We start from the raw sequence: 144,179 nt of genomic DNA, 5'->3' as shown, positions 1-144,179 counted from the left end.
CTTACTTTGCCAGGGGCGCTCAGACCCCTAGATACACCCCTGCTAGCCAGTGCCTCCTGAGCATTTACCTCAATGCACGTCCCTGTTGTGATGGCTACACTGGGCATATCTGCACTTTTCAGGGCTGTTGATTTTTTTTTATACTTTTGCCCATCATCAGTGTGCCCATTCACAGCTGAGATCGCCAAAGTGTCTGTCAATTTATCAGCCAAATGTTAATAATACTGTAAAGGGCTCTATGAGACAGGTCCAAATATCATGATTTTAGATGTTTTTTTAAATTTTAAAATAAATCAAGAAACACTTGAGGATTTGAGTACATCTCTAATAAAAAAGGGCCCCAAACATGGTTTTCTGTGGCTGTAGAAATGATGGGCCTCATTCAGAGATGGACACAATGGAGGTCATTCCGAGTTGATCGCTCGCTAGCAATTTTTAGCAGCTGTGCAGACACATTGTTGCCGCCCACCGGGGAGTGTATTTTCACTTTGCAGAAGTATGAACGCTTGTGCAGCAGAGCGCCTGCAAAAACATTTTGTGCAAAACAAGACCAGCCCTGGACTTACTCTTCGTGTGCGTTGATACTAACGTTGGAGGGTTGGCTTTTGACGTCACACACCCGCCCAGCGTTCGCCCAGCCACGCCTGCGTTTTCCCCAGCAAGCCTGCGTTTTTCAAAACACTCCCAGAAACGCACCCTTCCTGTCAATCTTCTTGCGTTGTGCCGTGCGACTTAAAGCTGCGCTAGAACCTGTGCAAAACCACAAAGGTCTTTGTACCAGTATGTCGGGCGTGCACATTGCGGTGCATACGCATGTGCAGAAATGCCGATTTTAAGCCTGATCGCTGCGAGCAACGGCAGCTAGCGATTAACTTGGAATGACCCCCACTGCACATTGTTCCTGCGTCTTTGAATTCCCCGCATCCAAATGGTGACAGGCTGCAGCTTATGGGGTACCGCGTGCAGTAGCGGCTCTTGCCATGGGCAAGCAGGCTTTTTGCCTGGGCACTGCTGCCCCGAGGGCGCCGCCGCCGAGGCAAGAGATGCTACTCTTCATCCCTGCTCTCCCCGGCTGCAGCAGGCGCCGTGGGCAGTGTGGGCGTCCGCTGCAGCCGGCTCCAGTGACAGATACTAGAGGTCATAATTGACCTCTAGTGTTTGTGCAGCGCTGCTATGGGATGGACATCATGACTTAGAAATAAGATATAGTACCACTAAAAGATATTAATCAGGCGCTACAAAAATAATAAACCACACTAATAAAATATTGCAACCTATATTATGTACAATTAGCAGCTCTCATGAGGTATTCTGATATACCCAATAAGAAAAACTAAAAACTAATATAATCCATATAATTAGACCACATAAGAGAGCGCATTAATAAATGACAATTTATTCTGACTTTAAAAAGTAGGATATATAATATCCAAACATAGATAAAAACAATTGTATCATATAATAAAACCACAATGATAAATCCTTGATTACCACATATATAAACCACCAGAAATGTATGGACAATAGAGTCCCTATTGGAGCGTGCTTATAATGTCCAAAGTTCCAAAAAAGTACAGATGAATTTATATTTCAGCGTAAATACTGCTGACAGATGGACTTCAGAGATTGTATATATTTAATGGCAATGATGGAACATAGTTCTCCTTAGTAGTAAATCACAAGTGTGTGACAGATTGTATCAAATTGTCCACCTGGAGGTGGTAAGGACGTCACCTCCCGGTCAGCGTTGTGCTACGACCCCCCCGCTGCCAAGGCAGCGTTGCTCACCGTAGACGTGGACTTGACTGCCGCGTCCATCTGCAGCGGGACGAAACGGCAGTAACGGGAGTGGCGGTGACCGTGATGCAGGTCTCGGGGAGGGAGGGAGGGAGGACGCGGCCGATGACGGTGGTGATGTTTCAGCGTTGCAGCTGTCCCAATGCTGTGGATATGGACTGGGAATACCTTCTGAGGAAACCGACAGGATATACGTCGGAGAAACGCGTTAAGGGTTGAGCTACATCTTTGATAGCCCTGGTGATTATCCACAGCATTGGGACAGCTGCAACGCTGAAACATCACCACCGTCATCAGCCGCGTCCTCCCTCCCCGAGACCTGCATCACAGTCACCACCACTCCCGTTACTGCCGCTTCGTCCCGCTGCAGGGGGACACGGCAGTCAAGTCCACGTCTACGGTGAGCAACGCTGCCTTGGCGGCGGGGGGGTCGTAGCACAACGCTGACCGGGAGGTGATGTCCTTACCACCTCCAGGTGGACAATTTGATACAATCTGTCACACACTTGTGATTTACTACTAAGGAGAACTATGTTCCATCATTGCCATTAAATATATACAACCTCTGCAGTCCATCTGTCAGCAGGATTAATGCTGAAATATAAATTCATCTGTACTTTTTTGGAACTTTGGACATTATAAGCATGCTCCAATAGGGACTCTATTGTCCATACATTTCTGGTGGTTTATATATGTGGTAATCAAGGATTTATCATTGTGGTTTTATTATATGATACAATTGTTTTTTATCTATGTTTGGATATTATATATCCTACTTTTTAAAGTCAGAATAAATTGTCATTTATTAATGCGCTCTCTTATGTGGTCTAATTATATGGATTATATTAGTTTTTAGAGACGTCATGACGTCTCTCCCATAGAGAGAAGCCGGTGGCCGGAGACGGAGGACAGCACAGCAGCAGTCCGGAAGCAGGAGCGGGGCTGGTAAGTAATGTTTTTGTTTTGTTTTGTTTTGGTGTTTGCAAGTGGTGCTACTACAGGGGACACAATTACTGGGGGCACTACTATAGGGGGTACTGCTACAGGGGGCACAGCTCCAGGGGGCAAATCAACTGGGGGCACAGCTACAAGGGGCACAGCTACTGGTGGGCAAATCAACTGGAGGCACAGCTACAAGCAGTGTCGGCCTGGGGCATGAAGGGCCCACCGGAGGGATGCTGTTGTAGGGGCCCATGCTTAATGGTGTGACCGGCCACCACAGAGGTTGGCTAACCATTACAGAGTACATGTTCTGTACCACTTGGTAAATATATATTAGAGATGTGCAGCTGGCACTTTTTGTGTTTTGGTTTTGGTTCTAATTCCACTTTCATGTTTTGGTTTTGTATTGGTTTTGCCAAAACCACCCTTTTGTGTTTTGATTTTGATTTTGGTTTTGGATATGGATGATTTTTGAATAAAACATAAAAACGGCTAAAATCACTGAATTTTGGGGTAATTTTGATCCTACGGTATTATTAACCTCAATAACATTAATTTCCCCTCATTTCCAGTCTATTCTGAACAATTCACAGCTCACAATATTGTTTTTAGGCCAAAAGGTTGCACCGAGGTTGCTGGATGACTAAGCTAAGCGACACAAGTGGACAACACAAACACCTGGGCCATCTAGGAGTGGCACTGCAGTGTCAGACAGGAGGGCAGATATAAAGAAAAGGCCCTAAACAGCACCTCATGCAAAAATGTAGAAGAGGTGCAATGAGGTAGCTGTATGACTAAGCCAAGCGACACAAACAATTCCCACTAGAATTATACAGCAATAACACTGGAATTATACGGCAATATCACTGGAATTATATGCCAGTATCACGGGAATTATATGGCAATATCACTGGAATTATACGGCAATATCACAGGAATTATACGACAGTGTTCCGAGAATTATACAGCAATATCACAGGAATTATACGCCAGTATCATGGGAATTATATGGCAATATCACAGGAATTATACAGCAATATCACTGGAATTATATGCCAGTATTCCGTGAATTATACAGCAATATCACAGGAATTATACACCAGTATCACGGGAATTATATGGCAATATCACTAGAATTATACGGCAATATCACAGGAATTATACGCCAGTATTCCGTGAATTATACAGCAATATCACAGGAATTATACACCAGTATCACGGGAATTATATGGCAATATCACTAGAATTATACGGCAGTATCACAGGAATTATACGCCAGTATCCCGAGAATTATACGGCAATATCACTGTAATTAATTATACGCCAGTATCACGGAAATTATATGGCAATAACACGGGAGTTATACGGCAATATCACTGGTATTATATGCCAGTAACACTGGATATATGGCAGCAGAGGACACCACCACTGTGACTGGTCACTGGACTGATGCTGCACTAGAGAGACACTACCCCTTGTCTGATGCAAGACAACACAGCAAAACTGCAAGGGACTTATACAGCAGCAGCACTGGGGACATATAGCAGCAGAGGACACCAACACTGTGACTGGCTGGACTGATGCAGCATAAGACACTAACTACACTGGACTGAGCAGCACAAGACAGCAATAGAATCGCCACCCCATTTTCCCGCCCACACAGACACTGAGGACGGAGATCGCGGGCCTTCCCGTGAATCCATGCCCCTTTTTCTTAGGCCATGCCCACTTTCGCAGCGCGTGTGTCCCTCTTCAGCTATGGACAAAGTTGGGAGGTATGCGTATATGTCCAGTGATACTGCCGTATATGTCCATTGATACTGCCGTATATGTCCATTGATACTGCTGTATATGTCCAGCGATACTGTCGTATAATTCCAGTAATCCTGCCGTATAATTCCAGTGGTACTGGCGGATAAATCCAGTCCAGTGATACTGCCGTATACGTCCATTGAAACTGCTGTATATGTCCAGTGGTCCTGCCGTATAATTCCAATGATCCTGCCGTATAATTACAGTGATCCTGCCATATACTTACAGTGGTACTGGAGCATAAATCCAGTGATCCTGCCGTGTAATTCCAGTGGTACTGGCGTATAATACCAGCCCAGTGATACTGCCATATATGTCCATTGATACTGCCGTATATGTCCAGCGGTAATGCCGTATTTGTCCAGTGATACAGCCGTATATGTCCAGTGTTCCTGCCGTGTAATTCCAGTGATCCTGCCGAATAACTACAGTGATCCTGACGTAAAATTCCAGTGGCACTGGCGTATAAATCCAGTGATCCTGCCGTATAATTCCAGTGGTACTGGCGGATAAATCCAGTCCAGTGATACTGCCGCATATGTCCATTGATACTGCCGTATATGTTAAGTGGTCGTGCCGTATAATTCCAGTGATCCTGCCGTATAATTCCAGTAGTACTGGAGTATAAATCCAGTGATCCTGCCGTATAATATCAGTGGTACTGGCTTATAAATCCAGTCCAGTGATACTGCCGTATATGTCCAGTGATACTGCCATATATGTCCATTGATACTGCCGTATATGTCCAGTGATCCTGCCGTATAATTCCAGTGATCCTGCCGTATAATTCCAGCGATACTGACGTATAAATACAGTCCAGTGATACTGCCGTATATATGTCCATTGACACTGCTGTATATGTCCAGCGGTACTGTTGTATAATTCCAGTGATCCTGCCGTATAATTCCAGTGATCCTGCCGTATAATTCCAGTGATCCTGCCGTATAATTCCAGTGATCCTGTCGTGTAATTCCAGTGATCTTGCCATATAATTCCAGTAGTACTGGCGTATAAATCCAGTTCAGTGATACTGCCGTATATGTCAAGTGATACTGCCGTATATGTCCATTGATACTGCCGTTTATGTCCAGCGGTACAACCGCATAATTCCAGTGATCCTGCCGTATAATTGCAGTGATCCTGCCGTATAGTTCCAGTGGTACTGGCGTATAAATCCAGTGATCCTGTCGTATAATTCCAGTGGTACTGCCGTATAATTTCAGTGATACTGCCATATATGTCCAGTGGTACTGTCATATAATTCCAGTAATACTGCCGTATATATATTAGAGATGAGCGGGTACGGGTCTCAGAGAACCGTACCGTACCGAACTTCACCATTCGAGTCTGGTTCCGAGCCCGGCTCGGGTTTTCCCGCCTGACTCGGAAACCCGAACGAGGCAAAACGTCATCATCCCGCTGTCAGAGTTTTGCGGGATTTGGATTCCATATAAGGAGCCGCGCGTCGCGGCCATTTTCAACCCAGTCTCGGAGAGTGTAGTGAGCGGACGTGTCTCCGTCCTCAGTTTCTGTGTGGGGGCGGGAAAGTGGGGTGGCGGGTCTTGTGCTGTGTTGGGCTGCTCAGTCCAGTCCAGTGTAGTCAGTGTATTGTGCTGCATCAGTCCAGCCAGTCACAGTGTTGGTGTCCTCTGCTGCTATATGTCCCCAGTGCTGCTGGCTGCTGTATAAGTCCCTTGCATTTTTGCTGTGTTGTCTTGCATCAGACCAGGGGTAGTGTCTTGTGCAGCATCAGTCCTGTGACCAGTCACAGTAGTGGTGTCCTCTGCTGCCATATATCCAGTGTAGCTGTACAAGTCCCTTTCAGTGTTGCTGTGTAGTGCTGCATCAGACCAGTGGTAGTGTCCTGGCCATCAGTCATTCCAGTGACCAGGCAGTCACAGTGGTATACGCTGCTGATATATGTCCACTACTACAGTATTATAATAATAACAACCACAAGTCCCTCACAGTGTTGCTGTGTTGTGCTGCATCAGACCAGTGGTAGTGTCCTGGCCATCAGTCATTCCAGTGACCAGGCAGTCACAGTGGTATACGCTGCTGCTATATGTCCACTGCTACAGTATTATAATAATAATAATAATAATAATAATAAAAACAACAAGTCCCTCACAGTGTGGCTGTGTTGTGCTGCATCAGACCAGTGGTAGTGTCCTGGCCACCAGCCATCAGTCATTCCTGTGCCGCATATTGGTAGTCATTCCGAGTTGATCGCTAGCTGTTTTCGTTCGCAGCGCAAAATGTGGCACATCTGCGCATGCGTATGGGGCGCAGTGCACACGCGCAACGTACTCTCACAAAAGCTGAGGCAGTTTCACACAAGGTCTAGCGATGCTTTTCAGTCGCACTGCTGGCCGTAGAGTGATTGACAGGAAGTGGGTGTTTCTGGATGGTAACTGACCGTTTTCGGGGAGTGTGTGTAAAAACGCAGGCATGTAGGATAAAAACGCAGGAGTGGCTGTGGAAACGTAGGTGTGGCTGGCCGAACGCAGGGCGTGTTTTGTGACGTCAAAACATGAACTAAACAGTCTGAAGTGATCGCTAGCTAGGAGTAAGTCTCGAGCTACTCAGAAACTGCGCAATCTTTTTTGTAGCAGCACTGCGATCCTTTCGTTCGCACTTCTGCTAAGCTAAGATACACTCCCAGAGGGCGGCGGCTTAGCGTTTGCACTGCTGCTAAAAGCAGATAGCGAACGAACAACTCGGAATGAGGGTCATTGTGTTATATAACTCCAGAAACAGAATGGAGAACAAAAATGTCAGGATAAAATAAGGAAAGATCAAGAACCACTTCCTCCTAGTGCTGAAGCTGCTGCCACTAGCCATGACATAGATGATGAAATGCCATCGTTGTCTACCAAGGCTGATGCCCAATGTGATAGTAGAGGGCATTTAAAATCCAAAAAGCCAAAGTTCAGTAAAAAGACCCAAAAAAAGACATTGAAATGGTCTGAGGAGAAACGTAAACTTGTCAATATGCCATTTACGACACGGAGTGGCAAGGAACAGATGAGGCCCTGGCCTATGTTCATGACTAGTGGTCCAGCTTCACATGATGATGGAAGCCCTCATAACTGAGGCCTTGACAATTATATTGGTGTTAGACGTGCGTCTGGTACCCGCCATTAGTGCAATGGGATTTAGACAATTGATGGAGGTATTGTGTCCCCAGTACCAAATCCCATCTAGATTCCACTTCACTAGGCAGGCGATACCGAGAGTTTGACATTTAATTCCAGTGATTTGGACGTATAATTATTAATTACAGTGATTTTGCCAATTAATTTTACAGTGATTTGGAGGTATAATTACAGTGATTTTGCAGTATAATTCCAGTGATTTGGACGTATAATTATTACAGTGATTTTGCCAATTAATTACAGTGATTTGGATGTATAATTATTAATTACAGTGATTTTGCCAATTAATTCCAGTGATTTGTACGTATAATTATTAATTACAGTGATTTTGCCTATAATTCCAGTGATTTGGACGTATAATTCCAGTGATATTGCCAATTAATTCCAGTGATTTGGATGTATAATTATTAATTACAGTGATCTTGCCAATTAATTCCAGTGATTTAGACGTATAATTCCAGTGATTTTGCCAATTAATTCCAGTGAGTCGGACGTATAATTCCAGTGATTTGGACGTATAGTTCCAGTGGGAATTGTTTGTGTCGCTCGGCTTAGTCATACTCATTGTACCTCTTCAACATCTTTGCATGAGGTGCTGTTTGGGGCCTAGTTTTCGAAAAAGTGCCATCCTGTCTGACACTGCCATATGAGTCCAGGGGTACTGCTGTATTAGTCCTGGGGTACTGCCGTATAAGTCCACCAATTGCCGATTTTTTTAAAAATGACTGGAGCGTGCTGGAGATGCTGTCAGTGGACCGAACAATTGAGGCCCACTCTCGACATTCAGCCACTGTGTGACACTACTAGATAGGCCAGGTGGTTGTGTAGCTTAGCTTAGTCATACAGCAACCTCGGTGCACCTTTTTTTCTTCTTTGTATCATGTGCTGTTAGGGGCCTTTTTTTATATCTGTCCTCCTGTCTGCCACTGCAGTGCCACTCCTATTTATGCCAATTGTTTGTGTCGCTTGGTTTAGTCATACAGCTACCTCATTGCACCTCTTTTACATCTTTGCATGATGTGCTGTTTGACGCCTTTTTTTATATCTGCCCTCCTATCTGACACTGCAGTGCCACTCCTAGATGACCAGGTGTTTGTGCCGCACTCTTGTGTCACTTAGCTTAGTCATACAGCAACCTTGATGCACCTCTTTTTCATCTTTGCATCATGTGCTGTTTGGGGCATGGTTTTTTGAAATGCCATCCTATCTGACACTGCCGTATAAGTCCAGGGGTACTGTTGTATTAGTCCAGCGGTACTGCTGTATAAGTCCACCAATTGCAGAATTTTTGAAAAATGACAGGGGCATGCAGGAGATGATGTCAGTGGACTGAAAAATTGCGGGCCACTTTCGACATTCAGCCATTGCATGCCACTACTAGATGGGCCAGGTGGTTGTGTCGCTTAGCTTAATCATACAGCTACCTCATTGCACCTCTTTTTCTTCTTTGCATGATGTGCTGTTTGGGGACTAGTTTTTTAAAGTGCCATCCTGTCTGACACTGCAGTGCCACTCCTAGATGGGCCAGGTGCTTGTGCCGCACACTTGTGTCGCTTAGCTTAGCCTTACAGCAACCTTGGTGCACCTCTTTTTCATCTTTGCATCGTGTGCTGTTTGGGGCATGGTTTTTTAAACTGTCATCCTGTCTGACACTGCCGTACAAGTCCAGGGGTACTGCTGTATTAGTCCAGGGGTACTGCCGTATAAGTCCACCAAATGCAGAATTTTTGAAATATGACAGGGGCGTGCAGAAGATGCTGTCAGTGGACTGAAAAATTGCGGGCCACTTTCGACATTCAGCCACTGCATGCCACTATTAGATGGGCCAGGTGGTTGTGTCGCTTAGCTTAGTCATACAGCAACCTCGGTGCACTTATTTTTGTTCTTTGCATCATGTGCTGTTTGGGCCCTATTTTTTGAATCTGCCATCCTGTCTGACACTGCAGTGCCACTCTTAGATGGGCCAGGTGTTTGTGCCGCACACTTGTGTCGCTTAGCTTAGTCATACAGCCACCTCAGTGCAACCTTTTGGCCTAAAAACAATATTGTGAGGTGTGAGGTGTTCAGAATAGACTGGACATAAGTGGAAATTAATGTTATTGAGGTTAATAATACCGTAGTATCAAAATTACAACCAAATTCTGTGATTTTAGCTGTTTTTATGTTTTTTTAAAAAAATCATCCAGATCCAAAACCAAAATCAAAACACGAAAGGGTGGTTTTGGCAAAACCAATCTAAAACCAAAACACGACCGTGGAATTAGAACCAAAACCAAAACTCAAAAAGTGCCCGCCGCACATCTCTAATTTAAATCAGACTTAAACTCGAATACAAAATTGAACATTAGTATAACCTCAGGGCTTTGAGAAAAACAGTTCTAATGTAGAAATAATTAAGTTTTTTTCTAAAAAGTATTTCATTCAGGACTGTTACTGGCTTGTTTAAAATCAGTTAATTATTCCATTGATTCATAACAGATAAACGTCACTTTCATTAGAATATTAGTTTTTTTTGGTGTCCAGTTATATGAATTTTTCATCAAGAGAGACAGGTTTCTTTTGGTAGAATAGCAAGTGAAACAACATATCTGGTACCAACCAATCAGCTCCTAATTGTCATTTTTCAAACACAGTCTGTGAAATTGTCAGTAAGGAGCTGATTGGCTGGTACTTTATTTCTCTCCACTTTATCTCTCTCCATGACTTGATACATCTGCCCCATGAAGTCTGTTAAATAGAGAAGAATACACAGCAAACTTTTTAAAGGAAACTTTGATGATAGAACAAATAGGAGACAAACCTAATTCTCTAGATGGGATTCATAAACTAACAATGAACTTTTTAAAGATTATGCTTTTTGTAAGCTTTAAAAATGTTATCGAGGTCTACTGATTTACAGGGGCCAAGATCGGTGGAATTCGATAAACAGGGTAAGCAAAGCAGGAGGGCTCCGTGCAAGAGATGCCCCATTCCAATCCGGAAATGGTCACCTCAATCTGTTTCCTGAGCAACAGCAAGTGGGTGTGGTGACAATTTAAACTTTTCAGCAATCGTAGCTCACTGTCTGGCAGCTAAAAGGCGGAGCCTTCAGTACAGCTGCAGTGAGCAATATTAAAGGACATTGGGTGGCAGCAAAAGAGGGCAGAAGATGGCACCACTGTCCAGGACAGGGCAAAAGCACAAGAAAAAGATGAGGAGGTGTTTGTCGATTGAAGAGGATGTCTGGTGAAGAGCTGAGGCAGCCGCAGAGGAGGCTAGAATATGACACAGAATGGCCAGGATGGGAAAGCGTCACAAGAAAGAAGATGAGGATTGGAGAGTGCTGCAGGTGGTTGGAAGCAAAGAGCTGAACAAAGCTCTCCACTGCAGCCTCTCTCAGCTTACGGGTGGGTAGCTTTGACCACCAGTAATTTACCACCAGCCTATCCCCGCCTCTCTAGACCACTATAGTGTTGGTATCAGCAGAGCCGGCCCTAACCAATATGATGCCCTAGGCAAGAATTTGACTGGTGCGCCCTAGCACTGCCGCTAGTTCCTTCTCTGACCCTGCATCCCTTTCCCAGCACCATCACCCTTCACCCATAGCAGTCCTCATTTTGGTGCTCCTATACCCTATCTTTTAAATAGGAACAGTGCGCACATTCAGCGTAAAGCCCAAAAAGGGATGTGTTCTTGCTGGGAAGGGGCATAGCCACACAATAGTACCCCCAATTCAAATTACACCACACAGTAGTGCAACTTTATTCACATTTTATCATGCGACAGTGTTCCTAATTCACGTTACATCACACAGTTGTACCACTTTACCTTATATATGTTACTGCTCACACTACATCACACTGAATTGCTCTTATTCACATAACACCACACCACACTGTGGCTGCATCTGCATACGACATGCTACATTACAGTGATTCCAGGAATACACTGTAACGTAGCATTTCATATGCAGATTCAGCCACAGTCACACACAGAATAAAGGCATGCTGCATATCATTTTAATCAGCAGAAGCTTCTGGTGCCCCATGGCATACCAAATGCCCTAGGCATTTGCCTAGTTTGCCTATGCCTAGGGCCGGCTCTGGTTATCAGAGGCGTTTCTACAGAGGAGGAGGCCCGTGTGCAGCACCGGGTGGGCCCCCTCCTCTGTACGGCATTGTGCCAGAGTCTACTGCGCAGGTCTCCGGAAACATGGCACCCGCCATGATCCAGAGACTAATTAGGCTGCCGCGCATGCGCGGCGGCCATTTTGGCTGCGATTTCCACCGCGATTGCATGTCCCGGTGCTGGACTCCGGAAAGGTAAGTGTTAAAATGGGTGCAATGGGTGTGGTGTGGGGACCCCTGGACCCAGGGTCCCGTGTGCACCGCACCCATTGTACCCATTATAGAAACGCCAATGGTTGGTATTAGACTTGTGGGTGCGATCAGGTCTCAGTCCTGAGGGGCATGTTAGGCAGGCAGATTGTCCATGCCACAAATAAAAGTGACTCTGGGCATTAGGCCCAGGTCACTTTAAGCACCCTAAGGTAGGCAGGCAGGCAAAAGCCTGAGGCCCTCGTGAGTGGCTGGGCATTAGGCCAAGTCCACTTTATAGTAACAGATAGGTAAGGGAGGGCCCTACTGTGTGGCATAATGTGAATGAGGAACTGTACTGTGTAGTGTAACGTATATAAGATGCTATACTATGTGGTGTATAAGGGGTACTACTGTTTGGCATAATGTGTTTAAGGGCTACTTCCATTTAGTATATTGTGAATAAGGGTCGCTAATGTGTGGCGTTATGTGTATAAGGGTCTCTACTGTGTGGTGTAATATGTATAAGGGTAAATATGAAACAGTGAAAAGAGACACATGTCAAGAGGACATATTTGTGAGGGCACAAATTTACAGTTTGCAATTCAACAATGAACATCATAGCACCGGCCCCAGCATAGTAAGTGTTAAAATGACACCTGTTGCATTGCACTGCCATTCATGTAACTCACCAGGGTACATCAGATGTGTTTCCCAAAGCCTTATGTCTACATTACCTTTTTTTGTTATTGTTAAATGAAAGCAATTAATAGGTGTGTTTGCTGGAAATCCCATTTGCATGAATGGGGATTCTTCAGTAATGGGCACTGCCAAAGTCTGATGCATGTTTCCTCTGTTTTTGGGGAGTGTCTTTGGATGCAGACTCACTGGCAATGGCATTGTAGCTATGTTGCTTAGCTGTGACCGATAGCTGCAATATTAATCCGATGCTGCATCTTCAGACACAGACAGCAGATCAAAGAAGTTAGCAGTGGGCGTCTTTTTACACAAGGCACCATCTGAGGCATTTGGATATTTTCACAAATGACTGTGTATGAAGATGCAGTGTGGCAACATTTGTGTTCCCGCTTGAATTAGGCTCAATGAGCGCAGGCCGCTCCTGTTAGAATGAAAACCCTCTATTGAACATACAGTGTCAGGAATGCCAATACAATCATCTGCTTGGGCGGTATAGGGAAGGGGGTGTGGCCCAGCAGGTGTGGTCATGCCCCTCCTGAAAAATGAAATATACTATGTGTGCCATCACGGAGGAGAAAAAAGGGGAAGAAGTATCAATTGAGAACAACTGTTATAATAAGGGACGAGTCTCAAATTCATCCATAACTCTTATGGTTGTAGAAAATAATATTTAGTAATGATGCCAGCGTGTAAGTGCAACATTGTATATGTTCTATTTTCCATCTTTTATTTTTGACCTTTGCACACTGATGTCGCAACCTATAATTATAAATCACAAGTGGCAGTTGCATTCAAATAATCCTATAAGCCTCTTCTTCTGTGCAAGCAATAACCACAATGTGTTGTGAGATTTCTCCATCCGTAAAGTATTAGGTACAGATGCTTGCGAATTTGGCAGAACACTGTGCAATGTAATATAGAAAGATAGAATGTGACAGCAGATATAGTAATTTTGTGTAAGCTCTCTCCCCAATCTCATGAGCGAGTGCTGATACATTCTTACTGTATTTTGCCAATGAAAATAAATTTCCAAAGACCTCTGACACCGTTTTCTGCATTGTAAAACGTCAGTACAGGTTAGAGGTCCCCCGACCACTGTTTTAATCGATGACCAGATAACAAGTGAATAATGAGTCAGTCAAACACAATTTTACTCTCTCAGTTTCTGTTATGTATAAAATGTTTGAATCTATCTCTGTGTTTGATCCCATTTAACTTCCCTACCCCCATATACACCTCTGTGATGGCAATATTCAAGTATTAAATCCCGCCATCCAGGGGTGGGGGGCATGTTACTGAGCCTATTGCAGAAAACCTTACACCCTATTGGGTTGGTATCAGGTGACCGTCAGGTTGGTAGACCGCCAGTCACCATACCGACACTGGGATCCCATCTGTCAGGTGTCCGGTGGGAGGGGGGGTGAGCGCAACAAAGCCCCTTGTAAGCTCTGTGGCTCGCTGCTCTCACCACAGGTTCTATTGCCACTCTTTGGGTGTCATGGACACCCACGAGTGGGAATAGTCCCTATTGGTCGGCATGCCGTCCGGTGGGCTAGTCAGTGTTCGCGATGCCGGCGCCATTGACCGCATCCTACTATTGAGTGTTACTTAGTCATTCATTCACATATTCATTCAGACTTACATATGGTTTCCATGACTATTTGTCAATGATTATGCTCCTGTCCCTAATAATAGATATAAAAGGGATATATAGGGGCCTATTTATCATGTAATATTTTCGGGTGATACCCACAAAGATTAAGGATCTGTATGATGAAATGTATAACTCCACATCTGCAGCGGTCATCCATTTCCATTTCCAATTCTAGGGGACTGCAAAACTATCAGATTTACCAAGCATTGGAGATGGCATTAACTGCGGTAGTCTCTGGGGTACATTTTGCAAAAATAACAAGGAGGGGGTTCCCTGATGAACCCTCCCCAGCAATAGCCACTACACACTTGTGGTCAGTAGACTACAGGGGTCCTGACAGAGGAGTGAAGTGACTACTAATGCAATCACTTCACTCATAACACATGGCAGGGATGTTTCAGGGTCCCTTTCCCTGTCTCTGTATACTAATACATTTGGGTGAATACTAAATTACTGTTATCAGGTGTAGGACTTAATAATTAAGAAAAAATGCCACATAGAGTGTATGTTCCTCTCTAGTTGATAAGAAAGTCAGATTGGTAGCATACTGTAACAAACCCAACTGTAAATGATCCTACTGTACTGTATGCATAAATCTTCACAATGCTAAATAAGAGTTAATTTTAACGTGAGGTCTTGACTAGAAAAAAAAAAGAGAAATGTGATGTCTTTTATCCGACCTACCAAACAAAGTCATTCTTAAGCCCAGCAAGAATACAATACCATTTAGATGTAGTTTCCAAAAAAAAAAAAAAAATCAGTAAATGCTTTCAGAGGTATTTGCTTGTTAAAACTCTCCGCAAAGGTCATGCAGAGTCTCTGGCTGATTCTTCTAATAAAAGCTTTGAAGAGAGGAAATTCTGCTTGCATTGAGGAGAAGATGGGACCAGAAAAGTAAGACGCGGAAGCTTTGCAGGGATTTAAAATAAAGGTTCAATTCCTTGACAAAAGTTTTCGAATGTATACCTCATTTGGACAGGCGAGATGGTAACGTAAGCGAAATAAAACCTTCCACCTTTAATGTAATGCATGACACCAATTATGCGGGGTTGAGTGTATTGCTCACTGAATACATAACACACATCTTTTATTAGAAACATTTTTCTAATTACAGCCTGGCAGCTTTAAGTGTTATGTTTGGCCTCTCATTAGCAGAACAGTAACACACAGACTAGAGAGAATGAGAACTTCAAGACAATTTCTGTGTTGTAGAAAAGAGGCAGAAGGTGACAGAGATCGAATTAAAGACGTCTAGAATTGCCTGTGCAGTGTAACGGACCATATCAATATTTGTGTATCATCGACTAGGTATTGTTTTAATTAGCATCCATATAGCGAAGGTTACCAATTATAGTTTCAATCTATATATGATTACGCAGTGATAACCAGCAAATCGGACTAATTGATGCCTAGAAGTGATGTTTGTGGTATTAATAAAATAGAAAAAAAGGTTTTGATTAAACCAGAGTTTCTCAATTGCAGTCCTCAAAGCACCCTAATGGTCCAGGTTTTAAGACTATCCATGCTTGGCAATAGGCAGGGCTATTTTTCGAAAAAGGGAGTTTTTTTTCAAAGATGTAAAAAAAGAAAGACAAAGTCTTTTCTGGGGCACACTTAATAAATAGATATAGTTAAATTAAAAAACTATTTTTATTGAACAAGTTTAAAATACGTAGGCTTATCGCGACATGTTATAGCACATCTAGCTCAAATAGCCAATGAGTAAGCGAAAATATGAAATGAATATTGATCTCCGGTAGATCCCTTAACTTCAGTTAGTCTACAAATAGGGCATATTGGGAGGTCCAGCCGCTCTATTCGCCACCACTCACAAAAACAAAAGAAAAGACAAAGAAAAAGATGTTGCAGTTTGTACGTACTCCCTTTTGTTAATCTGACCATCAAATTCAAATAGTCAGATAATGTGGATGACACTTCACAGCATGAGCATGTGAGTGACACAACTGTTCCCTGTGGAGACAATCTTGGCATACACCACAATCCTGTTTCTACCACATATGTGCTATATTATTTACTTAGCTGGTAATACCACATGTATTCATATCCACATCAGATACCGACAACCTGGATTGAATCTTAGATGGAACAAATAAATACGTTCTGATTTTAGGTTAAATGGTATATTCCATCACAGATCGAATTATATCGCATAGTAGTCACCTATTAATATGAAATACTGTACGTATCTCAGGTTGTATCAAATACAAATCATCAGTTGACAGCATTTGAGTATCTTGTGTTATGTAGCAGTCACCAATCCCACAACATTCAAATGTCTGCATCCAGACAAAACATCAAGAGATATCCATGCAAGTAGAGTAACTGCTAATCTGGTTATATCATTAACCAAATAGCCGTTTGGTGTGTCCCTTAAATGAATGTATACTTGAATTCAATCAATTTAGCTGATCGTGAACAAGTCTCATATATGCATTTGCCATATATCCAGAATCTGAAAATTACAGTTTGTATATATATTATATTTTCTCTTACGTCCTAGATGATGCTGGGGACTCCGTAAGGACCATGGGGATAGACGGGCTCCGCAGGAGACATGGGCACTTCAAGAAAGACTTTAGGTATGGGTGTGCACTGGCTCCTCCCCCTATGCCACTCCTCCAGACCTCAGTTTGATACTGTGCCCAGTGGAGACTGGGTGCTTTACAGGGAGCTCTCCTGAGTTTCCTGTCAGAAAGTATTTTAGTTAGGTTTTTTTATTTTCAGGGAGCCTTCTGGCAACAGACTCCCTGCATCGAGGGACTGAGGAGAGAGAAACAGACCTACTTCTGTGAGTTTCAAAGCTCTGTTTCTTAGGCTACTGGACACCATTAGCTCCAGAGGGATTGGTACGCAGGTCTCACCCTCGCCGTCCGTCCCAGAGCCGCGCCGCCGTCCTCCTCGCAGAGCCGGAAGATAGAAGCCGGGTGAGTATGAGAAGAAAAGAAGACTTCAGAGGCGGCAGAAGACTTCTTGATCTTCACAGAGGTAACGCACAGCAATAAAGCTGTGCGCCATTGCTCCCATACACCTCACACACGACAGTCACTGTAAGGGTGCAGGGCGCAGGGGGGGGGGGCGCCCTGGGCAGCATGTAAACCTCTCCTTTGGCAAAAATACATATATACATGTACAGCTGGGAACTGTACATGTATATAAAGAGCCCCCGCCATTTTTTTAAGATTTTTGAGCGGGACAGAAGCCCGCCACCGAGGGGGCGGGGCTTCTCCCTCAGCACTCACCAGCGCCATTTTTTACACAGCACAGCGCTGAGAGGAAGCTCCCCGGACTTTCCCCTGCTTACTCACGGTGACAGAGGGTTTTCAAGACGGGGGGCACATAATTGGCGCATATACATATAAAAGGCGCTACTGGGTAAACATTTTGTGTTTCTTCCTGGGTCATATAGCTCTGGGGTGTGTGCTGGCATACTCTCTCTCTCTGTCTCTCCAAAGGGCCTGGTGGGGAAACTGTCTTCAGATAAGAGCTTCCCTGTGTGTGTGGTGTGTCGGTACGCATGTGTCGACATGTCTGAGGTAGAAGGCTCGCCTAGGGAGGAGGGGGAGCGTATGAATGTGAGGTATCCGTCGGCAGCGCCGACACCTGACTGGATGGATATGTGGAATGTTTTAAGTGCTAATGTAAATTTATTGCACAAAAGATTAGACAAAGCTGAAGCTAGGGAACAGTCAGGGAGTCAACTCATGTCTGTCCCTATGTCGCCAGGACCTTCGGGGTCTCAAAAGCGCCCACTATCCCAAATAGGAGACACAGATACCGACACGGATTCAGACTCCAGTGTCGACTACGATGATGCAAAGTTACAGCCAAAAGTGGCTAAATGTATTCGTTATATGATTATTGCAATAAAAGAGGTTTTGCATATCACAGAGAAACCCTCTGTCCCTGACACAAGGGTACACATGTATAAAGGAAAGAAACCTGGGGTAACTTTTCATCCTCACATGAGTTGAACGAATTATGTGGAAAAGCTTGGGAATCTCCAGACAAAAAACTGCAGATTCCCAAAAGGATTCTTATGGCGTATCCTTTCCCGCCAAAGGACAGAATACGGTGGGAATCCTCCCCTAGGGTAGACAAAGCATTGACACGCTTATCAAAAAAGATAGCGCTGCCATCCCTAGATACGGCTACCCTCAAGGATCCTGCTGACCGCAAGCAGGAGGCTACCTTGAAGTCCATTTACACACATTCTGGTACATTACTCAGAACGGCAATTGCGTCGGGCTGGGTTTGTAACGCTGTAGCAGCATGGACAGATTCCTTATCAGCGGAAATTGAGACCCTAGATAAGGATACCATCTTATTGACCCTAGGGCATATAAAAGATGCTGTCTTATATATGAGAGATGCTCAAAGAGACATTAGTCTACTGGGTTCCAGAATAAACGCTTTGTCTATTTCTGCTAGGCGAGTCTTATGGACCCGGCAGTGGACAGGTGATGCCGACTCAAAGAGGCATATGGAGGTTTTGCCTTACAAGGGTGAGGAATTGTTTGGGGAAGGTCTCTCGGGCCTCGTCTCCACAGTTACGGCAGGTAAATCAAATTTTTTGCCTTATGTTTCCTCACAGCCTAAGAAAGCGCCACATTATCAAATGCAGTCCTTTCGTTCAAATAAAAGCAAAAGAGTACGTGGATCGTCCTTTCTTGCCAGAGGTAAGGGCAGAGGAAAAAAGCTGCACAACACAGCTAGTTCCCAGGAACAGAAGTCCTCCCCGGCCTCTGCAAAATCCACCGCATGACGCTGGGGCTCCCCTGAGGGAGTTCGCCCCAGTGGGGGCACGTCTTCGACTTTTCAGCCACATCTGGGTTCACTCACAGGTGGATTCCTGGGCAATAGAAATTGTTTCTCAGGGATACAAGCTGGAATTTGAAGAGGTGCCTCCTCGCCGGTTTTTCAAATCGGCTCTACCGACTTCTCCCCTAGAAAGGGAGATAGTGTTACATGCTATTCACAAATTGTGTCTTCAACAAGTGGTGGTCGAGGTTCCCCTGCTTCAAAGAGGGAAGGGATACTACTCAACTCTGTTTGTAGTCCCGAAACCGGACAGTTCGGTCAGACCCATTTTGAATTTAAAATCCCTGAACCTATACTTAAAACGGTTCAAGTTCAAGATGGAATCGCTCAGAGCGGTCATCGCCAGCCTGGAAGGGGGGGATTTTATGGTATCTCTGGACATAAAGGATGCATACCTTCATGTTCCCATTTATCCACCTCACCAGGCGTACCTGAGATTTGCGGTACAGGATTGTCATTACCAATTCCAGACGTTGCCGTTTGGGCTTTCCACGGCCTCGAGGATTTTCACCAAGCTAATGGCGGAAATGATGGTGCTCCTGCGCAAGCAGGGTGTCACAATTATCCCATACTTGGACGATCTCCTCATAAAAGCGAGATCACGAGAGAAGTTGCTGAACAGCGTGTCACTTTCACTGAAGGTGTTACAGCAACACGGCTGGATTCTCAATATCCCGAAGTCGCAGCTGGCTCCTACGACTCGTATGATCTTCTTGGGCATGATTCTGGACACAGACCAGAAAAGGGTTTTTCTTCCGATAGAAAAAGCTCAGGAACTCATGACTCTAGTCAAGAACCTATTGAAGCCGAAACAAGTGTCAGTACATCATTGCACTCAAGTCCTGGGAAAGATGGTGTCAACATACGAAGCCATTCACTTCAGCAGGTTCCATGCAAGGACTTTCCAATGGGACCTACTGGACAAGTGGTCCGGGTCACATCTACAAATTCATCAACTGATCACCCTGTCCCCCAGAGCCAGGGTATCTCTCCTGTGGTGGTTGCAGAGTGCTCACCTTTTAGAAGGCCGCAGGTTCGGCATTCAGGACTGGATCCTGGTGACCACGGACGCGAGCCTCAGATGGTGGGGAGCAGTCGCACAGAGAAGAAACTTCCAAGGACTTTGGACAAGTCAAGAGACTTGTCTTCAAATCAACATCCTGGAACTGAGGGCCATATACAACGCCCTACGTCAAGCGGAGAACTTACTTCGCGACCAACCAGTTCTGATCCAGTCAGACAACATCACCACAGTGGCTCATGTAAACCGCCAAGGCGGCACAAGGAGCAGAGTGGCAATGGCGGAAGCCACCAGGATTCTTCGCTGGGCGGAAAATCATGTAAGCGCACTGTCTGCAGTGTTCATTCCGGGAGTAGACAACTGGGAAGCATACTTCCTCAGCAGACACGACCTGCATCCAGGGGAGTGGGGACTTCATCAGGAAGTCTTCGCGCAGATTGCAAGTCAGTGGGGACTGCCCCAAATAGACATGATGGTGGCCAGCCTCAACAAAAAGCTACAGAGGTATTGCGCCAGATCAAAAGACCCTCAGGCGGTAGCTGTAGACACTCTAGTGACACAGTGGGTGTTCCAGTCGGTCTATGTGTTTCCTCCTCTTCCTCTCATACCCAAGGTGTTGAGAATAATAAGAAAAAGAGAAGTGAGAACAATTCTCATTGTTCCAGATTGTCCACGAAGGACCTGGTATCCGGATCTGCTGGAAATGCTCACAGAAGATCCGTGGCCTCTTTCTCTACGACAGGACCTGTTGCAACAGGGGCCCTGTCTGTTCCAAGACTTACCGCGGCTGCGTTTGACGGCATGGCGGTTGAACGCAGGATCCTAGCGGAAAAAGGCATTCCGGATGAGGTCATTCCTACGCTGATAAAGGCTAGGAAGGACGTGACAGCTAAACATTATCACCGTATATGGCGAAAATATGTTTCTTGGTGTGAGGCCAGGAATGCTCCTACGGAAGAATTCCATCTGGGCCGTTTCCTTCACTTCCTACAGACTGGAGTGAATTTGGGCCTAAAATTAGGCTCTATTAAGGTTCATTATCCATTATCCATTTTCTTTCAAAAAGAATTGGCTTCTCTCCCAGAAGTACAGACTTTTGTGAAGGGAGTGCTACATATTCAACCTCATTTTATACCTCCGGTGGCGCCTTGGGACCTTAACGTGGTGTTGAGTTTCCTTAATTCGCACTGGTTTGAACCACTTCAAACGGTGGAGTTGAAATATCTCACTTGGAAGGTGGTCATGTTATTAGCCTTGGCTTCGGATAGGCGAGTTTCGGAATTGGCGGCTTTGTCTCATAAAAGCCCCTATCTGGTTTTCCATATGGATAGGGTGGAATTGCGGACTCGTCCTCAGTTCTTGCCTAAGGTGGTGTCATCTTTTCATATGAACCAAAATCGGTCAAGGCCCATTCCACTAGGAAGGTGGGCTCGTTTTTGGCGGCTGCCCGAGGGGTCTCGGCACTACAACTGTGCCGAGCTGCTACTTGGTCGGGTTCAAACACCTTTGCAAAGTTCTATAAGTTTGATACCCTGGCTGAGGAGGACCTAATGTTTGCTCATTCGGTGCTGCAGAGTCATCCGCACTCTCCCGCCCGATTGGGAGCTTTGGTATAATCTCCATGGTCCTTACGGAGTCCCCAGCATCCTCTAGGGTGTAAGAGAAAATAAGATTTTAAACCAACCGGTAAATCTTTTTCTCGTAGTCCGTAGAGGATGCTGGGCGCCCGTCCCTAGTGCGGACTACTTCTGCAAGACTTGTATATACAGGGCGGGTGCAAGGTTTTTTGGCACCCTAGGCAAAAGTTCAGCATACAGCCCCCCCCCCTTTCCCCCTCTATTAGTAAGAATTAGTTCTAATAAAGACATGAAGTGCGAGGTGTGAACTAGAGGCTGTGCAAATAGCAGAAAAAGAAAAACTAGATATTTACAGTATTACATAATTGACATGTTAAAAAGAACCCAGTCCCAAAACCAGGTAAGGTACAGTATAATACAGTAACACAATCTGTTGTTTTATATTATAGATAGGCACTATATCTCATTGTTAATAATACTGTGGGCTGAAAAGCCTGCAATTGTTAATAGGGCTCCTCATAGGGGATGCAGTAAAGTTGGCGATGGTCAGGATACCGACGCTGGGATCCCGACCGCTGACACTTCTGACAGCCGGAATACCAGCTAACGGGCTATTCCCACTTGTGGGTGTCCAAAACACCCATAGAGTGGGAATAGAACCTATGGCAAGCGTAGCATGCCACCAAGGCTGAAGCATGGTGAGTGTATCGAGCCCGTAAGCGGACTCTTTGCACTCACCCTGCTGCTGGCATACTGACGGTCGGGATGCTGTTGTCGGTATACTGACGGACGGCATCCCGGCCGACCGTATATGGGCCCTCATTCCGAGTTGTTCGCTCGCAAGCTGCTTTTAGCAGCTTTGCACACGCTAAGCCGCCGCCTACTGGGAGTGAATCTTAGCTTATCAAAATTGCGAACGAAAGATTATCAAAATTGCGAATAGACACTTCTTAGCAGTTTCTGAGTAGCTCCACACTTACTCGGCAACTGCGATCAGTTCAGTCAGTTTCGTTCCTGGTTTGACGTCACAAACACTCCCAGCGTTCGGCCAGACACTCCTCCGCTTCTCCAGACACTCCCGCGTTTTTCCCAGAAACGGTAGCGTTTTTTCGCACACACCCATAAAACGGCCAGTTTCCGCCCAGAAACACCCACTTCCTGTCAATCACATTACGATCACCAGAACGAAGAAAAAACCTTGTAATGCCGTGAGTAAAATACCTAACTGCATAGCAAATTTACTTGGCGCAGTCGCACTGCGGACATTGCGCATGCGCATTAGCGACTAATCGCTCCATTGCGATAAAAATATAACGAATGAACAACTCGGAATGACCCCCATCATACTGAACACCCTCATAAGGCCGCAGAAACTGAACGCTATGTGTCTGCGATAGGGAAATACAGTGCGTCCACATATACACACATATTACATGCAGATATATACACACACTCACATATACACATACATATCACGCACACATACAGCATGCACATAGATACACACACACATACAGCATGCATATATACACACATACAACATACACACACACACACACACACACACACACACACACACACACACACAGATATATACACAGGCACAGCATGCACACAAATATCACACACATATAGCATGCACATATATATATATATATATATATATATATACACACAGCATGCATTGACATTAGGGATGTGCACCTGAAATTTTTCGGGTTTTGGTTTTGGGTTCGGTTCCGTGGCCGTGTTATGGGTTCGAACGCGTTTTGGCAGATCCTCACCGAATTTTTTTTGTCGGATTCGGGTGTGTTTTGGATTCGGGTGTTTTTTTCAAAAAACCCTAAAAAACAGCTTAAATCATAGAATTTGGGGGTCATTTTGATCCCATAGTATTATTAACCTCAATAACCATAATTTCCACTCATTTTCAGTCTATTCAGAACACCTCACACCTCACAATATTATTTTTAGTCCTAAAATTTGCACCGAGGTCGCTGGATGGCTAAGCTAAGCGACCCAAGTGGCCGACACAAACACCTGGCCCATCTAGGAGTGGCACTGCAGTGTCAGGCAGGATGGCCCTTCCAAAAAATACTCCCCAAATAGCACATGACGCAAAGAAAAAAAGAGGCGCAATGAGGTAGCTGTGTGAGTAAGCTAAGCGACCCTAGTGGCCGACACAAACACCTGGCCCATCTAGGAGTGGCACTGCAGTGTCACGCAGGATGGCCCTTCCAAAAAATACTCCCCAAACAGCACATGACGCAAAGTAGAAAAAAAAGAGGCGCAATGAGGTAGCTGTGTGAGTAAGCTAAGCGACCCTAGTGGCCGACACAAACACCTGGCCCATCTAGGAGTGGCACTGCAGTGTCAGGCAGGATGGCCCTTCCAAAAAATACTCCCCAAACAGCACATGACGCAAAGAAGAAAAAAAGAAAAAAGAGGTGCAAGATGGAATTGTCCTTGGGCCCTCCCACCCACCCTTATGTTGTATAAACAGGACATGCACACTTTAACCAACCCATCATTTCAGCGACAGGGTCTGCCACACGACTGTGACTGAAATGACTGGTTGGTTTGGGCCCCCACCAAAAAAGAAGCAATCAATCTCTCCTTGCACAAACTGGCTCTACAGAGGCAAGATGTCCACCTCATCATCATCGTCCGATTCATCACCCCTTTCACTGTGTACATCCCCCCTCCTCACAGATTATTAATTCGTCCCCACTGGAATCCACCATCTCAGATCCCCGTGTACTTTCTGGAGGCAATTGCTGCTGGTGAATATCTCCATGGAGTTATTGATTATAATTCATTTTAATGAACATCATCTTCTACACATTTTCTGGAAGTAACCTCGTACGCCGATTGCTGACAAGGTGAGCGGCGGCACTAAACACTCTTTCGGAGTACACACTGGAGGGAGGGCAACTTAGGTAGAATAAAGCCAGTTTGTGCAAGGGCCTCCAAATTGCCTCTTTTTCCTGCCAGTATACGTACGGACTGTCTGACGTGCCTACTTGGATGCGGTCACTCATATAATCCTCCACCATTATTTCAATGGTGAGAGAATCATATGCAGTGACAGTAGACGACATGTCAGTAATCGTTGGCAGGTCCTTCAGTCCGGACCAGATGTCAGCATCAGCAGTCGCTCCAGACTGCCCTGCATCACCGCCAGCGGGTGGGCTCGGAATTCGTAGCCTTTTCCTTGCACCCCTAGTTGCGGGAGAATGTGAAGGAGGAGATGTTGACAGGTCGCGTTCCGCTTGACTTGACAATTTTCTCACCGGCAGTTCTTTGAACCCCTGCAGACTTGTGTCTGCCGGAAAGAGAGATCCAACGTAGGTTTTAAATCTAGGATCGAGCACGGTGGCCAAAATGTAGGGCTCTGATTTCAACAGATTGACCACACGTGAATCATGGTTAAGCGAATGAAGGGCTCCATCCACAAGTCCCACATGCCTAGCGGAATCGCTCTGTTTTAGCTCCTCCTTCAATGCCTCCAGCTTCTTCTGCAAAAGCCTGATGAGGGGAATGACCTGACTCAGGCTGGCAGTGTCTGAACTGACTTCACGTGTGGCAAGTTCAAAGGGCAGCAGAACCTTGCACAACGTTGAAATCATTCTCCACTGCGCTTGAGACAGGTGCATTCCACCTCCTTTGCCTATATCGTGGGCAGATGTATAGGCTTGAATAGCCTTTTGCTGCTCCTCCATCCTCTGAAGCATATAGAGGGTTGAATTCCACCTCGTTACCACCTCTTGCTTCAGATGATGGCAGGGCAGGTTCAGGTTTTTTTGGTGGTGCTCCAGTCTTCTGTACGCGGTGCCTGCACGCCGAAAGTGGCCCGCAATTCTTCTGGCCACCGACAGCATCTCTTGCACGCCCCTGTCGTTTTTTAAATAATTCTGCACCACCAAATTCAAGGTATGTGCAAAACATGGGACGTGCTGGAATTTGCCCAGATGTAATGCACGCACAATATTGCTGGCGTTGTCCGATGCCACAAATCCCCAGGAGAGTCCAATTGGGGTAAGCCATTCTGCGATGATCTTCCTCAGTTGCCGTAAGAGGTTTTCAGCTGTGTGTGTATTCTGGAAAGCGGTGATACAAAGCGTAGCCTGCCTAGGAACGAGTTGGCATTTGTGAGATGCTGCTACTGGTGCCGCCGCTGCTGTTCTTGCAGCGGGAGGCAATACATCTACCCAGTGGGCTGTCACAGTCATGTAGTCCTGAGTCTGCCCTGCTCCACTTGTCCACATGTCCGTGGTTAAGTGGACATTGGGTACAACTGCATTTTTTAGGACACTGGTGAGTCTTTTTCTGACGTCCGTGTACATTCTCGGTATCGCCTGCCTAGAGAAGTGGAACCTAGATGGTATTTGGTAACGGGGGCACACTACCTCAAGAAATTGTCTAGTTCCCTGTGAACTAACGGCGGATACCGGACGCACGTCTAACACCAACATAGTTGTCAAGGCCTCAGTTATCCGCTTTGCAACAGGATGACTGCTGTGATTTTTCATCTTCCTCGCAAAGGACTGTTGGACAGTCAATTGCTTACTGGAAGTAGTACAAGTGGTCTTCCGACTTCCCCTCTGGGATGACGATCGACTCCCAGCAGCTACAACAGCAGCGCCAGCAGCAGTAGGCGTTACACTCAAGGATGCATCGGAGGAATCCCAGGCAGGAGAGGACTCGTCAGACTTGCCAGTGACATGGCCTGCAGGACTATTGGCTTTCCTGGGTAAGGAGGAAATTGACACTGAGGGAGTTGGTGGTGTGGTTTGCGCGAGCTTGGTTACAAGAGGAAGGGATTTACTGGTCAGTGGACTGCTTCCGCTGTCGCCCAAAGTTTTTGAACTTGTCACTGACTTATTATGAATGCGCTGCATGTGACGTATAAGGGAGGATGTTCCGAGGTGGTTAACGTCCTTACCCCTACTTATTACAGCTTGACAAAGGCAACACACGGCTTGACACCTGTTGTCCGCATTTCTGTTGAAATACTTCCACACGGAAGAGCTGATTTTTTTGGTATTTTCACCAGGCATGTCAATGGCCATATTCCTCCCACGGACAACAGGTGTCTCCCCGGGTGCCTGACTTAAACAAACCACCTCACCATCAGAATACTCCTTGTCAATTTCCTCCCCAGCGCCAGCAACACCCATATCCTCATCCTGGTGTACTTCAACACTGACATCTTCAATTTCACTATCAGGAACTGGACTGCGGGTGCTCCTTTCAACACTTGCAGGGGGCGTGCAAATGGTGGAAGGCGCAAGCTCTTCCCGTCCAGTGTTGGGAAGGTCAGGCATCGCAACCGACACAATTGGACTCTCCTTTGGGATTTGGGATTTCGAAGAACGCACAGTTCTTTGCTGTGCTTTTGCCGCAAGTCTTTTCTTTTTTCTAGCGAGAGGATGAGTGCTTCCATCCTCATGTGAAGCTGAACCACTAGCCATGAACATAGGCCAGGGCCTTAGCCGTTCCTTGCCACTCCGTGTCGTAAATGGCATATTGGCAAGTTTACGCTTCTCCTCAGACGCTTTTAACTTTGATTTTTGGGTCATTTTTTTTACTGATCTTTTGTGTTTTGGATTTTACATGCTCTGTACTATGACATTGGGCATCGGCCTTGGCAGACGACGTTGATGGCATTTCATCGTCTCGGCCATGACTAGTGGCAGCAGCTTCAGCACGAGGTGGAAGTGGATCTTGATCTTTCCCTATTTTTTAACCTCCACATTTTTGTTCTCCATATTTTGCGCACAACTAAAAGCCACCACAGGTATACAATGTAGATGGATGGATAGTATAGTATAACTTATACTTATGGACGACGAGTGACGACACAGAGGTAGGTACAGCCGTGGCCTACCGTACTGCTGCTTAGTGCTTATATATAAATATAATATACTGTATAACGGACCTGGTGGACAGTGTCAACAGACTGCTAAACTAGTATGAAGAAAGAAAAAAAAAACACCACAGGTATACAATGTAGATGGATGGATAGTATAGTATTACTTATACTTATGGACGACAAGTGACGACACAGAGGTAGGTACAGCCGTGGCCTACCGTACTGCTGCTTAGTGCTTATATATAAATATAATATACTGTATAACGGACCTGGTGGACAGTGTCAGCAGACTGCTAAACTAGTATGAAGAAAGAAAAAATAAACACCACAGGTATACAATGTAGATGGATGGATAGTATAGTATTACTTATACTTATGGACGACGAGTGACGACACAGAGGTAGGTACAGCCGTGGCCTACCGTACTGCTGCTTAGTGCTTATATATAAATATAATATACTGTATAACGGACCTGGTGGACAGTGTCAGCAGACTGCTAAACTAGTATGAAGAAAGAAAAAAAACCCACCACAGGTATACAATGTAGATGTATGGATAGTATAGTATTACTTATACTTATGGACAACGAGTGACGACACAGAGGTAGGTACAGCCATGGCCTACCGTACTGCTGCTTAGTGCCTTTATATAAATATAATATACTGTATAACGGACCTGGTGGACAGTGTCAGCAGACTGCTAAACTAGTATGAAGAAAGAAAAAAAAACCAACACAGGTATACAATGTAGATGGATGGATAGCATAGTATTACTTATACTTATGTACGACGAGTGACGACACAGAGGTAGGTACAGCCGTGGCCTACCGTACTGCTGCTTAGTGCTTATATATAAATATAATATACTGTATAACGGACCTGGTGGACAGTGTCAGCAGACTGCTAAACTAGTATGAAGAAAGAAAAAAAAAACACCACAGGTATACAATGTAGATGGATGGATAGTATAGTATTACTTATACTTATGGACGACGAGTGACGACACAGAGGTAGGTACAGCCATGGCCTACCGTACTGCTGCTTAGTGCTTATATATAAATATAATATACTGTATAACGGACCTGGTGGACAGTGTCAGCAGACTGCTAAACTAGTATGAAGAAAGAAAAAAAAAACACAGGTATACAATGTAGATGGATGGATAGCATAGTATTACTTATACTTATGTACGACGAGTGACGACACAGAGGTAGGTACAGCCGTGGCCTACCGTACTGCTGCTTAGTGCTTATATATAAATATAATATACTGTATAACGGACCTGGTGGACAGTGTCAGCAGACTGCTAAACTAGTATGAAGAAAGAAAAAAAACCACCACAGGTATACAATGTAGATGGATGGATAGTATAGTATTACTTAGACTTATGGACGACGAGTGCACTGACGACACAGAGGTAGGTACAGCCGTGGCCTACCGTACTGCTGCTTAGTGCTTATATATAAATATAATATACTGTGTGTATAACGGACCTGGTGGACAGTGTCAGCAGACTGCTAAACTAGTATGAAGAAAGAAAAAAAAAACACCACAGGTATACAATGTAGATGGATGGATAGTATAGTATTACTTATACTTATGGACGACGAGTGACGACACAGAGGTAGGTACAGCCGTGGCCTACCGTACTGCTGCTTAGTGCTTATATATAAATATAATATACTGTATAACGGACCTGGTGGACAGTGTCAGCAGCAGACTGCTAAACTAGTATGAAGAAAAAAAAAAAACACCACAGGTATACAATGTAGATGGATGGATAGTATTACTTATACTTATGGACGACGAGTGACGAGTCGACACAGAGGTAGGTACAGCCGTGGCCTACCGTACTGCTGCTTAGTGCTTAATTATATATATAATATACTGTATAACGGACCTGGTGGACACTGTCAGCAGACTGCTAAACAAACTAGCGTGAAGAAAGAAAAATAAAAACACCACAGTGTTTTTCAGGCAGACAAACGTATACTGGACTGGTGGTCACAGTCAGCAAAACTGTGCACTGTACTCCTGCTATAACTGCTCCCCATTCCCCACAATTAGGCAGTGTGAGCAGAGCAGTGCACTCAGCACAGATATATCATGCAGCAGTGCAGCACACTGAGTGAGCACAGATATGGTGGAGCGTTTTTTTTCAGGCAGAGAAACAACGGATTAAACTCAAAACCCTGCACTGTACTCCCTAACAGCTGCTCCCCGTCCCCAATCCTCCCCACAATTATAACTAACTAAGTTCTAATATAATACAACGGACTCGGAGAGGACGCCAGCCACGTCCTCTCCCTATCAATCTCAATGCACGTGTGAAAATGGCGGCGACGCGCGGCTCCTTATATAGAATCCGAGTCTCGCGAGAATACGACAGCAGGATGATGACGTTCGGGCGCGCTCGGATTAACCGAGCAAGGCAGGAGGATCCAAGTCGCTCGGACCCGTGTAAAAAAAAAGGTGAATTTCGGGCGGGTTCGGATTCCGAGGAACCGAACCCGCTCATCACTAATTGACATATACACACACATACTGCGCTCCTGTCCACACTCTGGCCACTTGTTTCTCTGCTCTTACCAGCCGTGTGTACCGCTGTTGTGACACAGGGTCTTCGGGATAACATGGCAAAGCAGGGAGAGGCCAGCAGGGTGCAGTGACCTGATCTCCAGGATTCGGGCTGCTGATCCACCACTGCTCCCTGCATCCACTGCTCCCTGCATCTCCCGAGCCCATCACTTACCCGCACAGCTGCAGCATTCACGGCTCTGCTCCTGCCGCCTCCGCCTCCTCCGCTCCTCAGCGTCTCCATCCTGAGAAGCAGCCCTGAGTCACTACCGCACACAGCTGTATGCCTTTTTGCAGATGACACAAAGGTATGCAACAGGGTAGACACACCAGGTGGGGTAAAACGAATGATTGAGGATCTAGGTAGACTAGAGGAATGGTCAAGAGTTTGGCAATTACAGTTTAATGCCAAAAAATGCAAAATCATGCACTTGGGTCTCAAAAATCCTAAAGCTAAATACAGCATTAATGGCACTATACTGGAAACTACTGAGGAGGAAAGGGATCTAGGAGTCACTATTTCAGGTGACTTAAAGGCAGGTAAGCAATGTAACAAAGCAATGAGGAAGGCTAGTCAGATGCTTGGCTGCATTGGGAGAGGAATCAGCAGCAGAAAGAAAGAAGTAATAATGCCACTGTATAGGTCATTGGTACGGCCTCATCTAGAATACTGTATTCAGTTCTGGAGACCATATCTTCAAAAGGATATTAATACATTAGAAACTGTACAAAGGAGGGCAACTAAAATGGTGCATGGCCTACATCACAAAACATACCCAGAAAGACTGAGAAATCTCAATATGTATAGTTTGGAGCAGAGAAGGGAAAGGGGGGACATGATAGAAACTTTCAAATATATCAAGGGTTTTAACAAAGTCCAGGAGGGAAACATTCTCCAAATGAAGAGAAGCAATAGGACACGAGGACATGCACTGAGACTGGAGGGGGGGAGGTTCAGGGGAAATTTGCGGAAAAATTATTTCACAGAAAGTGTAGTGGACAAGTGGAATAGCCTCCCATCAGAGGTGGTAGAGGCTAAGACAGTAGAGCAATTTAAACATGCATGGGATAGACATAAGGATATCCTTACAAAGAAATAAGGATCAAATAAGGTTAGAGATAAAAATAATATAAAAAAAAAAAAAAAAGGGGCAGACTAGATGGGCCAAGTGGTTCTTATCTGCCGACAAATTCTATGTTTCTATGTTTGGCTCCACTGCTTCCTCCGCTCCATCAGGATAAACTGCGCATGCTCCCCCCTTCCCCCCGCGCACTCCCCCCGCATCCCCCGAGCCTGTCACTTCCACACGCAACATGCTGTTCAGCTCCGTCGCCGCCTCCTCCGATCCCAGTCAAGCGGCAGAACAGCGGCTATTCTGCTGTTTGACTGGAATCGGAGGAGGCGGCGACGGAGCCGAACATGCAGCTGTGTGTGGAAGTGACAGGCTCAGGGGATGCGGTGGGGGGATTGCCTGGGACACATAATCTGTGGGCGCATCCTCCAGGGGCAGTTGATTAAAAAAAAAAGTAAGTTTAGTGGAAGCGTGCCGCCCTCCAGTGGCAGGCGCCCGTAGGCAGCTGCCTAATGGTGGCGCCGGCCCTGTGTATATAGTTTTGCTTACATAAGGGTTATGTTAAAGTTTCATCAGTTTTGGACTGATGCTACGTTGTTTTTCATACTGTTAACTGTTTAATAGATACACAAGTTATACGGTGTGATTGGTGTGGCTGGTATGAATCTTGCCCTTGGATTAACAAAAATCCTTTCCTCGTACTGTCTGTCTCCTCTGGGCACAGTTTCTCTAACTGAGGTCTGGAGGAGGGGCATAGAGGGAGGAGCCAGTGCACACCCATACCTAAAGTCTTTCTTGAAGTGCCCATGTCTCCTGCGGAGCCCGTCTATCCCCATGGTCCTTATGGAGTCCCCAGCATCCTCTACGGACTACGAGAAAAAGATTTACCGGTAGGTTTAAAATCTTATTATTAAGCTTTGGGGATATTTCCCCTATTAGAAAATACAATAGGATAATCTAAATAATAATATATGCATGTACAGTGTGCCACATCATAAAATGCCTGTTAACTCAATGAAAGATAACAGTTAACACAATTTATCATTAAATATACTTGTACAATCATTGGTACATATATACAGAATGTGCTGATAGCAGGTAACCATCTTTTATCATAGCAAATGTGGAGACACAGTAGAGATCAGGGAACGTGGGAGTGAAGAGTCTTCTGCTGTCCTGTATCTGTTGCCACATCGAATACAGGATGAGAGGGACACCTAAACTCCCTCAATGTTCTGAAAACACAGAGAGAAACCGGCTTCTGCTTTTTCAATATGCTGCACAGAGAACCTTGATGCCGTGAGGTTGATTTGGCAGCGCAGGGTATCCCGGCTGCCGAAATGAGAGAGCCTGCTCCTATAGAAAAAAGATGCGGAGTGCGGATATACTTTACACAATAGTCAGAGTCTCAGCATGGGGTGAAGTCGCAATGTCTCCAGTAAGTAGGGATGCAGCTGCGGAGTGGTGCTGATGAGAGCGGACACCGGCGTCCGCGTTCCTATTGACCGGAAGTCGGACCCGGCCCGGAGCGGAAGTGGTTTTAGTTATGGATTACATAAAAATGTCTAGATAGGGTCCAGTGCGGTTTCACGACAACCCCCTTCTTTTCACAGGGCTATTTTTTGCCCAGAACGTCCTGGCTGATGGGTGCCAGCAAAGTTTGGGAGGGTGGGTGCCGGCATGATGTGTGAATAGGATGTGGGGGTATTTTGAAGCGCTCCTTTTTGAATACTTTGCTGCCTCTTGCTCACCCCGGATCTATCCCTGAAGATCCAGCATGTACAATAGAAATAAAATGGGATTGGGAGTGCAAGTTGTGGAGAGTGCTGAAATTAGTTATGGAAAGGGTGCAAATGGAGTGAATACACTGGAAAAAAATATATATACTTATCCGGCAAAAGGTGAATATGATGACAAATCCTGAGTCTTTGATTGTCGTCGGATGTAGGGGTTTCCTCAGATTTTCATCAGTGACATGCAATGTAATTTTAGGGAAAAAAATGAATTAATAGGTGATAATAAGTTTGTCCAGTTGTGTCATTATTTTTGTTTCCGTCTTATGATAATGAATATGTATAGTTATGTTTATAAATGGACTACAGCTTCCTTAGTAATAGTCAGTGTTATATCATAAAAAAAAAAATTAACCTTCAAACACGGAATGCCTCTATGAGTGGGAAAAAATACCTTGAAGCGACTGAAAAATCCTACCTATCGGTGAGTACCGGTACGCATTCTGTGCAGTACAAAAAGATACCTTTGTAGGAATAGATCATCTTTTCACCTATATGAGTTTAGGTATGCACATATGTGCACCCTTATCTCAGAGTTCATTTCATAGTGAGATATTTGACGTCCTTATATAACGATAAAGAAACCTTGATAGGTTTACCGACACTGCATCCTGTGTAAGTCGAGGTGCGCATCCAGGAGTATATCGATTACACAAACAAGTCGTCAGCCTATTAACGTCATCTAAAAAATTGCCGTTAAGGCAGAATGAATTTGTTTATGATATAACACTATTACTAAGGAAGCTGTAGTCTATTTAGAAACATAACCATACATATACATTATCATAAGACGGAAACAAAAATAATGACACAACTGGACAAACGTATTATCACCTATTAATTCATTTTTTCCCTAAAATTACATTGCATGTCACAGATGAAAATCTGAGGAAACCCCTTCATCAGAGGACAATCAAAGACTCAGGATATGTCATCGTATTCACCTTTTTCCGTATAAGTATATTTTTTTCTCCAGTGTATTCACTCCATTTGCACCCTTTCCATAACTAATTTCATCACTCTCCACATCTCAACGCCAACTTGCACTCCCAATCCCATTTTATTTCTATTGTACATGCTGGATCTTCAGGGATAGATCCAGGGTGAGCAAGAGGCAGCAGAGTATTCTAAAAGGAGTGCCCCAAAATACCCCCACATCCTGTTCACACATTGTTCTTTATCCCAATCGGGGTAAGTAAGGCAGAACCATGTTTCAATATAGAGAAGAAAGAAAGAAAAGAACTGAAGAAGCCTTTAAAATTAATTTTAAGAAAGATAACATCAATATGACAGATGATATCGGAAGGCTTGTGATGGGAAGGCTAGGAGAACGGCTAATGATGGAAAACAAATTATGGTGGGAAGTGGCAACCCTTGAAAAATATACAGCAGACAAAGTTATTCCCAAAGGACTGCGAATCAACAAACCAGCAACTTTCCAAGATGCCTCTGACTCCTTTTGGTCGGAATGGGAGGAAATCCTAGAAACATGTTCCTACTCATTAATGAATCTAATTCTGAAAGAGAGGAAAGACAAACTCAAGTTAAAAAATGAAAGAATTGAGATCCTACAAAGCTTGATCTGACCATACGAAAAAATCCCCCTGTATGCCACTTTAGAGAAAGAAATAACCAAAAAAATACAGAAAAATACAGACTTCCTAATCAAAAAGAAACAAGGCAAATTGCAGCGATATTATTATTATAAGTTAGGCATAGTAGGAGATACAAAAAGAAGACCTTCACCATACCCACAACCCATAAGAGAAACTCCTTTGAGAAGAGGGCAACAAGGAATCAACAATGCAAATATGACAAATCTCTACAGAACAAGACACTTTACCCAACAGCGTTATAAAAGCACGGAAAAAAGGAATTACAGGCACTATGGAGGAAGGCAAATTGATTGGAAAAAACGCAATGAATATGAAAATCATAGAAATTTGTCCAGGTATTGGACCCCGGACAGAAACTTAAACAGAAGAAAATATGACGAAATAGATGAGAAACATCAGTGGACCATTGGGAAAAACTATCATGAAACCTATAGAAGGTCCACAGAGAGCAAATCAAGAACATACCGTCATTACAAAACATTGGGACATCGCAATCAAAGCAAATATAGATCTAACTATGAACAATCTGGAAATACCCACACAAGAAGCCCTCACATAAAATTTAGGAAGAGATTACATGTAGATAAAAATAAAATTGACAAACATTCCCAGATCCCAAAGTCCCCTTTTTTTAGAAGAAATGAGGACGAAGGAAGACAAAAGAAACAGCAGAAGATGCACAACCAACAAGAGACCATAGATAAACAAAACATAGAGGCTCCCACCAGAAAAAATTTGATTAATCTAACAAAAAAATAATTCATGTTAAATTAAAAAAAAGAGGTTGTAGGGGTGATATAGTAAAGAAACCCCCCAAAAAGACATCAAAAATTACAAAAAGATCAAACAGTACACTGTTAAGTATGGCTCACTCCCCAGATAAAAGCCACATTTTCAATCTAAGTAAACAGCCACTCACAAAAGAAGAGGAACGCATATTAAGGAAGGGACTCAAATATGCACCTACATCATATATGGAAGAGTTTGACAAGTTTGTGGATGTCCACAAATTAATTAGGAAGATCACTCTCTGGAAGTTCTTCGCAACTAGAGGCAACACCAAGCCATTCACTGGAGAAAAAGGAACAATAACATCACAAGAAGAAGGAGAATCAACAGGAACATCACAAGTCAATGACAAGGAGGCAGGAGAACAAATGAAAGGTAAACACAAGAAGAAAAAATCCATCTTCTATCCAACATACATTAAGGGGAATTTTATAGACACCTTTACCAAAGTAGTTTTGGATGAAATTGATCATGTAAAGAAACCAAAAATGAAGTCAAATTTGACCAGAAGAGAAAATGGAATTATTCAGGATCTCTCAAAAGATCCCTCGATAGTTATCAAGCCATGTGCAAGGGGGGTGGCATAGCCATCCTAAACAAAGAAGACTATACCAAAGAGATATACAATTATCTGATACCAAGAATTACAATAAATTAAAAGGAGATCCCACCAATAGGATAAAAGCCAATTTTGATAAATTTATACAAGACCATTTAGACAAAGGAGGAATTACGAAGGATGAATATGGATTTATCAACATCCAGGATCCAAGTACCCTTACCATATCCATACTCCCCAAGATACATAAAAGCTTAACCAACCCCCCGGGTAGACTCATAATCACTGGCATCAATAGTTTAACATCCAACCTTTCTTTACTTATAGATTCCTATCTTCAACCACTTGTAGTCAAAGGTTATTCTTACTTGAAGGACACCGGGGACACAATCTTGAAGCTACAGGATTTTAAATGGAATGAAAACAGAATACTTGCATCAGCTGATGTAACTTCATTATACACATGTATAGAACATGCAAAGGGACTGGAAGCAATAAAATGGTCCCTGGCAAAATCGGAATATTCCCCAGAAAAACAAAATGTAATCGTAGAAGCCATCAGTTTCATTCTAGAAAAAAACTTATTTTTTAACGGAGACTTTCTCATTCAGCGCACAGGAACGGCCATGGAAACAAAATTCGCCCCAAGTTATGCCAATCTTTTAATTAATTTTTGGGAAGAGGCTCATGTCTACAGTGGCGTAACTTGGGGTACCAAACTCATAAAATGGCAGCAGTACATCGATGATGTGCTTCTGCTGTGGGAGGGAAGCACAACGATTCTTAATGAATTTTTTCAAAATCTCAATGAAAACGACTTCAACATTAAATTCACTACGACACAAAGTAAAGATCAAGTGAATTTCTTAGACCTCACCATATACATAGAAGACAATGTAATACTGACCAAAACCTTTCAGAAGCCCACTAACTCTAATACATATATTCCAACTGACAGCCAACACCATACAACATGGCTCAAAGGTGTACCAAGGAGCCAGTTTCTTAGGGTAAAACGCAACTGCAGCAAGAAAGAAATTTGTCAAAGTCAGATGCAACAAATGAAACAAAATTTTATGGAAAAAGGCTATGAAGAAACTACACTGCTCAAAAAAATAAAGGGAACACTTAAACAACACAATGTAACTCCAAGTCAGTCACACTTCTGTGAAATCAAACTGTCCACTTTGATTGTCAATCAGTGTTGCTTCCTATTTCACATGTTGTTGTGCAAATGGAATAGACAACAGGTGGAAATTATAGGCAATAAGCAAGACACCCCCAATAAAGGAGTTGTTCTGCAGGTGGTGACCACAGACCACTTCTCAGCTCCTATGCTTTCTGGCTGATGTTTTGGTCACTTTTGAAAGCTGGCGGTGCTTTCACTCTAGTGGTAGCATGAGACGGAGTCTTCAACCCACACAAGTGGCCCTGGTAGTGCAGCTCATCCAGGATGGCACATCAATGTGAGCTGTGGCAAGAAGGTTTGCTGTGTCTATCAGCGTAGTGTCCAGAGCATGGAGGCGCTACCAGGAGACAGGCCAGTACATCAGGAGATGTGGAGGAGGCCATAGGAGGGCAACCACCCAGCAGCAGGACCGTTACCTCCGCCTTTGTGCAAGGAGGAACAGGAGGAGCACTGCCAGAGCCCTGCAAAATGACCTCCAGCAAGCCACAAATGTGCATGTGTCTACTCAAACTATCAGAAACAGACTCCATGAGGGTGGTATGAGGGCCCGACGTCCACAGGTGGGGGTTGTGCTAACGGCCCAACACCGTGCAGGACGTTTGGCATATGCCAGAGAACACCAAGATTGGCAAATTAGCCACTGGCGCCCTGTGCTCTTCACAGATGAAAGCAGGTTCTCACTGAGCACATGTGACAGACGTGACAGAGTCTGGAGAAGCCAAGGAGAACGTTCTGCTGCCTGCAACATCCTCCAGCATGACCGGTTTGGCAGTGGATCAGTAATGGTGTCGGGTAGCATCTCTTTGGGGGGCCGCACAGCCCTCCATGTGCTCGCCAGAGGTAGCCTGACTGCCATTAGGTACTGAGATGAGATCCTCAGACCCTTTTTGAGACCATATGCGGGTCAGTTGGCCCTGGGTTCCTCCTAATGCAAGACAATGCTAGACCTCATGTGGCTGGAGTGTGTCAGCAGTTCCTGCAAGACGAAGGCATTGATGCTATGGACTGGCCCGCCCGTTCCCCAGACCTGAATCCAATTGAGCACATCTGGAACATCATGTCTCGCTCCATCCACCAACCCCACGTTGCACCACAGACTGTCCAGCAGTTGGCGGATGCTTTAGTCCAGGTCTGGGAGGAGATCCCTCAGTAGACCATCCGCCACCTCATCAGGAACATGCCCAGGCGTTGTAGGGAGGTCATACAGGCACGTGGAGGCCACACACACTACAGAGAGAGATAGATTTAGGTGTGGTGAGTTCAATTTGCAATCTAAATTGCAGTGTAAAAATAAAGCAGATCTAATTCTCTCTGCAAATGTTATATCTGCCCCCCTGCAGTGCACATGGTTTTGCCCAACTGCTAAAAAATTTCCTGCTGCGATCAACTTGGAATTACCCCCCATGTACCAACTAAAAACCTTCAAACCTGGGGGTTTAAATCAGGACTTTGAACTCAAGTGGTTCTTATGATTTTTCATAAACCTAACATCCTTTGTATAACCCAAATATCCGTCTGCTTTATTATCTCCCTGTATGTATCTATAAGTCCCTAAAAACTGCCCCTCAGAATGTTTGAAATATTTATGTTTTTCTACTTATTTGTACCTAAAGTGCAGATTTCTATTATAGGAATTTGATTGAAAAGAGAATCATCACAGATAAAAACTACAAGAAAGGAGGGGGGGGGGGGGGACTACATTTCCCACAACCATTTCCGGGTGTTACCATTGGTCTCCGTGGCAACATTTGATCACCTTGGTATTTTTGATTATTATAGACGCATTAAACGTCTCCGTCCTTAGCTATTCACTATAAAAGCTTACATTTCCCAGAAATTTTTATAGATATATGACCACTTCCAGTCACGGCACCAGCGCTGAAGGTAACAGAACTACACTCCCCATGAATCACAGTGGCCACTCCTAGAAGCAGCGGTCACACCCGGCCATGGTACACGCCGCTAACATATTAAACTACATTCCCCATAAAGCTCGGGGGCCACTTCCGGACACGGCGGACGTATTTGGCCAATGTAAACATGGCCAATATATGAGACTACATTCCCCATAAATCCCACGGGCTACTTCCGGTAGCTGCGTTTTCTTCAATGAACTAATTGATGATTCTATAGATTATTCCTTAAAACTACATCCTAGATGTCTCTCTGTCACTCAACTAATATAGTGAAGTATCTATTTTTCACTCTGTATAATTCTGTATTGGTAACAGGAACTGGAAATGTCAGAATCACCAATTAGGTATCTGCTATAAATTACCTCTCAGGACAGCCCACACCAGCCTTGATAAAGAGTGTGTAACTCGAAACGCGTTGGTGGGATACTCCTTGACCGCTGTAAGGTGACGCTACTCGTCTGGAGGGAGGTATGACCCCTATGTTTTGTGTTTAACCTTTTTGGATCCGGTCCTTATTGGTTGAATATAGTTGGGCCCTTCCTGTCCTCCGGATGATACTGAGCATTACACAGCCAACGCGTTAGAGACTTTTATATCAATTGAAATCAATTGTACAATTTTTAAAGTTGTTAATTTATTAAAATAAAAAAATAAAAAATGTTAACCTTCAAACACAGAATACCTCTATGAGCGGAAAAAGATACCTTGATGCGATTGAAAAATCCTGCCTATCCGTGAGTACCGGTACGCATTCTGTGCAGTACAAAACGATACCCTTGTAGTACGGATGGTGTAATGGTTAGCATTACTGCCTCACAGCACGGGTTCGATTCCCACCATGGTCTTAACTGTGCGGAGTTTGTATATTCTCCCCGTACTTGCATGGGTTTCCTCCGGGTACTCCGGTTTCCTCCCACAAACCATAAATATATACTGGTAGGTTAATTGGCTCTTAACAAAAATTAACCCTAGTGTGAATGTGTCTCTGTGTACATGTGATAGGGAATATAGGGGCAGATGTATTAACCTGTAGAAGGCATAAGGAAGTGATAAAACAGTGATATGTGCAAGGTGATAAAGGCACCAGCCAATCAGCTCCAATATGTAAATTAACAGTTAGGATCTGATTGGCTGGTGCCTTTATTACCTTGCACATATCACTGCTTTATCACTTCCTTATGCCGTCTCCAGGTTAATACATCTGCCCCAATGATTGTAAGCTCCACTGGGCAGGGACTGATGGGAATGGGCAAATATTCTCTGTAAAGCGCTGCGGAATATGTGTGCGCTATATAAATAAGTGGTAATACTAATAATAATAGATCATCTTTTCACCTATGTGAGTTTAGGTATGCACTTATGTGCACCCTTATCTCAGAGTTCATTTCAGAGTGAGATATTTGACGTCCTTATATAACGATAAAGAAACCTTGATAAGTTTACCAACATTACTCCTGTGTAAGTCGAGGTGCGCATCCAGGAGTATATCGATTACACAAACAAGCCGTCAGCCTATTAGCTTCATTTAAAAAATTGCTGTTAAGGCAGAAAGAATTTGTTTATGATATAACACTGACTATTACTAAGGAAGCTGTAGTCCATTTATAAACATAACTATACATATACATTATCATAAGACAGAAACAAAAATAATGACACAACCGGACAAACTTATTATCACCTATTAATTAATTTTTTTCCCTAAAATTACATTGCATGTCACTGATGAAAATCTGAGGAAACCCCTACATCAGACGACAATCAAAGACTCATCATATTCACCTTTTTCCGGATAAGTATATTTTTTACTTCAGTGTATTCACTCCATTTGCACCCTTTCCATAACTAATTTCATCACTCTCCACATCTCAGTGCCAACATACCAATAGTCCCTGCAGTCCCTGTAGTGGATTGAGAGCATCGGGGGCTGAGTAGGCAATTCTGCCCGTACCAATTTAAAAACCCTTTAAAAATGTCCGCCGCCGAGGAGACAGATGCTAGAGGTCAAGTAAAGACGCTATCTACTCGGGGGATCCTGATCTCTGGAATTCTCTCCATCTCTCCATCCGACTCTCCATCTCTCTATAAAACGGGCTTTCAAGATATACTTCTTACCAAACCCAGCCAGCCATCCTCTTAACCCTCTTATCCATGTTCACGCTCTACCCCTTCTGTGTCACACCCTGATCTATTAGCGCTTCACTTTTTAGATTGTAAGCTCGCAAGAGCAGGGTCTTCTCTCCTCATGTGCCTTTCCTTCTCTTACTTACACTATCTCATACTCGGTACTCCCTTTGATGGCACCTAACCCCTGGTTTCTGTATATACTGTACCTTGTAGTTGTCCTATATTGTCTCAGACTGTAAGTTCTTTTTTCCTTTTTTGCTCAATTGTTTATGTACTCTATAATGGGTGCTGCGGATCCCTTCTGGCGCAACATAAATAAACGATAATAATAATTATTATACTACTGTTGATCTATCTGCCGGATACCAAATAGAGGGCATGTAATGGAAGAAGTACATTTTGATGCAGTTTTATGCAGAGAATATACCTACTCATAAATGATAGTTGGGGATTAATATCAAGAGGGAGAACTGTAAAACCACCCCTGTTGCAACTTTCAGATCAAAGGAAATTCACCAATACCAGCACTTGCAGTAAATTGATGGCCCAACACTGACAGTGTGGAATTGGTGTACACGGTCACTTGCTGCAGGTTAAGATGTGTCCACAACTTCCCTCTGCAAAAATGTACTGTTACACACTAAGAAGGTCAGTATTGTCCTGCAGGTGGTGTTGGATGTGTATTTTTACTAGAGATGAGTGGGCTCGGTTTTCGGTAAACTGAGCCTACACAAACTTCAGCGATCCGAGGAGATCCGTGGCCTTGCTCGGATTCCAGATCAAGGCCAAGGTCTCAAATCAATTTAGAAGTCGATTTGCAAGATGCAATTATTAAAAATAAATAAAAATAAGTTTAAAAAAAATGTAAGAAAGTAAAAATTGGCATTTAGGAACAACAAATTGAATTGCCAATGAGTCAAAGATTGGAACAAATTTACTGAACTAATTGAACATTTTCAAATAATATCAAATTAATGGCCTAAAACTGGATATTATTTCATCAATCAGACTAAGGGGGAGCTGTATCAAGCCTTGAAAACAGATAAAGTGGAGCAGTTGCCCAAAGCAGTCAATCCGCCTCTACAGTTGCTGTCATTTAATTAGCACAGTCTATGACAGGGCAGCAACAGTAGAACCTGATTGCTTGCTTTGAAATTCTAATCAATTGTATGTCTCTCCAAAGCTTGATACATCTCCCACTCAGGGTAATTTTTGCTCATGGGTTGATTTCTGATATGAAATGGAAACAGTCCACTTCATTCCTAATTGTAAAACTATAACTATACAATTACAGTAGATGGGATTTTTCAGTGGCGGCTCTGGAGTTGGGGCTGCAGTGCAGTCCAAATTTGAAATAGTTGAGCCACACCAACTGCTACCAACTGTCATCCCAACTGCTATAAACTGGCAGTTGGTGTGGATTCGCTATTTGAAATTTGGACTGCACTGCAGCTGCACCTCTGGAGCTGCCACTGGTATTTTCTATGGCTTTATAAATTGGAGGTAGATTGTCAAGGCTACTTGATGACCCCAGATACAGCAGAGAAGTGACACATGCAGAATACAGGGCTGAGCTCTTTTTTCATGGAGAAGGCTGTCCAGGTGGGTGAAGGGGTGTGGCACGATGAACTGCATCATCCCAGCCTCAATCCCAACACATTTTTCCATGATTTGTGGCATTAGTTCTCTAAGGGCTGTGACGCAATGACTGTATTCACAGTGCATTGTGCATCATTCTACTTTACCCCACCAACATCACCTGAGAAGAGGCGAGTTGCGGAAGTGTTGCCCATTTAGGACTCGTGCAAAAGTTCAAGGAAAGGGTGCAAGTAAGCGGAAACCCAATGTTGTCACCACAATACTCACTGGAATTTATTAATAGTGCAATTTATACATTTTCTGGTGCCATGTGCCTCACAGGTGTTTGAGGTATACAGAAAGCACACATAGTAATGCTGAGAAACCTTATTTCTGGTTTATTTGGAACCAGAAGCTTTTTCCAGAACCTGCAGCGCCCCTACTGTATACTCCGCAAATAACAAGTGTACTTAATCAGCCACCACCATCAAATGTAAGGGGGTGGGACATTGATCACTAAAATATTTGAACATGGTTTTGATCACATTTGTTTAGCAGCTACACAGGGTTCCACCACACTAGAAGAGACCACTATAGATCAGCATGTCATTTGAAACTGATAGCAGCAGACAGGGCTGCCAAAAGAAATCCTGGGCCCCCGCGGCCCCTTGGAGGGTGTGTGTCCCCAGCTTGCTGGGGGCACGGCCATACCTCTTTGAGGGCGTGTCTAACACATGAGAAGCACTCACTTACAGGAGCACGGCAAGCCTCCCAACCAGGGCAGTAGAGAGCCTGGCTGGGCCCAAGTACTTTTCAGGGGGCATGTCCTAATCACAGGAGGCGTGGCCATGCACCCTTAGAAAAAAAATACAGATTTTTTTTAAGCACTTCCCTGGCCACACTGAAGCCCAGCACACAGCAGTGTGTGTTGGGCTGAGAAGAAAAGCTGCAGCTGCTGCTTCCAGGTAAGAGGGTGGCAGGACCTGGGCCCCCACTTGCCCCCTCCATCAGACCTGGGCCCAGGTAATTTGTACCCCCTCCCCCCCTCTCGGCACAGAGCCTAATTAAGGCAGGGTAACATGGGCGGCTGCCTCAGGGCCCCCACACATTAGGGACTCAGCGTTTCAGTAACAGTGGCAGCCAAGGAGTTCCTGCGCAGTCAGTCTCGCGTGATAATGGAAATCTTGCGAGACAGTAACTGTAAGCCGGCAGTGTCTGCTGCTTGGCCTACGCTCCTTGTTGCTGCTTTGTAAGTGACGTGTGTGTATCTGTTAGTGACGTCATGTGTGTGTGTTTGTAACTGACGTTGTGAGTGTGTCTGTAAGTGACGTTGTATGTGTGTGTGAGCGTGGCCCTGAGGTGGGGGGTACTTTGCCAGCAATAGTAGTAGTAATGGGGGCCCCCACAACCTCCCTTGCCCTGGGCCCCCACCAGCCTTAATCTAGCCCTGGATAGCAGCATAAATAGAGCGGTGGGGATTGTTGGGTCGACAGTAACTAAGGGGTCTATTTACTAAGCCTTGGATGGAGATAAAGTCACTGAAGATAAAGTACCAGCCAATCGGCTCCTAACTACCATGCCACAGGATGTGTTTGAATAATGACAGTTAGGAGCTGATTGGCTGGTACTTTATCTCCAGCAACTTTATCTCCATCCAAGGCTTAGTAAATAGATCCCTTAGTTGACAGTCACTAGATCGACCACTATTGGTTGACAGTGACTAGGTGACACATGAAATAGGTCGGCACAGTCATTAGGTCGACATGGATACGGTCGACATGGGAAAGGTCGACATGAGTTTTGTTTTTTAAATGGTGTAGTTTTCTTCGTAAGGTGACCGTGAACCCCAATTAGTGCACCGTGTCCCCTCACATGGCTCGTTTTGCTCACCATGCTTCGGCAAGGTTACTATTCCCAATCGTAGTCCATGTGGATTGTAAAGTATGAAAAAATGAAGAAGAAAAATAGAAAAACTCATGTTGACCTTTTCATGTGTCGACATTTGCCATGTCGACCCAGTGACCATGTAAAATTAATGACCATGTCAACCTAATGCATGTCGACCAATAGTGGTCGACCTAATGAGTGTGGACCTAAGTTTGGACCTAAAGTCCGGATACCAAATAGAGCACAGAAAAATCATATAGAAAAACAAGACATTCTTCTGTATAGGGGAAACAAGATAATACACAGTGAATTACAATCCATTCAGGTGCGAGCCTCGTGTGCTGGTATCAGCAATGCGTTTTCTGATCCACTTATCACTAAACTACTGATCCAAATCTGAAATAAAAAAAACAACTACAGTGACTTAGTATGTACAGGCCGGAATTATGAGCAATATAAGGACATATTGATTGCAGCATATATCTCAATGTACATCTGGCAAATAAAGCCTAAATAAGTTGACCTTTAAGATAACTATGATCAAGATCCAGTGGTAGACACAGAGATACTGGTATGGTTGAGCTGCACTGCAGACGTGGGGCCTAATTCGGACCTGATCGTAGCAGCAAATTTGTTAGCAGTTGGGCAAAACCATGTGCACTGCAGGGGGGGGGAGATATAACATGTGCAGAGAGAGTTAGATTTGGGTAGGGTGTGTTTTAACTGAAATCTAAATTACCGGTACAATATAAAAATAAAGCAGCCAGTATTTACCCTGCACACAAACAAAATTACCCATCCAAATCTAACGCTCTCTGCAAATGTTATATCTGCCCCCCCCCCCCCTGCAGTGCACATGGTTTTGCCCATCTGCTAACAAATTTGCTGCTACGATCAAGTCTGAATTATGGGCGTGATTTCAACTTGATCGTAGTGTACGATCAGGAAACCAGACATGCGGGGGTACGCCCAGCACAGGGCTAGCCCGCCCCGCATGTCAGTCCCGACTGTGCCCACAAAATAGCAGCCAAACGCTGCCATGCCGCCCCCTCCCACCCAGCGACCGCCTCTGCCTGTCAATCAGGCTGGGGCGATCACTAGGCAATGACAGCTGTCGGCTGTCAGCCATGCACCGGCACTCTGCGGTGCCAGCGCATGCGCAGATCTGACCTGATCGCTGCGCTGTGAAGAACTGCAGCGACCGATCAGGTCATATGTGGCTTGTTTTACTGAGGTGTCCCTTTGCAATTGCTATTATACAGTACCTTTCTGCTAAGAATGTTAACTCTCTATGCTACATGCTCCATTTCATCCCTGAAGATGTTTTATAGGCTGTAGTTTTAGTACATACAAGTCCTAAACATATGATGTCTTGCAAGCAGCAAATCATTGGTTAAGTGTTTCTTTTCAATCATCTCTGCCACAATTAACGCCATGTGTGAGTCTCCTGCCAGCTGCCGCAGACTTTTAATACTGTACTGCTCTCTTATTGGCATGCAAGAAATGTCTTTAGTGTTTTGAGTTTTGCAATTATGCGTGATTCAGTTATGCTTTAGTGTTTTGTTGTCACTATAGTGGGTGAAGCAATTTTGTTTGAGCGAAACCTCCCATCTAGTAGTATAAATGTCAATAACAGTGTATTTAACTCTGCTTCATTGCCACATTTAGTAGAACAATATTTACTGCTGGGGCTTTCCAAGGTATCTCAGCCCTTTGTAATTTCTCTATCGTTGAAGCAGTTGCAAATAAATTTGCAATGCTGCTTAGTAATTATGAACCAGCGGTAGTCACCTATCAAAACACAAACTAGTGCTCGGGGATCGGATAAAGAAACGAGATCACAGAAATTATATATATTTTTTGCTATACTTTTAAATGCAATTTTTAATATACTGTAGTATAACCAGTATTGCACAAATAGGCATACAATAAAAAGAGTAATTGGATTATATTGGAAATTGATTTAAACCCAGTATAATTGTAGAGGTCTTACAGCATTGTCCAAACTTTCCATACACAATTATCTGCTCCCAGGGCTGCCAAGAGAAATCCTGGGCCCCAGTACAACAACTTTCTGGGCCCCACGCCTCCCTGGAGGGGGTGTGACCACAGCAGGCAGTGGGTATGGCCACACCTCTTTGGGGGCATGTCTAGCACATGAGAAGCACCCACTCACAGGAGCATGGCATGCCTTCCAGCCAGGGTAGTAGAGAGCCTGGCTGGGCCCAAGTACTTTTCAGGGGGCATGGCCTAATCACAGGAGGCGTGGACCTGGACCTCCACTGGGCCCCTCGATCAGACCTGGGCACAGGTAATTTGTACCCCCCCTCTCTTTTGGCACCCCCGTCTGCTCCAGAACTACAGTAATGCAACATGTAGCCTGATACTGACTGCCTAGGGTATATAACAAAAAAGTTTACTAGCGATAATGCAGTTATTAATTATTTGCAGTATAATGTAAAGAGCTGATGATCTGTTAGAGGTAAAAAGGTTAATTAAAACGTCTATGTATTAATAATCGTGGCAGTGCCGCAATTATTAGCAGTCCGCCTCGCAAATTACTTTTTACATTTTTACAAAAATGTCCTTGCTACAGATGGAACCGAACTCATCTAGGCGATCCGGCACCTAGCCCCGCTACGGGAGTGCACAGAGACGCTCCCATTGTAGTGAATGGGGCGTGTGCGCGTCATGGATGCATGCGTGGGCGAGACGCTGCGATGAACGCACCTAGGTAGGCGCGCCCATGCACAGACGGAGCCACGATTAGCGTGGCTCCATCTGTATGTAATACCTGTGACTCTCAGGGAGAGGGGTAGTTATAACCACTCTCCCTGCAAGTTACATCTCCACATATCAGAAGAGTTTTTCCCATTTGGATAAGACTCCCACTGAGAAACTTATCTAAGTTTACAGAGTCACACGGAAGCTGTCAGAGATGTCCCTCTAATGCGATTATGCCTCCATTGACATAATGCAGTTTATGCCATCCGAGGATGGTGTAAACCAGTGGGTGTGATGGGTTGGGTATGAAATCCAGACCATCACTATCCCGATGGTTAGAATACCAACATCGGCATCCCGATAGTCAAAATCCCATTAGATCCTGGTACTTTAACCCTAGTCCTATCCCTAACCCTATCCCACCCCTCCCACAGCCTAACCTTAACCATCCCCTTCTGCAGCCTCACCCTAACTGCCTTTACCCCCGCAGCCTAACCCTCCCCCTAGTGTTTGACCCTAACCCTAACTTCAGCATTTACCGTCAGTGATTCTGCTGCCAGTATTCTGATTGTCAGGATCCTGACTGCCAGAATCCTGATCGCATCCCGGTCTGACCCCTATGTTTGGTGCATAGGGCTCAGACGGTAGTCCTCATTGATAATATTGGCTATTAATACATAATGGAAAAACATAAAAGTATGCAGAAATTGCTACTTCACAATAATTTTATGAAAAATCACCTTGATAAATTGGCCCCTAAGAGACTCTTTTAGATTGGACACATTTGCGTCCAAAAGAGCAGACACAAAAAAATGCATGATGTAAAAAGGGTATTTAGGATTTTATGTTGAGTTGCACATTTCTTACAGAGATCAGCTGCAGCTCACCTGTGGGCAATCTTCTGGAGGGTAGAGTTAAACAGCAAGGATCCTTATATTGTTAGATGCAAAAGAGCATCCAATCCAGGGTTGAAGAACTTGGTGACCACATAAGCCTGAATGGCACCCTCTCTTCTGTCTGACTCTACACAGAAATGCTAGGAACTCATCATGTGGAATCCCTCAGAACCAGGGCCAGATTAACAATGGGGTGGATGGAGCTCCAGCTCCAGGCCTCCACATAATAATAGGCCCATCATAATGACAGTATACACGATCGGGCCTAAATCATAAGTATTAAAGTTATATTTTTAGTTTTCTCACAAAATTAAGCAATTTTTACATTTTTATGTATTTTGTGACCACACCCACACAGCACTGGTCAAAGCTCCTCCCCTTCTCAGAATTGGCCCATGAAACATTTTCAGCCCCAGGCCCATGTTGCCCTTCTTCTGGCTCTGCTCAGAACAGATCTGCAGGTCTGTAATGAGTAATTCCCCTTCTAAGCCAGGCAAGAGCAGGGATGAGGGGGATACAGGAAATATGAAGCCTATGAAGACTTTAAAGAAAATAGTTTATTTCATCCACACAAGTTAAATGATTAGATTAATTTGATTTTTTTTCCCTACCTTAATACTACTGTATGTTTAAACATAAATATAATGGCCCTGATTTTGAGTCGCACTTTAACGATGTTTCGCTTGCTGCACATGAGTGGAAGCGTACACACATTTGCAAATACAGTACACACAACATTCCGAGTCCTGTGGATGTCAGACATTTCTCTTCTGAAGTTGAATGGGCATTTCTGGATGACACCTTGGCAATAACAAATGCACAACAGAGAGAGGTCGCACAAGTCATCTAAATTTTCAAAAAAGGCCCCCTCCAGTATATTTATTGTATATATACAGGTATTCTTTGACAGGGGGTGCTACCAAAAGCAAAGTAGAATTATATGTACAAAGAGAGAACAAAGTTGCCTTATGGTGGTGCACAATATTTATAAAACATAACTTTTAATTCATAGATTTGATAAAAAGGACTTGCAAAATAATAGATAAACAACACAGAAGTGAAAAGATAAGTGTTTTAAAAACATGACTCATTACACACAAGGTGTCCGCTGATTACAGAACTTATATAATAGCATGTGGTCTGTATTAGACGTATTTATGCTTGTATTAATTAATAAATGTTATATAGTCTCAAGCAGTGTTTGTATATTCATTCCCATTACTCATTAAGGTCTCACTGAGCACTATTAGGTGTATTGTTAATAAGGGTACATATGTTAGGTCACAGTTGCAAAGCTTCCTGCCAATCCGTGTATATGAGAGTATACTTTGAGAAACTTTCTTAGTTTCTATGAGGTGAGCGAATCTGAGTGGTCAGAGTGGATTCTCCCACTCTGACGAATAGAAGTACCAGTGTTACTGGACTGTGTATATTTATTACAGTAAAAGTAGTCACATGAGCAATGTAGATATTAGGTCGATATTATCATACAGATCTATGTAGCCATATCAGTGTGATGTTTAGTATAAGTTACTCATACAATTGGCTACATAGATCTGTATGATAATATCGACCTAATATCTACATTGCTCATGTGACTACTTTTACTGTAATAAATATACACAGTCCAGTAACACTGGTACTTCTATTCGTCTTGTTTGAATAACACGAAGAGACGGATATACACGAATATTGTACAGTGGGAGAAACCACTCTGACCACTGTCAAAGTCGAAAAATATTGTAATACACACACCACGTACTAACCACACACACATGCCCGCTGCGCGTGCACTTGTTCCGCTGTGCGTGCACACATCCGCAATTTGCGTATGATCGTTCTCGCGGTCCTGCGCGTGATATGGGTATTTACGACGGAGTTTGTGAGCGCATAGAGGGTTATCAGAACATTACATATTTAATCCAAATAGTGCACATTGTACACATAGCCCCCCCGCACCACATCAGCAAGTATCAACAGTTTAAATGATTCCAGGACTAAGGGATTCACCTTTGCATGATAGAAAGGGACAGACTAAGGTTATAGGGTGATGTCTAGTATCCAGCTGTAGGGTATTTTAAGGGTAACATTCCAGTGTTGGTTAGAGGAAGATCGCATGTTCCTGCGTATAGTTATGTGCAGAAGTAGAATATAGATATAAACTGTATTTACTGTATATTATGTATGCGGCGGGAATCCAGGGGAGACCACCCACAAGAGCAGTTGAGAAAGACATTGCCCACCTTTTCAAATCAACCTATGACCTCTCCTGTAATGTAAGGATGCATCTTTGTGTCCAATGGACAAAGAGATTACAGTAACCATTGTATTGTTTATGGAAGTAGTGTATAAAAAGCCTGTCGCTGCCTGGCTGGTCAGAAGACTCTGAACGCTATCTACCTGATGAGCGGAGGACTGGTCCAGGTTGAGCAAGCGAATATTCTCACGTATGTACATTGACTGTAGCCATTATTCTGTTGTAGATTTATCTTGTTAGCCTTGTAGTGTATAATTTGTATTGTTATCCTCTTTCAAATAATCCACTGTGGCGTTAGAACCCAGCGGTTAACTACAAATCGGTGTTGTGTCCTCATTTTCATGCTAAGGTTTAAAGCGTATTACATTACCTAACTGTATAGGGTTTAAGTGTATTGATAAGGTGTGTACGCACTGCGGGTACTTTGTACCGTCAGCACTGTGTAAGGTTTAAGGTGTAACATCATTGCAGTGCTTTGCGGCACAAGGTTTAGAGTGTAATAATATCATTGCATTGCATTACGAATAAGGTTTAAAGTTTATCAAAAGTGTGTGCGCGCGCTGTGTGTACGTTGTACCCCCAGCGCGGCGTTTGTACGCTAAGCGCGTACACGGTACGGGACTCTGTACGCAGATAGCGTGCAAAGTGCGTAGCGTGTGTATTAAGTCTAGCGGCCGCAGCGGCTCCATGGTAAAAGTGTGTTTAAAGGTATAGCTTTGTGTTTTAAGGTAATATCGACATTATCACCACACAGATTCGCTCACCTCATAGAAACTAAGAAAGTTTCTCAAAGTATACTCTCATATACACGGATTGGCAGGAAGCTTTGCAACTGTGACCTAACATATGTACCCTTATTAACAATACTCCTAATAGTGCTCAGTGAGACCTTAATGAGTAATGGGAATGAATACACAAACACTGCTTGAGACTATATAACATTTATTAATTAATACAAGCATAAATACGTCTAATACAGACCACATGCTATTATATAAGTTCTGTAATCAGCGGACACCTTGTGTGTAGTGAGTCATATTTTTAAAACACTTTTCTTATCTTTTCACTTCTATGATTTTTATCTATTATTTCGCAAGTCCTTTTTATCAAATCTATGAATTAAAAGTTATGTTTTATAAATATTGTGCACCACCATAAGGCAACTTTGTTCTCTCTTTGTGCATACAATAACAAATGCAAAAACACGTGTGTAGGGTGTGTCATGTGTGTTTAGCCAGAGATACTCACTGGCGGCGAGAGAGGTGGACGTGTACTAATTACCCGGGCTTGCTGGAGGGGCCAGGGGCCACCCCCCACCTCACCCCCCTCACCTTCCTTAGTATACTTACCTTGATCCTTGAAGTACTGTATTTCCCTCCTCTTCCCAGTGATAACTTCAGTAATATAGTGCCACACAGTAAAAGCAAAGACTCTGGTACTGTGCCAGAGTCTTTGCTCTCTAGTGCACATGCACCACCTTCCCAAATATCACTGGGATGATGGTACCAGCCAAGGAGTAGGGACCCACTTCCCAGATCATGGTAAGATGCTGTTGCATGCTCCCCTCCCTCGCATCCCCCATCTGAATGGACCCAGAGGAGCGCACAGGGATGTGGATACGTGCCCTGTTTAGGCCATGCTACCATTGCAGTACCCAGGTCTGGCGCTGCTTTTATTGGCCCTGGGCATACTCCCTATTCTGAGTTGGTCATCTGTATTCTGGACAACACATTCAGACAGATCAGCTATATCATTTTAGGTGCAAGTGCTGATGATAATGATGATAGCTGCTCATATGGAAAAAAGTGAGGCGGTGCAGTTGTATAGAATTCCATTTGCAATCCATACTCATTCAGAATGTGGCCACCGTCAGACCTGCGTGTGACTTTGCAGTGCCGTAACCAGGTGTGTGCGAGTTGATCAATCCCCCAGGGTGCAGGGTCCATGGCGCAGCACCATTGCCGCCCTGCCCCCTCCTCCCCTACATTTGTCTTCCCAAGGTGCCTGGAGTGGATACTGTCACTGTTGCAGACACTGGTGCCTTTGGATGCTCCAGGCACACACCCTGCAGACTGTACAGCTGCCTGGTGCTGTTTGCACCACCCCCTAGATGTGACATCATAATGTTATTATTATACATTATTTTATATGGTGCCACAAGTTGTCCACAGCATCTTACAAAGTACAAAAACCGAAACAGTATGCACAAAACAAGAAAGAAAGAGACTTCTAGTACAAAACACTGCAGAGCATGGTTTATAAATCAGCCGTCATAATACCCAAATTAGAAGCAGGGCAGCAGAACCCAAGGGTTAGGTACCGTTGTAGTCAGTGGGGAGGAGATGATGGTAAAAGTGAAGGATGTAAAAGCAAACAAGTGAAAAGTATCTTGCTCGTGAGAGTTTACAATCTATATAGGAGGGGCAGGCAGGGGTAACACAGATGGGGGAGACAGTGAGCAAGGACCATGGAGCAGTGGGTTAGGATGAGAGCTGGAGGGCTTTGATAAAGAAGTGGGTCTTGAGAGCCCGTTTGTAATTTTGGCGGAGAGTCGGACAGGGAGAGAGTTCCAGAGGTAGGGAGCAGCATGAGCAAAGTTTTAGAGGGGGTAGAATGAGCAAATATTCAGGTGGGAGGTGAGTCAGCAATTATGGGTTGAGTGAAGGTCAGCGATGTCAGTGGAAGAGGATTGGGTGAGGACTTTGTAAGGCAGTGTGAGAAGTGTAAATTGAGTATTAGAACAAAACCTCTCACAGTGCCTTTTCTATACTTCTATCAGTTTCCCAACCTGATTGACTTAGCTTTAAATTAATGGGTTTGTTTGCTATTACATATGCACGGCATCCAGGCCATTATTTCTCTAATTAGTTAGTAGCGTGTTTGGTACAATGAGTAGTCTATCTACATATTACACTTTGTGCTTTTCATAAACAATATTCCTGTCCTTCAGGGCCTTCTGAACGTTTAGCAGACTGCCTGTGGATCTTTTATCTACCGTAATAAATGCACCAGAGGCCGCTGGGGATAAACACTTTCTGCCATGAACTGGTAGATTATAAATTTAGTATAAAGAAAACTTTGGGCGCTACAGTTGTAAACAAATTAGAAGGCACCTTAAATTATCCTTAATGTTTTATCGGTAACAAGAGAAGCAAATAAACACCAACTCCCCCAGAGGGGAGCCTGAATTATGCCACGAATTACATTAATGAATGAACATATTATGTTTTATGACAGCTACAATGGTTTAATGAATAAAGAAACTTATTTCCTTAAATGTGGCACAGCATACTGTTATGCATTTGCTAATATTACTGATATATAAATTTACTTCCGCCACATAACCATAATTATATATTTTTTTTTGCTGTTGCATTTAAATGTGCTTTCTGGTGCAATGTCAATTAGTAATGATTTGAGAGAAATGCATATGGAGCCTCCGATATAGACAGTATTGGCCCTGCCTGCACCCACTATATTTCATTGCAATGCTGATCCCACAGGACCGCACATCGGCATCACAAGGTGCATACACATGGTGCAATATGCACTATATATACTTCCAATATGGACTATATAGTCAATGTCGGACGAAAAATTGCAGCGTGTGTATGCACCTTAAAAGTGTACCCATTGTTTACTCACAGTGGAATATTTGGAAAATAGACACAAAGGCCCATATTTATTAAGCCTTGGAGAGTGATAAATTACACAGTGATAAAGTACTAACCAATCAGGTCCTAACTGTCATTTTTCAAACACAGCCTGTAACATGGCAGTTAGGAGCTGATTGGTTGGTACTTTATCACCATGCTATTTATTACTCTCCAAGGCTTGATAAATGGGGGTCAAAGGTGGCTAGGTAGAGTTAGGCACCCTGGTGGCTGAAATATTAGCAGGGAAAAAAGTACTGTATGCAGTAATAATCGTATGTACCTGTACTCTATACCAGGGGCATATTATTAATATTACATTTTATTTATAGGGCACCACAAGTGTTTCGCAGCGCCGTACAAAGGACAGTAGTACAGGGAGACAAAACTTAGCATTACAGTAAATAAATAACAAAAATAGAGTACAGGTAACAAAGAGCAACACAATTCTCAAAACATAATACAGCTTAGATGTAAGTAGCAAGGGAGTAATCATTGTACTACTTGGGGCTGGCGGCCATAGATAGAGATGAGCCTTTACCAGTAAGAGAGAAAGCAGGTAAAGATGGTCGCTGAGTAGGAAAGAGCTGCGAGTGAAACGTGTCGAGAAGAGGGCTTTGACAACAAGAGGAAAGAGGGTCCTGCTCTGAAGAGAGGAGGGTGCCCATGTGAAGTCTCTGCCCTCTAGCTGACAGAGCAGTAAACTCAGCACCAGGGTCACTTGGAGACTCTAGCTCTGTCCCACTGCCTAGTGTACTTGTGCAGGTCTCCAGGAAAATGGAACAGTGCCCATTTTCCCAGCGATTTTCCTACTAAGCATGCTCGAAATCCTCCACGCCATTTTCCACATTATTTGTGCAGTGGTGCTACTGCCATCGTGGGATTCTGGAGGGGTAAGTATTGAATAAATGGGTGCCTGGTGGGACCCATTATAGATACGCCACGCTGTATACTGGATGTTCCAACGAATGCAACTCACAATACTTCCAGGTCTAGAACACAATAGTTTGCACCAGACTTTCCTTAGGAGCAGTTACAGCCCTTCAGCAGTATTGCTGCACTGGTAAGGTATGCTCGCTTTCAATACACTGGGTATACTGATTTCAGCACCTCCACCTGGCCAGGTGGGTTTTATATGTGTTATCAGAACGGGAGGTGGAGACCTATCACTTATCTGCCACTGTTGTAGGTCAATTAGCCCATGCGGATGTTGTTCAAAGTGAACTTGCCTTAAGTCAAGTGACTCCATTGATCAGCTGGCCGTTTTTTTCCCGCCAACATGCTAGTATAATTCAATAATACAGCTGACCATATTTCTTGTGTCATTACTTATGTTTACAGTGTTTATATAGCGCTTTTGGTCTAATGTTTATTCATATGAATTTGGAGCAGATGCTGTCATCAGCCGACAGGGCTTTCATAAACATAGAGCTAGAGATGCTTGTTGTAATGCATTGCTTCTTCCATACTGACATAATGAGACTCTCGATTAAAAGTAATTTAATGATGGAGGGTTTAGCTTTCATCGATTGAGAACCCTGCCACATACACTCCATCTGAGAGTACATATGATCATGTAGGAATACATTTAACCACTAAAAAAAAGTTAGTACTAAAATGTAATCTCATTTTGTTTTCAATAGACCGAAGCATAATTAATTATTCATCAGGATATTTTCCTAAAGTAGTGTCTTAGCCTTAATTTCCAATTCCTTTAATGCGGTAAGGATTTGTGCTGGCAAGCTATCAATTATTAATGGAGTTAAAACAATATTTGTTTTACATACGATAAATTCCTAAGGGGGAGCATTAAATCTGATTACAAATTCTGTGTTAGCTTTTTCACTTCAAAACCAAAGATACAGTACTTGAGCGCATTACTACAACGCCAACCTATCATGTTTGGGTTCTTTTCTCCCAAGTTAGTTAAAGTGATTTTAATAAGAAAACTGTAAAGTTGGTGCTAGATGCATACGTTGCCATGGGAAATCCTTGTTCTACTGTTGGTCATATACTAAGGCTACAGAATGTATAATGATTGTGCCTAGATAAATATGTAATGCCAAGATATGGGAGAGCTTCTGATAAAATGCAAAATGTAAATCTTAAACTTTACAGGAATCTATGGGAAGTAACATAGTAACATAGTAACATAGTATCTGAGGTTGAAAAAAGACAATTGTCCATCGAGTTCAACCTATTTGTGGTGTCCTATGCATGATGATTTGACTAGAATTTCTGACTGATGCTGCTGTCAGCCATTGCATTTTATCCCTATTTATAGTAACTATAATGCATGACTATGCACCATACCCCTGGATATCCTTATCCAATAGGAATTTATCTAACCCATTCTTAAAGGTGTTGACAGATTCCGCCATTACAACTCCCTCGGGCAGGGAATTCCAAACACATATTGTCCTTACCGTGAAAAAGCCTTTACGCCGTATTGTGCGGAATCTCCTCTCCTCTAACCTGAGCGAGTGTCCACGAGTCCTCTGTGTTGATCTAACCAAAAATAGGTCCCGCGCAAGCTCTGTGTATTGTCCCCTTATATATTTGTAGATGTTGATCATATCCCCTCTTAGTCTCCGCTTTTCCAATGTAAACATGCCTAGTCTTTCAAGCCTTTCCTTGTATTCCATCGTCTCCATGCCCTTAATTAGTTTGGTCGCCCTCCTCTGTACCTTTTCAAGCTCCAGGATATCCTTTTTGTAGTACGGTGCCCAGAATTGTACACAGTATTCAAGGTGTGGCCTCACTAGTGATTTATATAACGGGAGTATAATACTCTCGTCCCTAGCATCAATACCCCGTTTTATGCATGCTAATATCTTATTAGCCTTCTTTGCTGCAGTCCTACTTTGGGTACTACTGCTTAGCTTGCTATCTATGAGGATACCTAAGTCCTTTTCCAGTACAGAATCCCCTAATTTTACCCCATTTAGTAGGTAGGTGTAATTTTTGTTCTTGTTACCACAGTGCATTACCTTACACTTGTCTGTGTTGAAGCGCATTCTCCAGTTGGCTGCCCATGCTTCTAATTTAACTAAGTCGTTCTGAAGAGACTCGGCATCCTCCTCTGTATTTATAGCCTTACACAATTTGGTATCATCTGCAAAAATTGACACCATGCTCTCTAGACCTTCTGTTAGGTCGTTAATGAAAATATTGAACAATAGCGGTCCTAATACTGAGCCTTGCGGCACACCACTTAGCACTTCAGTCCAAGTTGAAAAAGATCCATTAACCACAACGCGCTGCTTCCTATTATCTAACCAGTTTTTGACCCAAGTGCATATTGTGCTTCCTAGCCCTGATTCTTGTAGCTTGTAGATAAGTCTCATGTGTGGTACAGTATCGAACGCTTTGGCAAAGTCTAAAAAGATTACATCCATGTCTTTACCCTGATCTAGGTTTGCGCTTACTGTTTCATAAAAGCCAAGTAAGTTGGTTTGACAGGATCTGTCCTTCATAAACCCATGTTGATTCCTTTTAATGACCTTATTGGTTTCAAGGAACTTCTGAATACTATCTCTTAGAATACCTTCCAATACTTTCCCCACTATAGATGTAAGACTAACTGGTCTATAATTACCTGGTTCAGCTTTACTTCCCTTTTTGAATATAGGCACTACTTCCGCTATACGCCAGTCTTTGGGAACCGTACCTGATATAACTGAATCCTCAAAGATCAAAGATAGCGGTTTTGCCAGTTCAGAGTGAAGCTCCATTAGAACCCTTGGATGAATACCATCGGGCCCTGGCGATTTATTAATCTTTAAATGTTTTAATCGGTCACAGACTACTTCCTCGCTTAAATAAGTACCTATCAGTGTGATATTCTCATTATTGAGATTGTGTGTCAGTCCCTGAATTGGGTCCTCTCTAGTGAATACTGTAGAAAAAAACTCATTTAGTGTGTCCGCTATGTCATTATCATTTTTGCTTAAGACTCCCAACTTGTCTTTTAAAGGGCCTATACTCTCCTTTTTTAATCTCTTGCTATTAATGTATTTAAAGAATTTTTGGGGATTCGCTTTGCTTTCCTTTGCTACTAGTTTTTCAGTTTCTACTTTAGCCGCTCTTATTTCCTTTTTGCAATTTTTGTTACATTCCTTATAGTGCTGAAATGACTCTGCTTCCCCGTCAGATTTGTATTTTTTAAATGCTCGCCTTTTCTTGCCCATAAATTCCTTAATCTTTTTGTTAAGCCACATCGGTTTATGATTTTTATTCCCTTTTTTGCTACTCACAGGAATATATTTGAGTGTATTTTTAGCTAGCAGGAATTTTAGTACCTCCCATTTCTCCGTAGTATTTTTTCCTAAAAACAAACCTTCCCATTCAATATCCCTGAAAAATACCCTCATCTTTTCAAAATTTGCTTTGCTAAAGTTTAAAGTCCTAGTTAAGCCAGTATAGGGCTGTTTGTAGAAACTGATATTGAATGTGACCATATTGTGGTCGGTGTTTCCTACGGGTTCCCCTACTATAATACCCGATACCAAATCCTGATTGTTTGTTAATACCAGGTCTAAGATTGCATTGTACCTAGTTGGTTCCTCAATTAGTTGGACTAAGTAGTTATCATTTAGTGTGTTTAAAAACATATTGCCCCTAGCAGTATCACATGAATTGTTTTTCCAGTTTATCTCTGGATAGTTAAAATCTCCCATCACTACTATGTCTCCTACTCCTGCTGCTCTTTCAATTTGCTTTAGTAACAATTCATCATCAGATGCGTTGATACCAGGTGGCCTATAGCATACACCCAATACTAACTTTTTTATTCCTTTTTCCCCGCATGCAATTTCTACCCATAATGTCTCAACAGTGTCTACAGTCCCCTCCTGAATATCTTCCCATATATTAGGTTTTAAAAACAGCTTTACGTACAGACACACCCCTCCACCCTTTTTATTTAGTCTGTCTCTCCTAAACAGTGTATAGCCCTCTAGATTGACTGTCCAATCATGAGATTCATCCCACCAAGTTTCAGTAATGCCTACAATATCATACTGTTTGCTTGCTGCAAGTATTTCTAGTTCACCCTTTTTACCAGTAATGCTTCTGGCGTTTACATACATACAACTAAGATAAGTATTTTCCCTTGCGTTAGGGACATCTTTCACCTTATGTGGCAAGGATGACCTGTAATCGTCATTGGTTAGTGCTTTAGTAAAATCCCTTTTAGTACCCATGTTAGTAACCTTACCGCCTGCTCTTACCCTCCCCCCAACTTCTCCCCCATTTCGTTTACTACCGCCATCCCCACTATTCTCACTGCATGACCCGTAGTTTCTAGCTAAACCCTCCCCCCAGGCTCCTAGTTTAAAATCTCCTCCAACCTTCTAACCATCCTTCCCCCCAGCACCGCTGCCCCCTCCTCAGTCAGGTGCAATCCGTCACGACAAAAGAGATGGCGCCTGACTGAGAAGTCCGCCCAGTGTTCCAGGAACACAAACCCCTCTTTCCTGCACCAGTCCCTAAGCCACACATTTACCTCCCTAATCTCCCTCTGCCTCCCTGGACTAGCGCGTGGCACGGGTAATAATTCCGAGAATATTACCTTAGATGTCCTTGCCTTCAGTTTCTTTCCTAAGTCCCTATAGTCTTTCTTAAGGACATCCCACCTTCCGCTAACTTTGTCATTGGTGCCAACGTGCACCAAGACCGCCGGGTCTTTGCCAGCCCCTCCCAACAATCTATCTACCCGGTCCGCGATGTGCCGTACCCGAGCACCCGGGAGACAACAGACTGTACGGCGATCACGGTCCCGGTAGCAGATTGCCCTATCTGCCTTCCTGATGATAGAATCCCCTACCACCACCATTTGACTAGGTACCTCTCTATCTTTTATCACAACCGCGCCAGAGGGACCGCACCTCTGGATGCTAGAGGGAGCAGTCTCCTCCGGCACCGTCATTTCTTCACTATCATCCTCCGATTCCTCGTCCAATCGGGCAAATTTGTTCGGGTTTGATAGTTCGGAGATGTCGTGCCTCCCCCTCTTTTTCTTCCTTCTAACTGTGACCCAACTGGCTACCTGATCATCATCCTCTTCTACCAGTGACCCCTCCCGCAACTCCTCCACCGTTCTGTCTAAACTACGCTCGAGATTGTGAATCTCCCTCAGTCGCGTAACGGTTTGCTCTAGATCAGTTACCTGGGCTTCCAGGGTAACCGTTCGCACACACCTCGTGCAGATGTATTCACACTGGGCCGGTAGCTCCAAGTGTGCATACATCTTGCACGACATGCACTGAGTGAGGTCCTCAATCACAGCCCCTCCCATATTGTTTGCAAGGTCTAACTCCCTGTTACACTCAAAGAAAAAGCGGCAAAAATAAAAAATAGAAGACAAGCAATCTCACTTATACAATAATTAAGCTGGCTTATACTTATCTATCTTTGTGCGGTTCTTGGTCCTTCACTTTTATGCAGCCGTAGTACTCTCTCCTGCGGCACCTATACTCCACTTAGCAGTTGCAGCTGTTCCAGCTCACTGCTCCTCCTTTTCACTCGGCTTCCAGCTCCTGCTAAGAAAGAAAAAAAAAAAAAAATGTACAGTAAGTATATATTAGATATCAGGCTGATACCAAAAATGGGTTTAAACACTTAATATATATGGGGGCCTCCCACGCTACTGAGCATGCGTGGTCATCCATCCATGTGCAAGCCGCCATTGCCAGGGAAGGAAATGTATTGTGTATTCACCTTTAAATTCATTTGATTGACAAGTAGGCATGGGCGTTTCTATAATGGGTGCAATGTGCGTGGGACTCATGGGCCACTGGGTCCAGGGAAGGGGGGGAGGGGTGACGGTAAAAAAAATTGTCAGAGTCCACTGCGCTGTGAAGAGGAGGGGGCTCATCCGGAGTGAGCACATGGACCCCCTCTATTGTTAAAACGCCCGTACAAATAGGTGTACACATAAATATGCCTCTGGTCAGAGCACCTCATTGTATTCAACCTTCATCTCATATACAAGGTTTATCAGCTAATCAGATTACTGTAATGTTCACAGCAGTACATCTTATTTCAGGATATGAATGTGCTGAGCTTGTGGAAGACTGCAACCTGTCCATTCATATCATTATGTGAGAGAGGTCAGGCCTGCCTGGCACAGAGGCAGTGTTATCATGTAAGGGAATGGCGGCAATACAGGCAGAACACCCCTTTCTTCCAGAGATAGGATTTCTCCCTATCCATCAAAGCCCATCGCTGTGCAAGTCATGGGGTAGCATATTAAGCAGGGTACAAGACACCACCATAACTTTCTTTCCACTAAAGCATTTTTACTATTCATAATTTATTAAATGTAATTATGTTTAATCTTTTAACAGATTAAGTTAGACGTCAGTTTTTCTAGCTCCATTGTGCATGCAGTGACGCAGGTGTAGATGAACCAAGATTGGCCCAGTGAAGCGGTAAAACTACTCTTAACAAGGTATGATAAACTATCTGCACAGTTTCTATGTAACGGGGGTGGGGGGAGTGGTATAGTAGGGATGCGGCCACAAAACCAGCTCGGTTCCTCCCCTGGCTGTAACATAAATAACAATACTATCAATACTTGAGAAGTTTTTCGGTGCAATCTCAACTGTTGAGGGGGGAGGGTTGGTGGGGGGGCGGTGATACTGGGAGAAGAACAGATAAGGAAGAGTAAAATGGACCAGTGTACAGTGTCGGACTGGGGCATGGAGGGCCCACCAGGGGTATGCAGAGGTAAAGGCCCATGATTAGGGGTGTGGCCAGCTGCCACCGAGGCTTGGACCCTATGATAAATATATATAGTAAATACTGCTAGTGCATGCATGATAATGTACCAGATTAATAACTGCAATGCACTGTAGATAATATGTATAATGTACAATTCAAGGGCACAGTCGGGACCTGATCCATAGAGGAGGAGGTGGGCCCCCAGGCAGTAGGGCCCACTGGTGGTTTCCCCTGTATCCCTGTGGGCCAGTCCAACCCTGCCAGTGTATAGATTAGGATTGTGCCGAAAACATCTCTAGTACTAGTAAAACATCTCTTATTCTTCCTGGGCACTATCATCACTTACAGTGTGTCTTCAGTATCCCTCAGTTGCTTAGTAAATTCTGGCAATAACTGGTTTTCGATCACAGCAATAAACTTCAATAGAGAAACTTCAATAGAGAATCCCTCTTAACCCTCCCACAATAGCAAAAGAGACCTGAGAGATGTATAATAAAATAGAAGAGACCGGAGAGCTGTGTAATGGAGGGAGCAAGGTCCCCCATAAATCTAAGCATTGATGTGGGGCTCCTATCAAAACTACCAGGGAATATCATGATGTCAACTGCACCTCAATATAAAAGAGATCATGCATTTAACTTGTTTTTATCTCAGGGTTCTGCAGTCCATAGTAGAGGCTTAATAATATTCTTTTAGAAAACCAACATGACAATGAGAATGAGAGCCACAGAGCATCTGTCAGATTTCCTATGTGGCAGACATAACAGGTGCTACCTCAGCTAGTGGAATTTAATTTAAACCCACAAGGTTTTCACACAAGTCCATTAATGGAACCTAGGAGGTCAGTTTATAGATAGCAATCATAATGGAGGTTAATTACTGTATATATATTCAGACTCTTTCCGCTAGCTATCTACATCATGCATATTTAATTAAATATTGAAAATACAACTGGTTCACTTAAATGTTAAAAGAACATTATTGTAAAAATGTATGTTTATAATTAATTAGTGACTGAACCATTCTTCAAACTTTAATTAAATACTGCATAGCATAGACACGGGAATTACAGTTTGGTATAAAGGCATCTCAGTTGTAATACCGTACAGATTTAATTTCTAGCACCTATCTGTTCTGGCAATAATAATATAAGATTTATTAAGCAGAGTAAAAAAATCAATAAATAATCTGGCAAAACCTGTTGGAAGTACAGTATATGTGTATAGGTTTAATGCCCTGAGTCAACAAACAGCCCAGTTGCTTAACCAGTGCATTGGTTTAAAGAAGGTAAACAGGTACAGCTGTTTAAAGAAGGTAAACAGGTACAGCTGTACTCACTTTTATACACACTGGTAGATGGAGCAGAGCTTGAGGTAGTCTTCTTGGTAGACACATCAGCAACAGTCCCCTCATTGACAGCATGGATCAGGACTAAGCACTCAGGACTGCTGTCACTCACACGATACTTGATATCTTCTACACTTGGACTATGTCAATCTTGGACTACCACTGACACCAATTGGATCCTGACTTTGGCTTCTGGATGTTTTAAGGCTCACTAAATGTCATATTTGTGAATTACTCATAATGGCCCTCATTCCGAGTTGATCGGTCGCAAGGCGAATTTAGCAGAGTTACACACGCTAAGCCTACGCCTACTGGGAGTGTATCTTAGCTTCTTAAAATTGCGACCGATGTAATCGCAATATTGCGATTACAAACTACTTTGCAGTTTCTGAGTAACTTCAACCTTACTCTGCCTGTGCGATCAGTTCAGTGCTTGTCGTTCCTGGTTTGACGTCACAAACACACCCAGCGTTCGCTCAGACACTCCCCCGTTTCTCCAGCCACTCCTGCGTTTTTTCCGGAAACGGTAGCGTTTTCATCCACACGCCCATAAAACGCCGTGTTTCCGCCCAGTAACACCCATTTCCTGTCAATCACATTACGATCGCCGGAGCGATGAAAAAGCCGTGAGTAAAAATACTATCTTCATTGTTAAATTACTTGGCGCAGTCGCAGTGCGAATGTTGCGCATGCGTACTAAGCGGATTTTCATTGCGATGCGATGAAAAATACCGAGCGAACGACTCGGAATGAGGGCCAATATCTCATAGGTGGCTTCTCGATATTTGATCTTGCAGAAGACCTTTTCTGTGGCTGAATTTCCACTCTAGTAGCCTCTGGTTCAGATACATCTTTAGCTGCTGGTGTATCTAGTAAAATAAACTTGTTCTGCGTATCAACAATGTAGACTGGTTGGAAACATAGACCCATGAATTGTTGACCCCTGTGTTGTTTCAACATTGGGCGAAATACATTCATACTCTCACATAGTCAACTAAATAATCTATTTTGTTCTGCTTCCAGCATATCACATGGTAGTCTTACCAACTTTTAGCTGATCACTTTCCAATTGTCCTTTGAATTTTCTCTCCCCTGAACCCACATTCTTTACATGATAACAACTTTGCACCATTTCCTTATCTGATTTGACACCATAGATAGATTATCAGCCTGTGGCCCCGGGTGAGCATTGATTATTATTTCTCTTACTTGTTGAGCTTGTTAGTTTTCCAAGACACAGTATAAATCCTATGTTTTGTGGGGAAAAAGGAGAAAATGTGTGGGTTTTCACAATAATTCAGTTGTATTTTTATTTTGTAGTTAATGTCATTTTGTTTCTACAGAGCTTTTTTAAATCCTTTCCTGCTACAAGTTATATAAATACAATGCACAGATAATTACGTAAAATCAAATCTGTAACCAATTACAGCCAATCACATTGTAAGGGTCTTTTTACTACTGCAATAAATAAAATGAAAGCAAACTTCTGATTCGTTGCAGTGGCTCACATCACCCTTGGTTTTGCACAATTACATGTGCAGCAAGGTTCATAGATTTCCTACGTAGTGAATTCAATGCAAGTTTCTCGGTAAAAGTGAGGTTATGGTACTGCATGATTAAGATTGACATGGAACATATTTATTTAAATGGCTTGCAATTGTACCACACAATGGATTAGTTTCAACAAATCTTCATGAAAATTGTGAAATCTATTTCTGGAACATAGCAGCTCCATGATCATTTCCTTTGAGAGATGGTCCTGCAGATAAAATGAGATCAGCAGTCACCTCCTCTCAGCACTGGTGGGGCTGGTGGCTTCTAGAAAGGGACACTCTCCTCCTAATAGGGCACCAAGCTATGATGTCAAGCCTGAAGTTGGTTTTCACTACAGCACTATTGCAGTAGAATCCCGTCTATTGATTCCCAGGCCAGAGTTTAATATAATACAGTTTTTTTCTGAATGACTTCTTATATACCCTGGAACTAACCATAGTTAAACAATGGTTTGAAATGAAAAACAAAGACAAAAAGGTGAAAAAGGAAGTGAAGTTTTCTTTAAATGCCATCGAAAACTGGTAGCATAGAAACCACATACTACCAATCACAAAAGTAGTGTTCAACTTATATATCACTCACTACAAACAATGGTAGCCACCCCTTTTACATTAATTCCACCTTGGACTACTATGTGAGTGGTATCAACAACTACCCCTAGTAAGGAAGGTGCTCTGATTCCTTTCTGGAGCCAAAAGTTACCTCTAATTGCTGTACTTTACTGACTAATTGGATCCCAACAAAATGAACCCTAGTGTGAATGCGTGTGTATGTACTGTACATGTGGTAGGGAAAATAGATTGTAAGCTCCACTGGGGCAGGGACTGATGTGAATGGCCAAATATTCTCTGTAACGTGCAGCGGAATGTGTATGCGCTATATAAATATTAACTAATAATAATAATAATCTCTATCCTTTTTTTTTTGGGGGGGGGGTATTTACAAATCTCCCCTAAAGATGCCTACAACTAGAGCCTGTTTCCTAAATAACATTCCTAGATCCTAACTGGATCTCACACACCATTCACTCAGTTAACTCATTACTATCCACACCAAACCATTTCCATGTTGCAAAACTCAGACCCACTTTACGGTTTCACTTTGTTTTCAGGGTTTCAGATACTTAGACAAATGGAAAGACTCACCATTTTATTTGTGCTGTCAGGCACTGTACCTCTCTGTCTGAATCGAGGTCTTCACACACTGGCTACAATTTGTTAAAATACACATTCACGTATTTTAATTAGAATATAACTCACACCTGACTTGATTGCAATGTATTCACATATACAGCGCTCTACTGTAGGTCATTATAATATCATTTCAAAAAGTCAACCAGTAGCTCATCCCAATGGCCAAACTATTTATTATAATTATGCACCACAGATCAACTCCTAAATGATTTACTAATCATCCATACATATATAATTCCCTAGTGAACTATAACATACATCCCATTACATATTAATAAACTTCTGTGCATAGCTCATGAAACCAATTGTGACATATTACAGTTTTTTTATTCTTCTTATACCACAATGATGACTTTTCAAACAATTAGGTTTTTACTAACCATAGTATCTGAATCCCCTTCTTTTATTGACCCAATTTGACATGGAGTAACCTGATATACAGTAAAAGCAAGAAAATCCTGTTGTCTCATGTATGCATTTTTTCTGACCATGGTAAAAATATGGACTCAAGAGTCAGGTCGCTATATTTACCCTGAAATCTGGTTGTAGCCTTGCCAGATGATTTTATTGTGTGTATGTACCAGTGTTAGCAATAACTTGTGTGCTGCAGAGTGATAACAAGTCTACCTTTGGCAGGGCTGTCTTAATAGCATTGTAGGCCCTGGGCAAACCCATGTGCTAGGTCCCCTATCCAACCATTCACGGGAATACATTTTAAAAAAAATATATCATAGTTTACCCCCTCTTCGGTCCCACGCCATCTCTACACATGCTTCTTTATAGTAAATGGTTGTAAGCACTCTGATTGGTGGATAGCTTCGCTATTCTCCATGCTGACAGCCATTCACTTTCTGGCTGCAGGCGGGGCAGTAGAGAGCCTGGCTGGGCCCAGGTACTTTACAGGGGGCGTGGCTTAATCACAGGAGGCATGGCCGTGCACCCTTAGAAAAAAGTACAGAAAAAAATAGTATTTTAAGCGCTTTCCTGGCCATACTACAATCAATTCCTAACTGTCATTTTCCAAACACATCCTGTGACGTGGTAGTTATTAGCTGTTTGGCTGGTACTTTATCTCCAACCACTTTATCTCCATCCAAGGCTTATACCGCATTCAGACCGCAAATGCCGGATCCTACCCGGTAAGACAAACGTGTACTTACCGGGTGGGATCCGGCATTTGCGCTACGCTGCTGGCTTTCCGACCCGGCAATATACCGGGTCGGTTGCCATAGCAGCGGAGGGAGCAGCAGCAGCAGGGTCGGGGGTGGAGGCGGCGCCGGGAGATGAGCTCATCTCTTGCGCCGCCTCTCCCTATGCTGTGAATGGGAACCGTGTCGAATCGACACGGCTCCCATTCACACCGCACCTGACCCGGTAATCAACCCGGGTAAAACCCTTCTTTTATACCGGGTTGAATTACCGGGTCAGGCGACCCGCTAAATCGTCAAAGGACCTTTCACATCGCACACTGACCCGGTTCGACACGGCAATATGCCGTGTCGATACCGGGTTATTTGTGCGATGTGAAAGGGGTATTAGTAAATAGACCCCTTATGCAACTGCTTTCAGCGTCACACCTGCGACACTCCCTGTCACCATCCAGGAACATCCGCTACATTTACAGTAAACCTGAAATAACAACTCTGTCTCTTTATGGAGATGACTGGGACGCGGGCACGGTAGCGGCTTAGATGCTGGTGCAGTAGCAGAAAATCACTCCACTACGTCCAACATTGGCAGTGTGTACACCTCTGAATAAACCCCTACTATAACAAGGTGTGGTTAGAGCTTGTGGCAAGACTGAAGTGATGTGTACCCAGCTCGATGTCGTCAGCGACGGGACCCAGGATCAGCAAGTGCATACACACTTGCCGAAGCCGGCAGAGACGAGCGAAGAGAAGATTATCATATGAAATGTCGCTTGGACACTTTCCGCCACTACACTGAAGAATCGTTTCTGTGCATGGGTGTGGTACAAAAGATCTCCAGTAAGGGTGACAGTAAATAGGTTGACCCCAAATGGTCAACATGCATTAGGTCAACAAGCAGAGCCGGCCCTGACCAATATGATGCCCTAGGCAAGATTTTGGCTGGTGCCCCCTAGCACCACCGCTGGTTCCGCCTCTGACCTTGCACCTCTTTCCCAGCACCATCACCTCTCACCCATAGCAGTCCTTATTTTGGTGTTTGTACCCCCTATATTTTAAATAGGAACAGTGTGCACATTTGGCGCACAGCCCAAAAAGGGGTTTGTTTTTGCTGGCAAGGGTCATGGCCACACAATAGTAACGCTAATTCCAATTACACAACACAGTACTGCAACTTTATTCACATTTTATCATGCGATAGTGTCCATAATTCATATTACATCCCACAGTAGTATCATTTTACCTTATAAACGTTACTCCTCACAGTAGAGCCCCTTATTCACATTACATCACACTGAATTGCTCCTTATTCACATTACACCACACCCTATTGCTCTTTATTCACATTAGACGACACAGTAGTGCCCTTTCTATATGCAATGCCACATAGTAGAGCACCTTATACACATAATGCCACATTAGTAATGCATTTATACACATAATTCCACACAGTAATGCCCCTTACACATATGAGACACATTATTAATGTCCTTATAAACATAATGTGCCTTACATATTATGACAACCTTTATTAATGCCCTTTTACACATAATGTCCCTTACACATATGCCGCACATTATTAATACCCTTATACACATAATTACACACATAGTGCCCCCTACACATTTGCTGCACATTATTAGTGCCCCTATACACATAATGACCACATATAGTAGTACCCTGTTACACATATGCCGCACATTATTAATGCCCTTATACACATAATGACACACATAGTGCCCCTTTACACATATGTTGCACATTATTAATGCATTTTTACGTGACGCACATAATGCTCCTTACACATATTCCGAACACTACTGCACAACCAACCCACTCACATGCGCACAGCGCTCACACTGCCACTAACACTGTGACCTCTGCCTCTGCTTGGATGCAGATGTGTCCTCACAAATCTTGCCTCAATGCTAATGTCGGGCACCTTTTTTATGAAAATGCATCTTATTTGCATTGCTATGTGGCTAGGATGCACAAGCAGCTTCTGCTGATTAAAATGATATGCAGCATGCCTATATACTGTGTGAGACTGTGGCTGTATCTGCACACACAGAATATAGGCATGCCGCATATCATTTTAATCAGCAGAAGCTGCTGATACCCCTAGGCATATCAAATGCCCTAGGCAATTGCCTAGTTTGCCTATACATATGGCCGGCTCTGTCAACAAGTACAATAAGTCGACAGGTACTAAAGGTCGACAGATAAAATGTTGACAGTGGTACAACAGGTCAGTCAAAAGGTTGACATGACAATGATCAACACAAGTTTTTTGGGTCAAATCTTGTATGTTTGGTAATATGTAACCACCATCATTAGAAACGTAGACCCTCGCAGGCTTTCTTTGCTCGCCATGCTTTGGACAAAGTTACTATTCCCAATCATAGTCCGCATGGATAGTAAATCAAACAAATGTTGGGAAAACATGTAAATAAAAACAAAAAACATTTAAACCATTTGCATGATTGTCAAGTTGACATTTTGAACCTGCCAACCTTAAGTACTGTTGACCTTTCATCTGTCAATCTTTTGTACTGTCAACCTAAAGCATGTTGACCATATAGTGTTTACCTATTGACTATCGACTTCGACACTATCTATCGTCCGGATACCCTCTGCACTACTGCTATATTTTCATTTTTTTCAGACATGACTGGAGATGAGGATGGATGAACAGTATGTAGGAAGATCTAATGTTGGTCTCGTGTACAATTGCACTTTGATTTGCTTTGTCTCCAAACTGAGTTATGTGCATAATACCATCTGAATCTGTATCAGTGCAAGCTAACCTATGTGATGTTACCTCTCTCCATCCTTAGGTTCCTTTATGCCAGACAATCGCTACAAAATTTGAGTGCTTCCTATTTGTTTAGCCTGTGACACACAGGACCCCACAAACTAACTATCATCTACTAGACAGCATGGTTGCAGTAATGGCTAGCATTACTGCCTCACATCATTGTGGTCTTGAGTTAGATTCCCACCACGACCCTTGCTATGTGGAGTTTGTATTTTCTCACCGTGCCTGCGTTGATTTCAGCTGGTTTCTCCAGTTTCCACCCACAATCCAAAAATATACTGTTACTGCAGGTTAATCAGCTCCTGAAAAAAAATAACTCTAGTGTGTAAATGTGGTAGGGAATATAGATTTCAAGCTTCACTGGGACAGGGACTGATATGAATGGCCAAATATTTTCTGTACATATTCTATGAACAATACAGTATGCATTTTATAAACAACTGATAATAAAAATACATATTTGATGCTGGTCACCATGTATACTACATTTATAGCATGTGCCATGTATTTTTTTTTAACACAGGACATTGGGTAGAGGATAGCTGAACAGTGAAGGAATGGTAGGATCTGTGATGTGATTATTTCCCAGAGACCAAAGAGATCATAACTTGCCACGGGTGTGGATTATTAGATCTACACTAAAAAGGTCTACGGTCAATAGGTCTACTACTAATGGTAGACATGCATTAGGTTGACATGGTCAAAAGGTCAACCTAGAATAGGTAGACAGTAGAAAAGGTCGACAGTAGGAAATGTCGACAGTAGGAAATGTCGACAGGGTCAAAAAGTCGACGTGTAAATTAACGACACAAAAAAGGTAGACACTGTTTTCTTTTTGGTGGGAGGGGTGTTGTCTTGCCACAAACAAGCCTTATTAGTGTATTGCATCCCCTTGCATGGCTCGCTCCTCTATCACTGCTCTCGGCACAGGTTACTATTCCCAATCACAGTCCACGTGGATGATAAAGTATGAAAAAGTAGAAAAAAAATGGGGGGGGGGGATAAAAACACTTGTGCCGACCATATGTGTATCGACCATTGACATGTCAGCCTTTTGACCCGGTCGACATTTGACTCTGCCGACCTAATGCATGTCTACCATTAGTGGTCGAGCTATTGACTGTAGACCTTTTTTTGTGTAGATCTGTAGACCGGATACCACTTGCCACATCTATTCATGTTGGCATTGTAGAGATACATTAAGAAATGTTGTACCCTGAAGCAGTGCAATTTGTTTTCTGGGAAAGCTAAAATGTATAGTACGTACTGTAATACTGAAGCTCATACTTTTTATTTTAAATACTTAGTTCATTAGCAAAGATATAGAAAAGTAAAAGCACAAACAAATATTAAATTGAATAATATTGGATTACATTTTGTGGTTTTATAGGTCAAGTAAACTTGCTGACCCTTATATCTTAACTTAAATTGATTTTGCTTTTGAAATATCGCACTTTTAAAATGTGTAATGTTCAGACGCTCAACTTAAAATAATATTGCACCTCCTAAATGAGCAAACAATTTACTCTAGAATCCTAATACTATGTAATATTATCTAAGGGGTTGATTCTAATGGGGCCCATACATCCCTGTATCAGAGCAATTCAAGGATCGGGGGATCAGACAAAATGAACATGTTGGATTTTCCCAACTCACTGATTCATAAACTGGTCAGGATCGGTGAGTCCAGGATTTTTAGCATGTTAAATTTGTCTGATTCCTCGACGGATTGCCAATCCTCGATGTCCACCAGTTGGCTAATCAAATTGCTGATCGTTGGATTGCCCGGCCATGGAATCGATGTAGTCGATGTATAGCCGGCATAAGTTGGAAGCAAAGCTAAACAGAGCAAGTAAGTTTATTTATTTATTTATTTTTGCATGCATAGCTCAAACTGTCCTGCATTTTTGGGCTACATGCAAAAGCATCCAGTATTTACGATGCATGCAAAAATAAATAAATAAGCTTACTTGCTCTGTTTAGCTTTGCTTCCAGCTTATGCCGATTTACATTTGGGGACATGCCTCTCAAATCGAAATGTCTCTGAACATATTAAATTGGCCCCACCCCTACCGAAACATGGTTTTGCCATGTTACAAAGTTACTAGCTTTCTTCATTTTGCTCCCAATTTAATATCAGGTATAACATCAGCTGTTGGGAAGGATGGGGGGGGTGTGTGTAAATGTGCGAGAGAGAGAGAGGGATGAGATAACAAAAGAGACGGTGAAGACAGAGGGAAAAAAAACACCCTGAAATTGTTAGCGACCTTTAAATTGAAGGGTCCAAACTACTCGTCATCATAGATAAAAATGACGAGTCGCCAGTAAATGCATTAGTTGTCTAATTACCTTAAATGTCACATTGGTTCCTAGATTTATCTGTCTGCTTGTACCATCTACCTTATGTAACACCCCATTGGTACACGCTTTTCAGTGACATTGTATACAGGTGGTGCCCACTCAGCAACACTCTTCTAATCGGGTGTGGTATGAGTTGCCGGCAACCGTGTCCCTGGTGGCCAGGATCCCAAGCGCCGGCTTGTCGACAGCGGGGTGAGCGCAAATGAGCCCCTTGCGGGCTTGCTGCGCTCGCCACGCTGTGGGCCACGCATGCCACGCTATCTATTCTCCCTCCAGGGGGGTTGTGGACCCCCAAGAGGCAGAAAATGTGTCGGTATGCCGGTTGTCGGGATTCCGGCGCTGGTATACTGTGCGCCGGGATCCCAACAACCGGTATACTGAATACCACCTTCTAATCACCTCTTCACTTAACTTCTGTCGCTACCTGAATCTATTTGGCCTCAGGGGCAATGGGCCTGATTCATGCTCAAAGTAAATCAAAAAAGCAAGCAACTGGGCAAAATCGTGTTGCACTGCAGTTGGGGCAGATGTAACATGTGCAGAGAGATTAAGATTTGGTAAGAACTAAAATCTAAATTGCAGTGTGAAAACTAAATCTGTAAAACATTTGTGGGCTACATGCAAAAGCAGCCAGTATTTACCCTGCATAGAAACAATATACTGTAAATATATTTGCTCCCTTTGCATGGCAGCATGGTTTGTTCCAGACACAAAGTTACGTGCTTTTTTGGATTACTTACAAACCTGAATCAGGCCCAACGAACAGTTCTTCCTTCCTCCAAAGATTGATTCAGGAAACCTCTGCCCCAACACCACTAACCTTTTATACTCAACCAGTATTAAACCACACAGTATTTCTTGCTAAAATCACAAGGGTACATTTATTTTTTTAGTAAATATAAGAGAAATGATGGCAACTTTCTGAATACCTAGAGATAAAAAATGCCAGTAGATAGGTAGTTCTGGATCAGCACAGAAGTATGTAAAATTAGAATTAGGTAACAGTAGAAATCAAAATAGCACAGTATTGGCAATGTATTGTATATGACATAGAAGCAAGCGTAGACAAATTACAGAACCGATGAAGTTTGATGAAAATCGATGTTTAGCAATATCAAGATCATTATTGAACATCGATGATCTACAAACATGATAGAAGCTTCTGGAATAAATTAATCTATTACCAGTTTCTTATATAGCGCGAGCATATTCCATTGCACTTTACAATTGGGAACAAACAGTATTAATTAAAACAAAACTGGGTAATAACAGACAGAGAGGTAAGAAAGTCCTTTACATAATAGAATTGGTGTTAGGCATAAAATGTAGAGCAATAGCAATATTACAACAATAGAAGACAAAATAGAAAAGTTGATAGACAATGGAATACAAAATCGTAGAAATAGCACCGATCAGAACGCCCTCCAAAGCAATCAATACACAATTCACTCCTCAATTTCAGAAACACAATACAACTTCTATAGGCAAGATTATAAAACACTTCAACTCCTATGGAATATTGACACTAATCAATCTAAATTTACCCTCACTCCAAATGTCTATCTACTCAGCAATGAATGCAACAGTAACACAGTCAGACATGCTCCTTCACTCCGAGATGCATTAAATATCAATAAACACAATACAATATTATTGCAAGCTCTATCTGTGGGTGGGTTCCCTAAGCATTGGTGCACATACTGTATGTTATCACTGTACCACACCTCACAGCATTTTGGATTGAAAAATTAGGACAACGCAAAGGGTGTGTGGCCTTTTCCACCATTCTTGGGGGGGGCATGTCCATCATTCCTGGAAATGTTGGGCTGCTCCCATGCTCTTTCTGGTCCCCCCAACTTTCCCCCTTTGGGCCTCATGGGTAGGATGGCTGACCAGTCCCAGAAAATTAGGGCTGTCCCAATGAAAGCAGGACAAGTGGGAGGTATACTGTACAACTTTGAATTTTGATAAACAAAAGCAGCTTGATACTTTTAGATGTTCTTGGGCAATAGAATACTTGTCACAGCACAGTGATTTCTCTCTCAGTGAACAAAGGCAAATAATGAAATCACTTAGCCGGTAATAAAGGGACATAGGTAATAACCACCCCTTTCTTGCTTGTAGGACTCTCAACCATACACCCAGGACCAGTGACTCCCTCCCGGTCAAGAGACTAGCTTGTGAATTCTTGTGAATGGCCATTGTATGGGCTCGGCAAATATTCAGCCTGTTCTGCAACTAGTAAAATGATGGGTCAACAGAGATTCTGTCATGTGGATAGACTTGAGTAAAAAGCAGCTGTATACGGTCAATTAGCCACTGAAGCCAGTTAATCACTTGATGTCCTGTTAGACCCCAAGTTGCCCATTCAATCCAAATATTGTGATCAGTTTAAAGTTGTGAGTACAACACTGTTAATAGTTTTTATGAAGCAATGTAATAGCAATTATGTCAACACTTTCTCTATGTTCAATGTGTTATTCTGGCCGCTGTACTTGGGATCCACATTTTCATCACAGGATACTTCTAATGGCCATAACATGAAATAAGCCAAATCCTTAAATCCTTAAATCCCTGCAAGCACAATTTACAATGAAGCTTTACAATTTAAACTGTACAAAAAAAATAGGTGAATTATACAGGCATTTGTGTTGCCACTCAAATATACAGTATGTTCCAGGATTACTTAGCTGATTCTTTAAAAGTTATTGTGTGCGTGATGATGTCATCAACATTCGTCAAAGTGCACAATAGAGTCTCTTTACACAACAGGCTACCAAACACCTGCAATAACATCATCTTGCTGGCCTGGATACATACAATATTGTGTTATCATGCCATCTATCAATTGAGGTTTGGTTTATAACCATTTCTTAACAAAAGGCACGGTAAAATAAATGATATTAATATGAGATGTAGTCAATATCCTGGCAGTCACCACAGCGTATTCCTGTGGTGAGTACTGGGGCTACGGTTAGACTGTCAGAGCCAGGGGTCTTAGCTCCGGCGCCAGGGTCCAGGGCCTGCCTGTCCGGTGGCTGGCGGTGCTGTGGCAGCGGAGGACTGCTGCGGCTCAAGGTGAGCTTGCAACGGGTCTAGCGGAGGAGTCCAGTGCAGCTGCTGGAGATGGAGTCCGGGCTGGTTGGATAATGCGCCCTGGCTGAGCCGGGACCGCCATGTTGGAGACCAATTCCATGTAAGCCAATGGTTGAGGCTCCATGTTCACTCAGCCAATCCTGGGCAGTTTCCTTTGTTAAAAGGGGTCAGCCCAGATACAAACGCTGCCAGTGCTTTAAGTTACTGCCTTGAGCAGGTGCTCCAGCTCTGTGCTCCCCACATTGTTCTCCTGTGGTTGTTGGTGTGTTCCAGGTGATCTCCGGCTCTGTTTCTCTTGCCACTTCTGAAGCCTCCTGCTGAGCAACCACCGGTGGTTGCTCCAGTCCTGAAGTCCTCTCATGCGGCGACCACGAGTGCCCTGCGTCTCTAGATGGAACAGTTCTCTTCAGCCACATTAGCCAAGCATTAATTCTTCAGTCCTCAAGTCGTTGTTCTTCAGTCTTCTTCAGTCACGTTTGCCAAGCATTCATTCTTCAGTCCACAAGTCATTATTCATCAATGTTCTTCAGCCACAGTTGTCAAGCATTCATTCTTCAGTCTACAAGTCATTATTCTTCAGTGTTCTTCAGCCACACTTGTCAAGTAATTATTTTTTAGTCTTCAAGTCTTTATTCTTCAGTGTTCCTCAGCCATGTTTGTCAAGTCTTCAAGCCTTTATTCTTCAGAGTTCTTCAGCTATGTCTACCGAGATCTCATCCTTCAGTCTACAAGTCTCCTTTCTTCAGTGCTCTTCAACCGCAGTTACCGAGAATTTATTCTCCAAACATGAAGTCTTAATTCTTTAATTGTCCAAGCTTTAATCTCTGAGGTATATGAGATGGAACTACCTCAATTTCTCCCTGTACAAGTATCCACTTCACCAGGTGATGCCTATTCGTCGGAGCTGCCCAGCATGACATAGACACTAGGGGGTATATTTACTAAAAAATCCGAGTTTGTCCGATTTGTGTTTTTTCTCTATGTCCCAACACAGGAATTTACTAACCACAAATCCCGGCAGTGTTTGGGCTATTCGTAATGGTTTTCAAGGCTAAGTTCAGAAATATGAATGAATAGACCATCGGTCAAACGCGGCTGTTTGTTCATACAACACGGGAATTTACTATTCATTTGTATTTGGGTGTTAGTCTCTGAATGCTCAAATGCGGGTGTATTTTTTTGCGATTCGTTAAAAAAAGCAGCAAAAAAATAGACCTGCTTTTTCCAGGCGAGTTTGGATAGTCATGCATGGATCAGTGAGATCTGTGCATGGTTATCTATGGGAAAGGGTCTGTTTAGTGTAAAAACTGAAAAAATTTGTGTGGGGTCCCCCCTCCTAAGCATAACCAGCCTCGGGCTCTTTAAGCCGGTCCTGGTTGTAAAAATACAGGGGAAAATTTGACTGGGGAACCCCCATATTTTAACAACCAGCACCGGGCTCTGCACCTGGTCCTGGTGTAAAAATTACGGGGTACAAAAGATGTAGGGGTCCCCCGTATTTTTCACACCAGCACCGGGCTCCACTAGTCAGAGAGATAATGCCATAGCCGGGGGACACTTTTATATAGGTCCCTGCGGCCCTGGCATTAAATCCCCAACTAGTCACCACTGGCCGGGGTACCTTAAATAAAGGGGTCCCCCCTCCAGCCACCCAAGGGCCAGGGGTGAAGCCCGAGGCTGTCCCCCCTCATCCAAGGGCTGCGGATGGGGGGCTGATAGCCATAGTGTAAAAAAATAATAATTGTTTTTTGTAGCAGTACTACAAGTCCCAGCAAGCCTCCCCCACAATCTGGTACTTGGAGAACCACAAGTACCAGCATGCGGGGGGGAAAATGGGCCCGCTGGTACCTGTAGTTCTACTACAAAAAAATACCCAAATAAAAACAGAACACACACACCGTGACAGTACAACTTTATTACATACATGCACACCTACATACACACATACTTACCTTTGTTGACACGAAGAGTCGGTCCCCTTCTCCACCTAGAATCCACGGGGTACCTGTAAATAAAATTATACTCACAACAATCCTGTGTAGATCGGTCCTCTTCTGTTTGTAATCCACGTACTTGGCAAAATAATAAAACGCATTACCCGGACCACGCACTGAAAGGGGTCCCATGTTTACACATGGGACCCCTTACCCCGACTGGCGGGACCCCCCGTGACTCCTGTCAAAGAGGGTCCCTTCAGCCAATCAGGGAGCGCCACGTCATGGCACTCTCCTGATTGGCTGTGCGCTCCTGAGCTGTCAGTCAGGCTGCGCACTGAAGATACAATGTAGCGCATAGGCGCTCCATTGTATCCAATGGTGGGAACTTTGCGGTCTGCGGTAGACAGCGAGGTTAAGTGGGGCTAGCCACAAGAGTGACCCCACTTAACCTCGCGGTCAACCGCAGACCGCAAAGTTCCCACCATTGGATACAATGGAGCGCCTATCTTGTATTTTCCCCGTATTTTTACAACCAGGACCGCCTCAAAGAGCCCGAGGCTGGTTGTGCTTAGGAGGGGGACCCCACGCAATTTATTTCTGAATTTTTAACACTTTAAAAACTTTAAAGGTACACAATGAAGCCCTGCACGGATCTCACAGATCCGGACGGGATTCCTTGTGTTTTGTCAGGCAGTGTTTTACCCATCACTCCTGTAAAACACTGCCTGACATTACGAATCACATCAACATCGGGAAAAAGGAATGAGGAAAACTCGGCAGCTTAGTAAATGACCGTATCAGGATTCAAAAAGTTGCAGTAAAATGCACCTGATACCATTCGAGATCAAAAACCCTTAAAAACGGCTAAAACACGAATATTAGTAAATAACCCCCAAGGAAGGGGGTTAGGGTGCGGTATGGTGAAGGTTAATGTTATGCTGCAAGGGTGGGTTAGGTTTGGGCTACGGTGAAGGGGGGCAGTTAAGATTAGGCTGTAGGGGGGTTAGTGTTAAACTGGGGGTTAGGGTTAGGTTGCGTGGGTGCGGTTAAGGATAGGTTGCAGGACGGGACAGTAGTGTTAGGCTGCGGAAGAGGTGGGTTAGAATTATGCTGCGGGAGAGGGGGTTTAGGGTTAGGATTAGGGTTAGGGTAAGAGTTAACATACTTATCAGGATCTGTTGGGATTTTGACGGTCGGGATTCCTCTGTTGGCATTCTGACCATTGGGATAGCAACTGCAAGGATGTAAATACCATCTCTTTAATATACATCTATTGATGTCAACATAAAAAATACCACATATTAGATACAATTGAAAAAGAGTAAGCATCATTATTTGATACAATCAGATTTACAGAATTATGTAGGACAAATATATCATTGAGAAGAGTAAATTCATACTCCATGCATGTATCATAGGCACTGTGTATACTAGACAGGGCATACATTATTTCAGCCTCTCTGAATGATTACACTCCTTCTTAGTGACAGACACAAACAATGAATTAGTGCATCAGTGCATTAGACAGAGCGAGCGATGATGAAATGTCTGCTGGTACTAGAGAAAACCTGTATTGTTGGAGAATAAATTTGGATATTAGCTCAGTACATCTGTGCAAAACAATGGCTTTCCTGCAAGTCAAGATATCCTTCAATGATATCCTATGTAGAATATATTTTCCACAAGCACAATGGAATATACATTTGTCTGCAATGCTGAACAAAAACCAGCAATTATTCACAATTCAAGAGTGTAAGTGGAGTAGAGAAATGTCAAGTATTTTACATGGCGACCAAGGCTTTCTTTTGAATAAAAAAATTATTTAAATGATTCTAAAAAAATAAACTAAATTATATTTGGAACACAGTTTCAGGAGATCTTTTGTGCCACAGTACTAGGGGTCATGGTGGCCAAGTGTGTGCAGGCATAGCCATACCCCAGGAACTATGGGGGTCATTCAGACCCTGCCACTGTTGCGGCATGCAGCGCAGTTTGCCGGTGGCGGCAAACTGCACATGTGCAGCGGCCACTGAGTGGCTGCCCAGACATACACATTGTGGCCGCATCCGTGAAGGATGAAGCCACAATGGGATTGACAGTGGCGTGCGTTCGCGGGGCGGCGATGCAGCATTGGGGGGAGGAGCCAGGTGAACTGGGGCATTTCAGGAGCATTTTCGGGGCGCCTGCATGACGTCACACGCAGCCGCTCTGGCAAAAAAGATAGCCGCTGACCGCCTGACAACTCAGCTAGGATGTGCTGCAAGGGGTCAACATTTGATCCGATGCCTCTGCAATTGGCTGCCCTGTGCTGGACGGCCCCCAGCATGTATGGAAATAAATGCAGATCTGGCTGCGTATGCAGCCATCTGCGTTCATCTCTGAATAATGCCCTATGTGCATGCTGCAACACACCTCTAACGCGGTCATAGTCGTACGATCTTGGGTGCCCCCAAACAGTCCAGGCATTTTGTTCCCCAACCCCCCCAAATGTACTTGGGTACTCACTCCATCAATGAACACTAATCTTTCATATGTTTAAGCTATGCTTTTTAATACATCTTAGTGCATATACCATGGGTGCATAGACACCACTATGTGTATAAACACACAGGGGTGTAGCCAAACATCGTGGGCCCCATAGCAACATTTTGAGGGGCCCCTGTCCCACTGCTTCTAGAGAGACACATCTCTGCAGTAGCTGTTAATTTTATGCCCCACAATAGTGCCCTAGTTCACGTCATGTCACATTGTAGCGCTGTCAGTACACATTATGCAATACAGTACCCTAAATTCACATTATGCCATACACTGCCCCCAGCTCATATTATGCCACACTACAGTGCCCCCAGCTCATATTATGCCACATTACAGTGCCCCCAGCTCATATTATGCCTCACTTTAGTGCCTCCACTTCATATTGTGCCATAGTACAGTGATCCAAGTCATATTAAGTAATATTATAATGCCCTCCGGTTTATTTTATACCATCCCCCCACCCCCACGAGCCCTAACCTTAACAGTTACCCCAATATTTAGCATTGGGATGTCAGCTGTCATGGTGCCGACACCGGTTTCCCAAATGGTGTCTGGATTCCAGCATCGGTCGTATGACCGCCGGCATTTCTCGTCCAACGGGATGCTGAACGCATCCCCTTTGCAGTCATAAAAGCTGTGCAGGCTAATGAAGTCAAGGTCTGTATGTGTTCATAAGCTAATCTCTTTGTTTAGCAAACTGTTTTCTTCAGCAACTAAAGACAGCAGAAGTCAGGGGTATAGCCAGTATTCTGTGGGCCTTATAGCAACATTTTGTAGGGGTCCCTGTCCCAATGCTTCTAGAGACACCACAGCAGTTGTTAATGTTATGCCCTATAATAATACCCTACTTTATTTGAGCCATAGTAGTGCCCTGGCTCACATTATGTCACACTGTAGGGCTGCAAGTACACATTATGCAACACAGTTTCCCCAATTCACATTATGACATACAGTGTCCCCAGTTCATATTATTCCCCATTACAGTGCTCCCAGTTCATATAATGCCAAACTATAGTGCCTTCACTTCATAGTGTGCTGCATTAAAGTGCCCCAGTTCATATTATGTAACAGACAGTATAGTGCCCTTCTGTTCATTTTATACCACATTATAATGAGCAGGTCCAAGGGCATAACTAGATATATTGTAGGTAAAAGTTTGTAAGTGCCTCTGTGTAGCTCCCAATGGGGATAAATGTACGTTACACATGTAACTGTGACAGGGAAGGCAGATCCCTATCAGCTCTGGGCCCCATAGCAGCTGCGCTCCCTGCACCTACAGTGTGGTAATTACGTCCTTGGCAGAAGTACAAGATAAATTAATATATATCTGTTGATCGGAAATAAGCAGATTGAGATGGACTTTGCTTTATACAGTATACAGTATATAATGTACAGTATATCAAAGTGGTTGCATCAGTACAGGTTGAGAATCCCACATCCAAAATGCTTGGGACCAGAAGTATCAGAGTTTTCCATAGTTTGGAATATTTGCATATCATAATGAGATATCTAGGGGATGGGAAGTCAACTCAGAATGCATTTATGTTTCATATACACCTTATACATATATGCTGAAGGTAATTTTATACAAGTGTTTTTATAAATTTGTGCATGAAACAAAGTCTGTGTACAATCAACGATCAGCAAGGAAAGATGTCACTATTTTAGGGGCGCTCCAAATATTCAGTATTTTGTGAAAATCAGTATTTCAGAATTTTTGATGTTAGAGACTCAACCTGTATTAACTTTAAATGGCCTATTTATCGTTAATCGCATTTGCAAATGCGATCTGGGCGTGATGTTAGCATCCATAATGCAGAATGTGATTACTGTACATCGGTCGGATGTATAAAGAAGCGCCCACAGGGACACACAGAAGTGACAGGACAGTTGATATTCATAGTTTTAAATTGGATGAAAGGTAATTATGGAAAATAGAAAAAGGTAATTTTCTTCATGACAAAAATAAAACATAAGACATCCTGTTACCTATAGTATTACAATTCCGAAAGACTTTTATTGGTATCATGCTTGCGCAAATAGCATGCAACACGGCAAATGATTACATAGACAGCCTGAAAACTCCTCTGTTCCATTCCCTTTCATTTGATTAAAGTATAAGTGATCACGGAACACAGCCTTTCAGTTTAGAGAAGGAAATTGCCTTTGTCTTCAAAAAAAATGGTACGATTTCACAAAAGCTAAGTATTAATAATACTGTAGAAATGCTTATTAATACTATTAATTCCAGAAAACGTTCTTTGTGATTAAAGAGTGCTACCTATTCCTGTGTAACAACAACTTGAATATTTATATTTTAAGCAGTTTTCATTTAAATAAATGGGATGCAAATAAAAGCAGTTTCTACATTGGAATTATCTGGCCTGTTGAACCAGCAGTCTGTTGATAGGAGATATAAAGGTGGTGCATATGGGATGTAGGTAATATCCCGGCGGTCAGGATCCCAGCGGTCAGAATACAGACACCGAGATCCCGACCTCCGAGAATGCCGACAGCTGCGCCAGTGCTATTCCCACTCGTGGGTGTCCACGACACCCATAGCAGCCCGCAAGGGGCTTTCTAGCGCTCGCCCCGCTACCGGCATTCTGGCTGTCGGTATTCTCACCTCTGGGATCTCGGCCGCCGGGATTCCATCCCCAACCTGTGCATATGCCTTGAAAACTGAGTCTGGATTGTGACTGTAAAACTGTTTTTTTTATGAATAAAGATTTCAATTCAAGACTACATTTTTTGGTTTTTCTCATTAGATCAAGGAACTGGCTGAAATTTGTCAACCACTTGCTAATCGTGAAGGGAACTAGCTACTAGTGAGTTATAGGAGGTTTACCGAACCACCTCTTTCTCCACAATGCTACATTAGTGCATTTCTTCTAAACTAAAATTACACTGTACCTCCCTACAGCAAATTCCAGGATCCCCATACTGTTACTGAAGCAGGGAGCCACAGCAGCTGATTAAGCGCATACCTGCCACCTAATAAAACTTTATGCTTCCATCTTCTGGTACTGTGAGCATATGAATGGTACAGTATGTAATGGACTAGTTTTGAAAATTACGTCTCAGAGGAATTTACTAAAAAAGCTATTTCTAGAGTGTCTCTGAAACCAACACACATCAGTGTTATCACAGATTTTAGTATCCAGCTCCTAATGGCAGGACAGTAATTAGTGGTGGCCCCTGGTGCCACACCCAGTGTACACGGCTTAGGGAGCAGCACCTGTATTCGGTATACAATGTGCCTGACATTATGAAGCCTAGAAAGCCAATGCTTAATGCGTCAGCTTCTCTCTGGTCCAGGCGGCAAAATACCTGGAATGTCCTAAGGACACTCTAAGTGCTCAGCTTCTCTTTGGTCCTGGTGCCTCGCCCCCTAGTTGTAGGAATATAACAGCTGGGACTACAAAATCACTAAAACAGGTTAAATTCTGGTATAACAATGTTTGTGTATGTCGGCTTGACTCCCACTGATTAACAGAATCTGGTTAAGGACCTCCTGAAATTAGAGAGATTCTTTATAAATTAATGAAAGAGTTAAGTAACATCTATAATCACTAGTAAACAATCAATCAGCCCTTTCCAGAGGTTCATAGAGCCCAAGGAAACTCAAATTTTGAGGCCCCCTGCCAGTCAGAAGCCAGAGGAAATCCCCCCCCCCCCTCATGTTTCAATGTTATACCAGATATTTGTCAAAAAAGTAAACAAAACAAAGACAAACAATGCAGTTTACTTTTGTGTACACACGGTGAGATCCTTGCTATGGCTGATTTTCACTTTGCGATTTCCCCTGAACTCCAAATTCTGGTGAAGTCTGTGTTTGGCTCTCCAAGTCAAGCTAAAGTTCTCTACTACTTATCACCCCCAAACCAATGGGCAAACTGAGAGGGTGAATCAGGACTTGGAGGCCTTCCTCCAAATTTATGTATCCTTTTCTCAAGACGACTGGGTTCATCTTCTTTCGTGGGCCGAATTTTGTCACAACAACCAGTATCATTCTTCATCATCTTCTACACCATTCTTTGCCAGCTACGGGTTCCATCCCATGGTCCCTGAGTTTCAACCGCTTCCAGCAACATCGGTACCTGCAGCTCATCTCACCCTTCATCAGTTTTCTCAAAACTGGTAGAATATCCGGGCAGCTCTCCTAAAAGCTTCCTCGAGGTACAAAAATTTTGCAGACAAGAAGCTTAAGGCAGTTCCTGCCCTCAAACCAGGGGATCGTGTTTGGCTGTCCACCAAAAATCTGAGACTAAAAGTTCCAAGTATGAAGTTTGCTCCTCATTATATTGGGCCCTTCCAGATCGAACAAGTCGTCAATCCTGTCGCCTATAAGTTCAAGTTGCCTCCGTTCCTCAAAATTCCTAGGACATTTCACATCTGTCTCCTCAAGCCAGTGGTCCTGAATTGATTCCACTCTGCGCTCCCCGCTGCACCCAAGGTCCAGACTCAACGTGGTGTTGAGTATGAGGTCGCCAAGCTTCTGGACTCTCGCTTTCGGTATGGTCACCTTCAATACCTGATCGACTGGAAGGGCTACGGTCCTGAAGAACGCTCCTGGATGAATGCATCGGATGTCCATGCTCCCAAGTTGGTCCAGGCTTTCCACGCCAAATTACCTCGTAAGCCTAAGAGGTGTCCTGGAGTCACCCCTAAAGGGGGGGTGCAGTCACGATCCGGGTAATTAGTCACCACGTCTTACCTTCCAAGTGTCTCCTGAGACTGGCCCAGTGCTCCAAGCATGGAGTCCTCCTGCGCTGTCTGCGTGCAGCACGCTGTACAACTTTGCCTCAGTCTTCCCTCCTTGATCTCGGCAGCGCTGCCATGGCAACTACATAGTAAATCCCTCCTGTCATATTGAATGGCGTCTCCTGCCCTCCACTGCCTCCGCTGCCATTACTACAGATTCCCACATGTTAGTTCAAACAGACTTTTCCTCCAGAATCAAACATGGTCGCAGCCATGTATGAATTCATCACATGTCACTTTCCAGCCTATCCGCTGTGCTCTGGACTCTGCCTGATTGCTCAGCCAATACCTGCTTCCCAGCTTGTATAAATATCCTGCATCCAGGTTGCCTAATCGTCAGTGCTTTGGTTGTCTATACTAGTGATACATGTCTCTCCTGTCTGTGGATGTTCCAGCTTGTGCTTCCAGGTATTCCAGCTCCTGTGCCCAGCTTCCAGTATTGCTCCAGTCTCGCTTCCAGCTTCCAGCGGTGTTCCTGTGTCACTCCCAGCTCTCAGCAGTGTTCTGCATCACACCCAGTATTGCTCTCCATCTCCAGCGGTGTTCCAGGATCGATCCTTTAATCATCTACCACACAACATCGAACCACAGTTCACCATCGATACTCACCATCGGACTCTATCTTCAGTGGTGAGTTTAATACACCTTCTGTCTGCACCAGTTCCATCCGACATACCCGGCAATTCTTCCAAGTTCCCTTCAACCTCTGTGCATTTGTGCCAACCCAACTTCCAGTGTGTCATCTACTGGGCAGTACCAGGTAGTTCCCTGTTACAGCGGTTAGCTGTGGCCTACGGACTTTTCAACTCTGGGTCTTGCAAGGACTTTGTTACATCTCATCCTGCATTTGTCACAGTATTCATTACCACTGCACTCCCAGGAACTGTACTGCTATATTTATCTGCACAAGTTACTGTTGACAGTCATCTGAATTGCCAAGGTGTCTAAACTGTGTGTTCAATAAACAGACTTTGTTTTATATACTCCGTTGTTGTGGTCACGCCTTCAGGCAAACGGTGCTTAACCTCCTGCATGTCCAAGAACCCTATTCTACCTCCACGGTTCACATACACGCCAGCCCCTACGTCTGATGCTTCTCCAGGTCAGTCTCAGCCCTCAGTTGTGACAGAGAGTAAGTATTACTAATCATTGTTTGGCCTGCCAAGATAAGAAGACAGCAGATTCAGTAACCAAGTGAGTGGCCTTATAATTTAGACCAGAAGGGGACAATTTATGGGTCGGGGATGAAGATGTACAGTATGAGGAGTTAATGAATTCCCTAAATGTTAAATTGGGTATACAGTATGATACAGTACATTTTTTAAACTGAGTTATTGTGCTACAGTATCTTGTATTCCATATACTGTATGTACAAAGAAATTAAGATTATTATTATCCAAAGCACAAAATATCACTCGGGAAAATGTCTCACATTAGAACTGAAACTCTGCAGCAGACATTATACAGGTCAGTTAAGGGGCAGTTAGTGTCCTATTTGGTAAGGAATTATGTGTTCATATTCTTGGTCACTCAAAAGATCTTTGATCATGCTGAACACATCATAACAGAGGTGGAACATGCATTACATTGTATTATGAAGCTTGGTTGGGGCACAAATATATTATACTATCTTGTTATCTTTTTGTGTTTGTTTTAGCATGTACATGTATGTTTGTAATGTTTAAAAATGCTGTCTTTTATCATTTGTGTGTTAAATGTATATTATTCTATATGCCTTAATTCTATGCAAATAAAGCAAACTAAAATGATGGACTTTAACTTAAATAGGTAAAGATGAGTATCAGCGTTAATGAGTAATGTGAGCTGGAAAATGGCTCAAAATATGGGAATGTTGAACCAAGTGTTAATGACCAGAAAAAAATAGAGAATGATCCTATTAGATTCCATAAGGTTAAGTTAAGTTCAACTCTTGATATGAGATAATTGTGTCATTACCAGGAAGACAGGAATGTGTGCTGTTAGAACTATTTCCTTAGCACATGTACAAGTGTTTTTATTTTTTCATTGTCTTATGCTCTATAATCTAAAGTAATTTTCTAGGGAAAGACAATGGGGGTCATTCCGAGTTGTTCGCTCGTTATTTTTTTCTCGCAACGGAGCGATTAGTCGCTAATGCGCATGCGCAATGTCCGCAGTGCGACTGCGCCAAGTAAATTTGCTATGCAGTTAGGAATTTTCCTCACGGCATTACGAGGTTTTTTCTTCGTTCTGGTGATCGTAATGTGATTGACAGGAAGTGGGTGTTTCTGGGCGGAAACTGGCCGTTTTATGGGAGTGTGTGAAAAAACGCTACCGTTTCTGGGAAAAACGCGGGAGTGGCTGGAGAAACGGAGGAGTGTCTGGGCGAACGCTGGGTGTGTTTGTGACGTCAAACCAGGAACGACAAGCACTGAACTGATCGCACTGGCAGAGTAAGTCTCGAGCTACTCAGAAACTGCACAGAGAAGTTTTTTCGCAATATTGCGAATCTTTCGTTCGCAATTTTGATAAGCTAAGATTCACTCCCAGTAGGCGGCGGCTTAGCGTGTGCAAAGCTGCTAAAAGCAGCTTGCGAGCGAACAACTCGGAATGACCCCCAATGTCTTCTGACTTGTTGGATCTATGCTAATGTGAATACTCCCTACTGTAAGTGTGCATCTTTAAAGAAACGTAACCTTGGTAATTCACATTTTACATAAGCTTAAAAAAAATGAAAAAAGGAGTGATGTTACCCATAGCCATACTTGCCGACATCCTGGCTACTCTCTCCCGGGAGAGAGCAGCCAGGTCGGCTCAGCAGGGGGACGGTGCAGGCCTATGCAAAGGGGGGCGGTGCATAGGGGGCGGGGCGGAGGCTCTCCCTGCACATGTTATATCTGTCCCCCCCCCTGCACTGCACATGGTTTTGCCCAACTGCTAACAAGGTTGCTGCTACGATCAGGTCTGAATTAGGCCCTCGATCCTCAAGGCAAACTAAGAATGCTGGTTTCAATGATATCCATGCTTGAGCACAAATGTTTAAATAAAATTGATTGATGTACTAAATAAGAGTATCCGGTCAGATGGTCGACAATGTTAAGGTTGACACTCATTAGGTCGATCACTATTGGTCGACATTGACATGTTCAGCATGGACTAATGGTTGACACATGAAAATGGTCAACACATGAAAAGGTCGACATGAGTTTTAAAAAAAATCTTTTTTTGGAACTTTTTCATACTTTACGATCCACGTGGACTACGTTTGGGAGCGGTAACCTGGGCCGAGCGCAGCGGTAGCGGAGCGAGGGGATGCGGTGCACTAATTGTAGTTCCCCGTCACTTAACGCAGAAAACGACACCAAAAAAAAGTAAAAAAAACTCATGACAACCTTTTCATGTGTCGACCTTTCACGTGTCGACCATTTCCATGTGTCGACCATTAGTCCATGTTGACCATGTCAATGTCGACCTAATGAGTGTCGACCTTAACATTGTCGACCATTCATATCGGAACCCTAAATAAGCCACCTGTGCTCAAGCATGGATATCCACAAACCCAAGAATCTTAGTCTGCCTTGAGGGCCAAGTTTGAGAACTACAGCATTAGAACTGTGCAGCAGGTAAGTCAGTGAAAATATTGCTAGTTTACACATTGCAGATTGTTATAGAGTTGGGTGTGTGACAACACCCATAACCTCTCAGCTAAGGACTCGCTGTATAGGGCCATGGGCCAACCTTTTCTCATGGTAACCCTGGATGTAGCAAGGGGTCGTCACAATCCATGCTAGACTACCCGGTTTGTTTGACGCAAGGATGTTATGTTGGATACAAATAAATGAAATAAAGATGGTGCCCAAGAACTGTTCATTCTTTCGTTTTATATAGACAAAAAAAAAATCATATGCTGCACATTCTATTTGCACCAAGCAGAGAATGAATACATTTAAGCAGAGCGTATAACTATAAACACATTTACTCATTTACTTTGCTATAAAATATGATATACACACACTATAATATTTAATTAGTAATTACGCTGTGGTAATTCAATGCTGCAAAAAAAAAGGTTTCTATCTGTGTATGAGTTTATTGTTTGACTACATTTCAGATGAGCACAATAGAAAGGGGATATTATGCCTTATTTTATTGCCAACTCATGCAACAAAGGGCAAGAACTTAAAACCATAAAATAAAAATCTCCTCGATAAATCTGTTTCCTCTATGTCTAACCTCCGTAGAGCCCCAGAGGTCTGTTTTTGGGGCAGAGTTCCACCTGTGTGATATTTTGATAGGCAGCTCTACTCAGAAATGATGAACAAAGGAGGGGTGAGAGTGGTGCAACCCTCATGTTAATGTCATTACTCCACTCTGACTCTTCCTCCAGGAATATCCCCAGGTGGACAGCTGCACTAAGCCTCTGAGGCTCATGGGTATTTGGCAATGATATGTTGCCCACACTTAACTACTCTCCTGGATTCCGATGCTCATTTCACTCATAGAGTTAGTGGTCCTACTGTAGCAGCTTGATTCCGCGTTTCGCTCTAAATTGTGTCATTGTGGCTTCATCTCCCTTTTTACCAAGCTGGGAATCATGGCTCTGTATAGTGGCACCATGATGATGCTATCACAGTGCCACACACACATAATGCCCATCTAGCTCCCCCTCTCCTGGACTCTTGCCAAGCTGTCTGCATGATGTTGCCACTAGTGTACAGTATATTAATTGAATAAGCTTTAGACCCATGAATATTGCTGTCTATAGCAACATTGCAGTGTGCACTGAAGGTTGTCTCTGAAAAAATCTCAAAGGTCCAATCAGACATTTATTTTTACTGCATAAATTGCACTAGGCAGATACTGTATACTGTAAACTGATTGCTGTTTGAATAGAGACCCCCACTGCTAATCACATTACAGACTGCCATTGTCAGTGACATTGCACAATTAGCCGCACGGCACAGATTTCATCATTGCTATCCACATAATGACGGTGATCTCCACTGCACAAAAAAAATCCTTTGCAGAGTATCTCCTATTGCAGAGAACTAATTATAGACTTAGAGCCACACTGGTAGTTATATTACCCAGAAGCCTTATTACTCATTATGCATGGTCTACTAAACTGTGCCTTAGTAAGTATCAAGTTTAGGACTCTGGTGCTACAAGAGGCAACAGCCTGGCACCATCCCTCACTGTTTCTTCTTCTGCCACCATCCATCCACTCAGATGCATTATCCATCACCACTAGGGACTAATAGGTTGGGTATGAAATGCCGGCTGTCGGGATGCCAGTGGTCACATGACCGACCACGGTATTCCAACAATGAGGATCCTGACACGAAACAGAGGTAAGTATTTTACCCCTCTCCTTGCCTCTACCCTAACCCTTTGGGTGAGGGGTGGTGGCAGCTAGGGCTAATCCATGGGTGTGTCAGCTAGGACTAACCCTCGGGGGGTTGCGGCTACAGCTAACCAACCCCTTGGCCCTAACCCTCCCTCCCCTGGCCGTAACCCTAACCTTGATACTCAACTTCGGCATTCGGGTAGACGATGTTCCAACGCAGGTGTCCCGAGTGGTGTCAGGATTCCAGCATTGTTCACATGACCACTGGCATGCAGACCTCCAGGATGCCAAACGCATCACTGGCTGGGTTGGGTATGAAATACTGGCTGTGGAACAATGCAGGGTAAATTTAAAGCGATAAAAATTAAGCAATAGCTGCAGCCACTCATAAAATGCAGCTTATTGTCATTCCATTGTAATCATTACTCTACTCCATACACAGGGCCGGATTAAGGGCCACATGGGCCTGGAGCTGAACATTTTCAAGGGCCTATACTGAGAAGGAGAAGAGCTGTGACCAGTGCTGTGTGAATGTGGCCAGAGCCATGTGGACATGTACACCCTATACACTATGAGCCCCACTGTCTCCCTAAATACATAAAAATAAAAAAATAAATGGATATTTTTTTGAAAATACTTCAGAAACTATTTTAATACTTAATGATTTATGATTGTTTGGCAGCTGTGCGTCTGGTCATCATCCTGCTGCCAGCATGATGGGCCTATTTTTATGTGGAGGCCTAGAGCTGGAGCTTCATCCACCCCATTGTTAATCTGGCCCTGTCCACACAGTGTTGGATTGTACCCCTTTGGGCTCCACTGACTGAGGGCCCACCCCCTCCTCTAGGGATCAGGTTCCACACTGTACACTTGAATTATACATTATACATGTGTTACCTTATACTGCACAGGGCTATAGTGTATTCTCTACAGTGCATTGCTGTTATTAATCTGTTACATTATCATGCATGCACTAGCAATATGCACTCTTTAATAGTTAGCCAAACCTCTGGAGACTAGTAGTAGCCACCACACCCCTAAACATGGTCCCCTACAAATGTATACCCCTGTGGGCCCATCATGCCCCAGTCCGACAGTGACTCCATACCTGATAATAACTAGAAAAGTGGGGTAATACAAAATATCATTACTTCTCTTAGTCTTGGGAAGTATAACAGCTGCTAATTAACAACTTTTTGAATGTAGCAGTGTTTACCAATGTTTGCATGAATAATTATTGAATACGGCATATAACTGGATACTACGATCGTGTATTAGAAGCAATAATTATTATTTCTCCTGAGTTACTTTATAGTTGTTGAAATAGTTGCAGCATCTTAGAATTATCAACAATGCTCCAGAATTCGAAGATGGTGTAGTAAGAAAAGTATCACTGGAAAATGTGTTTAACTATACTGCCCTCTGCTGGATTTTAGAAACATATGTTGAACAATTAATTTTGGTTTCCTTCAACTATTTTGTGTTGTATTATATGTGTTATTGTTATTACAGTATGATCAGTTATAAACTGTTTCATTTATGTTACTTATTGAACAAACAGGTGATATTCTTACAAATATGGTTCAGCCCACCCAATGTCTGCCTCCACTGTGTATACTGTACAGTATGTGGTACATGCACTATACATTTCTGTTTGTAAAATCAGGGTACTGTAATTGCCTCAATAATAGAAGTCAAACACTTTTTGGAGACAATAGAAAGATTTATCTTTAGATAATTAGTGATCAAAACTAAAATATTTCCCCTGGAAAATTCCGCAAAAGTTGGACAATTGAAAAATACAAAGTAGTGGTACTGTGTACTTCACAGGAGAGCCAAAGCAACACAACACAGTATTAAAACGACTGTACTACTGGTTGATTGCCTATATCCAAAATGCTTGGGATCACAGGTACAGTATTTTGCATTTCAGATTTTTCCATATTTTCCATATTTTGGAATATTTGCATAATAAGATATTTTCCATATTTTGGAATATTTGCATAATAAGATATGTTGGGACCTAAGACTAAACACAGAGTACATTAATGTTTCATATACACCACATAGCTTGAAGGTAGTTGTATACTATATTTGCTCATTAAACTTAAGGTGTGTACACACGGTGAGATTTTTTTCTTGAGATTTTGACTATATAGTCAAAATCACAAGAAAAGTTAGTGCAAATCGCAAGGTGAAAGTCACCTTGCGATCCCGATGCGCGGCCCCGCCAGGTCGGCATCGCAAGAAAAGATAGACTGTGCAGGCAAGTCAATCCTTGCTAGATCGGTGTACTATCTAGTAGAGATGAGCGGGTTCGGTTCCTCGGAATCCGAACCCGCCCGAACTTCAGCTTTTTTTACACGGATCCGAGCGACTCGGATCTTCCCGCCTTGCTCGGTTAACCCGAGCGCGCCCGAACGTCATCATGACGCTGTCGGATTCTCGCGAGGCTCGGATTCTATCGCGAGACTCGGATTCTATATAAGGAGCCGCGCGTCGCCGCCATTTTACACGTGCATTGAGATTGATAGTGAGAGGACGTGGCTGGCGTCCTCTCCGTTTAGAGAAGAAATAGATAGGAGAGTGAGAGTGAGACAGTGACACTTCATTTACTGGAGCTTAGGAGGAGTACTCAGACAGAGAGTGCAGAATTTTGCTGATAGTATTAGTTAGTTATACTAGTGACAGAGTGAGACAGTGACACTTCATTTACTGGAGCTTAGGAGGAGTACTCAGACAGAGAGTGCAGAATTTTGCTGATAGTATTAGTTAGTTATACTAGTGACTGACCAGTGACCACCAGTGCAGTTTTATATTATTTAATATAATCCGTTCTCTGCCTGAAAAAACGATACACAGTGACTCAGTCACATACCACATCTGTGCTCAGCCCAGTGTGCTGCTGCATCATCTATGTATAATATCTGACTGTGCTCACACAGCTTAATTGTGGGGGAGACTGGGGAGCAGTTAGGTTATAGCAGGAGCCAGGAGTACATATTAAAAAATTAAACAGTGCACACTTTTTTTCTGCAGGAGTGCCACTGCCAGTGTGACTGACCAGTGACCTGACCACCAGTATATAGTATACTATATTGTATTGTGAATGTCTGCCTGTTAAAGTTAAACACACGTCGTGTGACTTGTGTGGTGTTTTTTTATTCTATAAAATAAAAAACTCATTCTGCTGACAGACAGTGTCCAGCAGGTCCGTCATTATATAATATATACCTGTCCGGCTGCAGTAGTGATATATATATTTTTTTTATATCATTATTTATCATCCAGTCGCAGCAGACACAGTACGGTAGTTCACGGCTGTAGCTACCTCTGTGTCGGCACTCGGCAGTCCATCCATAATTGTATACCACCTACCCGTGTTTTTTTTTTCTTTCTTCTTTATACATACTACATCTCATTATCATCCAGTCTATATTAGCAGCAGACACAGTACAGTACGGTAGTCCACGGCTGTAGCTACCTCTGTGTCGGCACTCGGCAGTCCGTCCATAATTGTATACCACCTACCCGTGGTTTTTCTTTTCTTTCTTCTTTATACATACTACATCTCATTATCAACCAGTCTATATTAGCAGCAGACACCGTACGGTAGTCCACGGCTGTAGCTACCTCTGTGTCGGCACTCGGCAGTCCGTCCATAATTGTATACCACCTACCCGTGGTTTTTTTTTTCTTTCTTCTTTATACATACTACATCTCATTATCATCCAGTCTATATTAGCAGCAGACACAGTATAGTACGGTAGTCCACGGCTGTAGCTACCTCTGTGTCGGCACTCGGCAGTCCGTCCATAATTGTATACCACCTACCCGTGGTTTTTTTTTTCTTTCTTCTTTATACATACTACATCTCATTATCAACCAGTCTATATTAGCAGCAGACACAGTACGGTAGTCCACGGCTGTAGCTACCTCTGTGTCGGCACTCGGCAGTCCATCCATAATTGTATACCACCTACCCGTGGTTTTTTTTTCTTTCTTCTTTATACATACTGTACTACATCTCATTATCATCCAGTCTATATTAGCAGCAGACACAGTACAGTACGGTAGTCCACGGCTGTAGCTACCTCTGTGTCGGCACTCGGCAGTCCGTCCATAATTGTATACCACCTACCCGTGGTTTTTTTTTTCTTTCTTCTTTATACATACTACATCTCATTATCATCCAGTCTATATTAGCAGCAGACACAGTACAGTACGGTAGTCCACGGCTGTAGCTACCTCTGTGTCGGCACTCGGCAGTCCATCCATAATTGTATACCACCTACCCGTGGTTTTTTTTTCTTTCTTCTTTATACATACTACATCTCATTATCATCCAGTCTATATTAGCAGCAGACACAGTACAGTACAATAGTCCACGGCTGTAGCTACCTCTGTGTCGGCACTCAGCAGTCCGTCCATAATTGTATACCACCTACCCGTGGTTTTTTTTTTCTTTCTTCTTTATACATACTACATCTCATTATCATCCAGTCTATATTAGCAGCAGACACAGTACAGTACGGTAGTCCACGGCTGTAGCTACCTCTGTGTCGGCACTCGGCAGTCCGTCCATAATTGTATACCACCTACCCGTGGTTTTTTTTTTCTTTCTTCTTTATACATACTACATCTCATTATCAACCAGTCTATATTAGCAGCAGACACAGTACGGTAGTCCACGGCTGTAGCTACCTCTGTGTCGGCACTCGGCAGTCCATCCATAATTGTATACCACCTACCCGTGGTTTTTTTTTTCTTTCTTCTTTATACATACTACATCTCATTATCATCCAGTCTATATTAGCAGCAGACACAGTACAGTACGGTAGTCCACGGCTGTAGCTACCTCTGTGTCGGCACTCGGCAGTCCGTCCATAATTGTATACCACCTACCCGTGGTTTTTTTTTCTTTCTTCTTTATACATACTACATCTCATTATCAACCAGTCTATATTAGCAGCAGACACAGTACGGTAGTCCACGGCTGTAGCTACCTCTGTGTCGGCACTCGGCAGTCCGTCCATAATTGTATACCACTTACCCGTGGTTTTTTTTTCTTTCTTCTTTATACATACTACATCTCATTATCATCCAGTCTATATTAGCAGCAGACACAGTACAGTACGGTAGTCCACGGCTGTAGCTACCTCTGTGTCGGCACTCGGCAGTCCGTCCATAATTGTATACCACCTACCCGTGTTTTTTTTTTTCTTTCTTCTTTATACATACTACATCTCATTATCAACCAGTCTATATTAGCAGCAGACACAGTACGGTAGTCCACGGCTGTAGCTACCTCTGTGTCGGCACTCGGCAGTCCATCCATAATTGTATACCACCTACCCGTGGTTTTTTTTTCTTTCTTCTTTATACATACATACTACATCTCATTATCATCCAGTCTATATTAGCAGCAGACACAGTACAGTACAATAGTCCACGGCTGTAGCTACCTCTGTGTCGGCACTCGGCAGTCCATCCATAATTGTATACTAGTATCCATCCATCTCCATTGTTTACCTGAGGTGCCTTTTAGTTGTGCCTATTAAAATATGGAGAACAAAAATGTTGAGGTTCCAAAATTAGGGAAAGATCAAGATCCACTTCCACCTCGTGCTGAAGCTGCTGCCACTAGTCATGGCCGAGACGATGAAATGCCAGCAACGTCATCTGCCAAGGCCGATGCCCAATGTCATAGTACAGAGCATGTCAAATCCAAAACAACAAATATCAGTAAAAAAAGGACTCCAAAACCTAAAATAAAATTATCGGAGGAGAAGCGTAAACTTGCCAATATGCCATTTACCACACGGAGTGGCAAGGAACGGCTGAGGCCCTGGCCTATGTTCATGGCTAGTGGTTCAGCTTCACATGAGGATGGAAGCACTCAGCCTCTCGCTAGAAAACTGAAAAGACTCAAGCTGGCAAAAGCACCGCAAAGAACTGTGCGTTCTTCGAAATCCCAAATCCACAAGGAGAGTCCAATTGTGTCGGTTGCGATGCCTGACCTTCCCAACACTGGACGTGAAGAGCATGCGCCTTCCACCATTTGCACGCCCCCTGCAAGTGCTGGAAGGAGCACCCGCAGTCCAGTTCCTGATAGTCAGATTGAAGATGAAGATGTTGAAGTACACCAGGATGAGGAGGATATGGGTGTTGCTGGCGCTGGGGAGGAAATTGACCAGGAGGATTCTGATGGTGAGGTGGTTTGTTTAAGTCAGGCACCCGGGGAGACACCTGTTGTCCGTGGGAGGAATATGGCCGTTGACATGCCTGGTGAAAATACCAAAAAAATCAGCTCTTCAGTGTGGAGGTATTTCAACAGAAAAGCGGACAACAGGTGTCAAGCCGTGTGTTGCCTTTGTCAAGCTGTAATAAGTAGGGGTAAGGACGTTAACCACCTCGGAACATCCTCCCTTATACGTCACCTGCAGCGCATTCATAATAAGTCAGTGACAAGTTCAATAACTTTGGGCGACAGCGGAAGCAGTCCACTGACCAGTAAATCCCTTCCTCTTGTAACCAAGCTCACGCAAACCACCCCACCAACTCCCTCAGTGTCAATTTCCTCCTTCCCCATGAATGCCAATAGTCCTGCAGGCCATGTCACTGGCAATTCTGACGAGTCCTCTCCTGCCTGGGATTCCTCCGATGCATCCTTGCGTGTAACGCCTACTGCTGCTGGCGCTGCTGTTGTTGCTGCTGGGAGTCGATGGTCATCCCAGAGGGGAAGTCGTAAGCCCACTTGTACTACTTCCAGTAAGCAATTGACTGTCCAACAGTCCTTTGCGAGGAAGATGAAATATCACAGCAGTCATCCTGCTGCAAAGCGGATAACTGAGGCCTTGACAACTATGTTGGTGTTAGACGTGCGTCCGGTATCCGCCGTTAGTTCACAGGGAACTAGACAATTTATTGAGGCAGTGTGCCCCCGTTACCAAATACCATCTAGGTTCCACTTCTCTAGGCAGGCGATACCGAGAATGTACACGGACGTCAGAAAAAGACTCACCAGTGTCCTAAAAAATGCAGTTGTACCCAATGTCCACTTAACCACGGACATGTGGACAAGTGGAGCAGGGCAGGGTCAGGACTATATGACTGTGACAGCCCACTGGGTAGATGTATGGACTCCCGCCGCAAGAACAGCAGCGGCGGCACCAGTAGCAGCATCTTGCAAACGCCAACTCTTTCCTAGGCAGGCTACGCTTTGTATCACCGCTTTCCAGAATACGCACACAGCTGAAAACTTCTTACGGCAACTGAGGAAGATCATCGCGGAATGGCTTACCCCAATTGGACTCTCCTGTGGATTTGTGGCATCGGACAACGCCAGCAATATTGTGTGTGCATTAAATATGGGCAAATTCCAGCACGTCCCATGTTTTGCACATACCTTGAATTTGGTGGTGCAGAATTTTTTAAAAAACGACAGGGGCGTGCAAGAGATGCTGTCGGTGGCCAGAAGAATTGCGGGACACTTTCGGCGTACAGGCACCACGTACAGAAGACTGGAGCACCACCAAAAACTACTGAACCTGCCCTGCCATCATCTGAAGCAAGAAGTGGTAACGAGGTGGAATTCAACCCTCTATATGCTTCAGAGGTTGGAGGAGCAGCAAAAGGCCATTCAAGCCTATACAATTGAGCACGATATAGGAGGTGGAATGCACCTGTATCAAGCGCAGTGTAGAATGATTTCAACGTTGTGCATGGTTCTGATGCCCTTTGAACTTGCCACACGTGAAGTCAGTTCAGACACTGCCAGCCTGAGTCAGGTCATTCCCCTCATCAGGCTTTTGCAGAAGAAGCTGGAGACATTGAAGGAGGAGCTAACACGGAGCGATTCCGCTAGGCATGTGGGACTTGTGGATGGAGCCCTTAATTCGCTTAACAAGGATTCACGGGTGGTCAATCTGTTGAAATCAGAGCACTACATTTTGGCCACCGTGCTCGATCCTAGATTTAAAGCCTACCTTGGATCTCTCTTTCCGGCAGACACAAGTCTGCTGGGGTTGAAAGACCTGCTGGTGAGAAAATTGTCAAGTCAAGCGGAACGCGACCTGTCAACATCTCCTCCTTCACATTCTCCCGCAACTGGGGGTGCGAGGAAAAGGCTCAGAATTCCGAGCCCACCCGCTGGCGGTGATGCAGGGCAGTCTGGAGCGACTGCTGATGCTGACATCTGGTCCGGACTGAAGGACCTGACAACGATTACGGACATGTCGTCTACTGTCACTGCATATGATTCTCTCACCATTGAAAGAATGGTGGAGGATTATATGAGTGACCGCATCCAAGTAGGCACGTCACACAGTCCGTACTTATACTGGCAGGAAAAAGAGGCAATTTGGAGGCCCTTGCACAAACTGGCTTTATTCTACCTAAGTTGCCCTCCCACAAGTGTGTACTCCGAAAGAGTGTTTAGTGCCGCCGCTCACCTTGTCAGCAATCGGCGTACAAGGTTACATCCAGAAAATGTGGAGAAGATGATGTTCATTAAAATGAATTATAATCAATTCCTCCGTGGAGACATTGACCAGCAGCAATTGCCTCCACAAAGTACACAGGGAGCTGAGATGGTGGATTCCAGTGGGGACGAATTGATAATCTGTGAGGAGGGGGATGTACACGGTGATATATCGGAGGATGATGATGAGGTGGACATCTTGCCTCTGTAGAGCCAGTTTGTGCAAGGAGAGATTAATTGCTTCTTTTTTGGTGGGGGTCCAAACCAACCCGTCATTTCAGTCACAGTCGTGTGGCAGACCCTGTCACTGAAATGATGGGTTGGTTAAAGTGTGCATGTCCTGTTTATACAACATAAGGGTGGGTGGGAGGGCCCAAGGACAATTCCATCTTGCACCTCTTTTTTCTTTAATTTTTCTTTGCGTCATGTGCTGTTTGGGGAGGGTTTTTTGGAAGGGACATCCTGCGTGACACTGCAGTGCCACTCCTAGATGGGCCCGGTGTTTGTGTCGGCCACTATGGTCGCTTATCTTACTCACACAGCTACCTCATTGCGCCTCTTTTTTTCTTTGCGTCGTGTGCTGTTTGGGGAGGGTTTTTTGGAAGGGACATCCTGCGTGACACTGCAGTGCCACTCCTAGATGGGCCCGGTGTTTGTGTCGGCCACTAGGGTCGCTTATCTTACTCACACAGTCAGCTACCTCATTGCGCCTCTTTTTTTCTTTGCATCATGTGCTGTTTGGGGAGGGTTTTTTGGAAGGGCCATCCTGCGTGACACTGCAGTGCCACTCCTAGATGGGCCCGGTGTTTGTGTCGGCCACTAGGGTCGCTTATCTTACTCACACAGTCAGCTACCTCATTGCGCCTCTTTTTTTCTTTGCGTCATGTGCTGTTTGGGGAGGGTTTTTTGGAAGGGCCATCCTGCGTGACACTGCAGTGCCACTCCTAGATGGGCCCGGTGTTTGTGTCGGCCACTAGGGTCGCTTATCTTACTCACACAGTCAGCTACTTCATTGCGCCTCTTTTTTTCTTTGCGTCATGTGCTTTTTGGGTAGGGTTTTTTGGAAGGGCCATCCTGCGTGACACTGCAGTGCCACTCCTAGATGGGCCCGGTGTTTGTGTCGGCCACTAGGGTCGCTTATCTTACTCACACAGTCAGCTACCTCATTGCGCCTCTTTTTTTCTTTGCGTCATGTGCTGTTTGGGGAGGGTTTTTTGGAAGGGCCATCCTGCGTGACACTGCAGTGCCACTCCTAGATGGGCCCGGTGTTTGTGTCGGCCACTAGGGTCGCTTATCTTACTCACACAGTCAGCTACCTCATTGCGCCTCTTTTTTTCTTTGCGTCATGTGCTGTTTGGGGAGGGTTTTTTGGAAGGGCCATCCTGCGTGACACTGCAGTGCCACTCCTAGATGGGCCCGGTGTTTGTGTCGGCCACTAGGGTCGCTTATCTTACTCACACAGTCAGCTACCTCATTGCGCCTCTTTTTTTCTTTGCGTCATGTGCTGTTTGGGGAGGGTTTTTTGGAAGGGCCATCCTGCGTGACACTGCAGTGCCACTCCTAGATGGGCCCGGTGTTTGTGTCGGCCACTAGGGTCGCTTATCTTACTCACACAGCGACCTTGGTGCAAATTTTAGGACTAAAAATAATATTGTGAGGTGTGAGGTATTCAGAATAGACTGAAAATGAGTGTAAATTATGGTTTTTGAGGCTAATAATACTTTGGGATCAAAATGACCCCCAAATTCTATGATTTAAGCTGTTTTTTAGGGTTTTTTGAAAAAAACACCCGAATCCAAAACACACCCGAATCCGACAAAAAAAATTCGGTGAGGTTTTGCCAAAACGCGGTCGAACCCAAAACACGGCCGCGGAACCGAACCCAAAACCAAAACACAAAACCCGAAAAATTTCCGGCGCTCATCTCTAGTATCTAGTTCATCTCACATGTCAATGACATCTCACATAAGCCAAAATCTCACATAAGCCAAAATCGTAAGCACACATAGTCCATATCTCAAGAAAAGTTAGTCAAAATCTGTCCTATCTGGGCTCCGGGGAGTTCAAGGGAAATCGCAAGTAAAAATAGGACATAGCAAGGATCTCACCGTGTGTACACACAGTGCCAGATTAAGGTCCACATGGGCCTGGAGCTGAAATTTTTGAAGGGCCTATTTTGTGCCTTGGCAGGATGTGTGACAAGTGCTGTGACGGTATGACTAGTGATGTGGGGGTGTGACCAATGTGGTGTGGGTGCGGTCTACATAAGGGGTGTGGCTATCTCTATGACGGACATAGCAAGGGTCTACCTTCAACCACTTAATAGTGGAGCTAGAACAAGAAAATGTTGCGGGCATTTACTTGTGCCTGCCAAATTGGGATGTCTGTCACAGGCAGCCCATGCAACAAGTGTATGGGTGTTCAGCTGACTGCACACGCAGCATGATATATCTGCAGATATGTGCTGGACAGTTGACATGGTATGTCTGTGTACGAAGTTATTCACAGACATATCGCTGGTACACACCCGATGCACCCACGAATGGCCAATATATCAGCCAGTGTGTACCTAGCATTAGGTAGGCAACAGCTGCTGTGACCAGCTCTCTTACTAAAAAGATATTACTACAAATATATATAACGCACTTACCAATCTACGTTTAATGGACATAAAGGAACCGAGACCTCTGCTAAATAAATTCTATGCTCACCCTTATTAAGGGTCACCTATCGCTTGGAAATGACTGTAGTAATTCTCTGCATACTATACATTTAACTAAGGACAAACTAGTTATCCAAACTGCATGTGGAGATCTCATGTAATAGTTAGATCCAACTCTATGGGTGGAATTCAATTATTTTTTCAGGCGCAATAATTAATGGGTGCCCACTGTTGCTATTCAATTTATTTGGGTGCTATGGTAAGAGCTGTTTTGGCACCCACACAGCACACATTTCTCAAATGCCGGCGCCGGCAGCTGTTTATGCCCATATGGAGCAACAATTGAATTACTCTGTCAGGCTCCCGACACTGATAGTTGCCGTGCACAACAATTGAATTCCACCCTATGTATTATATTTAGGCATATACAACTGCTTAATAGTGATGTTTAGTGTTTTTATGTTTATGTTAAGTATCTGGAAAAGTTTTTAAATACAATTTTTATTTACATTTTAACCTGTGTTTTTGATACATTAAATAATTAACAATTAGAAACTGGATATTTTTTTGTACGGCAAAACCTTGCTAAAATCATGAATGTTGTGATGCTCATAGCCCCAGCACACCCAAATGGTCACAGTACTCGCACCACTCTGCCCTTCTTTCCTGGCTAATGGTGACAGCATTCACAAAAACCCCCTTGCAACCCTCGATGGTACTATCCAGTATCCACACCAGCAGTGATGGTCAAAGCACCCACACACACCCCTCAACCCCGCAATCCCCAGTGGTCACAGTAACTGCACCCACCCCTCCACCCTGCAACCACAGATGGTCACAGCATCTGCAGCCACCACCTCCCCCCCAAAGGTCCCAGCACCTACACTCCATACCCCCCACTTTGATGGTGACAGCACATGCACCAACCCACCCCCCACCCCTGTGTCCTAGACTGTGAACTCACCTGACAATGGTGGTCATTCAGATCTGATCGCTTGTCTGCTAATTTTGCTGTCCTGCGTTCAGATAGTTGCACCTCCAGGGGGAGTGTATATGCAAGTGTGTAATGGAATTTTCGCACCATCCCGTCGCTGACCGGCGATGCCCGTTGTTGTCCGCCGCGTGAGAGCATTGCGGTGCATACACATGCGCAGTTAGTACCTGATCACCCACTGTGCGAAAACGCATAGCTGTGATCAGATCTGAATGACCCCCAAAGTCGCTGAATTCTCTGAAGACTCTGCTTTGTGGCAGTGTGATCCAGCCTTGCAGTGCAGAAGCTGCTGCTCCCATGTGGACTACAGGACATCATTAGCATAACCCGGCCCATCCTGGTAATGCACTGAACGGCCGACCTATCGTGTGATCAGCAGTTCTGCCATACACACAGCACGATACACTAATATTTCTGCAGATATATTGGTCATCGCCTGTGCTGCAGGGCCAATGAGATATGTCTGTGAAAAACATTGTTCACAGACATATTGTTGGTATGCACGCGCTGATTAGTAAATTATATATTGGCCATTTAACTGAACGACCAATAAATCGTCCAGTGTGTACCCAGTATTTCTGACATGGACACCCTCCACTGACAGATACCACTTACTGACACACAGGGCGGGATTTACTGATGCTAATCGCGGGCCATCGCCGGCTATTGCAGCGATGCTAATTGCATATGTCGAACATATCCGGGACTGCGACAGGGAGGCTGCCTGTAGTCAGGTATGGAGGGGATGGCATGAGCGGCGGAGAAATGTGGTTAGAAACCCATAGGTTTAGGGTATTGCCGTAAAAGCTGGTGATACACTCCACATTGAAAAGTGGGCGGTCGGGGGTTAGTAGATTTGAAAATGCAGTAAAAACCCCATCTCTTCCCCATTCTACTAACTGACACAAATACTTATTGACAGATCCTTACTATCACATATTCCACTAACTGATACACACTGACACTGACCCACTTACCCGTGTTTTTTGAGCTAGTGGAAAAGGGGTATTACTAACACACGCAACTCTTACTCATAGGCGTGCATAGCTAATTTTATTAGGGGGTGCACCGCCTTTTGGGCATGGCTAGCACCGCCCAGGGACATGTCTAACACTATTTTACATTCTCTCAGTAAAATGACATGGCTTAATCTAATTTCTCCCTAGTTCCTAGTAGATATAATACACTAGAGATGAGCGGGTTCGGTTCCTCGGAAACCGAACCCGCCCGAACTTCATGTTTTTTTACACGGGTCCGAGCGACTCGGATCTTCCCGCCTTGCTCGGTTAACCCGAGCGCGCCCGAACGTCATCATCCCGCTGTCGGATTCTCGCGAGGCTCGGATTCTATCGCGAGACTCGGATTCTATATAAGGAGCCGCGCGTCGCCGCCATTTTCACACGTGCATTGAGATTCATAGGGAGAGGACGTGGCTGGCGTCCTCTCCGTTTATAGAGAAGAGAAGAAGAGAGTGAGACTAGAGTAGAGAGAGACACAGTAGTAATTTTGGGGAGCATTAGGAGGAGTACTACTACTTGCTGAAGTGATAGATAGATAGTGTGACTGTATAATGTATATCTGACTTGTGGGGGAGACACTGACAGTGGGGAGCAGTTAGAGTCTGAGAGCAGGACTCAGGAGTACATATAACGTACAGTGCACACTTTTGCTGCCAGAGTGCCACACTGCCATTGTGACCACACTGACCACCAGTATAATATATATTGTGATTGTCTGCTTAGGAGTACTACTTGCAAGTTGCTGATAGTGTGACCAGTGACCTGACCACCAGTTTAATAATCACCACCAGTTTAATATATATATATATATATATATATAATTGTATATAATATATATATAATATTGTATACCACCTACCCGTGTTTTTTTTTTTTTTTCTTTCTTTTTCTTTATACATACTACTATAGTAGCTTACTGTAGCAGTCTGCGGTGCTGCTGAGCTGACAGTGTCCAGCAGGTCCGTCATCAGTCATTACATAATAAATATATATACCTGTCCGGCTGCAGTACTAGTGATAATATATATATATATATATATATTAATTTCATCTCATTATCATCCAGTCTATAATTATTAGCAGCAGACACAGTACGGTAGTCCACGGCTGTAGCTACCTCTGTGTCGGCAGTCGCTGGTCCATCCATAATTGTATACCACCTACCCGTGTTTTTTTTTCTTCTTCTTCTTCTTTATACATACTACTATAGTAGCTTACTGTTGCAGTCTGCGGTGCTGCTGAGCTGACAGTGTCCAGCAGGTCCGTCATCAGTCATTACATAATAAATATATATACCTGTCCGGCTGCAGTACTAGTGATATTATATATATATATATATTAATTTCATCTCATTATCATCCAGTCTATATTAGCAGCAGACACAGTACGGTAGTCCACGGCTGTAGCTACCTCTGTGTCGGCAGTCGCTGGTCCATCCATAATTGTATACCACCTACCCGTGTTTTTTTTCTTTTTTCTTTCTTCTTCTTTATACATACTACTATAGTAGCTTACTGTAGCAGTCTGCGGTGCTGCTGAGCTGACAGTGTCCAGCAGGTCCGTCATCAGTCATTACATAATAAATATATATACCTGTCCGGCTGCAGTACTAGTGATATTATATATATATATATATATATATATATTAATTTCATCTCATTATCATCCAGTCTATATTAGCAGCAGACACAGTACGGTAGTCCACGGCTGTAGCTACCTCTGTGTCGGCAGTCGCTGGTCCATCCATAATTGTATACCACCTACCCGTGTTTTTTTTTTTCTTTCTTCTTCTTTATACATACTACTATAGTAGCTTACTGTTGCAGTCTGCGGTGCTGCTGAGCTGACAGTGTCCAGCAGGTCCATCATCAGTCATTACATAATAAATATATATACCTGTCCGGCTGCAGTACTAGTGATATTATATATATATATATATATATTAATTTCATCTCATTATCATCCAGTCTATAATAGCAGCAGACACAGTACGGTAGTCCACGGCTGTAGCTACCTCTGTGTCGGCAGTCGCTGGTCCATCCATAAGTATACTAGTATCCATCCATCTCCATTGTTTACCTGAGGTGCCTTTTAGTTGTGCCTATTAAAATATGGAGAACAAAAATGTTGAGGTTCCAAAATTAGGGAAAGATCAAGATCCACTTCCACCTCGTGCTGAAGCTGCTGCCACTAGTCATGGCCGAGACGATGAAATGCCAGCAACGTCGTCTGCCAAGGCCGATGCCCAATGTCATAGTACAGAGCATGTAAAATCCAAAACACCAAATATCAGTAAAAAAAGGACTCCAAAATCTAAAATAAAATTGTCGGAGGAGAAGCGTAAACTTGCCAATATGCCATTTACCACACGGAGTGGCAAGGAACGGCTGAGGCCCTGGCCTATGTTCATGGCTAGTGGTTCAGCTTCACATGAGGATGGAAGCACTCAGCCTCTCGCTAGAAAACTGAAAAGACTCAAGCTGGCAAAAGCACCGCAAAGAACTGTGCGTTCTTCGAAATCCCAAATCCACAAGGAGAGTCCAATTGTGTCGGTTGCGATGCCTGACCTTCCCAACACTGGACGTGAAGAGCATGCGCCTTCCACCATTTGCACGCCCCCTGCAAGTGCTGGAAGGAGCACCCGCAGTCCAGTTCCTGATAGTCAGATTGAAGATGTCAGTGTTGAAGTACACCAGGATGAGGAGGATATGGGTGTTGCTGGCGCTGGGGAGGAAATTGACCAGGAGGATTCTGATGGTGAGGTGGTTTGTTTAAGTCAGGCACCCGGGGAGACACCTGTTGTCCGTGGGAGGAATAGGGCCATTGACATGCCTGGTCAAAATACAAAAAAAATCAGCTCTTCGGTGTGGAAGTATTTCACCAGAAATGCGGACAACATTTGTCAAGCCGTGTGTTGCCTTTGTCAAGCTGTAATAAGTAGGGGTAAGGACGTTAACCACCTCGGAACATCCTCCCTTATACGTCACCTGCAGCGCATTCATCATAAGTCAGCGACAAGTTCAAAAACTTTGGGCGACAGCGGAAGCAGTCCACTGACCAGTAAATCCCTTCCTCTTGTAACCAAGCTCACGCAAACCACCCCACCAACTCCCTCAGTGTCAATTTCCTCCTTCCCCAGGAATGCCAATAGTCCTGCAGGCCATGTCACTGGCAATTCTGACGAGTCCTCTCCTGCCTGGGATTCCTCCGATGCATCCTTGCGTGTAACGCCTACTGCTGCTGGCGCTGCTGTTGTTGCTGCTGGGAGTCGATGGTCATCCCAGAGGGGAAGTCGTAAGCCCACTTGTACTACTTCCAGTAAGCAATTGACTGTCCAACAGTCCTTTGCGAGGAAGATGAAATATCACAGCAGTCATCCTGTTGCAAAGCGGATAACTGAGGCCTTGACAACTATGTTGGTGTTAGACGTGCGTCCGGTATCCGCCGTTAGTTCACAGGGAACTAGACAATTTCTTGAGGTAGTGTGCCCCCGTTACCAAATACCATCTAGGTTCCACTTCTCTAGGCAGGCGATACCGAAAATGTACACGGACGTCAGAAAAAGACTCACCAGTGTCCTAAAAAATGCAGTTGTACCCAATGTCCACTTAACCACGGACATGTGGACAAGTGGAGCAGGGCAGGGTCAGGACTATATGACTGTGACAGCCCACTGGGTAGATGTATGGACACCCGCCGCAAGAACAGCAGCGGCGGCACCAGTAGCAGCATCTCGCAAACGCCAACTCTTTCCTAGGCAGGCTACGCTTTGTATCACCGGTTTCCAGAATACGCACACAGCTGAAAACCTCTTACGGCAACTGAGGAAGATCATCGCGGTATGGCTTACCCCAATTGGACTCTCCTGTGGATTTGTGGCATCGGACAACGCCAGCAATATTGTGTGTGCATTAAATATGGGCAAATTCCAGCACGTCCCATGTTTTGCACATACCTTGAATTTGGTGGTGCAGAATTTTTTTAAAAACGACAGGGGCGTGCAAGAGATGCTGTCGGTGGCCAGAAGAATTGCGGGACACTTTCGGAGGACAGGCACCATGTACAGAAGACTGGAGCACCACCAAAAACGCCTGAACCTGCCCTGCCATCATCTGAAGCAAGAAGTGGTAACGAGGTGGAATTCAACCCTATATATGCTTCAGAGGTTGGAGGAGCAGCAAAAGGCCATTCAAGCCTATACAATTGAGCACGATATAGGAGGTGGAATGTACCTGTCTCAAGCGCAGTGGAGATTGATTTCAACGTTGTGCAAGGTTCTGCAACCTTTTGAACTTGCCACACGTGAAGTCAGTTCAGACACTGCCAGCCTGAGTCAGGTCATTCCCCTCATCAGGCTTTTGCAGAAGAAGCTGGAGGCATTGAAGGAGGAGCTAAAAGGGAGCGATTCCGCTAGGCATGTGGGACTTGTGGATGGAGCCCTTAATTCGCTTAACAAGGATTCACGGGTGGTCAATCTGTTGAAATCAGAGCACTACATTTTGGCCACCGTGCTCGATCCTAGATTTAAAACCTACCTTGGATCTCTCTTTCCGGCAGACACAAGTCTGCTGGGGTTCAAAGACCTGCTGGTGACAAAATTGTCAAGTCAAGCGGAACGCGACCTGTCAACATCTCCTCCTTCACATTCTCCCGCAACTGGGGGTGCGAGGAAAAGGCTCAGAATTCCGAGCCCACCCGCTGGCGGTGATGCAGGGCAGTCTGGAGCGACTGCTGATGCTGACATCTGGTCCGGACTGAAGGACCTGACAACGATTACGGACATGTCGTCTACTGTCACTGCATATGATTCTCTCCCCATTGAAAGAATGGTGGAGGATTATATGAGTGACTGCATCCAAGTAGGCACGTCAGACAGTCCGTACTTATACTGGCAGGAAAAAGAGGCAATTTGGAGGCCCTTGCACAAACTGGCTTTATTCTACCTAAGTTGCCCTCCCACAAGTGTGTACTCCGAAAGAGTGTTTAGTGCCGCCGCTCACCTTGTCAGCAATCGGCGTACGAGGTTACTTCCAGAAAATGTGGAGAAGATGATGTTCATTAAAATGAATTATAATCAATTCCTCCGTGGAGACATTGACCAGCAGCAATTGCCTCCACAAAGTAGTACACAGGGAGCTGAGATGGTGGATTCCAGTGGGGACGAATTGATAATCTGTGAGGAGCGGGATGTACACGGTGATATATCGGAGGATGATGATGAGGTGGACATCTTGCCTCTGTAGAGCCAGTTTGTGCAAGGAGAGATTAATTGCTTCTTTTTCGGTGGGGGTCCAAACCAACCCGTCATTTCAGTCACAGTCGTGTGGCAGACCCTGTCACTGAAATGATGGGTTGGTTAAAGTGTGCATGTCCTGTTTATACAACATAAGGGTGGGTGGGAGGGCCCAAGGACAATTCCATCTTGCACCTCTTTTTTCTTTCATTTTTCTTTGCGTCATGTGCTGTTTGGGGAGTGTTTTTTGGAAGGGCCATCCTGCGTGCCACTGCAGTGCCACTTGTCGAATACTGTGACAGAGGCAACCTGCTGAAGGCCTAACAGTTATGTGTGTGCACTACGGGATAGTACGTATATTATGTATACATCCAATAAGCAAAGGGTTCTCATATTCACTAGTATAATATGAAAGCATAACAGAATCCATTTTGATTCTAGCTAGATGATATAGCAAATTCATATTGAACTTTATACACACCCTGAGAGAAAAACAACTTTGTTGGCTGAGTATTAATTCCACATACGCACTTTCTAAAAGCTCACAGAGTACAGATGTAATTCCTAATATGGACACAGTTGAAGCTCACGAGTATCATTTTAGTATTCTTGATAATTGTCCCAATATTGCATAACTCTATTGCCTAACATTGTATTCCTGAGGTATGAAATCATAGGGGAGGAATATACAAAATGGGCGTTACTTTGTATTATATAAAACTCATTGTTGATACGTGTATGTGGTTGTTAAATGATTTGACACAGGACGAGAGGATGTCCCTCTCCCCTGTATACGGGCGTGGCCCTTTGAATAAATAATAATTGATTTTTATAAATCCATTTTCAATTCATTAATTTTACCTAACAACCCAAACAGCAACAAGATGGTTAATTTAGTTAACCAAGAGAATTCAACAAGATGGGGGCTATGTCCTTGGAACTATAGATCTCAATCTCTTCATCAAATTCTCAAAGGGGTGTGCCAGCCAGCAGCTGATGATGGAAGGAACATCCAAAGTCATTACAGCACTGGTAAGTATAGAATACCATGGTATGTGCTATATTCCAGTACATGCTGTTTCTATACCTGCCAGCTGTCTGTGTGATTGTATTTTTTATAATATGAGAATTATAAGTGGAGAGATTGACAAACTAGTACAATAACTCAGGGACCTGTTTGTTGTTGTTGCTTGTTTGTAAAATTAATACCAAAATTATGTCCAAATCGGTTGAAGGACCAAGTAACTCGGAAATTATGATTGACAGATGCTGTTGCATGTAAATAAGAATACCAAAATTAATTCAAAGATTTGAGCAAAGAAACAGTGACCTGTGTTTTTCACTCTATGAATGATTGCGTGAATAAGTGCTTTGGACCAAGAGCCAAATAAAGTAAAAAGCACATAGATCACCTCCCCTTGTTAGTCAGCTATACATGTATAAGAAGAGTACATTAGAAAAAAATAGAGTGAACAACCCGAGGTTATAGGGATTATATGTAATTGAGTGTAATAATATATTGCAATACTGAGCTGCTAAGAGCTGCTGGTTGTTTTAAGCATAACCTAAGCTTGTTGCTTTGTGATAGTAGTTGTGATAAGAGGATCTACTGCGGCTTCCCAGTTGACAGACGTGTCGCGTGTGTGAAAAATTGCAGGGATTGCGAATTTTTCCAGCGTATGGGAAGGGCAGGGAGGATTAACCCTAAGTGTGCATATCATATATGGAAGAAATATTCCATAGAAGCACAAATTTTGTATAGTACTGTGACAAAGGGTACAGTATATGTTTTGCATTTCAATCATGCTGTATAATATTGGCCTGATCAACCAATACTAAGCGTATTTTGAAATTGGCAAAACTGTTGAAATCTGCAAGAAATTGAAGTTTGCAAACTATTTAAATTTTTTGTGTTATGGTTTTTTTTTTGTGTGGGTGGAACATAATGTTCAGTTAAGTATATTCTCAGATCTGTGTCTAATAGAAACCTTCTGTCTGTGATTGGCATGGTTACAAGTTTTGAAATAATAAAGTTTATATATATATATATATATATATATATTTGTGAACGGAGGAAACAAAAGTTGATGTCCGTGTTCAAATGGCTTTTGGCAGATCTGTAGTTAAAAATATGTGTTTATCTAATGTTACTATCTAACTATGAAGTGAAGTTTCCATATGGTATTGGTTAATACGCAAATATTTTTTAATGCAATATATTGTGAGAAGGTCTGCCAGAAAAAAAAAAAGAAAAAAACCCCTTCAGTTTCCAATGCTGTGTGAAGCACAGAGAGCTAGGGGGCTGTAACAGCGCAGAATCGTGCCCCCTCCTTTCCAGCAGCAGTGTAAGCCATGACGCAGTAAAGAAAAAAAAAAAAAGTGTTCAGTGAGCTTTAATTTTTTCATCTAACAAGATGGATCATAATAAGCATAAGTCAGTGGTTCCCAAATTTTTTTAATCATGTAGCCCTAGAATATCAGAATTTTTTTCACAACACCCCTAGGAAGAAATGTAAAAAAAGGAGTAGATGGCGTTTATATGCCATCCTTAGAATCAGTTGTGTGGTGAGGGATATTTGCTTCTGTTTGGCCACATATTTTATGACTGGCAGCCACCAGCACTGAATAATTTGAATTGGTACTAGACCATCAACCCAGGGCACCCCTACAAGTGTCCTAGGCACCCCAGGTAGCTACGGCACACAGTTTGGGAACCTCTGCATAAGCAATACTCTAGAAATGTTTGTTATACAAACTATCTACTCCAGTTTAATATAAGAACTAATATCTTAACCAGATAACCTGTAGAGAAGGCTGCCAATTTCTTTCTACAGCATAACTGTAATCGGAAAATATAAGAACAAAAAAATCCCAGCAACAGATATGGGCTAGAGATGTCAGCGCTAACAGCGTTATCGCTGACAGATCTGCATCTGGCAGACAGTCAAGAAGACAACGCCCTAACTCTGGTGAGCTAAAGTTTTCAAAGCAGCAGCTAAAATCATAGGGAAAGATAAAGGAATATGCATTCTTTAATGTATATGCTGTAAATCAAACATTGCGACAAGCAATTAATCACTACGATTCCACTATTAACATACTTTTAGACAATTCTTCAAAGTTATTTGGAAGAATCCTAATGTAAAAGTTACCCTGGGTATTTCTAAAGATTCCAGGAAGAATAAAGTAGGAACAGATTAAGTTGGATGCATAGCATATCTATATATCACTTACCCTGGGTTCGTGAGGTAAAAAAATATGCTTGCTAAAATCCATCTCATTGTATAGGCATCGATATAATACATTGCAAAAGTTCTTAGTGGACTGCACAATATGCGGTGATGAACCAGGTTCCGTAGCCAGGAAGTGTGGGGATATGATTGTATAGAATAGTTATACAGATAGAAATGTGAGCAGGAGCGTTGTTCAGTTTTGTAAGTGATTTTTCAGTGAATATGTATATGTGCCAAAACATCCATGGGATGGACACAGTCCAAGAAAAGTTTGCTTGGAAGCACAGGAAGTGATGGGTGTGCACGAGAAACGTACAGTTTGTGTGGACTGGCCAGTCTGAATGATATGTTGAGATATGTTGAGAAATGTAACCAGTATGTGGATGATATACCTTTGTGCTATAAATTATTTGAAGTATTGGTGTCAGATACTAAACAGTTGTGTTTTCTTACAGAAAAGGACACACGGTGTCGAAAGACAAAAAGTCAACTGTGTGCTGACATAGTTAACTACCTAGATGATTTTTTTTGGCGCTAGGCCAAAGATAGTTAAAACCCTTAGAGGGTGGAGCCTTGGTATACATTTATTGATAGATAGATATGTATGACCAGATGATAAATCTCTAGATACAGTAATTTTTTTTTTGGGAAATGCTATATGCATACATTTAAGGTCATAACCAAAGAAATTATAGAAGGTAATACAATATTACACTTTATCATAAATAAAACATTATGAATACACAGTCAGAGCCAAACCATCCACTTATGCATCAGCAAGAACATATATGTTTAATACTGAGTATATAGGTTTAATACTGAGGTTAAGCAGTAGATTTTATATGATGTGTACATTTTACCTCTGACAGTATACAACTTAAATATAAAATGCAATAGTGTAGCTCACGGAGAGATTTCAGATTTAAAGATATATCCCTTCACTCAATAGGGGATATATGAACCAACAGGGAAATTGTAACAAATGATTTGTTCCATGAAAAATGTGTTTATTAGGACACATAAACTCACTGACATACTACATAAATAAAGTGCATGGGTGAATCTGGACCAGTTAAAGTGACCGTGTGATAGATGTAAATCTCTCACCATATAATGGGATTGCGTTGGGCTAGCTTAAAGAAACAACTTGGGTCTGAGGCTGAAAATAGCCTAGGCACCACTGCAGATGGTTTATTCAGCGTATCAGTCCTTTTACTTGCTTCACTGATCACCCGATTCCCCTGTCCAAGAACCTATCCTGGTAGGGTTTCCTCTGGTGGCATAGTGATGCCCAGCTCAGAGTGTTTCCCGATTCACAGGATCCACCACAACTTAGATACAGCTGCATACTTGTCTTCCTCACCCCCAAAAGTGGGGAGTATAAGGAATATAATGTGGATGAGTAAGACAATTATAATGATTACATCGCATTTTACATTGCATTTAAAGGAATTGAAAAAAAAAACAAAAAAAACTGATTAACAGGAGAATAATTTCTCGAGCATCCATAGGGGATAATGGGATGGTGAATTAGTGAATTAGTATTATTAATAATAACGTGTTGTTGCCAATTTTCATTAAGGGGAAATGTCATGAAATAGATTCACAAGCTTTCTATAGTGGGATGAAGTTTAATGAAGAAGTGTACATTGTGTTTTGGCATGGGACCAAAATAATTTATGTGATAATAAGAGGGATCGTGATGGTGATAAAGAAAGCTATAGCATGTTTACTGCAGATGGTTGGGTTGATTAAAAACAACATTGTTTTAATACAACATAGTGTAATGCAAAAAAAAAAAAAAAAAAAAAGGAACTATAGTATGTGTAACGGGTGTTAAGGGGTTATTTGAGAAATGAATAATAAGGCCAGAGGTGTGAGCTATTGGTTCAAAAGACAGTAAAGTTTCTTTACTGATAGATAGAGTTTATAGGAGTTTGAAAAAGATTTTGTGTTTAATATGTGTAATGTTGAGAATAAAAAGTCATAATGTGACAAGGAAGGTTTAAAGAATAAGCATTATTAATCTACAAAAGAGACAGGAAAGGCAGAATTTGAATCATGGCATAGTCCAATCGTTGGTTCAATAGTGGTAGAATTACACCTAAGCCTTTGCTATGTCTCTCTCCTATATCATTTTTTTTGTTATTCTTTTTGGAATCCAGCAAAGATATGTTATCCCGCAAAGATATATTATCCAGAGACTGATTCAAAACTACAAAATGATTTGATGATTCAAATGTGTCATACAAATTATTTAAACAGTTACAAGAATATCAAAAGCTGCAAGAACCTTGGAAAGATATTTAACCAACACGAAAACACACAGTCCGGCACAGGACAATCACTAAGAGAGTGAAGACGGTGTTATGGTGAGAAGTTGCTTATGTTTTGGTTCCATTACAGATCGCATAGGATGGTCCTTGGCAAGTACCGCTGACTACTGATACAGCCGTTGCAAAGGCTGCAGAAGAAGGACACCTAGATCCATGAGCTTGCAATGAAATGAAAAGGTCAGAGACCAGAGCTTAAAGGAACCTAACAATAAAAACAATTGTATGGAGATACAATACAGAGACTGTTACTACTGTTACTACCACAGAGTTGTATTTGAATGAACCCTTCAATCAAGATAGAGATGATTATGATCATTGATAATAGACTATGTGCTTATAAGCTAATATCCTACAGAACTTTTAACTTTTCTGAAAGTATACGGGAGCAACGTTATTTATAACAGCATTAGGACTTAAATTGTTTATTTTTCTTTGAAGAGAGAGCGAGCAAACGTGTGGTGTAGGTATGAGTACTCATCCATTATTGTGGATGGGAATTATTTCAATAAGACCCTTCCTTCCTCTTTTCTTTTCTAAGCAGGAAATCCAGAGGGATTTATGACCGGTGTAACGAACACACACTTTGAAATACGTGGTTGTGAGTATTATACTCCACTTGAAGACAGATGTATAGATTAATGCATGGATAATTTAAATAATTTAGGATATTATTCTGAGGAGTATCCAGTCCAGCAATACCATTAATTGTTGGAAAGATTTTAAGTACTGCAGCTATATAAATTGTATTGCTAATAATTATTTAAGACTATTATAATTGTTAGATATGTATAGATAGACACTAGCAGGCCAAAGTTCTCTATGCAATTTACATTTGATGTGATTACCAAAACTTTATAGAGTCGTGATAATAGTAAAACACGGTACATGTGTATAGATACAACAGTATCTCAAGAAAGAACCACTGGTGATAATATTAGCTACACATATCGGGTGTATTTCAGTTAGTGGAAATAAAATAGGTCAATAATACAGAAAAAAAAAAAATTATCTTATGTAGATAGAAAAGGTTGATTTAAGGGAATGTGAAAGGATTGTTACAATATACTAACCAAAGGTTTCTAGATGTGCTAGATATAATGAGTTAGGTATATATATAATAATGGTTACATAGGATGTTCATTAAAGTTTATGATTTAGTAAATGTATTTTACCAGGAGTAGATTCAAAGGTTAAAAGAAGATATCATACATAACGGGGAATGATAGTTGTCACCATGTCCTTAGGATATGATATATAATTGGTTACCTATTAATTCTAAAGATGTTTGTTATTTAAGAAGAATGATTTAGCAATTTTATACAAAAACATATATTAACTTGAGAAAAGTTTTCTTGCAGGATGAACTGTTCCTAAAAAGAGTAATTGACTCAGTAATCAGGAAACATGTTCCTGCCACCAGAGTATCAATAAAACCTCGAAGTGGTAAAGGTGGCTAATAAGTTCTCCTATGGCTAATGAAGTCGTATGATTAATCAACTGGAAGTTGATGTTTTATTTCAATTAAATTATTGATAACATGATTGAACTTTATGATAGGATATTCCAGAACTGTGGACATTTGTGATGATTCCAGGACATTGGACATGAACTATTACGATACCATATTGTTCTACATTTTTTTTTTAATACCACAAATTGGAGGATATTGTTGATGTCCGGATACAGCACTTTGAGCTCAATGCTGTGCTTATTTGACCAAAGACATTACGGATCCTGATACGTGTAATGCCAAGTATATAAAGGAGGTCCATGGTATAAGAAAAGAACTTTAACCAAGGCATTATGATATGGACTGGAAAAGATAAATGTTTAAATCCTAGTATTCAATTTCAGGATTAGGAAAATGTTTTTTTAAATATATTGTATGTGATTGTATGTGATGATGTATTCTGTGATGAGGTTTATTCTTTGGCAACCCCGATGTGATTATAGACATTCATTTGATGTTCACCGCATACAGGTGCGGCCTATGTTGTAGTTAGAAGGCTACTGTCAAATGCAGAATAGCAATATTACATGAAAAGATTATTAGTGAACTATACGTTCCCAGAAATTCTCCTGAGATGACAGGGCACATGGATAATGTCCCTGATCAAAGGGTGGAGCTGTCGAATACTGTGACAGAGGCAACCTGCTGAAGGCCTAACAGTTATGTGTGTGCACTACGGGATAGTACGTATATTATGTATACATCCAATAAGCAAAGGGTTCTCATATTCACTAGTATAATATGAAAGCATAACAGAATCCATTTTGATTCTAGCTAGATGATATAGCAAATTCATATTGAACTTTATACACACCCTGAGAGAAAAACAACTTTGTTGGCTGAGTATTAATTCCACATACGCACTTTCTAAAAGCTCACAGAGTACAGATGTAATTCCTAATATGGACACAGTTGAAGCTCACGAGTATCATTTTAGTATTCTTGATAATTGTCCCAATATTGCATAACTCTATTGCCTAACATTGTATTCCTGAGGTATGAAATCATAGGGGAGGAATATACAAAATGGGCGTTACTTTGTATTATATAAAACTCATTGTTGATACGTGTATGTGGTTGTTAAATGATTTGACACAGGACGAGAGGATGTCCCTCTCCCCTGTATACGGGCGTGGCCCTTTGAATAAATAATAATTGATTTTTATAAATCCATTTTCAATTCATTAATTTTACCTAACAACCCAAACAGCAACAAGATGGTTAATTTAGTTAACCAAGAGAATTCAACACACTCCTAGATGGGCCAGGTGTTTGTGTCGGCCACTAGGGTCGCTTATCTTACTCACACAGCTACCTCATTGCGCCTCTTTTTTTCTTCTTTGCGTCATGTGCTGTTTGGGGAGTGTTTTTTGGAAGGGCCATCCTGCGTGACACTGCAGTGCCACTCCTAGATGGGCCAGGTGTTTGTGTCGGCCACTAGGGTCGCTTATCTTACTCACACAGCTACCTCATTGCGCCTCTTTTTTTTCTTCTTTGCGTCATGTGCTGTTTGGGGAGTGTTTTTTGGAAGGGCCATCCTGCGTGACACTGCAGTGCCACTCCTAGATGGGCCAGGTGTTTGTGTCGGCCACTAGGGTCGCTTATCTTACTCACACAGCTACCTCATTGCGCCTCTTTTTTTCTTCTTTGCGTCATGCGCTGTTTGGGGAGTGTTTTTTGGAAGGGCCATCCTGCGTGACACTGCAGTGCCACTCCTAGATGGGCCAGGTGTTTGTGTCGGCCACTAGGGTCGCTTATCTTACTCACACAGCTACCTCATTGCGCCTCTTTTTTTCTTCTTTGCGTCATGTGCTGTTTGGGGAGTGTTTTTTGGAAGGGCCATCCTGCGTGACACTGCAGTGCCACTCCTAGATGGGCCAGGTGTTTGTGTCGGCCACTAGGGTCGCTTATCTTACTCACACAACTACCTCATTGCGCCTCTTTTTTTCTTCTTTGCGTCATGTGCTGTTTGGGGAGTGTTTTTTGGAAGGGCCATCCTGCGTGACACTGCAGTGCCACTCCTAGATGGGCCAGGTGTTTGTGTCGGCCACTAGGGTCGCTTAGCTTAGTCATCCAGCGACCTCGGTGCAAATTTTAGGACTAAAAATAATATTGTGAGGTGTGAGGTATTCAGAATAGACTGAAAATGAGTGGAAATTATGGTTTTTGAGGTTAATAATACTTTGGGATCAAAATGACCCCCAAATTCTATGATTTAAGCTGTTTTTTAGTGTTTTTTGAAAAAAACACCCGAATCCAAAACACACCGACAAAAAAAATTCGGTGAGGTTTTGCCAAAACGCGGTCGAACCCAAAACACGGCCGCGGAACCGAACCCAAAACCAAAACACAAAACCCGAAAAATTTCAAGTGCACATCTCTATAATACACCCAAGAGAAATAAAATGAAATATAATGGTGAGACTACCCGCCAGTACTGCATAACCCTGAGTCCGAGCTGCCGCTTCACCCTATCACTGCTTATACTTCCCCAACCTATCTCTGACCCAGTGGCGGAAAAAGAGTGTGGTGGACCTAGATCCATATGCATTCTCCACACACACACACACACACACACACACACACACACACACACACACACACACACACACACACACACTCACCACCCCTTGCACACACCCCCAGCACCTACACACTGATTTTGAGTCGGCCACTAATGGGGAAATTTTACACAAGTTTAAAATTTACACATGTGCCTTCAGAACCATACTTGCACATGCGCAGACTGACTCCTGGGGCCGAATCCCGGAAGTCAGGCTGCCGCTGTGCATCGCGGAGGACAGCTCTTATCGGAAGAGCTGTCCTCCGCAATGCTGATCGCATATGTTAGTACATATGCGATCAGCATCGTTACGCAGAGCGGCAATGGGCGGCGATGTACATTAGTACATCCCGCCCATTATGCCACACAGTGTGAGCCGAAATTCACATTATGCAACACAGTATGAGGTGAAATTCACATAAAACCACTCACAGTTACAGACTGTACTGCTGAACTGCTGGCTGATTCATTAAGTCAATGATTTTGATTGAATTTGTCCTCCTCTGGTATGCTGCTCTTCCACAGTGGCATTGGCGCGGAAAATGAGGAGCGAGAGCGTGGGCCAGTGCGGGGGCATGGCATCATGTCACATAGCACAGTTAGAGGAGGAGCTGGGAGGAGGTTTATGCGCACCCATGATTAACCCAGGAACCTGGCCTCCAGGGACTACTAATACAGTACTGATCAGCAGGGTAATAGTGATTAAAATAATTATTTCAATTAAGCTCCAGCGTCTCCCAGTGGGGCTTTCTTATGTTCTGCAGACAATGGGGCTAAAGCAGAATTGACCAAAGAATATCAGGAATAGTAACTTACTGTCTGTCTCAGGGACAGAGACTCTGTTGAGCCATATCAACAGAATGTGTTGTCCGGCGGCTCCGCGTCACTCTGAGATGAATACTCCCTGTGGCATGGACTGAAAGCACAGGTGGGCTGGAGGAGAACATGGGCGGGCATGCGGGCTGGAGGAGAGAACGGGCGGGAGGGTGGGCTGGAGAGAGCGGGTGGGTGTTTGGAGAGCACGGGGGTGGGTGGAGGCCGCGGATGGGTGGGGTTCAGGTGGGCTGGAGGAGAGCAGGGGCAGGTTGGAGGAGAGTGCAGGCGGTTGGCAGAGCTGGAGGAGAGGAAGGGAAAGAGAGAGCGGAAGGGAGAGGGAGAGCTGGAGGAGAGCACGGGCGGCCTTGAGGAGAGCACTGGCAGTCAGGCGGGCTGGGTGAGAGCACCGGCGGTTGGTTGGGCTGGTGGAGAGCATGGGCGTGCGTGCGCTGTGTAACATCAGTCCCCCTGTGAGGTCGCCGGCCACTCAGCATTTATTATCGGCGGGCCGGGCGGCTGGCAAAGCAAGTGCAGCGGAAGGCACAGGATTGTTCTGCAGGCTGGGGTCCAATCGCATGTTCAGCAATCACAATGTTGAGCAAGCCTGGAGTGTGGGGAGTGCCGGGCACCCCCCGTGCGCATGCCTATGCTCTTACTGATAAATACCCCTTACACAGATACCACTTATTGACACACATACATACTTACTGACAAACACCACTTACCAACACAGATAAAACTTACTGACACGGACTCCCATTACTGACAGACACCCTTTACCGACACAGATACCCCTTACTGACAAAAACATTGACACACATATACTTATTGACACAAACACACTTACTGATAGAAACCCCATACTGACACACACCAATTACTGACAGACATTACTTACACACACACACACACACACACACACACACACACACACACACACACTTACTGACAGAGACCACTTACTGAAATATGGGGAGAGGGTGACCTCCAGGCCTGGTGTGCGCTGCACCCGAACAGGTGCACGTCTGCTCCGCTGTGAAATCCACGACCCAGCTCTCTTCACAGAAATCCACGATCCAGCCTACTCACCAGGGTAGGTCTTTCCCCTTTTCATTTAGCATCAGAAGCAGCAACTTCATTCAGACAGGCCAGACAGCAGAGATACGGTTGGTATAAAGATGAAGCTTTAAACTGGTCAGGGCCTGGGGGAGGAGCTTTGGTGGGTCAGGGGGTGGAGCTTCAAGCTGGTCCAGGGTCAGAGCTTCAATTAGATGAAACATTGGACTGTTTGGAGGTGGAGCTTCGGCTGGTCCAGGGGCAGGGCTTAGATGAGTTCGTGGACGGAGCTTAGTCTGGTTAGGAGACAATGGTTCTGACTGGTCTGGGGGCGGAGCTTCGGGGGATCCGGGGGCGGGGTTCAAATGGGGGCCGTGGCAGCAGAGTAACAGACAGGCCAGGGTGTTCGGCATGTCGGCTGGTGGTACCTTTGGCAGTTGGGAGGTGGGTAAGGTGAGCTGCTGGTGGTGACAGGAATTTTTTTTCCCTGTCAACACAGGCTGCACTGCATTGGATCTTGTGGGCCTATTTACAATGGGGGGCCTGGAGCTGCAGCTCCATCCGCCCCATTGTTAATCCGGCCCTGTGTACACACCCTTACAGAGACAAGTGAATTATTAAAGCTAAAATGTGGAACCACTTCCCAGAATTTAATCTAAAAATCAATGTGTTGATGAGGCCATATATTCTGTGTGACCTTTGTTCATCACCAGGGCCGTCTTAACAGTAGTGTAGGCCCCTGGGCACAGCAATGCGCTGGGCCCCCTACCCATCCTTCAGAGGTAGGGGTGGGGGGTGCTATCAGCGGCAGCTTTGATGTCCCGCGGGAGGTAGGGGGTGATCTATCTTCTGCCCAGCATGTAGGACCTGGAGCAGTAATTTCTGCTAATTTCGCCTTTACTGCACAGATGGGGCTAAACTGCAAAAGGGGGCATTGGGCTGAATGAAGGGGCCCTGGTACATGACTTCCAGGGTTGTATGGGGTGTTTAATATGTAGGGAAGGGGTGAATAGTGGAGTGGGCTCAATATTTATTATTTTTTGGTGGGAGGGCAGCTTGCTTGACTGCAGATATCTCAAGTTACTCAAAATATATTTCTTAGCTTTAAATGAAATAAAGAACTAGAGAGTCCCACCTTTCAGATGGTTCTGGGGACTTGGGGTTCAGAGTTCAGGAGCCAGAGCAATTCACCAATGAAAATCTAAAACTGTATATTAGGCGTGTGGAGCTGGAGCAGGGACCATCTGCTTGAACACTGATATCTCTGGTTCTGGGCATAGTAGAGACAAGCTGCAAGTGTTCATTGAAAGGGGAGAGTCACAGCTTTTATACCCTCAGAAAAACTCTAAAGGCCCATATAGAGGGGCCGATGCGGGAGAGATGTGTGCTGAGCGAACCGCTCAGCACACATCTCTCCCGCCGCTCAGCACAGCGCGATCTGTGCTGAGCGTGCGGGGGGAGACGGGGGGGGGGGAGCTCACTTTACCCAGCGGCTGAAGTTAGCGACCCGCTAGGCCAATCTAGCACCAGTGATAGCGATGTACGGGGCTGCGCATCGCTATCGCTGTGGGGGATACACACGGAGCGATAATGCTCAAATTCTAAGCAATCTAGTCAGATTGCTTAGATTATCGCTCCGTGAGTACCCCCCTTAAATCAGACAGAACCTGAGATATCTGGCTGGGAAGAGCAATTAACAGGCTTGGATGGGGCCCGCTGGTTTCAAGTGGGATATCTCCGGTTCCCCAGGGCCGATTTACAAAAATCTGGTACCCCTGGAAAGAGGGGACCCTCAGCTATAAGCCTAGGGCCCTTAAACTCCTGGGGCCCTTGAGCAAGAGCCCATTAAGCCCATACAAAAAGACGGCCCTGTTCATCACCCTCTGCCACTGCCCGTCACCCTCTGCCTGTTACTCTCTGCCCATCACTCCCTGCCTGTAACCCTATGCCCTCTGATTATCACCCTCTGCCTATCACCCTCTGCCTGTCACCCTCTGCCTGTCAATCTATGTTCGTCACCCTCTACCTCTCTATGTCCCCCTGCCAGTAATCCTCTGCTTCTCCCATCACCCTCTGCCCATCTCTTTTTGCTCGTCAACCTCTATCTCTGCCTGTCTGCCTCTGCTCATCACCCACTGCCTCTCATTGTCACCCTCTGCCAGCAGACCCATATGTGGAGCCTCCGGGCAGCACACTGGTGAGTTTAAATGGGGCACAGGCATTGGTGTGCGCAGGGGGGGTGCCTGGTGCGCTCAGGCACCCCCTAATGTCTGGCACCCCGATCTCACATGCCTGATGCAGTGATCGCCAAACAGGCTGATTACTGTCCCCTCTGCACTGCACCATGTCAGGACTGCAGTACTGACCAGAAGCCTGGGTTAATCAAGGGTGCCACTTTCACTGGCTTTCAAACTCCCGGCTCCACCTCCATGTACAAAAACAGCGTGATGTGATGACGTCATGCTGCTCGCATGCCCACCCGCCACATGCCCACCTCTCTTCTTCTATGCTATGCCAGCGCCAGCCACTGATGAGGAGCAGCATGCAGCCAGCATTCCTCTTAGGAAGACAAATTCAATACTGGCAGGCGGTCGGCAGCAGCATTGACACGTCACTCGTTTTTCCAGCAGCAGCAGTACTAACCTGCGACTGTCAGTGTCAGTGAGTGACTGACTTGTAAGCAAGCTGCTGCAGCTTGCAGGGTAAAGAGAGGGGAAGCCAGACCAGACTGAGGAGGAGCAATGTAATTGCAGTGCGTGCCATCAGGGGTGTTTGTTTGGTGCACACCACATCTGACAATGTATCTGCTTTATTAGGATTGGTACAAGGGTGGATATTTTATATTGCATTGACCGTCAATAGATGGTTCTAGACACGCCCAAAAGGCGGTGCTAGACACACCCCTCTGGCGGTTGACCCCCTAATAAAATGTGCTGCGCACGCCTGTGGGCACAGGTCATTATTATTTAATTAAAGGCGGCATATTATGAATTCAGATTGGGGCCTAGAAGGGAGGGCGCCTAAAACAATATTTTACACTTGTGTACATCTCTTGCAAGTTCTGCAGTTGATGCTAATGAACCCTTGTGATGCTATATAAAAGTAGAAATAATAATAATAATGATGATAATAATAATTATTGTTATTATTATAATTATAATTTAATGCCGCTCCCCTATTAAAGTCCAAACTCTTAGTTACCATAGAGAGTGTTTATGAACTGATGGAATGTACTGTATATGATCATGTTTGTATAATACGAGGAAGACTCCCAAACAACCTATCAGGACACATTTGCATTTCCCAGAACAAGCCTGGACATTTGCCAAGAATTTATGGGCCCCAGAGGAGAACTAATAAAATAAGTTGAAGCTATGCCATAGGCATTATATGCAACGTAAACAAACTAGCTTTAGCTCACAGTGGTTGTTAAATATGCTCATGTTTATTATGAATCTGGTTTTATTTACAATGTTTTTTTTTTTAATTTATGTATCACAAAAAAAAATATTTATGTCCATCTGTATTGATTGGTCAAAAGTGTATTTGCCAACTTTTAAATCTTCCCCTCCTGTCCTCCAAAATGTCTACTTCATAGTTATCCTTAATCCTCCACTCTGATTATGCAACCGCCTTATTTACACGGTGGCACCAAAATGGGGGGGGCTCAGTCTGTGGTCACGACTCCTTACATTCTTCCCCTCTGTCAACAGTCAATAGTTCGACCACTTTTGCTCGACATGCATTAGGTCAACATGGTCAGAAGGTTGTAATGTCAACAGTCAACACAGCATATAGTTGACATGCGTTTTTCTCATTTTTAGTTCTTTTTTATGTTTTATCATCCACGTGGACAACAATTGGGAACGGTAACCACCTCACCCAAAGCATGGCCAGTGAATCGAGCCATGTGAGGGGACATGGCACACTAATTGGGGATCCATGTGTTAAAAATTAGAAACAGACATCCCAAAACCCTAAAAAAACTTACATCGACCTTTTCAAGTGTTGATTATTTTCACGACAACATTTTGCTTGTGCCGACCTTTTTCTCATGTCAACCTTGTGCAAGTCAACCTCTTGGGGTCGACCTTTTTACTGTCAACCTTTTTACTATCAGCCTAATGAACCATACCCTTTAGTACTGTATCAGTCAACGGAACATGGACTCCAACAAGAGGCCATCCTGGTGAAGAGTAAGAAGTAAAGTGATCACGTACTGCATGTGATTATTTTACATCCGGGTTCAGATTCATCTGCACATGAGCATTCCAAAAAACGTGCAATGGGCATCTCAATCACCTCCAACATTTCAAGGTCAGAATTTGCTTGATAAAGATCCTAACAGAGATAATTCATGCTCTGTCTTCGAGGTCGACCTGTGGGTCTCTGAATATGGGACAAACTACATATATTGGACAATCATCCAATCCCCAACCAATCTGGACAACCATCTTATATAGTGCCCAGGTTGCATCGTCCCATCGAATGTGCTGCACATCATACAGGAAGTTGTGATGTACGATATAATTTACGAACAGTAGTATGTGTGCACAGCCGCACAACCACACAATATAATGAACAGTCAATCTTTTGAAGATGTGTAGCCAGATGTAATGACGCCTAGGTTCTGGGGCCATGTGGGATGCCAGTCAACCTCTGATGTTTTTTTAAAGGGGAGTCACTTACAAGGCAAAACCATGCCTTGTAAGTGATTGCCCCTTTAAAAAAATGTCCGCGTTCAGCTGGCATCCCGAACGGCTGGCGAACTTGCATCCAGCCCGTGATCTGAACTGTTTAATTGCTTATGATCCTGGGGCATGATATATTATGTGATTGGAATGATGATTGCAGAGTGTATACGCTCAAAATTATGTTCTGGGATCACATCATTGTTAGTGACATTGTAAGGACCATTGCATCATTTGTAGAATCATTCAGGTGTATACCAAGCTTAACTGTTAGAATACTAGACTCAAAGGGCAAGATCATGATGTATCAAACCTTGGAGATAGATAAAGTGGAGAGAAATAAAGTACCAACCAATCAGCTCCTGTCAATTTTTTAAACAAAGCCTATAACATGGCAGTTAGACGCTGATTAGTTGTTACTTTGGGTCTATTTACTATAGAGGAAGATAAAGTGGATGGAGATAAAGTGCCAACCAACCAGTTCCTAACTCATTTTTCAAACAGATCCTATAACATGCTGATTGGCTGGTATATTATCTTCACACACTTTATCTCTCTCCAAGGCTTAGTAAATAGACCCCTCAATTTCTCTCCACTTTCTCTCTCCCCAAGCTTTGATACATAACATTTATCCCAAAGTACTGCTGAGACTGCTACAGTATATAATATGACATACTGTATAATGGGTGTGGTATAGCACATAGACAGTTAAAAGATAGACAGTCATTAGATAGACACCATATGGTCGACAGTCAAAAGATAGGGTCAAAAGTCAGACAGTCAAAAGTCCGACAGTCAAAAGTCCGACAGGGTCAAAAGTCAGACACACAAAAAAAAGTTTTTGTGTTTTTAAACATTTTTAACCCACATTTGGTGAAATTCGTCCCCTCGTGGGCTCGCTAGGCTCGCCACACTTCGGACTCTGTGTCTCGCTACGCTCGCCACAACTTTACTAAAAGGTAATAGTTTGTGACATGGATAGTTAAAGAGGCAAAAGTTGTAAAAAAAAAACACAGAAAAACAAAAAACATTTTTTGGTGTGTCTGACTTATGACCCTGTCTGACTTTTGACCCTGTCGGACTTTTGACTGTTGACTATATGGTGTCTACCTAATGACTGTCTATCTTTAAACTGTCTATTTATAGACTGGAACCCCTGTATAATATGACAGGGCAGCATGCTGTTACAGCCAGCTACATACTGTAGTTTCTATAGTAAATAATTAACATTTTTGCAAAAAGACAACTGCATTATGTCTGATACAACAAAACCATTTTATTCCAAATTCATTTACTTTTACTGCTACCTAGATCAATCAAAGACCAATATAATAATATAATAAACAGTACCATTATTGGCCTACATACCACATTAAAAAGCTAAATTATAACACAATAAACAACTTCATTGGGTTGTTTACTTATCAAATGCAAGCAGATAAAATCAAATCGCTCTTTACCGAACTAACAAAAAGACATATACAAAGCAAAACAAACAATAAACATATAATTTATTTTAATGGAATTTTTACTGGCCACTGTTTTTACTGGTGAATAATTTGGATGGGATATACAATCTAACACTTGCATTACACATGGCTTGAGACATTTAAAAGTGTGTTAATGTAATGAAATAGCAGTTCAATAATAAAGGCTTATAGGAGTATTAGGAGATGTTTAGGACTAGGAATAAAGAACAAATAAAATAAATATTGGCATCAGCTATTTTCAAATCTTACAATTTTATATTAGCTGACTATATTCAGAAATATGAGAATTTGTAGGATACCTTAATAAAAAAAAGATGAATACTAAAAATGACTTATTAATAGACAGAACAACACTGCACATTTCAACTATTATAAAAAAAAATAGGACTAGGGTGAACTATACTAAGCAGTGTTCGATTTGCAAACTGCATACAGTTTTCAGAGCCAAATAGCTAAGTGTTTGGAGATACTGCATACAACCATAGCCAGAATAAGGGGGGGGGGGGGTGCAGGGGATACTGTACCCTGGGCCCCCCTTTATCAGGGTCCCCCCAGCCAGAGCACACTGGCATCACTAGCTATCCCTCTTGTGCTGCAGCAGAACCAGGAAGCTAGAGTGCAAGCAGGACATTATGCAGTGCAGGCAAAGACATCAGGTTTCTGGCTACCTCCTGACCAGAGGAGAGATAGAAGGAGGGGAGAGAGCTGTAAGTGACCCAGGCATCCCAGCCTTCTCCTCCTCCCTGCCTGGGTCCTGTGTAACCTGTTATCTAATGAGATACAGTAATTTGGGTCTAGAGAGAAACACAGAGAGTCCTCCTGAGTCCTGTCCCACTGTGTAAGTAGTACAGAGGCTGCTGCTATTCTTGCATGTGAAAAGATAAATTATAGATTTTATTTTTCCATGTGTATTTTAACCACTTAACTGATGAATTTTCCCTTCAATATCATTCATATTTAAAAAAAAATGTAATATAGTTTAAAAAGTATTTTTTTAAATATTTAAATATTATATTATGCACATCAGCAGAACGGATCTCCTTGTTAAAAATTGGGGGACACAAATGGGCGGCACAGTCACATGTGATCTTATCATTAAGTGGTTACGTTTTTTTAGTCTTTGTTCTACTATTAGTAAACCCTATAAAATAGTTGTATCTCAATTAGGTGGAGCTATAAACAGTACCCAGGCATTAAACTATCAGTTTAAATCTAATATACAGTACACAATCCATACCTCCCAACATGACCCATTCCAGGAGGGACAAAATGCATTCTACCTGGACTTCCTTCTTAATTTTTGATTGCAATCACATGTGGTGAAACACCTTTCTTATCAATGAAATAGTTCAACATAGGTGACGCAAATCATATATTAAGAGGGAAGCCCAGGTAGAGAGCATTTTGTCCCTCCTGGTATGGGTCATGTTTAGGAGGTACTGTATGCACAACCTAAAATATTCTTCTCCTTCCTCCAGGCTCCACCAAGGCTTAATCCAGCCCTGCATACGACTGGTGACGTGTGCAAAGTTCCAATCCACATGCGGCTTTATCTGAAACCCCAGAGAAAGGGATGATGTTTTAAAGACACTCCTGCCTGTACAGGCTGGCCCTTGGAGAGGCAAGGTGGACTGGCGGAGGCAGAACGCATTCTGTCAACTGACAGAACCAGGGCCAGTTCTAGACATTGTGGCACCCAGGGTGAAAGTTTTTTTTGCCAGCCCTCCTCCATTCTAAACAGAGTTAGTCGCATCAAAAATAGGGGCATGGCTTCATTGTAGAAGGGGCGTATTACCCCCTTATACACATTACGCCAGGTAGAGCCCCTTATACAACACAGGCAAAACAAAAACACAGGCAAAAAATAACCCTGATTCATGCAGTTTACCTTACTTGTCATTTTTCCTACTTGTAGTAATGCCCTTACACATTATGCTACATATTGTAATGCACATTATACCACACACCGTAACGCCCATTCCACATTATTCCACACACCGTGACGCCCATTACATATTATGCCACACACCATAATGCCCATTACATATAATGCCACACACCATAATGCCCATTACACATTATGCCACACACTATAATGCCTATTACAATTTATTCCAGACACCGTAATGCCATTAAACATTATGCCACACACTGTAACGCCTATTACAACTTAATCCACACACCGTAATGGCCATTACATGTTATGCCACACACCGTAACATCTATTACAAATTATGCCACACACCGTAATGCTCTTGACATGTTATGCCACACACCGTAACATCTATTACAACTTATGCTACACACCATAATGCACATTACACATTATGCTACACACCGTAACGTCTATTGCAACTTATGCCACACACCGTAACACCTATTACAACTGATGCTACACCCTAATGCCCATTACATGTTATACCACACACCGTAATGCCCATTACACATTATGCCACACATCGTAAAGGCCCATTTCAGGTTATGCCACACCGTAATACCTATGACATCTTATGCCACACACCTTAATGCCCATTACACGTTTTGCCACACAATGTAATGCCCATTTCATATTATGTCCCACACCATAATACCCATTACATGTTATGTCACACACTGTAAAGCACATTACACATTATGCCGCACACCGTAATGCCACACATTATGCCATACACTGTAATGCCCATTACACATTATGCCACATACAATAATGCCCTTGACACCATTTTATGCCCCACACACAAATTTTGTCCCTTACAAATTATGCCCCTCCATAAGGCTTTTAATTACTTCTAAATTCTACTCATTGCCAGGGGTCTCATGCTCATTGTCAGGGGTTTCATGCTCTTGGTTCCATGCTCATTGCCAGGGGTTTCCTCCTCATTGCCAGGGTCTAATGCTCATTGCCAGGTGACTCATGCTTGCTACCAAGGGATTCATGCTCATTGCCAGGGGGTTCTTGTTCATTGCCAGGGTTTTCTGCATGTTGCCAGGGTCCTGCCTCCCTCCTGCACCCCAGTTGCAGTAGGTGCCTTTGGTTGCATGGGCGCCTAATGCAGCCGACACCATTGATGGAGATGATTAGACGCTAGAGGTCAAGTGGCACCTCTAGTGTCTGACTGTCTCCCTCAATGGTGTGGGCTGCAATGGGTGCCCATGCAGCCCACAGTGCTTGCTGCAGCTGGGGTGCGGGGTGTGAGTGCCCGTGGGGTAACTGCTCAGTGCCCCAGGTGCCCGCCCTGCTTGCCTACACATAGAACCGCTCCTGAATGGAATGATATAGTGTACTATATCGCTCTGGAGGGTAACAATTTGTGATATTGTTTACTATATCGCTAAGTGTGTATGCACCTTATCATCTACCTCATGTTTCATGCAGAAGATCCGACTGAAAATGGCATGAATTCTCCATGCACTCAACTCAGAATAGGTCGCAATACTGTCCATGTACCCATAACATGCCCAAGTTATGCTTTTTCCTACAGGCGAATGCTTGATTGGAACCTAGTGATGGCCTTTCAGCCTTTGGTGATAAGGGACTTGGGGGTTGATTTATCAAGCAATTAAAAAGATTGGAGAAGTTATCCATGGTAACCAATCAGCTTCAATCTATAATTTTCTAGAATATACTTAATATGTGCCTTGATAAAGACCTAGAGGAGATGAATACACATTGGTGGCGTTTGACCAAACTACTAACTACTAGAGTTGTGCACCGGACACTTTTTGGGTTTTCTGTTTTGGTTTTGGATCTGGATCTCCATTTGTGTTGTGGATCTGGATTGGTTTTGCCAAAACCACCCTTTCAGGTTTTGGTTTTGGATCTGGATATTTTTTTTTGGGGAAAAACATAAAACAGCTAAAATCAGAGATTTTTTTTTAATTTGTTCCTACAGTATTGTTAACCTCAATAACATTAGTTTCAACTAATTTCCAGTCTATTCTGAACACTTCACACCTCACAATTGTTTTTAGGCCAAAAGGTTGCACCAAGGAGCTGGATGACTAAGCTAAGCGACACAAGTGGGCGGCACAAACACGTGGCCCATCTAGAAGTGGCACTGCAGTGGCAGACAGGATGGCAATTTTAAAAACTAGGCCCCAAAGAGCACATAATGCAAAGAAAAAAAAAAAGAGGTGCAAGATGGAACTGTCCTCGGGCACTCCTACCCACCCTTAAGTTGTATAAACAGGACATGTACACTTTAACAAACCAATCATTTCAGCGACAGGGTCTGCCACATGTTGTGGCTAAAATTATTGGTTTGTTTGGGTCCCCACCAAAAAAAAAAAAAGCATTTAATCTCTCCTTGCACAATCTGGCTCTACAGAGGCAAGATGTCGTCCTCACCCTCATCCTCCGATTCCTCACCCCTTTCAGTGTTTACATCCTCATCCTCACAGAGTATTAATTCGCCCCCACTGGAATCCACCATCACAGTTCCCTGTGTACTACAGATGGAGCCTTCTTTATCTAACCCCCGCCTAGTCGCAGACGTGCACTCCCGGCGTGACTAGGTGATCTGTCCACCTAGTCACGCCGGGAGTGTACGAACCGCTTCTCATTCAGAGCATCTCTGTCTGGGAGAGCAGATGGAGATTGTTAGATAAAGAAGGCTCCATCTGTAGGTAAAATAAAGCCAGTTTGTGCAAGGGCCTCCAAATTGCCTCTTTTTCCTGTCCATATACATACAGACTGTCTGACATGCCTACTTGGATGCGGTCATCGATATAATCCTCCACCATTCCTTCAATGGTGACAGCATCATATGCAGTTACAGTAGACATGTCAGTAATAGTTGGCAGCTCCTTTAGTCTGGACCAGATGTCAACACTTGCTCCTGACTGCCCTGCATCACCGCCAGCGGGTCAGCTAGGAAATCTTTTTCTTTTCCTTGCAGCCCCAGATGTGGGAGAAAATGAAGGAGGAGCTGTTGATGGGTCACATTCCGCTTGAGCTGACAATTTTCTCACCTGCAGGTCTTTGAACCTCTGCAGACTTGTATCTAGGATCTAGGATGTAGGCTTTAAATCTAGGATCGAGCACGGTGGCCAAAATGTTATGCTCTGATTTAAACAGATTGACCACCCTTGAATCCTGGCAAAGCGAATGAAGGGCTCCATCCACAAGTCCCACATACTTAGCGGAATCGCTCCATCTTAGCTCCCCCTTTAATTTTTCCAGCTGCTTCTGCAAAAGTCTGATGAGGGGAATTACCTGACTCAAGCTGGCAGTGTCTGAACTGACTTCACGTGTGGCAAGTTCGAAGGATTGGAGAACCTTGCACAACATGGAAATCATTCTCCATTGCGCTTGAGTCAGGTGCATTCCCCCTCCTTTGCCTATGTCATAGGTGGATGTATAGGCTTGAATGGCCTTTTACTGCTCCTCCATTCTCTGAAACATATAGAGGGTTAAATTGCACCTCGTTACTACCTCTTGCTCCAGATGATGGCAGGGCAGGTTCAAGAGTGTTTGCTGGTGCTCCAGTCTTCGGCACGCAATCGCTGAATGTCGAAAGTGGCCCGCAATTTTTCAGCAGCATCTCCTGCACGCCCATGTCATTTAAAAAAAAATTCTGCACCACCAAATTAATTGTGTGTGCAAAACATGGGACATGCTGGAATTTGCCCAGATGCAATGCTCGCACAATGGCCCTCATTCCGAGTTGTTCGCTCGGAGATTTTCATCGCATCGCAGTGAGAATTCTCTTAGTGCGCATGCGTAATGTTCGCACTGCGCATGCGCCAAGTAACTTTACTATGAAGAAAGTTTTTTTACTCACGGCTTTTTCGTCGCTCCGGAGAACGCATTGTGATTGACAGGAAATGGGTGTTACTGGGCGGATGTACGGCGTTTTAGGGGCGTGTTGTTGGAAACGCTACCGTTTCCGGAAAAAACGCAGGCGTGTCTGGAGAAACGGTGGGAGTGCTTGGGCGAACGCTGGGTGTGTTTATGACGTCAGCCGGGACCGAAAAGCACTGAACTGATCGCACAGGCAGAGTAAGTCTGAAGCTACTCTAAAACTGCTAACTCGTTTGTGATCGCAATAATGCGCATACATCGGTCGCACATTTAAGATGTTTAGATTCACTCCCAGTAGGCGGCGGCTTAGCGTGTGTAACTCTGCTAAAATCGCCTTGCGTGCGAACAACTCGGAATGAGGGCCAATATTGGTGGCATTGTGAGATATCACAAATCCCCAGGAGAGTCTAAGTGGGGAAAGCCATTGTGCGATGATGTCCCTCAGTTTCTGTAAGAGGTTCTAAGCGGTTACTCTTACGGAAACCGGTGATACATAGCATATATATAGCCTGCCTAGGAACGAGTTGGCATTTGTGAGATGCTGCTGCCGTTGCTGCGGAAAGCACTAAATGTACCCAATGGGCTGTCACAGTCATGTAGTCCTTAGTTTTCCCTGCTCCACTTGTCCACATGTCTGTGGTTAAGTGGACAGTGGACAAAATCACATTTTTGAGGACACTGAGGACACTTTTCTTAATGTCTCTGCACAGTCCGGGAATCGCTTGTCTAGTGAAGTGGAATCTAGATGGGATTTGGTACCGAGGACACAGTACGTCCATCAACAATCTATCACCAGCATAGTTGTTATGGCCTCAGTAATCCGCTTTGCAACAGGATGACTGCTGTCATATTTCATCTTCCTTGCAGAGGACTGTTGGACAGTCAATTGCTTAGTTAAAGTAGGACAAGTGTTCTTCCAACTTCCTTTCCAGGATGACAATCAACACCCAGCAGCAACAACAGCAGCAGCATCAGTAGGTGTAGCACTCAAGGATCCTCTAAAGGAATCCCGGATAGGAGAGGACTCGTCAGCCATGCCAGTGACATGGCTTGCAGGACTACTTCCGTTCCTGACTGAAGAGGAAATTTACATTATTGGGAATTGGTGGTGTGAATTGCAGGAGCTTGTATACAACAGGAAAAAGGGATTTAGGTGTCAGAGGACTGCTTACGCTCTTTCCTAAAGTTTCTGAACTTCACAATGACTTATGATGATAGTGCTGTAGGTGACATATAACGGAGGATGTTCCTAGGTGGTTAACATCCTTATCCCTACTTATTATGGATTGACAAAGGCAACACATGGCTTGACACCTGTTGTCCGGATTTGTGGAGAAATAATTCCACACCGAAGAGGTGGCTTTTTTGGTATTTTTCCAAGGCATGGCATTTGACTTTTTCATTCCATGGACAACAACTGTCTCCACTGGTGCTTTATTCAAACAAACCACATCACCATCAGAATCCTCATCGTCAACTACCTCCTCAGCACCAGCTACACCAATATCCTCCTCATCCTGGTATACTTCTACAGTGACATCCTCAATCTCAATATCAGCAACTGGACTAGTGGTGCTCCACCCAGCACTTGCAGAGGGCGTGCAAATGGTGGTAGGAGCCTCCTCTTCCCACACAGTTTTGGGAAGGTCAGGCCTAGACATTGCAACCGCAGACACACTTGGACTCTCCTTGGGGATTTGTGATATCTGAGTCTGAACGCACAGTTGTTTTTTTCCTGTGCTTTAACAAGCTTTATTTAAAAAAAAAAAATCGAAAGGGAGGAGGGCTTCCATCTTCATGAGAAGCTGAACCACAAGTCATGAACATAGGCCAAGGCCTTAGCCTTTCCTTGCTACTTCGTGTTGTGAATGGCATATTGCCAATTTTACATTTCTTATCAGAATTTTTATTTTTTTATTGGATTTTAATTTTTGCTTCTTGGATTTTACATGCCCTCTATGACACTGGGCATTGACCTTAGCAGACGACGCTGATGGAATTGCATCGTCACTGTCGTGACCGGTGGCAGCAGCAGCTTCAGCACTAGTACTAGGAGCTGGAAGTGGTTCCAGATTTTTCACTATTTTTTCCTCAAAATCTTTGTTCTCCATTTCACAGGACAGTGCCCCTTTATTATTACAGCACACAGAACATTATTTTTACAGTAAACAGAACAGTGCCCCTTTATTTTAACAACACTCCTGTATTTTTACAGCAAACAAGACAGGGACACAGCACCCCTGTATTTTCACAGCACCCCTGATTTTTAACATCACCCCTGTATTTTTACAGCATACAGGACAGGGCTAGTGTCAGTGGCAAACGCAGGATTTGCATGGGGGGGTTTCCAGAACTGGGCGGAGCCAATCACGGGGGTGGGGACTGAGGTGACCCAGTATATGCTGGGTCCGTAAAACTAGTGTGTCTGTGTGTGTATATATATATATATATATATATCTACACATATATATATATATATACACATATATCTACACACACACATATATATATATATACACATACACATACATATACACGGGTGGTCTTCAGTATGCCAGCGGTCGGGCCCCCGGCGACCAGCATACCGGCGCCGGGAGCCTGACCGCCGGCATACCGACACTTATTCTACCTCGTGGGGGTCCACGACCCCCCTGGAGGGAGAATAGAATAGTGTGGTGCGCGTAGCGTGGCGAGCGCAGCGAGCCCGCAAGGGGCTCATTTGCGCTCGCCACACTGTTGGTAAGCCGGCGGCCGGCCTCCCGGCGCCAGTATGCTGGTCGCCGGGAGGCCGGCCGCCGGGAGATCGTAGTGAACCCATATACACATATACATAGCATATTAAACATGCATACATATATATATATATATATATATATACACACACACACACATACAGTACACATATATATACACATGTATATATATATATATATATATCATATGTGTGTGTGTGTGTTTATATGTATGTATGTATGTATGTATATACATGTGTATATATGTAGGCACATGGATATATATGTACTATAATTAAAATAAAGTAAACTTTTATTACACTTGCAAGTGCCACCAGGAAGACAGCAGGCTGCAGAGGACGCTAGACAGTCATTAATAATACTCATGCAGCTAAAAAAAAAAAAAAATATTTTTTTTTTTTTTTAGTGGAGGGGGGTTTCTGGGTACTCGGAAACCCCCCCTGGGTGCGCCGCTGAGTGTACCTTTATTTTCACAACACCAGTGGCGCACGCAGGGGGGTTTCTGAGTACATGGAAACCCCCCCTAATGAGACAATTCTTTTATTTTTGAGACAGCGACATCTGCTTACTATAGCTGTTGCTGCTGCTTAGAGCTATAAATGTCCGGGGGGAGCTGCTGGCAATCCATGCTCAGCCACAGCAGCTCCCTCCGTCTGTGATCACAGTGCCGTCCATCTTCACCCGCCTCCCAGTCCCAGCCCCTGGTATGTATAAAATATACAGTATGTACTGTATATGAAGTTTGTGTGTGTATATATATATGTAAGTATGTAGTGTGTGTGTGTGTGTGTGTGTGTGTGTGTGTGTGTGTGTGTGTGTGTGTGTGTGTGTAAATGAATGTGTGTGCTCTATGTAAGTATATATAATCAGTGTATTACTTAGAGCTGAGGCTAAATGGATTTTTTTTTTATTGGACACGTTATCCCCCAGGGGTCTAAATGAACATACTGGTTATACTGCTTTTTTGTAATATTCTTTTTTGGCACTTGTTACTACATTACATGTAGTGTACATTTGCAGGAACTAATTTGAAACATTGTATTTAGACACTTTGCAACATTCCTGAACAGCTTTTGATATTCTCTTCAACTGTCAGCTAAATTGTCTTTTTATTTGTTTATTTGTTTATTAGCAGCTCTATTATTGAGCTTGGTGTATTTGTTTTTTTCTTACTGCCTTCAGTGTAATATTATATTTGATGATATAACGGTGGGGCATTATTTTACAATTATTATGCAGCATGCATTTTGCACAGTCACCTTGCACTATGTTTATTATACACTGTTTGCTTTATTGTAACAGAGGTGCTCCAGTCCGGGTACTCCATGACGCTGTAGCCGGCGCACTGTGATGACATCAAGTTTGAACTGAGCGGTGCGTGTCGGGACTTTGGCGCCATGGACTACAGAGACAGGGGTATTTAGGTAAGTTTGTAATGGTAAGCACTTATCCTGATGAAAATGTTATAATAGACATTGAAACGTTGATCACACTTAGCTGTGTCTACCGTTCTTCTTTACGCGCCGAGAATGCCGCCGTCCCATGCACTATCATATATATATATATATATATATACACATACATACACATACATACATACACACACACACACACACACACACATATATAGATTTATTTATTTTACGTCTATATGCACACATGGAAACCCCCCTTGCTAAATCCTGCATCTGCCCCTGAACACCCCTGTATTTTTACAGCATACAGGACAGGGCCAGTGTACATTTATTTAAACAACACCCCTGTATTTTTACAGCATACAAAACAGGCACACAGCACCCCTGTCTTTTCACAGCACCCCTGTATTTTAACAACACCCCTGTATTTTTACAACATACAAGACAGGGACACAGCACCCCTGTATTTTTACAGCATACAAGACAGGGCCAGTGTACCTTTATTTTAGCAACACCTCTGTATTTTTACAGCATACAGGACAGTGCCCCTGTACAGCACAGGACAGCAATACCCATGTACAGCACCCCTAACAGCACAGGACACCACAGGACAGCCCCCCGAACAGCACACAGGACAGCACCCCTAAAGAGCACACACTGACCCCACTCGACGCAAACACCCACAAAGAGACAGAGGTCTGTCTCCCTCACTCTCCAAATGGCGGTGACACGCGGCTCCTTATATGGAATCCAAAACCCGCAAGAATCTGACAGCGGGATGATGACGTTTTGCCTCGTTCTGGGATCAGAGTCTGACGGAAAGTCCCGAGCCGGTCTCGGTTCCCGTCTTGGATCGTGAAGTTCGGGGGGGTTTGGTTCTCTGAGATCTAAACCCGCTCATCTCTACTAACTACTTCAGGAGTTTCCTATACATTGGGACCCACCTTTCCTTCCCTCCAAGAAGTCTGGAGCTGTCAGGGACTTGCTGTTCCACCAATAACCACCTTGGTACAGTCCCAATATGTCCTGGACTGAGAATGTGTTTATTTTCCCCTCTTTGTGAAGGGTAATTATATTTTTACTTGCAGTTTCTTTTGAATAAATTACACTTGACTGTATTTAGACTTAAAGTTATAGTTAGAAAACTGCTACTATACTGTATATTTACAGTATATTTGGAACTTTATGCTGCTTATTATTCTTTGTTTTAATGAATGAGGGCATCCCATTCATAATGTGCTAAGTCACAAACCTTCTTATTTTACTATATGATATCTAGGTCCTCTTATTTGGTGGGAAGACCAGTTGGCTTTTAGGCTGTTACTTTTGTTTTTACACTAATTCATGTTGGTACACAGTCACAGCAGCTGCAAATTTTTAGGCTATGAGATTCTAATCATCGCAAGTGAAGCTACCGCCCAGAAAAGAAGATAGACACCCACGGGAGCCATTGCAAACTCATTGGCTACTGTGTACACACATGCAGACTAAACGCAATAACGAAGAAATCGACTGCTAAAATTGCTCTATGGCTATGAAGATTGGACACAGCAATAGCGACACAGGCGCCGTGTTTTTGTACGTACATGAGCACAGCTGATAGCATATACACATCCCCGAATATGGCCCAGACATGCCTGCATTCTTGCTGCCACTCTCAGTTAACTCCCCCAAATGGAGCCTTCCTGTCAATCACTCTGCGATAAGAAATCTCAGTAAGAGCTGGATCTTCATGGCACCTTTGAGCATGCACAGTGAAATCGCAGCACATGCGCAATCGCTCCCTTGCATGAACATTGGCAATGAGTACAAACATGATGTAGGCCCTGAGTATACACTTTTTTAAAAAAAAATTAAGCAGTAGTTAAGCATATATACAAATGAATAGCGTCAATTGTGAATATACTAACTTGTCTGATGTACCAGCTCAGGCATGCATACCTATTGGATATATCCTCTTCAAATATACAGCGTAAAATGCAAGTATATACTTTTTTGGGGACAGACTACAAGTCCCAGGGCAAAATTTAAACCTATATAGAGATCTATATTCACTTAAATATATAGAACTGAAATGGCAAATGTGGAACTGAAATTAGTAAATTAGTGAATGAAAATTGAGGAACTGTAAGTCCCAATAATTAAATAATGCAAATAGTGTTGACGGAATTGTCACATCAGAGCTGTCCACTTTACCGGTATTTTCCGGCTACATTCATAAACTGTAGCCGCTATGCAGGGTACAGTATGATGCTGCTGCCAAATGCGCCTGGCCTCAATGCTGTGTCGGCCTGTATATAAGTTGGTGCCACGACAGAAAATCCTGATTACAGAGTCACAGCCGTAGCAGCTGCTGGAACCTTACTAAACAAGGCTGGAGAGCTTTACAGGGAATGTCCCAACTAGGCGCCATGCACGGTCAAAAATCAGGGTGTCACCCCTGACCATCTTGAGGTTTTATCAAATGCATGGGCTTTTTGCTAAAAATAGTGAAATGCGTATATATTAATGGCCGCTGCTAAAGATGTTCTTCCATCACTATATCCTCGGCCATGGTATTTGGTTCAGTAACAACTTTTACGATTTTTTTTTTTATATCTCAAGTTTACCTGTTAATCTCTTGAAATAAAATATTTTACTGATTCACACTTTGTAGCCCTGAATATTTCAAACACGCACCTTTCAGATTATAATTATTTGTGCAAGCATAAAGGTATGCCAGCCTCATCTGCACTAATGGGATCAAATGCTGCATCCGGTCCTCTCTAATGGACTAATAGAAAATAAAAATGTAACAAAACAAGTGACCGAGCTGCTGTACCCAACTCAATCTTTTATAAATAGCTCAAACGGAGTTCAAGCAACTTTGTTTTCTCCATATTGCTTACAAAGTTTGTTCAACTTTAAGTTCTATAACATGTATTGCTGACCGTGCAGCCTGGTGGCACCCCATACCCAGGGGAATAGCAATAGAAACTAGGGACGTGCGGTTACCTTGCTGTATACCTCTGGCGACTGCAGAGAGTAGCAGCCACCGGGGAAAAGAAAGTTTGTGATAGTAGTGATGTTCCGATCATTTATGGTCCGATATCTTGGCCAACAACATTTTAACCAATGTTTCTAAAAATAAAATTGTTTAAAAAATGTTGTTGCTGGATATGTTGTTATTCCTGAGTGGTTTTTGGAAAAAATATTAGCCATTTAAGGGGTTAAAATATAATAATGCTTTGCCTATTTCAGGCAAGCGTATAATCTGGATCTTTTGCCTACAAAGTAAACCTGTTCTCTAATGTGTTTCATTGTTTCAGTGAGAATGTCTCTATAGAGCCTCATGTGGTAAGCAGAAGACTTCTGTCCCCCACCAATGAACTCCAAACAGGACAAAATAGTCTATATGTGTGATTCTGTGTAAACATTTGCCTGTTTTAAAGACCAATGTCTATATCATTAATGTAAATGTCATTTTTAAAAGTAACGCCTCCTATAAAGAGGGGCAAATATTTTATATTCCAGTTTTTCCATTGAAGGCGGATCTAGTCTATCGCCCATATGACAAAATGGTGTCTTTTACTGATTTAGGGATCTACAGTTAGCTGGAGTGGGTGGGAGGATTTGTGGTGAAGGTGGGTCAGTGATGTTGCCTAAATGATTACATTAATACATTTACAGGAGTTCTTAGCTGCACAGTATGCAAGATGAACAACAAATACTAGACTCCACATTTTAACTATATGTGCACCAGACACTTTTCAGGTTTTGGTTTTGGATCTGGATCTCCTTTCGTGTTTTGGATCTGGATTGGTTTTTCTAAAACCACCCTTTCAGGTTTTGGTTTTGGATCTGTATTTTAAAAAACAAACAAACAAACAAACAAACAAATAAACAAGCAAACATGAAAACAGCTAATATCTAGAGATGAGAAGCGGGCATTTTTCGGGTTTTGCGTTTTGGTTTTGGATTCGGTTCCGCGGTCGTGTTTTGGATTCGGACGCATTTTGGCAAAACCTCCCTTAAGAATTTTTGTCGGATTCGGGTGCGTTTTGTATTCGGGTGTTTTTTTTTTAAAAACCCCTAAAAAAACAGCTTAAATCATAGAATTTTGGGGTAATTTTGATCCTATAGTATTATTAACTTCAATAACCATAATTTCCACTCATTTCCAGTCTATTCTGAACACCTCACAATATAATTTTCAGTCTTAAAATTTACACCTTGGTCGCTGGATGACTAAGCTAAGCGACCCAAGTGGACGGTACAAACACCTGACCCATCTAGGAGTGGCATTGCAGTGTCAGGCAGGATGGCACTTCAAAAAAATAGTCCCCAAACAGCACATGATGCAAAGATAAATAAAATAAAAAAGAGGTGCAAGATGGAATTGTCCTTGGGCCCTCCCACCCACCCTTATGTTGTATAAACAGGACATGCACACTTTAACGAACCCATCATTTCAGCGACAGGGTCTGCCACATGACATGTGGCTGAAATTATTTGTTTCTTTGAGCCCCCACCAAAAAAGAAGCAATCAATGTCTCCTTGCACAAACTGGCTCTACAGAGGCAAGATGTCCACCTCATCCTCATCGTCTGATTCCTCACCCCTTTCACTGTGTACATCCCCATCCTCACAGAGTATTAATTCGTCCCCACTGGAATCCACCATCACAGGTCCCTGTGTACTTTCTGGAGGCAATTGCTGGTAAATGTCTCCACGGAGGAATTTATTATAATTCATTTTGATGAACATCATCTTCTTCACATTTTCTGGAAGTAACCTCCTACGCCGATCGCTGACAAGGTGACCGGCTGCACTAAACACTCTTTTGGAGTACACACTGGAGGGGGAGCAACATAGGTAAAATAAAGCCAGTTTGTGCAAGGGCCTCCAAATTGCCTCTTTTTCCTGCCAGTATACGTACGGACTGTCTGACATGCCTACTTGGATGCTGTCACTCATATAATCCTCCACCATTCTTTCAATGGTGACAGAATCATATGCAGTGACAGTAGACGACATGTCAGTAATCATTGGCAGGTCCTTCAGTCCGGACCAGATGTCAGCCCAGCATCACCGCCAGCGGGTGATTTTGGAAATTTTATTATTTTCCTGGCAGCTCCAGTGGCGGTAGAAAATGAAGGAGGAGCAGTTGGCGGGTCACATTCCGCTTGACTTGACAAGTGTCTCACTAGCAGGTCTTTGAACATCTGCAGACTTGTGTCTGCCGGAAAGAGAGATACAACATCGGCTTTAAACCTAGGATCGAGCACGGTGGCCAAAATGTAGTGTTCTGATTTCAACAGATTGACCACCCGTGAATACTGGTTAAGCGAATGAAGGGCTCCATCCACAAGTCCCACATGCCTAGCGGAATTGCTCCATTTTACCTCCTCCTTCAATCTCTCCAGCGGCTTCTGCAAAAGCCTGATGAGGGGAATGACCTGACTTAGGCTGGCAGTGTCTGAACTGACTTCACGTGTGGCAAGTTCAAAGGGTTGGAGAACCTTGCACAACATTGAAATCATTCTCCACTGCGCTTGAGTCAGGTGCATTCCCCTTACTTTGCCTATATCGTAGGCAGATGTATAGGCTTGAATGGCCTTTTGCTGCTCCTCCATCCTCTAAAGCATATAGAGGGTTGAATTCCACCTCGTTACCACCTCTTGCTTCAGCTGATGGCAGGGCATGTTCAGGAGTGTTTGCTGGTGCTCCAGTCTTCGGCACGCAGTGGCTGAATGCTGAAAGTGTCCTGCAATTCTGTTGTTTTTTTAAAAATTCTGCACCACCAAATTCATTATATGTGCAAACATGGGACGTGCTGGAATTTGCCCACATGCAGATGCGTAGCTAGGGTTTTTGGAGCCCAGGGCAAGATGGAAAATGGTGCCCCCCACAAAAACAAAACAAAAGAAGCATGTGCGCGCGCCATAGTTGTGCGCCAAGAAAAATGGGCGTGGCCACTGCAAATGGCCCACAGTGCCAGTTACATTGCCCCACAATGCCAGATACATGCCCCACAGTGCCAGTTACATGCCCCACAGTGCCAGTTACATTGCCCCACAATACCAGATACATTGGCCCACAATGCCAGATACATTGGCCCACAGTGCCAGATACATGCCCCACAGTGCCAGTTACATTGCCCCACAGTGCCAGATACATGCCCCACAGTGCCAGATACATTGCCCCACAGTGCCAGATACATTGTCCCACACTGCCAGATACATGCCCCACAGTACCAGCTACATTGCCCCACAGTGCCAGATACATTGCCCCACAGTGCCAGATACATTGCCCCACAGTGCAAGATACATTGCCCCACAGTGCCAGATACATTGCCCCACTGTGCCAGATACATGCCCCACTGTGCCAGATACATGCCCCACTGTGCCAGATACATGCCCCACTGTGCCCCCCCCCGGTCACTCACCGCTTGTGGCTCGCCTCTGATATGTGAGGGGAGGAGAGCGCAGCGCCTCTCCTTCCCCTCACCGCTCCAGGTCTCCGGCGGCTGTGTGGCGTCATTTCGCTAGCCAATCAGAGCTCGCAGACTGGCAGCCAATCAGGAGCCGGTCCGCAAGCTCTGATTGGGTAACGCCGCCGGAGACCGGACACACGCAGCCCTGCTAGTGCCGGCAGCGGCGGAGAGGGGAGGGAGACGCGTTTCGCTCTCCCCCTCACATTTCGGCGTGACGGGGTCGAGTGGGGTATGATGCCCTGGCCGCCGGTGGCGCCCCCCTCTCTTGGGCCTGCCAAGGCGCCCAGGGCACGTGCCCCACTCGCCCTACCCTAGTTACGCCTCTGCCCACATGTAATGCACCCACAATATTGGTGGCGTTGTCCGATGTCACAAATCCCCAGGAGAGTCCAATTGGGGTAAGCCAATCTGCGATGATGTTCCTCAGTTTCCGTAAGAGGTTGTCAGCTGTGTGCCTCTTATGGAAAGCGGTGATACAAAGCGTAGCCTGCCTAGGAACGAGTTGGCATTTGCGAGATGCTGCTACTGGTGCCGCTGCTGCTGTTATTGCTGCGGGAGGCAATACATCTACCCAGTGGGCTGTCACAGTCATATAGTCCTTAGTCTGCCCTGCTCCACTTGTCCACATGTCCGTGGTTAAGTGGACAGTGGGTACAACTGCATTTTTTAGGACACTGGTGACTCTTTTTCTGACGTCTGTCTACATTGTCGGTATCGCCTGCCTAGAGAAGTGGTACCGGGGACACACTACCTTAAGCAATTCTCTAAGTCCCTGTGAACTAACGGCGGATACCGGATGCACGTCTAACACCAACATAGTTGTCAAGGCCTGAGTTATCCGCGTTGCAACAGGATGACTGCTGTGATATTTCATCTTCCTCGCAAAGGACTGTTGAATAGTTAATTGCTTACTGGAAGTAGTACAAGTGGTCTTCCGACTTCCCCTCTGGGATGACGATTGACTCCCAGCAGCAACAACAGCAACAGCAGTAGGCAGTCCACTCAAGGATCCATCCCAGTTAGGAGAGGACTCGTCAGACTTGCCAGTGACATGGCCTGCAGGACTATTGGCGTTCCTGTCTAAGGAGGAAATTGACATTGAGGGAGTTGGTGGGGTGGTTTGCAGGAGCTTGGGTACAAGAGGAAGAAGGGATTTAGTTGTCAGTGGACTGCTTCCGCTGTCACCCAAATTTCTTGAATTTGTCAATGACTTCTGATGAATGCGCTCCAGGTGACGTATAAGGGAGGATGTTCCTAGGTGGTTAACGTCCTTACCCCTACTTATTACAGCTTGACAAAGGCAACACACGGCTTGACACCTGTTGTCCGCATTTTTGTTAAAATAATTCCACACCGAAGAGGTGATTTTTTTTTTGTACTTTGACCAGGCATGTCCATGGCCTTATTCATCCCACGGACAACAGGTGTCTCCCCGGGTGCCTGACTTAAACAAACCACCTCACCATCAGAATCCTCCTTGTCAATTTCCTCCTCAGCGCCAGCAACACCTATATCCTCATCCTGGTGTACTTCAACTGTGAC

The sequence above is a fragment of the Pseudophryne corroboree genome, chromosome 7 (assembly GCF_028390025.1).
Source record: "Pseudophryne corroboree isolate aPseCor3 chromosome 7, aPseCor3.hap2, whole genome shotgun sequence".
In the NCBI taxonomy this organism is placed as follows: domain Eukaryota; kingdom Metazoa; phylum Chordata; class Amphibia; order Anura; family Myobatrachidae; genus Pseudophryne; species Pseudophryne corroboree.
Note: the sequence above shows the minus strand (reverse complement) of the source record.